We start from the raw sequence: 144,179 nt of genomic DNA on the forward strand, positions 1-144,179 counted from the left end.
ACAAAAGATTTCAGCCTCGAATTCCATCTAAATTTTCAGATAGTCACTGCAGATAGAGGGTACCTCTATTTTCTGTAGGTTTTAAGGGGTATCCACTGGTGTTTAATTTCATATTCTTTGTTTATTAAAAGTATATTTTTACATTTAACTTATGAAGTGAGCTTTTGCCAATGTAAATAAGTAACTGGATGTAAAGATCGTTATCCGAGGGTTTGTTATAAAAAAATCGGTATAATTGCCGGGGAGTGCGGTAGCTCAAGGTAACCAACTATCTGTAGGTGCGGTTCTTGAGGGTGCGTTTTTGAAAAAAGTTTTTTGGGCAAAATTTTGGAAATTCTTTTTGCGCTATGGTCAAAAGCTTTCAAGAAAAATGCATTTCAAGGGTCGATTTACTCAAATTTGGCTTTATTTTCTCTGCATTGTAAGGGTCCGATTATAAAGACCTGATTTTGGGCCGCACATACGGCCATTTTCAAATCGAGCTAACACCTGAAGGGGTATAATGGAGTAAGGAACTGTATTAGGTCAAACCTTTGGTTGTATTTTTCTTCGTAACATCATCACAATGAAGTGCCGTGTTAGATTTACCATCCATTATCCACCAGAAAACCAAAGTGTTTTCCTCGAAGTGCGTTCTTTATTTCTTTTTTATTATCTAATAATGACTTGAGATGAGTGAGCAAAAATGAAAAGTTGTTGATTTGACAGAGAATAAGGTCACCAAAAGTGTTGGAGTCTTTTTACTAAAATTTTTTCTTTAATTCCGACTATGGAAAATTGTGTTTTGTTTTTCCTCTTTACTATCGTTTTCTATTTCAAACTTTTCTTTTCATCCTGCCTCATATCTTTTAATCTTCTCTGAACACTAACGTAATTTTTTTTTCAAAAATAAAAAGGAAGAAAAATGGAAAATGAAAATAAAATAACCTAATTAGAGTTTCGTTTAAATCACAACATGGAACTGCTAGCCTCTCCTTGTTTTAAGCTTATCACTCCCAGGCGATTCGTTTAACTTATATCATATTCAGTAGGGTTTCTTTGCTATAATTTTTCGACCCTAAACGAAGAAGAAACAAAAACCTAGTACAGACTAAGTACAGACTTAGACTAGTTCTTAGAGAATTCCACAAAAATATTAAAAAAAAATGAAAATCTGTCTTGTCTGTCAAAATCTCCTGATGCTACTAACTGTATCTGAAAAAAATGAAGAGGAGAATGAAGAATTTGATAAACGATTTTCCATTCCGTGACTCCTCTTTCCATAAATCATATACGCCATATGGAGAAAATTCCAGATCTTTTTTTCAATTATTCGATTCCTTTTTTAAGTACCTTTTAAGAGTTTTTTTTGCCAAAATTTTGTCTTGATATATGTAACTCACACTAATTTTTCTTTGACCATCAAGCTGGTACATAACGTTGTTTTATCGTTAATTGAACGTTATGGATGTTATAAGGACGTCATGTGGACGTAGTTTTGTGCCAGCTGGGCTTTCTACGTAATACCTGTAATGTAACAATCAAACCCTGATAAAAATAAATCACTGCAGAGTACTAGTTTTAAAAGTTTATACAGCAGCAAGCAGTCAATATTAAAAAACTACAGCAGGTGAAGCTTAATGTCAATTTTAAGAATCACATCAAAAGGTTTTCATTTTTAATCACATCATTTGCAATTAAAACAAATCATTTGACGAGGAGCATTTTTAAACGGTTGGTAAATTAACGTTATTAAAGATGAAAAAGATAAGAGACACGTGGAAATGAATGAAAGAAAAACTATTGGTAACGTTTGTATTTGAACACGAAGATTTTTGCTAGAGATTATTGTAAAACTCGTCTTTAAAAAAATATTTTCACTTGAAAATTGATTAATTTAAAAAAGAATCAAAGAAGAGGAGTAAAATTATTCCCAATTTTGAATATTTTTCAAATCATCCGCTACAGACACTCTTCAATTATGTTCAAATGTTTATAAATGTTTAGTATAATGTCAAGACAAAATCCTTCACACAAGGTGGGTCTTGACACAACATGGCCACATTTTTTGTCAAAAAGATCGCGCTCTTTCATTTTTAGATCGTAAAATAAATTTCTTGATAGTTTTCTAAAAAAATATAAAAATATACATCGTGTGAATTTTAAAATTATTAATATAAAATGACTTTAGTTCCCTTTTAAGAGTAATAAAAATTACAATAATTATAAAATAGATTAAATTCTTAAAACATTCTTAAGGTCTACTTAGACTACACAATATATTGACGTACAATATTTGACAATATCGTTTTCGGACCGTAATGTACGAAGTAAATAGCATGTGCTCTATTATTATAAAAAGGAATTTTCTTTCTGTAAACAATCCCCCTGTATTGTTAGAAAAATTGCAAATCAAGCCGACAATATATTGTGGACACCTTTTCAATATATTGCCGGCACTCAGCAATATATCATTGTGTAGTGTATGTAGCCCTTTAAAACAAGAGTTAAGTTTTGGAATGTGTACTTCATTTAGGTTTTAATTGATTTGATGGAATCAAATTGAATCAAATGTTTCTTTCATCAGATTAGTCTTGAAACATTCCAAAGGCTGTCATTCCAAAGGCTGCGCGCATCCCCCAAATTGATTTTGATATACATGATATGCACCATTGCAATGTAGTCTAGCATTACACCACGGACCCAACAGCTGATTGGTTGTAAGTGACGTAAAACCTGTCCATACGTCATCACTTACAACCAATCAGCTGTTGGGTCCGTGGAAGACATTGCAATGGTGCATATCATGAATAGGGGATGCGCGTCGTGTAAAAAAATTCCCGTCGGAGAGCTATGTAGCCTGTACCGCCCCACCCACGTGTTTTTTTATTTTTTTTTTTTAACTTGCCGTGTGTTTATCTGGTACTCGATGTAGAAATTTTCTTCCGACACGCTAGAGCTCTGAAGGTCGGGAAAATTTTAACATCTGGAACCTTTGGGTTACCATTTTTCTTTTTTTCTGTAAGGTTTCTCAGGCAGCAGAGATTTTCATGCTAAATTCAGTCGGGTGCAACCGATAGTCAAGCAAAAAGTGTAAGGACAGCTAGACACGACTTTGATGCGGTACATCAAACGATGACTACTATAGGTCTCCGATGGTATATTGGCCCGCTCCTTCAGAGCTTTAGCGTGGGCGGCCGCCAATACGCCATCGGAATATCAGATAAGCCGTGTGTCGGTCTGTTACGGTCAGAGCGAGATTATCTCAATTTGTCCCAGTTTTCTGGGACGAAATCCGAGAAAATAAAATTATAGTAGTACTCTTTTTAAAAATAAAAGGTACCATTGCATTGATGCGTGAAATATAACGTCACTTTGGTTGAGCTAGATTAAATGCTAAAAATAGCTACGCTCCACCACAGAGACATTCAGAGATTTGCGTAAAGATGTCTGAGATACGTAATGTTGCCAAACCGTAACAAACCGAACTTTACGTTATCTTTTCAATCAGTGAAAAAGAGTTTGGTACAGGCATTAGCTACCCAAAACTTGATATGACTTCGTGTTCGAGAAAAGACACACAGAAAACGTAACATTTTTTACAGGATACGTTCCCCCGATATCATAACATATCAAAAGGAATTCATGCAGCCTAGCTATTCCATTGAACATTATCTGTGTGAAGCAGGAGCAATTCAGAGAATAACACAAACAGCCAAAATTGCTTCCTTGCTGAATCACTTTCGTGAAATTTTCCACTCGTTGTACAATGGGTGAATCGTGCAATGTTTAGTAAACTGCATAACACTAGCAAACCGATCACCATTTTGCAAAAAATAATTTTTACTTAACACCATAAGCTGTACTGGTGATTTCACCACGAGAATTCCATACTTTATATTCCACCGTCTTTAACATGGTTACTGAAAATAAAAGAAAAATCAGAATCAAGAGGTCAGGTTTATCTAAAGAATCCTGCATTACTAAAAATAGACAAAAAGAACGACAAATTTCATAAAAACGACATATTTTGCCGTCCACAAACCCGACCGAGAGTAACTGTACCACCCCTAGCGATTCATTCCTCTTCGTTTATCACGGGAATTAACGGCATGAGGCTTAAAAGAACGACAAATTACGCATGCGTGTTACAATGCAGGATTCTTTAGAGGAATATACTGCAACGTCAATCTTTCGACATTTTTTTCTCCGAAGTCTTGGAGTATAGAGATAGTCCTGATCGTCATTATACACTTATCAACTCTTAAAGGAGCGGTCAGCGCCTATTTTGAGCCCTCTACCGCGAGTACACTCGTAGTTAGCAACGCATCTGTTAATTAAATCGACTTTACTTTGTCACTTCAATGCAAGGGTATTTTTTGTTTTTCGATACAGTCGTCGAAAAGACTTTAACGAGATTATGTATTTGCACTTTTGAGGACGGCGGTGTGACTGAAGCGATTTGGAATAACCCGCAGTTCTGACCAGCCAAAATCGAGGACGGTAAAAGTGCTGATTTACCGTTGTCCTCAGCTGGTCAGGATCTAGTCAAATTAGAACCTCACCATCTCCGTCGCATAATAAACACACATACATACTTGGGTTTTCCTTGTATTTACGTTACCAGTTTTCTCAAAAGCTGACCGTTCCGCTGAGAGTTGATAGGTGCATTGGATTAGGAACGAGAAATGGTCTTTAATTACAGGAAATTGTCTTTACTGAAGAGCAAATTGTGTCAATAGTCGTAACATAACGAAATTTGCGAAAAAAGGAACTACCTATCAAAATTTTTTTTGTCTAATGAGTCCAACAACTCTAACTATGACCATAACATTAGGCACAAAACGAATTTCCCTGCAAAATTAAAAAAAACCGCAAGCAGTTTTTAAGTGCCCTAACTAAGGGAATGTTTGGAAGCCGTTTTACCCCTCCCAAATCAAAATATCCGAGTATATAAAGAAAAAAGCCTGAAAATGTCATTCTCGCCCGAACTTTAAATTCTGCAAAACGCTATAATTGTACATACCACTGTTCACTTTGATTTTACTGTTTGGGAAGAGTTCAACAGATTTGTTGTCGAATTTCAAGCCACTGTAGGTGAAGTCACTCACCCTCCAATACATCTGAAAAAGAAACCAATTAGCAATCATGTTTATTTTATAACCATGGTGTTTTGTTACTGAGCCCTTTTCTTATAACGCACTAGAAAATTTGGCGGAAATTTCGTCACCGGTGGGGAAAGTACTTGGGAATTTCAGTCCCACTGGGAGATTGACTTTGATTTCATCCCCATTCAAAATTCAATGTTTAAAAATTACACGCCAAAAACCATCCCCACTGGATTTTTTACCTTGGAACAATTCATTATATTCATGACGTAATGTTTTCTACGGAAATTCCCCGGTTTTAGCTAGTAGTGGCAAAGTTAAACTAGACAAAAGTTGTATAAAATTTGCCACTACTGTCAAAAACCGGGGTCTTTCCGTAGAAAACACTACGTCATGACTATCATGTAGAGAAGTTCTATCCCCATCAGGATTTCAAAAGGAATTTTTATTTCCCCCCTGAGGAAAAAAGTTCCATCGGAGACCCCTGTGTCTTATAACAATAAGTGAGGCACATACAGCTGTTCTTTTTTGGGGTACTTCGAGCTTCAAATTGTTTTATCATGTTCTTATTTTATGTCCGTTATACGAAAGATCGAGCAGCTTAGAAAAATGTACGCTAGTAGGATCCAATATTTTTGGAATATTGACCCTCATGGGGCTGAAATTATAAATTTCTCAGAACACAGCATTCAAGTCTTTCCAAATTATCAAAAAAGGCTGTTTATTTTATCTCCGAGCAGATTCTGATACTTCACGCATGGCACATATTCACTCTAAAGGCCGTGTGGTTCCGCAAGGGAATCTGCCCAGGTTGGCCAGGTTCGCCAAATTCCTTTAAATCAGATTGGTGTATGCGCAGAATGGATGGTCTGTTATGAGATTAGATTTATGCTATGTCATTCAAGAGTCAGGATTATCTCCAATGTGCGGTAGGCCGTCACCTGTAATGATTCAGAAAAATGATCATTCTCGGAAATGTCTAAATAATTCATGACAAATCAAATGGATATTAAAAATTCAATACATTAATTCACGAAAAACTAAGCAAAAATTATTTATTCAACGGATTTCAATTTGTTCATAGTAAGGATCACCATCCTATTATCAGGAAAATCAAAAAAAAAATTAGCACAGAGAAAGATGGAAATTTAGTATTCTTCAAACAGTTTATACAAATTATTAATTTTTCGCAAAATGCCGAAATATTAAATCTGAGGAGGGGATTCCATTACTTATGAGAACGGCTCGTAAAATATTACCAATAATGGCGTCTTCACATATGAAAAAAACGAATGAGAAGCTAAAATTGAGAGTTGCAGTGAAAATGAGGAGACGTGGGGCAAACAAAGTATTTGGCCGTGGGAAAAGAAAAAATTAGCAGAACAGTTAGAGCAACAACATCAAGGTTTTGACGACTCTGGTGAATTCTACACCAGTTTTTGTAGTAATCATCTTTTCCCAAACGAAATCGCAGTTTTTACTTTTAACAAGGAAACACAAAAATTACAAGGTGACATCATCCAGTTGAAAACTAAAGGAATCGTGAGTTATGATCCAGCAACCACACGCTGGTTTGACATGACATTCCAAGGCCCCTTAAAAAATGATGATGATGATGAAACAATGGTCGACGTTCTGAAAGTTCAAAGTCAAACTTCAAGGGAACGTTTTGGGACTTCGATAAAAATTGATCCTTCAGATGCCGATATAGGGGAAAGTATTTACATACCTATTGATTACAAATGGGAATATATTGGAAGCGCAATCCATAACACAGAAAAGAATGGCCAGTTTTTCAGCATCCTCATGCAGAGTAAAGATGGAAGACATTTCTTGTACCTGGTTGACTGTAATGATTTTAACGATGATAAGATAATATCTCATCGCCATACCATCCCAATTTCTGACCTTTTATTGTATGATCGAGACAAGTTCTTCACATTGAATCGAAAATGGTTTTTAGATTTTACCTCAAAGAAGGTATTTATTATTGATAGTGAGAAAAGAGTAAATACTACTAGAAAAGCTGGAGTTTCTGCCGAGGAAAATTATGTCAACTCTGGAAGGATGACTGGCTTTGATTTTAATGGGAACAAAATATTCGCTTTCCCTATTGTGAAGCAAGAAAAAGATTATCCTCATTACTGGCATATCGTTACACAATATTGTGCCTCCAAATTTCTTGTGGTCTGGTTACAGAATTTTGAAGTGGAGCTTTTTGATGCTACAGCTAATGGTATGATTCGGCTGAAAAAATTCCCGATAGCCTGTCCGATTGAATGCAGTCAATACGATAATGCATTTCGTATGATCAAAAGTTCGAGAAAACACTATCTGTCACGTAAATATTATGACGACGAAAAGAATTCTTATTTCATTGTGGTTTACGATCTGGACGCAGAAAAAACAATATTGAGCTACGAACATTCAGAATTAATTCAGTTTATTTACGCTTACGATATCAATGTGGAGACTAAAGAAGTGGCAACATGTAATTTTGGTGGTATTTCAAAAGCAACTTTGAAAGTATCGAAAATGTTGAAAAACGATTGATAATGAAAAATATCAGGAAAGAGATATAAAAAATGGAAGATTCAGATCGATTAAAAACATTCTGCTTTGATACGGACTTGTCGAAGTTTTCTCGAAATTACCTGTAAATTTATAATTTTATTAGTCAGCCCCGGTGACTCTTCAAATCGGTTCGACGATTTTTTTCCCGCTGGTCGTCGTCGTTAAGACTTTCATTTTAATTCCGATTTCGGATTATTTTCGGGAAACAGGATTTCGGGATTATTTAGCGCGCGAAAATAATTTTTTCTTAGCAAGATAAAATAAGAAAAGAAAAAAACACATAACATAAAAAGAAGCCTTATAATTGATAATAAGAAAAAAAGAGAAGAGAAAAAAAATTCTTTTTTGCGTCATATCCAATAGTTAATAAAAGATGCTTTTGCATTGTAAATAAAGAGAGCTAATTATAGAGTAAGCATAGATGGAGCATAGAGGTATAAAGAAAGACAGGAGATGAATTTGTCGGTAATTGGTCGTTAAAGTCTTTTGATTTCTTTTATGTAATAAACCAAAAGAAATTCTAGGCTCGCCCGATGAAATAGGACTTTTTAGTAGAACTCAAGTTTGCTGTGAACATTCTTACTATCAGCATCGAAGATTTCCAGCCTTCTAATATACGAGAATAAAATAAAATTTAGCTCCACGAAATAAGTTTGCGTTCAATTTTGTCATCCATTAAATTTTGTTTTGAAAAGATATTTTCTCAAGCCAGAAAATGAAAAGTTCTTTATAAGCACACACAATTTCAGACCCAATTTGTAGACAAAAAGTCGCTGGAGAATTTTGGAGGTAAGTATTAAGCAATAGAGTTCACCTTGAAGAAAATGTTGATCGAAAAATCTTGTCATTTGATGAAGGATTGCAAAGTTTACAGGCCCTTTTTTAATCCAAATATTTTCTTACACCAATGTCAGAAACAATGAATCTCGTCCCATTTTATTTCCAACACTTAAGTTAGCCAATAAGATTTTTCCTATCAACAAAAGAGCTCATTAAAAATGCACGATATATGAGATTATGAGCATGCATACCTCGTAATATTTCTAATCGTAGGGCGAGCATGGTTACAATAGCATACTTCTCCTGTTTCTTTATACCTCCATGGATGGAGAAAGTGAGTACTGTATATCAAAGAAAATTTTTTCATTCGAATAATGTTAAAAGTTATATACTACATGTAGCCTATTTCTTCTATCTGGGTCTTTTATTATTCTCATCTCATGACATGGAAAGAGTATAACAACAACGGAATAAATCTTTTTCACCGACTTCTGCTTTGGATACGGATTCCACTATGCACTGCTCTGTTTTCTTCTGAACGTTTCGAGCAAATAGATACGTTCTTTCAAGCTGCTCAGATTTTAACAAACCAGATTTCTTATCTGTACTTCCTATTAATCATTCTAAGCCTTCTAAGCATTTTGGGCTGACTTTCCAGCGCAGCTGGTTTATTTAATTTCAAATCAGTTTATCAATTATAACATTTTGTCTCATTATGAGGATACTGTGTAAGTATTGTCCAACAAATATTTATAAAATATTGAATGATTAAAGACACAGTGTCTCGCGAAAAAAGCGGATAAATTTTTATATTGTAAAGTAAAATCCTCAAAACTCATTATCTAAACTGGGCTTAGAATAATTGAAATAAGATTACAATTATCTGTTCAATCAAATAGATATTCAATTCCTAAGAAAATTGAAAAGGTTTTTGAGACTGAAATATTAAGTATACGAGCACGATAAAACTTGGCATAAATTATGAGGATTTTACAATATATAAAACTTTGTCCGCTTTTTTGGGACATACTGTCTACTTTGTTAAGTCTTTAATTGTCAATAGACGATATCGGCTTAACATGAAAACTCAGATTTGACCTCCGAAAATTGCCCACAATGCTTTGCGCGGAAAAAAGTTCACGGTGAATTTTTTTTTACGCGCAAAGCATTGTGGGGAATTCTCGGGGGTCAAATCTGAGTTTTCATGCGAAGCCGATACCGTCTATTATGGTTATTCAGTTATAATTATAAGGTCGGTTTGTATAAGACATGTACATAGCTTATTTGTTTGGTACATTCGCTGGAGTTAGGTATTCGGTATTCGGGATTCGGGATTCGCATTCGGGATTCGAAAAAGCTCAATAAAAACTTAACGAAAAAAGATATTAACTTGAAATAAAAAACGGATGCAAGCACACATACTAAGGAATAAATCCCAATAAAAAAATTCAGAATATGAGCTCAGTTGTCACGTGACTATGGGAAATTCCCCTATTCGGGATTCAAATCATGTCAGGGACCTTTCTTCAAAAGCTCGCCAGTCGTCAGTAAATGGTTGAATTGACTTCAAATAAAAAACGGATGCAAGTTCACATGTCAAGGAAGATATTCCAAAAAAATAAATTCAGAATATGAGCTTAGTTGTCATGTGACTACGGGAAATTCCCCTATTCGGGATTCAAATTATTTCAGGGACCTTTTTCAAAAGCTTACCAGTCGTCAGTAAATGGTTGAATTGACTTCAAATAAAAAACGGATGCAAGTTCACATGTCAAGGAAGATATTCCAAAAAAATAAATTCAGAATATGAGCTTAGTTGTCATGTGACTACGGGAAATTCCCCTATTCGGGATTCAAATTATTTCAGGGACCTTTTTCAAAAGCTTACCAGTCATCAGGAAATGGTTGGATTGACTTCAAATAAAAAACGGATGCAAGTTCACATGTCAAGGAAAATATTCCAAAGAAAACCATTCAGAATATGAGTTTAGTTGTCACGTGACTATGGGAAATTCCCCTATTTGGGAGTTATTTCAATTTAGAGACTATTTTTATAAAGCTTACCAGTCATCAGGAAATGGTTGGATTGACTTCAAATAACAAACGGATGCAAGTTCACATATCTGGGAAGATATTCCAAAAAAAAATTATTCAGAATATGAGCTTAGTTGTCACGTGACTATGGGAAATTCCCCTTTTTGGGAGTTATTTCAGTTTAGGGACCTTTTTTGAAAAGCTCATAAAAACTCAAGTAAGAAAGGTATCGACTTCAAATAACAAACGGATGCAAGTTCACATATCTGGGAAAATATTCCAAAGAAAACCATTCAGAATATGAGTTTAGTTGTCACGTGACTATGGGAAATTCCCCTTTTCAAGAGTTCAATTATTTTAGGGACCTTTCTTAAAAATGATTTGATTGACTTCAAATAACAAACGGATGCAAGTTCGCATGCTAATGAACAAGTTCCAAAAAAAATAATTCAGAATATGAGCTTAGCTGTCACGTGACTATGGGAAATTCCCCTTTTTGGGAGTTATTTCAGTTTATGGACCTTTTTTGAAAAGCTCATAAAAACTCAAGGAAGAAAGGTATCGACTTCAAATAACAAACGGATGCAAGTTCACATATCTGGGAAAATATTCCAAAAAAAATTATTCAGAATATGAGCTTAGTTGTCACGTGACTATGGGAAATTCCCCTTTTCTAGAGTTCAATTATTTTAGGGACCTTTCTTAAAAATGATTTGATTGACTTCAAATAACAAACGGATGCAAGTTCGCATGCTAAGGAACAAATTCCAAAAAAAATAATTCAGAATATGAGCTTAGCTGTCACGTGACTATGGGAAATTCCACTTTTTGGGAGTTATTTCAGTTTATGGACCTTTTTTGAAAAGCTCATAAAACTCAAGGAAGAAAGGTATCGACTTCAAATAACAAACGGATGCAAGTTCACATATCTGGGAAATATCCCAAAAAAATTATTCAGAATATGAGCTTAGTTGTCACGTGACTATGGAAATTCCCCTTTTCAAGAGTTCAATTATTTTAGGGACCTTTCTAAAAATGATTTGATTGACTTCAAATAACAAACGGATGCAAGTTCGCATGCTAAGGAACAAATTCCAAAAAAAATAATTCAGAATATGAGCTTAGCTGTCACGTGACTATGGGAAATTCCCCTTTTTGGGGATTTATTTCAGTTATGGACCTTTTTTGAAAAGCTCATAAAAACTCAAGGAAGAAAGGTATCGACTTCAAATAACAAACGGATGCAAGTTCACATATCTGGGAAAATATTCCAAAAAAAATTATTCAGAATATGAGCTTAGTTGTCACATGACTATGGGAAATTCCCCTTTTCAAGAGTTCAATTATTTTAGGGACCTTTCTTAAAAATGATTTGATTGACTTCAAATAACAAACGGATGCAAGTTCGCATGCTAAGGAACAAATTCCAAAAAAAATAATTCAGAATATGAGCTTAGCTGTCACGTGACTATGGGAAATTCCACTTTTTGGGAGTTATTTCAGTTTATGGACCTTTTTTGAAAAGCTCATAAAAACTCAAGGAAGAAAGGTATCGACTTCAAATAACAAACGGATGCAAGTTCACATATCTGGGAAAATATCCCAAAAAAAATTATTCAGAATATGAGCTTAGTTGTCACGTGACTATGGGAAATTCCCCTTTTCAAGAGTTCAATTATTTTAGGGACCTTTCTTAAAAATGATTTGATTGACTTCAAATAACAAACGGATGCAAGTTCGCATGCTAAGGAACAAATTCCAAAAAAATAATTCAGAATATGAGCTTAGCTGTCACGTGACTATGGGAAATTCCCCTTTTTGGGATTTATTTCAGTTTATGGACCTTTTTTGAAAAGCTCATAAAAACTCAAGGAAGAAAGGTATCGACTTCAAATAACAAACGGATGCAAGTTCACATATCTGGGAAAATATTCCAAAAAAATTATTCAGAATATGAGCTTAGTTGTCACGTGACTATGGGAAATTCCCCTTTTCAAGAGTTCAATTATTTTAGGGACCTTTCTTAAAAATGATTTGATTGACTTCAAATAACAAACGGATGGAAGTTCGCATGCTAAGGAACAATCCAAAAAAAATTATTCAGAATATGAGCTTAGCTGTCAGGTGACTATGGGAAATTCCCCTTTTGGGAGTTATTTCAGTTTATGGACCTTTTTTGAAAAGCTCATAAAAACTCAAGGAAGAAAGGTATCGACTTCAAATAACAAACGGATGCAAGTTCACATATCAAGAAAAATATTCCAAAAAAATTATTCAGAATATAAGCTTAGTTGTCACGTGACTATTGGAAATTCCCCTATTCAAGAGTTCAATTATTTAGGGACCTTTCTTAAAAATGATTTGATTGACTTCAAATAACAAACGGATGCAAGTTCGCATGCTAATGAACAAGTTCCAAAAAAAATAATTCAGAATATGAGCTTAGCTGTCACGTGACTATGGGAAATTCCCCTTTTTGGGAGTTATTTCAGTTTATGGACCTTTTTTGAAAAGCTCATAAAAACTCAAGGAAGAAAGTATCGACTTCAAATAACAAACGGATGCAAGTTCACATATCTGGGAAAATATTCCAAAAAAAATTATTCAGAATATGAGCTTAGTTGTCACGTGACTATGGGAAATTCCCCTTTTCAAGAGTTCAATTATTTTAGGGACCTTTCTTAAAAATGATTTGATTGACTTCAAATAACAAACGGATGCAAGTTCGCATGCTAAGGAACAAATTCCAAAAAAAATAATTCAGAATATGAGCTTAGCTGTCACGTGACTATGGGAAATTCCCCTTTTTGGGATTTATTTCAGTTTATGGACCTTTTTTGAAAAGCTCATAAAAACTCAAGGAAGAAAGGTATCGACTTCAAATAACAAACGGATGCAAGTTCACATATCTGGGAAAATATTCCAAAAAAATTATTCAGAATATGAGCTTAGTTGTCACGTGACTATGGGAAATTCCCCTTTTCAAGAGTTCAATTATTTTAGGGACCTTTCTTAAAAATGATTTGATTGACTTCAAATAACAAACGGATGGAAGTTCGCATGCTAAGGAACAAATCCAAAAAAAATTATTCAGAATATGAGCTTAGCTGTCAGGTGACTATGGGAAATTCCCCTTTTTGGGAGTTATTTCAGTTTATGGACCTTTTTTGAAAAGCTCATAAAAACTCAAGGAAGAAAGGTATCGACTTCAAATAACAAACGGATGCAAGTTCACATATCAAGAAAAATATTCCAAAAAAAATTATTCAGAATATAAGCTTAGTTGTCACGTGACTATTGGAAATTCCCCTATTCAAGAGTTCAATTATTTTAGGGACCTTTCTTAAAAATGATTTGATTGACTTCAAATAACAAACGGATGCAAGTTCGCATGCTAATGAACAAGTTCCAAAAAAAATAATTCAGAATATGAGCTTAGCTGTCACGTGACTATGGGAAATTCCCCTTTTTGGGAGTTATTTCAGTTTATGGACCTTTTTTGAAAAGCTCATAAAAACTCAAGGAAGAAAGGTATCGACTTCAAATAACAAACGGATGCAAGTTCACATATCTGGGAAAATATTCCAAAAAAAATTATTCAGAATATGAGCTTAGTTGTCACGTGACTATGGGAAATTCCCCTTTTCTAGAGTTCAATTATTTTAGGGACCTTTCTTAAAAATGATTTGATTGACTTCAAATAACAAACGGATGCAAGTTCGCATGCTAAGGAGCAAATTCCAAAAAAAATAATTCAGAATATGAGCTTAGCTGTCACGTGACTATGGGAAATTCCCCTTTTTGGGAGTTATTTCAGTTTATGGACCTTTTTTGAAAAGCTCATAAAAACTCAAGGAAGAAAGGTATCGACTTCAAATAACAAACGGATGCAAGTTCACATATCTGGGAAAATATTCCAAAAAAAATTATTCAGAATATGAGCTTAGTTGTCACGTGACTATGGGAAATTCCCCTTTTCAAGAGTTCAATTATTTTAGGGACCTTTCTTAAAATGATTTGATTGACTTCAAATAACAAACGGATGCAAGTTCGCATGCTAAGGAACAAATTCCAAAAAAAATAATTCAGAATATGAGCTTAGCTGTCACGTGACTATGGGAAATTCCCCTTTTTGGGATTTATTTCAGTTTATGGACCTTTTTTGAAAAGCTCATAAAAAACTCAAGGAAGAAAAGGTATCGACTTCAAATAACAAACGGATGCAAGTTCACATATCTGGGAAAATATTCCAAAAAAAAAAATATCAGAATATGAGCTTAGTTTCACGTGACTATGGGAAATTCCCCTTTTCAAGAGTTCAATTATTTTAGGGACCTTTCTTAAAAATGATTTGATTGACTTCAAATAACAAACGGATGGAAGTTCGCATGCTAAGGAACAAATCCAAAAAAAATTATTCAGAATATGAGCTTAGCTGTCAGGTGACTATGGGAAATTCCCCTTTTTGGGAGTTATTTCAGTTTATGGACCTTTTTTGAAAAGCTCATAAAAACTCAAGGAAGAAAGGTATCGACTTCAAATAACAAACGGATGCAAGTTCACATATCAAGAAAAATATTCCAAAAAAAATTATTCAGAATATAAGCTTAGTTGTCACGTGACTATGGGAAATTCCCCTATTCAAGAGTTCAATTATTTTAGGGACCTTTCTTAAAAATGATTTGATTGACTTCAAATAACAAACGGATGCAAGTTCGCATGCTAAGGAACAAATTCCAAAAAAAATAATTCAGAATATGAGCTTAGTTGTCACGTGACTATGGGAAATTCCCCTTTTTGGGAGTTACATATTTAAGTTTAAGGATTTTTTTTGAAAAGCTCATAAAAACTCAAGTAAGAAAGGTATTGACTTCAAATAACAAAGGGATGCAAGTTCATATATCTGGGTAAATATTCCAAAAATAATTATTCAGAATATGAGCTTAGTTGTCACGTGACTATGGGAAATTCCCCTATTTGGGAGTTATTTTAATTTTTAGACCTTTTTTAAAAAGCTTACCAGTCATCAGAAAATGGTTGGATTGACTTCAAATAAAAAACGGATGCAAGTTCACATGTCAAGGAAAGTATTCCAAAATTAATTATTCAAAGCATGAGCTTAGTTGTCACCCCTTTTTGGGAGTTATTTCAATTTAGAGACCTTTTTTAAAAGATTACCATGGATTGATCATGGATTGACTTCATTAGCGTTTTCTTATTTTTCTTTGAATGACATTCATGTTTCTTTTATTAGAACACCTAAATTTTGATTGAGGCTGAATGTTCTTATTTTTTCAACCATTTTCAGCCTTAGATGCTCTTGTTAATGTTTCTATATATGGGTCCAAATAACAAAAGAAATGCATTGTCTCGAGTGAACCGTAATAAACCCAACAGGTAATGAACGTTGTTATAACGTCCAAACAATGTTGTCTCAACATCAGAACGTCAAATCTTTCAAATTTTCCCATAGATCATTTTACCCCCTTTTGTGTGTCATACATCATCATCTATTTCATCCAGTATTATTCTGTCTCATTTTTCTCTACGCCCAAGCTACCTTTTTAACGCCCCTTCCTTCTCTTCATATACACGCATAGACCCTCCACTAAATTAAGCAACTAATCACTTACCATAAGTAAACTAGGTCACAGTGTGGATCTAAACCACACTGAAACGACCGCCTTCCATCACGCATCACGCTCGCGAAAGAGCGCACGCACATTATTAACGCCTACATGTCATCTCCAGTACATTTTAGATTATTCATTAAAAACAGATTACAAATTAGTCATTCTTCATGTCTCGATTATTCAATTCCGAATAAAAGACATTCAGGGAAAAAAAAGAGAAACACCTGGGTAATCTAGTTAAAAAAACCGAAAGTAAATGGCAGACAAAGTAATGAGCCAAGGCAAAACGAGATTAGCGTACCACTATGAAAGAAAAATAATACATAATAAATTCTTGGTGGTGACTTAAATTCTTAATAAGGATGATTTCACAACTTATTGGTAATAACAACTTATTGTTAATAATTGCTGAAAATTAAGCAACTGTGAACCGGAAAAACTCCCTCCGAACCTGAAAAAACTCCCTGTCAATCAAACATAACAACTGCCAATCAACAACTACAATCGGAGAGTTGAATAAATAGAAGATGGGCAACTGCCAATCAAATTACAGCGAACAAATAAGAATAGCGAAAGCAAAACATTACGTCTTCCTAAAAGTGGGGGGCGTACGGGCCTTCGTAATACCGATATACCGATCACTTTTTTTCTCAATTACCGATATACCGATAAATTTTTCGTTCAAATACCGATACCGGTCAATTTTTCCCAATTTTTCAGGTACTTATCTCCCGGAGGGGGGAATTAGGCAAATATGGGTGCTGGGTACGTGTGGACGATAAAGGTTGGGTTTGTCACCATCCAAAGTCTCTATGACGATTACCAAACAGTAGCGTGGTGGGTAGATCAAGGATGGGCAGGTAAAAGTAGAATTTTGGCTTAAGGCGCCTTGTATGCTTATTCTGGCGCCCATTTTTTGGTTGCATTCGTATACCAAAAATTGAAGTTAAAATTCAGGTCATTTTAGAAACATTTAGGAAATACGCGAGCGAAGCGAGCAAGAAAAAATTGCGACATTGCTCATCGAGATGGATTGAGACACCCCTGTGTCACAGACCCAGTGGACCCCCCACCCCGGTGGAAAAATAGGCCAAAAAATCGTCCCCGGTGGAAAAATATCCTACAATTTCAACCCCACTGCGAAATTGCTCTATGATTTTATCCCCATTGAAAACTGAATGTAAAAAATTGCACTCCAAAACCATCCCCACTGGAATTTTCGAGCTGGAAACAATAAATTTTCTATCCCCATTGGCATTTTGATAGAAATTTTCATCCCCACTGAGGGAAAAAGTTCTACCGGGGCACTGAGACAGGGGTGTATTGAGTGAAGCCAATTACAGTATAATGACATTGAACAAAAAAGAACAAAAAACACAACCATGGTCATGCTTTCTCTATTAGTCAGTGGAAAAAGTTAACTCTGTTTGACGCGATTTTTTTCCAAAACAGAGCTTAAATTTGACCAAAAGTTTAGCAAGATGCTAAAAATTGAATAAGAGAACGGAAAACCATCAAGGAACCTCGAACTTTCATCGAAAATGGGAGCTTATCGAGTGATAGAATGTCGAATAGTAGAAAGTAACGAATAAAGATACAAATTTAATACTCTTTAATAATCTCTAGATCAAAAAATTGAAGGAAGCTAGTGCGTGCGAATGAAACAAGAAAAAAATTGTGAGTTTTTGTTTTGAATATTGTTTTCACCAAATTGGTCGTGGGGCGCAGTTAGATCTCCCTTCAAAAATCGTCTTATAACTTTATTGCGAGCGAAGGGAGCAAAAAAAAATCATGATTTTTCAAGTTATTTCTGGTCTTTGGGCGCAATTTAAAGCGCATTTAGGGTAATTTTAAGAGTTGGGCGTTCAAAACTCCACTTGGGGAGGCGTGACCCCCTGCCAAAACGCCAAAATAGATCGTTTAGAGAGCGTCAACTGTATTCACGGCAGGAAATGTGTCAAGCAGACCCCTGGCTGAGACTCTTGCCTTATGAAAATTGCAGCCATGATTCTTAAAATTGGCGTCTCCGAGTGTTCCTTAATTTGTACTAATTTACGTGTGAGTGCTTAGAACATATCGTTCATATATTCACATGGAAAAGGAGGCTTTGGCCGTATGGACAATTTTTTAAAGTCATCCGCAACCATATAGCATAAACCCTAAAAAAGCGATGAGAATTTGATACTTATCAAGAAGAATTCGAAGAGGCTAGTGCGAGCGAAGCGAGCAAATAATTTGAGATATTTTGTTTTAAATATTGTGTATAGGAGCGCAATGGCTCATGATCTTCGATACCAAGGAGGTGGTCGATACCGATAGTTGACCAAAAATACCGAAATACCGAGATAAAAAAGGTCTCTTACCGATACCGAGATGGTCTTAAAATACCGATTACCGATCAATTTTTTCCTCTAATACCGATTTACCGATCTAAAAAAAGGCCAATACCGATGTACCGATATCCCGTACGCCCCATAAAACATTACGTCTTCCTAAAACATCAAACAATAGAATTACAAGGACCACAGAACGACCCTTGTAAACGTGCCTCAATTCTGGCATGAAAATATCATCATCCTTTTTGAAAATTGCTGTAGAAGAAGAAGGACATCACTTTGAAAAAATGTTAGATGGTACGAATATATCTTATTTTAGACTATCCCAATTAAGGACCTTTACATCAACAAATAGAGTAATCAAAATATTTTACGAAACCATTTAATTAGAGCTACTTTTAAAATAACTACTGAGCTTGAGGATGTAGTATCTTAGATAATATTGATACTACATGGCCCGCTGATCTACGAGAAGTTATTGAATTAAAGGGTCGAAAACTTTATCTGAGTAGATCTGAGTCAATACTGATGACCTCCTAAAAGCTCTTCAATCTAACAAAACGCAGCAGATGATCCTTAAAATCCATGATATACAACAACAAACATTATCTGATATAAAAACATTTTCTTAAAAAATCTCAATAATCCCAGAAGACAATGGGTTGTAAACCATAAAACTATATTATCTGTTGTACCAAATCATAGAAATAAAAAACTATTTCATTCACATCTCGATTTTTTGACTTCTTTGACCTTCAGAAATCTGACTTCGTTATTTACATTATCTCCCTGTTACAGCTTAAGGTCTCTATTTCTTTATAAATCTTATCGGCAGTACTCTGACCTAATATATTTTTTTTTGTTTTTGTTTTTGTTTTCTTTTTTTCATCGAAATAACTCCTAAAAAGGGGAATTTCCCATAGTCACGTGACAACTAAGCTCATATTCTGAATTATTTTTTTGGAATTTGTTCCTTAGCATGTGAACTTGCATCCCTTTGTTATTTGAAGTCAATACCTTTCTTACTTGAGTTTTTATGAGCTTTTCAAAAAAGGTCCCTAAACTGAAATAACTCCCAAAAAGGGGAATTTCCCATAGTCACGTGACAACTAAGCTCATATTCTGAATTTTCTATTTTGGAATGTTTTTCTTGACATGTGAACTTGCATCCGTTTGTTATTTGAAGTCAATCCAACCATTTCCTGATGACTGGTAAGCTTTTGAAAAAGGTCCCTGAAATAATTTGAAACCCGAATAGGGGAATTTCCCGTAGTCACTTGACAATTAAGCTCATATTCTGAATTATTTCTTTCGGAATATCTTTCTTGACATGGGAACTTGCATCCGTTTGTTATTTGAAATCAATCTAACAATTTCCTGATGACTGGTAAGCTTTTGAAAAAGGTCCCTGAAATAATTTGAATCCCGAATAGGGGAATTTCCCGTAGTCACGTGATAACTAAGCTCATATTCTGGACTAATTTTTTTGGAATATTTTTCCAGATATGTAAACTTGCATCGGTTTGTTATTTGAAGTCGATATCTTTCTTCCTTGAGTTTTTATGAGCTTTTCAAAAAGGTCCCTAAAATGAAATAACTCCCAAAAAGGGGAATTTCCCATAGTCACGTGACAACTTGGCTCATATTCTGAATAATTTTTTTTTGGAATATTTTCCCAGATATGTGAACTTGCATCCGTTTGTTATTTGAAGTCGATACCTTTCTTACTTGAGTTTTTATGAGCTTTTCAAAAAAGGTCCCTAAACTGAAATAACTCCCAAAAAGGGGAATTTCCCATAGTCACGTGACAACTAAGCTCATATTCTGAATAATTATTTTTGGAATATTTTCCCAGATATGTGAACTTGCATTCGTTTGTTATTTGAAGTCGATACCTTTCTTGCTTGAGTTTTTATGAGCTTTTCAAAAAAGGTCCCTAAACTGAAATAACTCCCAAAAAGGGGAATTTCCGATAGTCACGTGACAACTAAGCTCATATTCTGAATTTTCTATTTTGGAATGTTTTTCTTGACATGTGAACTTGCATCCGTTTGTTATTTGAAGTCAATCCAACCATTTCCTGATGACTGGTAAGCTTTTGAAAAAGGTCCCTGAAATAATTTGAAACCCGAATAGGGGAATTTCCCGTAGTCACTTGACAATTAATCTCATATTCTGAATTATTTCTTTCGGAATATCTTTCTTGACATGGGAACTTGCATCCGTTTGTTATTTGAAATCAATCTAACAATTTCCTGATGACTGGTAAGCTTTTGAAAAAGGTCCCTGAAATAATTTGAATCCCGAATAGGGGAATTTCCCGTAGTCACGTGATAACTAAGCTCATATTCTGGACTAATTTTTTTGGAATATTTTTCCAGATATGTAAACTTGCATCGGTTTGTTATTTGAAGTCGATACCTTTCTTCCTTGAGTTTTTATGAGCTTTTCAAAAAGGTCCCTAAAATGAAATAACTCCCAAAAAGGGGAATTTCCCATAGTCACGTGACAACTAAGCTCATATTCTGAATAATTTTTTTTTGGAATATTTTCCCAGATATGTGAACTTGCATCCGTTTGTTATTTGAAGTCGATACCTTTCTTCCTTGAGTTTTTATGAGCTTTTCAAAAAGGTCCATAAACTGAAGTAACTCCAAAAAGGGGAATTTCCCTAGTCACGTGACAGCTAAGCTCATATTCTGAATTATTTTTTTTGGAATTTGTTCCTTAGCATGCGAACTTGCATCCGTTTGTTATTTGAAGTCAATCAAATCATTTTTAAGAAAGGTCCCTAAAATAATTGAACTCTTGAAAAGGGGAATTTCCCATAGTCACGTGACAACTAAGCTCATATTCTGAATAATTTTTTTGGAATATTTTCCTAGATATGTGAACTTGCATCCGTTTGTTATTTGAAGTCGATACCTTTCTTCCTTGAGTTTTTATGAGCTTTTCAAAAAAGGTCCATAAACTGAAATAACTCCCAAAAAGGGGAATTTCCCATAGTCATGTGACAGCTAAGCTCATATTCTGAATTATTTTTTTTGGAACTTGTTCCTTAGCATGCCAACTTGCATCCGTTTGTTATTTTGAAGTCAATCAAATCATTTTTAAGAAAGGTCCCTAAAATAATTGAACTCTTTAAAAGGGGAATTTCCCATAGTCACGTGACAACTAAGCTCATATTCTGAATAATTTTTTTTGGAATCTTTTCCCAGATATGTGAACTTGCATCCGTTTGTTATTTGAAGTCGATACCTTTCTTACTTGAGTTTTTATGAGCTTTTCAAAAAAGGTCCATAAACTGAAATAACTCCCAAAAAGGGGAATTTCCCATAGTCACGTGACAGCTAAGCTCATATTCTGAATTATTTTTTTTGGAACTTGTTCCTTAGCATGCGAACTTGCATCCGTTTGTTATTTGAAGTCAATCAAATCATTTTAAGAAAGGTCCCTAAAATAATTGAACTCTTGAAAAGGGGAATTTCCCATAGTCACGCGACAACTAAGCTCATATTCTGAATAATTTTTTTTGGAATATTTTCCCAGATATGTGAACTTGCATGGCATACCGGATAAGTGGGATGGGGGAACCTGGGAACCTAAAGTGGGAACCTAAATGAACACCTGAAAAGTGGGATGGGGGAACCTAAGTGGGAACCTAAATGAACACCGGAAAAGTGGGATGGGGGAACCTAAGTGGGAACCTAAATGAACACCGGAAAAGTGGGATGGGGGAACCTAAGTGGGAACCTAAATGAACACCGGAAAAGTGGGATGGGGAACCTAAGTGGGAACCTAAATGAACACCGGAAAAGTGGGATGGGGAAACCTAAGTGGGAACCTAAATGAACACCGGAAAAGTGGGATGGGGGAACCTAAGTGGGAATCTAAGTTGTTTAATTATTAATAGAATTGAAATATTTTTCTTTAGAAACAAATACATAAGCGAAAAATAAGACTTGCTCGATAGCAAGTCTTATCGTAGTTTAAGAAGAATTCCTTTATGTTTAAATAAATAGGTCTATTGAAATGGCGATTTTGTGTTTACTTTTCAAATTTTGAAAATTTTGAAAAGATGTGCCCACATTTTTTTACCTGAAAGTGGGATGGGGGAACCGGGAACCTAAAGTGGGAACCTAATTTGTTATTATTATTATTTTTCTTTAAAACAAATACATAAAGATAAGAAAGATATTATATGCAAGGAAAGAAAAAACCTTTTATCATAATAAGAACACCAGTTATTTACTTTTTACATTACGGTTCGCAAACAATAATGTTGAAAATAAAACAAAGGGAATTTATTTATTCAATTAGCTCAAAAAAGCATGTTTATTTATCAGCAGTTTTATAGTGCATCTTTTTGAAAGGTTCTTTTTAGTAAATTGACTTAATTGACTTTAAACTTAAAACTTTAAACCGTCATATCATCAAATCTAGAAGGAATTAGAAGTTCGTTCATAGCTCGATGGATAACTTAGACCTTCTTCTTTCTTTTGCACGGATCTAATTTGCTTGAATACAGAATCTAGTAAAACATTATTTACGATCTAGTTTTTGTTCACTCTTGATGGGGGGGGCGTACGGGGTTTCTGATTTCTGAAATTCCGAGCATTTTTGACCTGATTTCCGATACAATTCCGCAAAAATATTTCACTAATTCCGATACCGAATTTTTTTCTGTAGATAATTTTCACTTAAAGAAAAACTTGAATAAAAAAAGGAAGAAACTGTGGGAAAAGAATATTTTTGCCACATACAGTACAACTATTACACCCGCGGACACCGCACGCTGCAAAGAGGTGGTACGACACAGAGACCAGAGGACACAAATTTCCTCTATATATAACCCCCTACCTCAAAAAAGGAAGTTTGTAAAAGATAATGCGAGCGAAGCGAGCGCGAAAATTGTCCTTGACTTTTGCTTTAAAATCCACCCTTTTTCCCTAAAAAAGTGTTGAGAAGAGTAGTTTTCCCTGACTTTTAGAATGGAAAGAGAATATTCTTTCCTGACCAAAAACGTCAAATTTTTCGTGTTGTAGTAAAATAATTATTTCAAAAATAACCCGGCCAGCTTTACAATAGTCAAAGTGTGTTGACTTTTAAAAAAATAAAAAATAGAGATTCAAAGATTGACTGAAAACCATCAAATTCAAGGCATTCTGGAAAAAAAGCTCCCTGACTTTTCCCTGACTTTTGAAAAATTTTGCGAAAACTCCCTGACTTTTCCAGGTTTTCCCTGACTTTTTCAAAAAACAACCCATTTTCAGGTTTTCCCTGACCGCTGGGAACCCTGTTATAGAACTGGATTTTCATCGTTCCGAATGATAGGTGTTGATTTGACTCTCAGTAAAATATTAACGCCTTATTATAAAAATGTTGACCTTTTCACAAAGCCCTCGAGGCATCGTGCCATTCATCGAACCAGCTTTGGTCCGTTTTGAAAAAGCTTCAATTTTTCACTGCTTACAAAAGGTCCGCGAATGAAATAAGATTGTGTTGTGGAGCAATCTATACCTATACCCATCATATGTGCGCCCGAACGCCGCTAGGATCTAGCGCGCGCTTGTGCTTGACGTCATTGATTCAGAAAGCGTCTTTTGTGGATAGAAATTAGTGAGGTTAAGTCCCAAATTGGTAAAATCACGACCATGAAAATTAAACAGGCTAGTGAGTTTCAACCAATCAAATTTCGTATTTTTTCGTCCGTCATCGTGATTATCCTGGTATGCTTAACCTCAGTATTATATCCGAAGCACACAATCTGATACCGAAAAACCGAAACTAAAGCTCTTCAGACCAAGTTTCCGCAGTAAAAAAAGTCATTTTTCCGAAACCGAAGTCTTTTTGGATTCCGAAATACCGAAGTGTTTTGACGTGACTACCGAAATTCCGCACAAAAACAAGCCCATTTCCGCAATACCGAAATCTCGTACGCCCCCCACTTGATGCAATACACATTGTTTTTTATTAGCAGCTCCAATTTCGGGTCAGGGCTGGGGTCGCTTAGCATTTAACGGATTCTAGCTCGTTTTTCTTTCTGTACCAACCAAACAGTACAGCGTGTGAATACACTTCATTAATTAAAAATGTTTGATAGTAAAATAGACATATTGCACGGCTTGCCACGTTTCCATACACATAAGCATAGATCCACGGGGGGGGGGGGGGTTGCACTCAAGGTAAACGACCTACCGTACGTGCAGCCCTTTTTTCCAAGCTACCCAAAGTACACTGTAAGGGTGGAAATTAGCAAAATGAGAATAAGTGCACTCTAAGGGTTTAAAATTTGGTCAAAGCCAGTCCGGCTTTTAGAATTTCATCCGAACAAGTGTCACGTTTTAACACTGGGTAAATTTTGGAACATCAAATATGTCCATCCCTATCAGGATCTGTTCTAGAACATGTTGACCAAAAAAAAGATCTAGGAGTGATAATCGATAGTGACCTGACCTTTGAAGCCCATATATTCAGTAAAATCAAGAAAGCTAACTCTATCGTTGGCTTGATTAGCAGGAGCTTCGAATTTCTCTCACCAGATATGTTTCGAACGCTTTTCATTGCATTTGTCAGACCCCATTTGGAAATATGCACATGTAGTATGGTCTCCAAGACTAATCAAACATATCAATGCAATCGAGGGCGTCCAACGAAGAGCTACAAGGCTAGTTAGTTGCTATAGAAACTACTCATACGAAGATCGGCTACGACTCATCAATCTACCTAGCCTAAAGACCAGGCGGCAAGTTGGTGATATGGTGGAAGTTTTCAAGAACCTCCACATTTATGACGAGTCTATAAGATCAGAGAAATTTTTACCTCGAACACGACCACGACGTCAGCATGATTACGAGCTTCAAAGGAACTTTGCTAATGACGGTATGAGAGGCTACCAAAGCAACTCTCTTTTTACAGAAGTGTGAAACCTTGGAAATGATCTAGAAGAAGATATTGTTGAAGCACCATCCTTACAAGTCTCCAAAGAGCTTTTGATAAAAGAAAGGGAGAAAAAACTTTATAAAATGTAAAATCAAAAGTTCTGTTTCATAGGAGTCAATAGACGTGCGAAATATATTGCTAGATAAAAAAAAAATAAAAAATAAAAAATAAAAAAAAAATAAAAAAAGGTTCCCACTTTAGGTTCCCCCACCCACTTTTCCGGTGTTCATTTAGGTTCCCACTTAGGTCCCCCATCCCACTTTTCCGTTGTTCATTTAGGTTCCCACTTAGGTTCCCCCATCCCACTTTCCGGTGTCATTTAGGTTCCCACTTAGGTCCCCCATCCCACTTTTCCGGTTGTTCATTAGGTTCCCCCGCCCCTTTCTCTTTGTTCATTTAGGTTCCCACTTAGGTCCCCCCATCCCACTTTTCGGTGTTCATTTAGGTTTCCACTTAGGTTCCCCCATCCCACTTTTCAGGGTTCATTTAGGTCCCACTTTAGGTTCCCAGGTCCCCGTCCCACTTATCCGGTATGCCAACTTGCATCCGTTTGTTTATGAAGTCGATACCTTTCTTACTTGAGTTTTTATGAGCTTTTCAAAAAAAGGTCCCTAAACTGAAATAACTCCCAAAAAGGGGAATTCCCATAGTCACGTGACAACTAAGCTCATATTCTGAATATTTTTTTTGGAATATCTTCCCAGATGTGAAACTTGCATCCGTTGTTATTTGAAGTCAATCCAACCATTTCCTGATGACTGGTAAGCTTTATAAAAATAGTCTCTAAATTGAAATAACTCCCAAATAGGGGAATTTCCCATAGTCACGTGACAACTAAACTCATATTATGAATTGTTTTCTTTGGAAATTTTCCTTGACATGTGAACTTGCATCCGTTTGTTATTTGAAGTCAATCCAACCATTTCCTGATGACTGGTAAGCTTTTTGAAAAAGGTCCCTGAAATATATTTGAAACCCGAATAGGGGAATTTCCCGTAGTCACTTGACAATTAATCTCATATTCTGAATTATTTCTTTCGGAATATCTTTCTTGACATGGGAACTTGCATCCGTTGTTATTTGAAATCAATCTAACAATTTCCTGATGACTGGTAAGCTTTTGAAAAAGGTCCCTGAAATAATTTGAATCCCGAATAGGGGAATTTCCCGTAGTCACGTGATAACTAAGCTCATATTCTGGACTAATTTTTTTGGAAATTTTTCCAGATATGTAAACTTGCATCGGTTTGTTATTTGAAGTCGATACCTTTCTTCTTGAGTTTTTATGAGCTTTTCAAAAAGGGCCCTAAAATGAAATAACTCCCCAAAAAGGGGAATTCCCCATAGTCACGTGACAACTAAGCTCATATTTGAATAATTTTTTTTTGGAATATTTTCCCAGATATGTGAACTTGCATCCGTTTGTTATTTGAAGTCGATACCTTTCTTCCTTGAGTTTTATGAGCTTTTCAAAAAAGGTCCATAAACTGAAGTAACTCCCAAAAAGGGGAATTTCCATAGTCACGTGACAGCTAAGCTCATATTCTGAATTATTTTTTTTGGAATTTGTTCCTTAGCATGCGAACTTGCATCCGTTTGTTATTTGAAGTCAATCAAATCATTTTAAGAAAGGTCCCTAAAATAATTGAACTCTTGAAAAGGGGAATTTCCCATAGTCACGTGACAACTAAGCTCATATTCTGAATAATTTTTTTTGGAATATTTTCCTAGATATGTGAACTTGCATCCGTTTGTTATTTGAAGTCGATACCTTTCTTCCTTGAGTTTTTATGAGCTTTTCAAAAAAGGTCCATAAACTGAAATAACTCCCAAAAAGGGGAATTTCCCATAGTCATGTGACAGCTAAGCTCATATTCTGAATTATTTTTTTTGGAACTTGTTCCTTAGCATGCCAACTTGCATCCGTTTGTTATTTTGAAGTCAATCAAATCATTTTTAAGAAAGGTCCCTAAAATAATTGAACTCTTTAAAAGGGGAATTTCCCATAGTCACGTGACAACTAAGCTCATATTCTGAATAATTTTTTTTGGAATCTTTTCCCAGATATGTGAACTTGCATCCGTTTGTTATTTGAAGTCGATACCTTTCTTACTTGAGTTTTTATGAGCTTTTCAAAAAAGGTCCATAAACTGAAATAACTCCCAAAAAGGGGAATTTCCCATAGTCACGTGACAGCTAAGCTCATATTCTGAATTATTTTTTTTGGAACTTGTTCCTTAGCATGCGAACTTGCATCCGTTTGTTATTTGAAGTCAATCAAATCATTTTTAAGAAAGGTCCCTAAAATAATTGAACTCTTGAAAAGGGGAATTTCCCATAGTCACGCGACAACTAAGCTCATATTCTGAATAATTTTTTTTGGAATATTTTCCCAGATATGTGAACTTGCATCCGTTTGTTTATGAAGTCGATACCTTTCTTACTTGAGTTTTTATGAGCTTTTCAAAAAAGGTCCCTAAACTGAAATAACTCCCAAAAAGGGGAATTTCCCATAGTCACGTGACAACTAAGCTCATATTCTGAATATTTTTTTTTGGAATATCTTCCCAGATATGTGAACTTGCATCCGTTTGTTATTTGAAGTCAATCCAACCATTTCCTGATGACTGGTAAGCTTTATAAAAAATAGTCTCTAAATTGAAATAACTCCCAATAGGGGAATTTCCCATAGTCACGTGACAACTAAACTCATATTATGAATTGTTTTTCTTTGGAATATTTTCCTTGACATGTGAACTTGCATCCGTTTTTTATTTGAAGTCAATCCAACCATTTCCTGATGACTGGTAAGCTTTTGAAAAAGGTCCCTGAAATAATTTGAATCCCGAATAGGGGAATTTCCCGTAGTCACATGACAACTAAGCTCATATTCTGAATTTATTTTTTTGGAATATCTTCCTTGACATTGAACTAGCATCCGTTTTTTATTTTAAGTCAATTCAACCATTTACTGACGACTGGCGAGCTTTTGAAGAAAGGTCCCTGACATGATTTGAATCCCGAATAGGGGAATTTCCCATAGTCACGTGACAACTGAGCTCATATTCTGAATTTTTTTTATTGGGATTTATTCCTTAGTATGTGTGCTTGCATCCGTTTTTCATTTCAAGTTAATATCTTTTTTCGTTAAGTTTTTATTGAGCTTTTTCGAATCCCGAATGCGAATCCCGAATCCCGAATACCGAATACCTAACTCCAGCGAATCTACCTATTTGTTTTTATATGTAAACGATAAAAAAACAATCGAAAACAAACGCCCATTCAGTCAATATACATTTCTTTTGGTATCAAGGTAACAAGAAGTACTGAAACGTCAAAAAGGAAGAAATTTTGTGTTTATTTTCATCTTTCTGGTGAGTCGTATGAGGCTGTTTGCTGCTCTTGAAAAAACAAAACAGAGTATCGATTTTTCATGCTTCATAAATGACGCAGACCCTTCTCTCAATTCGTATTCAACATTTTTTTACACAGTTTCTAAGTCAGTGGTCTGCACTATAAAACCATAATTTTTTTTCTTTTAAGAACAATTTAATAAAAACGACAACGAGGCTCAAAATCGCCAAAAATAAGAGCATTTTAAAAGCAATGCTGAGCCTGAAGCAATTTAGGGGTCAAAGTAGTAAAAATTGGGTAAAACGCCTAAAATACCTCAATTACACCCTATAAATAAGAACATGATAAGAATAATTTGAGGCACAAAGTGCCAAAAAAAATTAGGAACAGCCGAACTTCAGCAAAATATTTACTGGTTCTTATAAAAAGGAGTGTATTGTCAAAAAAGAGCCAAACTGAGAAAAACGAGCACTCTTCTGTATTGCTGACTCGTTTTAACAATAGCAATGCTTTTGTAAGCTCAAGCATTTTTTAGTCATCGAATCATAACTGGCTTAACTTTAAACTTACCGTGATATAAGAATTTGCACCAACCAACAATGGATCAGTACGTATGGGAGGGACAAACTCATTACTAAATGTTACGTTCGCTTCCATATTTTATCACCTCCTTTGCTTGAGAACTTGTGACCTGAAAAGGAAACCAATGTAATACCTAGATGACCATTATGCGTTTACCATGGCCATTTCACAGTCGAAATGGATCATGGTAATCGGACTGATTGCGCCTCCATAACGGCTTTCTGTGGCTAGATGCGAAAATCTTTAAAAAATTTCAAAACTTTTGACAAAAGTAAGTCGTTATTAGCGCGCAGTGGTCCTGATTACCCATTACGCTTTGTGACTGTGAAATGACCTATGCTCTGCTCTAAGGGATACGTAGAAAGTCTTACGGAGCCATGGCCTCTAAAGTGTATACGTGTTATCGCAGAGTAAGATTATGTTACACTTTGTCACCAGACATAAATCCATAGACCGGCGCCACTTTTTTACACCTTAATGGTAGTTTTCAGCCAAAAAGAGAAAATACCCAAAAACTTCGTGCTCGCTTCGCTTGCTTCATTTTTACAAAGATATTTTACTTTTAAAAGGGGGGCGCCAAAAATAAAATCGCCAAAACTTCCAAAATTGCCAAAGCCTCCCGGATTTGGTCGACCCACCACGGTACTGCTCTAGACTAATAAAAACCCTTTCATTTTTTCATTCACCGATAAGGTACTTAAATGATTTTGGATAGAGGAGCTTTAATAAATTGAAAGGAGTTAAGACGTACCAACATTCCAGAGAAGAGTGCATTTATCAGGTAATAAAACCAAATTGGACGAAGTCAAACTCTTGAATTCAACTATAGGGCCCCTGAAAAACAAGAAACAATTCATTTCTGGATGAAGGTCAATAATGCAAAAAAAGAAAAGAAAAAAGAAGAATCATTCGAAAAAGCTTAAATTTCTGAAAGAATGACTAAAATTATCACCAAGCTTTTCAGAAGCACGTGCTCTAATAAAAATTGGGCTCTTCCAGGAAAAATTTTGAATATGAGGGGGGTGGAGGATATAAAATGTTGGAGATTTTACCCCCGGACATTGTGAGTTTTCACCCCCGGACAACGGATCTCACCCTCCGGACAAGCATAAGTTGACCCCCGTACATTCGAAATCACCCTCTAATCAGAGAAAATTCGCCCCTAAAACAAGGCACATTTTGCAGATTTTCACTACCCCCGGACAAAAATATCCAATATATCCTCCACCCCCCTCATGTACAAAGATTTTCTGGAAGAGCCTATTTCAATGAACCAACCTATTGTTTAAAGGGATTTAATGAGACAAATTCCTAATCACCTTCTTCATTTCCTATAGGAAGTCAAAAATGTTATTCATCTTTCGATATCAAAACACAATAAACCTGTTGAAGAATGGTATCTGGACTTCAAAAGCTTCAAAAGAACTTTTCATCTGTTCTGCTATTTGTATTTGTATCATAATAGTTAGTCTGTTTTGATCGCCCTGTTGGAAAAAAGACCATTGCATATTTTAATACGATGTCTAGATTTAAACCTCTCACAGGAAACTCAAATCCAAAAATCTTTAGAAGGAAAGCAAGTTAACATTTTGCTGAAATGCAAGTCCCCTGTCAAAGACACGGTAGGACAAGAACTCAAAGTTAAACCCCACTGGGAAAGTATCCCGTGAATTTATCCAACATCATCCTTTTATCCCCATTGTGATCTAATAGAAATTTTTGTACTTAAGAGAAAAAAAAGCGTCCATTACCTGGGGAACTGGGAAAGAAATTAACTTGCTATCAGCTTAAAACTAATTTCTGTAGCATTCTAACATCATACCAAGGTGCTACCAAAAAAGAGCTAGAATCTAAGTTGGTTAGTACCTTCATTTGGTAGAAAGCTTTAACCGGAATATCATCCTCATGTAGTTTCACTTTATACTGACACAAATCAATTTCATTGTTGGGCGGACAAAAACGTAATTTTCTTGACCCATATTGACGCCCTGTGTTTGCACCCTTGTTGATGAGGGGCGTAACATCATCAGCAAGTTGAACGGAAGGGTGGAATAGCATTTGGTTATGGATGGTAGATTCCAGGGGAGCAATGATGTCAAGACTAATCTCTGGTGATTCTTCAACGTCTGCCTGCAGATAAACAAAAAACAAGAAAAAAATAATTCCCAGCTATAGTTTAGTTGGAAGCGTTGCAACGAGGTTTTTTGAATATAAAAGGAAATCTAGAGACTAATGGGCCATTCAGCCAAAACTCTTCTTGCTGGCAAGACGGAGAACATTATATTTGTATCTCAACGGATATCTGTCTACAGGACAGAAAAGTTGTAACACGAGATAATTCTCCCTATACCAATTTCAAACAGAGAATCTGGACTTTCGAATGTAGAACAAACTAGAAACAAGAAGATGTAACATTTCATTTCCTGATTTTTCCCAGAGCCATAACCCTATTAGGGACCTTTAGCATCTAGGACGGCAACTTTGAAAAAGTAAGGTAGGATTGAACAAAAAGAAAGCCCCTAGGGATTGACATCTGGATCGCAGCTAGATTCTATTCTTTTCATATCAATTTTCTCATGAGAATAGTGAATTTTAATAGGGTAATGAATAAACCTTTTCAAATCTCAAGACGACTTGAAAATCTTTTTTGACGTCGTCTTTGGGACGAAGATGCTATAAGAGGAGTACGTCAAAGGAGGAATTTTAAATGATATGAATCCCTCGACAATTATAACGTCGTTTTTTACAAAAACTTGACTACATTTCAAATTTGTCCATCTGATATTAAATCTAACCTGATAACAGCTGTTCATAATTTTCTTACGCGCACGGTAAACAGGCGCTTGAAAATTAAACATCTGAGGAAAATTCGTGGAAAATTCTACAACAAGAATCTTGTTGTGTGCCAGAAAGTAAAAAATTGCTATGGTACCCTATTCCTAAACACAAGCCCGCAACTTTGTTGTCATTCCTAGTCCTTTTAGACGGACGCGGTCCTTACGATTTCGAGATAGCATATTCGTCAGATTGTTATGTTTTCACACATCCCTTTAGAGCTTCAGCATGGTGTGCAATAAACAATCACAATCTGATCTCAGGTTAGATAAAGTCGGATGAAATTTGCCATTTGATTTTAAGATTTATTTCAGGCCCTCATTTAAGTCGCCGTCCTAGATGCTAAAGGTCCCTATTGTTTTGATTTGTAACCCATTAACATTGGCAGCGTCGACAAAACAGAGTAAAATTTAAATGTTGGGACTGAAATAACCAAAAAATCAAAAAATGACTGCAGTGATGGTATGTTACCGGGAGAAAGGCGTAATTAATCTAGGCAAATTACCTAAAACTTAAAGATTGATTTTACTGTGTGTTCAACAAATATTCGAGTCAACATTTCACGTAGAAGGTCCAAAATATTTTAGATAGTCTCACGGTTAACATCATAGAGCCAAGGGAATGATTTAGCTTGTTTCACAGTTATTATACAAAGAGTCAAAAAATGGATATACGGGTATAGGGTCAAAGGAATGAACTGAGGTCCCTTGATCTGGCTAATTGGTCCTTTCCCCAAACATACCTTGCATCGAACTGTTCCATATATCTCGCAAACGTCTGGGTATTCTTTGCTGTCGAACTAAATAAATATTAAAAATATTATTTGATGTATAAATTTACTGATATCTCCCCGCAAACACGTGTTTCGTCCTTCCCAGGACTCACAGTGCGGCTCGGGTAAGCGTTGTCACCAGAGTGCTCCACACAAACTGTTGAGCTTAACTTAATCACTTGTGGTGAGCGGAATCTAGAGTGCTCAAAGAAGTTTTGAGCGTAATAGATCAACTAATAAGACAGATGAACAAAGAATAAAGTGACGAATCAAGTTATTGTATCTTTTCACAGGAACAAATCCACCAAAAAGATTACTTTTGAAGGCCCATCAACTGTACAGGATTCAAAACTACCTGTATCGCTTTGATGAATTCGTTGATTTCAATATTGAGGGATTGTTTCCCTTTATATGTTGTTGCGCGCCAAGATGGTCCCTTTGAAATAAAAATCGATATGAAGATTGCAGCTTGAAAATGAGTAAATAGAGTTAACTTATATCTAATAAGCTGGGAATCAATAGACCTTTTCATAAATTACGTTACGAAAATCACTTCCTTGGTTTTGAAATTATTGCCGTGGTGATAACTCCCAGCAGATTTTATTTAAACTACTTTCCATTCCTAAAAAAATAATTTAATGTCTCAAGGGACATAATCACCATGGTAATTGTTTGAACATAAGTGATGTTCGTGAAGTAATTTTTGAAAAGGGCTTTAAGGGGAAGTTAGAAACTCGAGACTTGAGACAAGCACTATGTTATACAGTGAAAAGTACAAGTTTTTATCATGAAGGCGACCGTAAATTATAGCCTTTCTGGTTTTGAATTGAGAAGAACAAAACACTCACCTTTATTTTAGGAAGCGGAATATTTTCGGAATAAGAAGCGATCCCTAAAGCAGTATGTATGTCTAATTCAGTTGGGATACCCAGTGGAAAACCAATGGACGCATACTTGTGCAGCGTTTGTAGTTTGTTTTGAAGTGTCTGTAGAAAAAGAAACATAAACATCATCTGTTTAAGTTTTTTTTTGACAATTTGACAAAACCTACTAGTAAAAAGTAATGAGATTTACTTCCGCTTTTTGTTTGATTCGAAGATCAGATACAGTGGACTCTCGCTAATTCGAGATTCTAATATTCGAATCTTTCTATAATTCGAACTACCCGTTTATTTTTTGCTCTGAGCCTGGAGTTCCTTATTTTTACAGAGAATTTCAGTCTCAAAGTTCCTTATCGAGTTCCTTACAATATAGGAAATTTTGCCCCTTGAAAGATCAAAATTTGGTCAAATTAGTCCCAATAAGGTACATTATTTTCAAATCCACTTATTCTCAGCCTGAGCAGTTCCTTAACAATTCCTTATTTTTTGAACCATTTTCAGCCTCGAGTTCTTTATAAACGTGTTCCTTATAAAAAAACGTGTAATTCTCAGTTCCCCGCTACGAGGAAACTGTTGTAAAATGTTTTCTATGATTCGAGCAAATTGGACTTCCCGTTCGATTTTGAATCAGCGAGAGTTAACTGTTGAATCTCCACAAGAAAAAAAATACCCGAAACAACTTTTACGAAATTAATGATTGCACGATTGATACAAACCTCGTAGTTGTTACCAAACCCAATAAATTTCGACATGTTTTGAATGAGTGCAAAAGCTAACGCGACACCAGGACTGTAAAAGTTAAATATAAACAATGAAATGAGGCAAATAGTTTTCGCTGGAAAAAGATTCCAAAATACTTTTAAAAAAAGATTGGTCCGTAGAAAATACCTTCGTCCGTCCCTTCGTGCACTTTAACTCTCCTATTACTGTATTATGAAATGGTTTGTGAATCAAAAAACTTGATTGTCTCTGATTCACTTTGATTTGCAAGGGACCAACAATGAAGGGACCAAGGATATTTTGGTCCCTTGCAGATTTTAATTATTTATTTAATTGTTAAATTGTTTATTAATTACCTATCAAAAGAAAGGTAATAACTTGACGGTTTTCCAATCATTTCGAAATGAACTGGGGATTAGAACTCGTAAAAATTTCTAATTGAAATAATTATGACGTGTTCGACGCGGAATGTTATTCTTAGTCTTCTGATGCAATCCTTAGCGTGCTAAAAATGAAAACTTTCTCACCTGTAAAGAAAATCACAGCGATCCTCATTTTTTTCGCCTTCCAACAATGTTTTGTTTACTTTCTCCTCAGTATGAGGGATACAACAGAATATCAGTCCATTCTGCAATTATAAAAAAAACTATGATTAATTTTTGTAGTTATCTTTCAAACCATTAGTGGTGTGTATTTAGGGAGCGATTGCCGAGTGGTCGAAGGCACAAACCAGGGATTCGCGGTTATAATCATCTTTATTTAACGAAAATCCTGCCTGTGGACAGTTTTCTACGAATTTCTAAAAAAGTTTAATCGCGTGTCTAAAGGAGCGATGGCCAACTTATGAGCGACATCCGAACAGAGATACCCTCAAAGGCGTCAGTGCTACAAACTAGGGATTCGCAGTTAGAATCCTCGCTCCTTCCAAAGCTCTATTCAGTTAAATGATAGCCAAGCCAGCTAGCCGTGAAAACACTCGAAAGACTACGTGTAAATTAACTCCTAGATTAAATATCGACTCCATCCATTTACGGGTTAGAAACAAGAATAAAACCGCAACTAAAATCATAAGTTCTGATCTACCCCGAATGACACAAAAAAGAAAAACACGTGGGCACCTAATCTCATAACAGTTTATCTATTCTGCGCATACCATGCTCTGCTCTAAAAGGATATGGTGATTGTGAAGATTTGACCTGGCTGTTTAACCAAAAGATTCAAAACCGCGTTGCTTTTTTCTTGAAAACGAAAACGAAAGCGAAAGCAACTGTGTTCAAATGATTATGTTTATGATTGGCTTTTGATTTTGGTGCGATTGTTTTGCTTTAGCAAATTAGTATATCCAAATATGGATGAAAAAAGCTCAAAGCGGTGTTCTCTTACAGAGTCATGGCCTTTAGTATCAAAATCTACTCGGGGATAAGTTATACGTTTTTATAATGCATGCAAAAACTTTAACAGAGGCGGCACAAACATTTTTTCGTGAATGTAACAGCAGCTCGCATAACCTTACGCTTAATCAACGTCAAATTTAGTAGGTGCCAACCCTAACGAAGAAAAGAAAACAATTTAAGCTTTCTTTTTAATCTGATGTGAAATCTTCAATTACTGTAGTGCATACCTTTAGAAAAGCGACAACGGGGAATAATTTTCCATCCAATAATTTGTATACAGGAGTAATCTGCTTTCTTGAGCACGAATCCAGGTCTGCCACAAACTGAAATGAAAAGAAGAAAAAGAAATTTAGAAAATCTAACTCATTGTTTTTATTTCGAATTGTCCACATCAAAGATGTATATAATTTTAGGGGCTATATCATCGTTTATAGCTATATTACAGTAATATTTTAAGATAATTTTGCGCGATGCCATTTTTTGTACATAGGCAAAGGATCTCGAAGGTCTGAAGAGGTATCGTCAATCGGAAGTATCTTAAACTTAGAAATCCTGGTTTTCGACAGTCGGAGGTACTTTTCTTTGGCAGTCGGAAAAGTATCAATCAAAACGAGTCTTCGCGGAATCAGCAGAATGCCATGACAAGCACGAGAAAAGACTTTGAAATCAAGACATTTCTGTTTAGTACATTAGTGTCTTGATTATATTCTTCTATTTCAATGTGGTCGGATTGCAGAAGGTACTTTAGTCAACAATCTTCTCGAGCATCACTTAGTTACGTTAATAAAATTTTTTCCTGTGAACACCTTCGAAAACCATATTTTATAAGCCTCGTTCTGATAAGTCACGTGATTTTTTGCTCATGACGTCAATTTATTTTTAATAATTATTTGACGTCACTAATTTTGAATTCAGATATAGTCCGAATCATCAAAGAAGCAGTAACGTTCTGGATTTTTTTGACTGGAATATTGTGGAGAATATTGTTATTAATCATTTATTTATTAAAATTTCATGATGTGGTGGCGCGCCAACGTTTTGTTCAAAGAGGATTTGGCGAAAAGCAGCAACACACGCCTCCCAAAGAAATTTGACGCCACTAGCAAGACGGGCACCGATCAAAGCGCATCGTCTAATACTGACGTACCGCAACGAAGTATTTACCGAACACACATGGATGAGTTCTTTTCCGTCCCTGATTCACACCTCGGCTCATCTACGGGGATACTCCACGTTGGAAAGATAACACAAGGTGAAATCAACAAGGCATTGGAATGCCAGTTAAGAGTACTTCAGTATCATCAAGAAGCACATAAAAAACTAATCGAAAAAATGTTAACTCAAAAAAACATTGCGGAAACAATCGATGAAATAGATTCTGAAGAATCTAGCAGCCAGGTAATTCTATTGTTTAGAATCTTGAAATTGATTTATTATCTAAACACAAGGTCGTGGGTTTATCTTAAACTAGGTCTTGCAAAGAAGAGAATTATAATATTTTCACTGTAATATGCTATGAAAGCAATGCTTTACGGTGTAGGAATTCCGATTTCGATTACTACTGCGGTACTACGGTTCAACTACTCCCAGAGTCAAGCTATCTTATTAGGTAAATTTTGTAGGATATCTCTAGTAATGTTAGTAATCGTATGACTCTAGGGATATCTGTCTCGTGTTACTTACTTTACTACCTTCATGCGAAAGTAAAAGTTAAATGAGGTCAATTTAGGAAGAATAGCCGGAAGTTTGTTTTGATATTTAAAAAAAAATTGAAATAGAGACAGGGTGGCCACTCAAAAAAACAAGTAAAATTCCAGGACTTTTCAAGGACTTTTCCAGGATGTTTTTAAACTTTTCTAGGACTTTTTATCCTAAAAGAAAAGCATTTTCTCTCGGAACTGAGCTATGTATGTGAAAAATATTAACGTAAAAATGAGGTGCAAAGCTTTTTCTAACTTGCTCCAAAGCAAAAGTGCTCTCTCTTTACTTTCCTTCCGAACTACTGTAAGCCAATTCTTCATTTCCCCTTAAAAATACAAACAACCTCCGAGGTAAATTTCCTACAAAAATACAAAAAACTTCCCAGGTAATTTTCCTTCAAAAATACAAAGAACACCCCGGGTAATTTTCTTTCAAAAATAAAAAGAACATCCCGGGTAGTTTTTCCTTCAAAAATACAAAGAACTCCCCAGGTAATTTTCCTTCACAAGTACAAAGAGTTCCCCCATGTAATTTACTTTCAAAAATACAACGATGAACAACACTTCTTTTTTGATTATACAAAGAAGGTTTTAATGCTTTTTAGAAACTGCCCCTCGTTTTCCTTTGAGAATACAAAAAAACATAATTTTACGCTCTACTTTATTTTCCTTAGAGAATACACATATTACTATCTAGTTACTTTATTTGTAATCAATAATAGATTGACATTAGAATAATTGTAAAATATCTATACAGGGTGTCCCTAATTAAAGTATCGAGTCGAAACACAACTATGAGTAGAAAGTTTTATGTGCGTGTTCACAAAATTGTATTTTAAGCTCTCCCTCTTTTTTCTTTGTCATTACGATTAATTTATACGCTGTAACTACCTTTTGTAATAAGCCTGTGTGATGGAGAACGTTCTTATATTTTAGCGATAACACACACAAACTTTTCTACTCAATCGCATGTTCAAACTCGATACTTTAATTAGGGACACCTTGTACATACCTTCCGACTTATGAGATTTAGATTTTCCTTTGGAGCCGTGTGACTTTTTGGATCCAGTTTTATGCCTTGCTCTTACGTGTTTACTCTTCTTAAAATTGGTCGGTTCAAATTTTTCAACATTTCCAATTTTATGAATTTCTTTAATGTCTTTTAAATTTACATTACTATTGTCTTTGACTAATTTTTTATTCAATATTGCACTCAAACCATGCGGTGATTTATTTTCAGTTCTCTTCTCAGAGACTATATGAGTTGTATGAATGTCATGGGTTGTATGTACAGTGTTTTGGTTATATCGTTGCGTTGAAATACTAGCTAGTCCAGAACCTAAGAAAACAAATGAAAGATATGAACAGTCAACAACCTTTGTATAATTCGTCAACAGAGATATGACCACTGACCTTTATATACCCTGGACCAAGTTTCTCAATCCCGGTCAAGCAAAATCTTTGATTGGAGCTTGGTCCAGGAATATATGAAGGTCAGTGGATATGACACCCTTGGGAATATATTAGCGAGTTTATGTATCTGTGTTTTTCTGTGACGGAAACAGTTAGCTTCTGAGGTTACCGCACTCGATTTTGAAGGCCAAAATTGCAGGTTATTTCAAATCTTTTCAGTTACTCTTCCGTCCTCAAAAGTGCAAATACATAAACTCAGTATTGAGTAAAATAGAATCAGCAAGCAAAGAAGGTGAATGATGCATCCCAAAAATAGATTTTGTTACGCAAATCTAGACTTTTAGTGAAAAGTGATGCGCTTTGGGCTCTTGTACACCTTTTTTTAATAAGAACAAACTACATAAGAACATAAGGCTTTGATGGCCAAAATGCTAAGAACAAGTTAAAGAACATCTTGGGGCTTTGCAGACTCTAAAACACCCGGTTTCTTAGGAAAATGGAAAAAAATGCTCAAAAAATGGTGAGAATAAGAACATTTTTAGGCTTAAATTTCAAAAAGTTAAGAACACCGGAAGGCTTCAAAAATTTTGGATGTTCTTATAAAAAAAACGTGTACATTTTTCTACGAATAAAATTTATGCAAGATAAGTTGGTGTAAAAGAAGTTCGTGGTAGTACAAACCTTTGTGCTCTTTGGATGACGTCAGTTTGTGTGACGATAGTAATATGAGTAGGAGAAGAAGTTTATGCATCGTGTCTAAAAAGATAGTGAATGGCATTATGTCTTTCGGAAGATTTGGGAATTTTGCTGAATTTTGCCTTATGCCTTGAAAATATTGAAAACTATCCAAAAGTGCTTCAACCGATTCATGATATTCACGATGTAGTGTTTTCTACGCCGATTTTTGCCAGTAGTCAATTGGTAGATTATGAGAAGAATATTTCTACAATAGAATCCCGGTTATTCGAAGTAAATTGTTATCCCCCTTGGAGCTTCGAATAACCGGGAGTTTACACTGTACTTTAAATTTGCCGCACTGGGCCAAAACGAGGTGTTTCCGGGTAGTATATTACGTCACGAAGATCATGAATTGAAAAAGAGCAATACTGTATATCCCATTGTATTTTTCTGTATTTCTCTTATCAGAAAATCCTTTGTTTAATGGTTTTGTTTTTAGATAAGAGTGATATCGTTTGCTTACTCATCAATTTTAATCCAAAAGCTTTTTAATATTGAATTGACACAGATGTGGAGCAAGATTGGTCAGAAAGATGAAAAGAAAAACATGTTTTGCTTATATCAGCATAATACAGTATAACAATAGGCAGACATTGTCCTGATATGAAATATGTGTCTGATATGTAACGGGAACAGTTATGTAAACATAAAACCTTTAAGCTCGAGCTATAATATAACAAAGTATGTTTGAAAACGTAAAAAAGAAATAAGACGTACAATTTTATGGTGGTATTCACCAAGGCATATTCCTCGCTAAACTTCGTTCATGAGTTTGTCAATCCCTTCTCCGTGCTCCAAATATTTTTATTCTTTGTTAAAGTCCTAAAAATAATCAAGATTGAGCTATGTTCCCTTTTTGGCTAGCAGAAATGTTTTGTACCTGTGTACATAGTAGTTATGTACAGGCCCGGCGGAACCACTGTAAAAAGTGGGGAGGCTGAAGACTCAAAATGAGATAAAACTCGCTGGGAATTTGAGAAAAAATTTCATCAAAGTTGGGAGGCTGAAGTCTCCCCGCTTCCGCCGGGCCTGATGTAGGCTATGTAGTGAAGTAGGAAACGGCTCCTTAAAAGAGTCCTAGCTGGAAAGAAATGGTGTTTCGTCTATTTAACTATAATCAGCTGGTGACGCTAGCAGACGCTAGATGGACGTTGTTTTGAAAACTTCTCCTGATTGTTATCACTGGGTCAACGCTGGAGACAAAAGGAACGGTCAGCATGATAAAAGTGTGCATAATCTAACTCCGAAAAAAAACTACTAGTATATGTGAATTAAAATATCAACAATAAAATAATTACAATCTCTGACAAAGACAATGAAATAAGATTTATAATATTTTTAATATATTCTGCCATAAATTTATATAACAACCATCAAAAAGAAATCTTACAATTTTCTCGCTGCAGGGCACACCTTCTGCATCGTTCAAAATAAACTTCTAAAATGAAACAATTAGAAAATCATTAACTGTGAAGAATAAAGACCGTCTCCTTTTTTGTGCTCACTTTCTGTATAAGAAAATAAAATTATGTGTTTTGATTTTTGAGCCGCACTGCATAGGCCATTCTGCTAGGCTCTACAAATGGATCAAAATTCACTAGCCTGAAAGACTATTGAGAAAGCACGATCCAAGCACTTTCAATTATAAATAAAATTTCTCCCTGACCAGTTTCGACTGACATTTCTAAGAACTTTGTAGGTATTAACTGGAATTTGTCGAGAATGTAAACATTTTCGTTGAACAAACGTAAAAAACACGTTTGGCGCTGTTGGAGGCGTGTTTCAAAAAAAAAACAGACCACTCATTACTGTAAAGTAGAAATTATCTTCTTTGACTTGAAACCTTCAAATTTTATTAATGAGGTCACTACCATACTACGCTCGACTACGCTACCACTTTATGATACACGCTTTTTTTTTTATAAGAATGGTGTAAATCCATTGCATCATGGATATTCTTAACTTTTTTGGGAAAATCATCCTAAAATATTCTTACAGCATTCTTATTACTCGGGGGTATAATTGGCAATTTATAATTTAAAATGCTCTGAAAATGACATTCTTTGCTTGAATAGCAAAATTCCATGATGGTGATATTCTTAGCATATTCTTGATTTTTAGGCCATTTTCATCATGGAAATTCTTATAAAGTGTATTCTTATAAAAAAAAAAGCGTGTAATAAGGCAATACATCAGGCTCGGCGGAAGTGGGAGACTAGGGAGACTTCAGCATCTCCACTTAAGAGCAAATGAGATTTTTTCTCAAATTCCTAGCGAATTTCATCTCATTTTAAGCCTTCAGCCTCCCTACTTTTACGGTTGTTCCGCCAGGCCTGTACATAATCTACAACCATCTACCGGGTGCGCCAAGAAAAATATATTTGCTTGTCAAGATATTGTGAGCTTACGGTCAATATCTTTTGTTGATCCTTTTTTTATTCTATAGAGGATCAAGCTTTGGTACATAAATCTTTAAAGTCGGTTCAGTCAAACAAAAGAAGGCGTTTATTGGAACTACCTGGACCAGCACGCCTTCTTTATAACGGGACATTTATTTACGATTGTAACAACGTCAAAAAGTTAAGAACATCTGAAGACTTTAGAACATTTCAGATGTTCTTATAAAGAAACCCCGAAAGAAACGTGTACAGGAAGAAAGCAATAAGAAAAGTATTTTGGGCCAGATGAAAAAAAAATTCCCAAAAGTTTCTCAATGGGAAATTTGAAGGTCCTAGGTCCCAGTTCAAAAACAGTTTGGTGTGACGTAACATGAATTAGATAATAGTCCTCCTTGGGACAGAGAGCTGCTAAATTTGACAACGGCAAAATTTCACAGCAATAAAGCATGGATTTTAAAAAGGCTTTTTTTCAATGCTTAAATTTAAAAAACTTCCATAATTTGCGTTATCTAATAGAACTAAATGCTTTTACAAAAATTTGTCATGAGAATTTAGTCACTTCCAGCTCGTTTCACTCTTGGATAGGTAAAAAAAGAAAGCTTATAAAGAACCCAATACCCACTCTATCGATGATGGAATCCATTTCATGGGGTAGGGTTCTTTACGGTGACATTATGCTTATTATTAGTGATTCTTATAGATAAAGATGCGTTTTTTGAGCTGAAAAATTCTTTTTTACAAAAAACTGCTTGAGCCATCTTTTACTAACCTGATAACAGATTGTGTATTTTCTGGCCCAGTACGCTGAAGCTCTAAAGACGTGGGCGAAAATATACAATCTGAAGAATATGGTCACGCGCCTGTTCGCGGACCGCGTAGAATTTTATTTAAGAGGAACAGGTCCGAGTGCAATGTCGACAGGGAAGGGTGTCATGGTCGACAGGGGAGGGTGTCATGGCCGACAACTTTTGGGTCGGGAGATATGTCAAGTTCTCTCAAAGCAAATTCAGAACTTTTTTGGAAAAGAAGCATGCAAAACATTATTGTACTTCACAAACAAGGTTCTTTTATGGATGAATATGCTCAAAAAAGAATCTCTTTTGCTTTAAACTGAACACACAAAGAAAACAAAGTAAATAAATAACATACACAAATATCACTTAAAAAGGGAGAAAATCATAAACAAACATCTTTATATTATCAGTAGAAGAAAACTGAAGCTATAGAAAATGAATACAAACCATTACTGAATACTTTTATGAGGTTTATAAAGTATAAAAACCAAAAAAAACTTGAGTTTTAAAACAATAACAAACATCCATTTTCACCTTCCGCCTCCAATTTGAAACCTTTCCACTTGCAAAGCATTGTGGGACAGAATTTTAATTCCTATCTATAAAACGCACTTTTTATGGAGCGCCATTTTAATTTTTAAGTTTTCGGCACGAGACAAAAAGTTGACTCAAAATTTCTGTAGAGATAGGGCCATTTTCCTCAGATGTTAGTTTTCAGCGATCTTTAGAGCTTCAGCGTATCGCGTTAAGAAAACTCCACAGCTGCTATCAGGTTATCTTTTACCTACTTTCATGCAAAAAATCAAAAAAAAAAAGATCCAATATTTCACAAAGTCCAAAAAACTCTTTCTTTGGCTGTTTTTTAGCTGAAATTTACCCTAAAAATGTTTTCCCAAAAATCGAGCTCCGTCGCACATTCGATGCTAATCAAAAATAGTGTGACATTGCAAAAAATGCTCAAAATCAACTTTTTGGAATAACTCTTCATATTTTTTGAGTCAGCCATAGAGATTTCACAGGGTAATAGACCTCAACGTGGAGATATGATTAAAAAAAATTTTTGTTATTCGAGTCAAAATTGTGGCTGCAGTTCAAAAATTCTAGTTTTTTTTAAGTCTAAGCCACACGATATTGAAAAGTGATCTCTGAACGGGACCTTCTAGACTTGAAAGAAGAAAGGCTGAATTTTCCAAAAAGTGTTAACAGGGTGGCCACTCAAAAAAACAAGTAAAATTCCAGGACTTTTCAAGGACTTTTCCAGGATGTTTTTAAACTTTTCCAGGACTTTTTATCCTAAAAGAAAAGCATTTTCTCTCGGAACTGAGCTATGTATGTGAAAAATATTAACGTAAAAATGAGGTGCAAAGCTTTTTCTAACTTGCTCCAAAGCAACGAAATAGTAACCTGAGATCAGATTGTGAATGTTTTCTGCACACCACGCTGAAGCTCTAAAGGGATGTGTGAAAACAAACAATCTGACGAATATGCAATCTCGAAATCGTAAGGACCGCGTTCGTCTAAAAGGACTGGGAATGACAATAAAGTTGCGCGATTGTGTTTATGAATAGGGCGCCGTATTAGTTTTTATTTTTCCGGCGCACAACAAGATTCTTGTTGTAGAATTTTCCGTGGGAGGACTATTTTCCTCAGATGTATAATTTTCAATAGCCTATACTAGACGTCACGGCTTTTTTTCTACACTGTAACGTCTATTCCACTTTGCGACTTTTTCGAATGTTTTGAGCCCAGGTTTTCGGGCTCTAAACATTCGATTTTTTGACGTCACTTTAAACGTTTGAAGCTCCTGCAGTATCAAAAAAATAGAATTTGCGTCAAAACACTTGAAAGGCTTCTATTTTTCGAAAATCGTCAAAGTGGAACTCACTAAGAAACGGGATAAAAAATCCCGGTTTTTGGTGAGGTACTCGCTAAATTTTCAAGTGCCTTTAGAGGTTTACCGTGCGCGTAAGAAAATTTTGAACATCTGTTATCAGGTTACGAAATAGAGAATGGGCCAATTTGATTTTAACCAAGAAGACAAGAAGCCCAGAGGGCATGAAGGCCCAGCGAATAAAAATATGAACTGAACAAGACTTAAGTAACAGAGAGGATTTGAACCTAAAGTTGCTAGTACAAGCCAAAGACGCCTTAAACCACTCGCCTATCTCTTATTAGCAACAATGAGAAATACAAAATATTTAATCTTATATACAGAAGTGTTTTGTTCCTAGCACGTGAACAACTGAACTGTTCACATGATAGAGAAACTTGTAAAAACAACTTTTTAAAAAGAACATATTCCTAAAGAGAAGAAGGTTTGTTACTCTGTGTAAATCACATTGTTTCTGCCAATCATGTTTTATAGAGACGTGTTTCAGCCAATCAAATTTTTCACAATATGTACTAGCCTGTGCTTGAAATAAAACGCGTATCGCCTAGTAAATTGTTACACACTGACACCGGGCAGAATGCTAATGAAAGGCCCACTACGCTAAAGCTAGCTGGGCCAATAAAGAAGATTTGCATAGACAATCACATAGCTTTAAAAAGAATCTTACAAATTGTCATATGCTGAAAAATATTTGTTGAAATATTTTTTGAATAATAATAAATTGTCTTACTTGTTGAGGATATTTTTAGGCGACAAAGATTTTGTAAAGTGAGAGTTAACCGTACATTACTCTTGTATTTTTGTTTTTAAAGTAACCAATACGGATTTCGAATTACTTTTCGAGCAAAAAAATTGGGTTATATGTTTTAAATTGCATTCAGCTAATTGGTCATGAGGCGCACAGTTAGATTACCATTCGAAACTGCTAGATTGTCAAAAAAAAATTGCAAAACTAGATTTCAAAAAAATTACCAAAATCTTATTGCGAGCAAAGCGAGCATGAAAAATTTGAAAAATTATTTCACCAAAATTGATTTCAGGGCGCAGTTTAAGACGCACAAAGTCTAACTTTTAATAAGATTTAACAAAAAAGTTTTGGCGCCCCTTTCCCTTTCTCCTCCAAAAAGCCAATTTAAACAATTTTAGTGGTGCATTATCGTTTTCATCAACAATTGGAAAATATCCTTTTTAGAAACAGAAACGTAGGATTATCTCTTTGAAACGCAACAAGATAATATTTTCGAAGATTGGAGTGATATTCTGCAAAACTTCAATGGGTGTATTCATAAAGCTGGTGTTTTATAAGTGTCTCATAGGAACCAGTTTTTAGACGATAATGCTTTTGGCTTTTAGCCAAACTACTCTTGGGTACCTAATAAGTGTACCCCTCGCTAATTAATTTTTTGAAAAATTCTCCACCCATGACATTCGTATTCCACCCCACCCACCCCCTGCTAAAGTTTTGGGAAAATGTTTTTGATAGTTCCCTCTTTTGCCCTAATCCTTCTGTATTAGCCTGCTTTTCCAAAGTTTCCCACCCAGGGCATTTTAATTCCAACCTCCCTGAATAGATTTTGAGATTTTTTCCAACTGCTTAATTCCAAACCCCGTCCATTGGTACCCGAGAGTATGCCATTATGTTTGACGATTTTGACAATATTCATGACTTCTGCAAACACAGATATTAGAATACAGAAAATAAAAGCAATAAATATCTGGTCAGAATACAAATTCCTTCACGCTTGATCGCTTATAGAGAAAGGTTAAATTCCAGAGGACTAACAAGGAAAAATATTCCAGGACTTTTCCAGGACTTTAATCAATTTTCTGAATTTCCAGGACGCTTTTCCAGGACTAAAACAAAATCCAGGACTTTCAAGGACTTTCCAGGACTTTCCAGGACTAGTGGCTCTGTAGAGAGTTGTGACCTGAAGTAGCACTCTTCATAACGTGTCATGATTACTGTTAAGTATAAAAAACTATTGAGGGTAAACAGAGTTTAGTGAAAATAAGCAAGCAAGCTTACACTTCCTGTTAGAGTGGCAAACCTTCATAGTTCGGACCCTCCCCTTTCTTAAGGGGGGGGGGTGACACCTTCCGAAAAAATGGGGATCAGAAATTTTCATGAAAAAAGGGGGGATAGCTAGGAAGGGGAGGGGCTTACATATATATTGTAGATTATCTTCAAGGCTGTTGTAGGCATTTTGAAGGCACTGTGGTATAGTGGTCATTGACTTTGGTTGCTGCACAGGCGACTGGGGTTCGATTCCCACCCACAGCGGTTCACTTGGCAAGTGAATGAACCTTCGTCCGCGAAAATGGACCTCAAAGCCTCCTGCGACTCAACCAAATAGAAATAGAAACAAGCCCTTCCATGAAAGGAAGTTTTCTGTTAGAGTAGTCTGAGTCAATTAGAAGAAAGAAGTTTATCATTTCCCTTTCTCTCTCTAAAGATATTTCACATATATCTATTAGCTCTTTTTGCATGACAAAATCGTCCATTGATGCCTTTAAGCGATATATCTTGGCTTTTGAAAGATATACATATACAGTACATCTCCAAAACTAATTTCGCGAATGAAAATAAACCAAAAATTCAAATTATCCGTAAAAATTATAGTCTCAACTCCTTCAGTGTTACTTTCCTTCAATGAGATAGCTCGATTCTTTTCGGACCTAGGATCACAGTGACCCATAATGCCGTCCCTTCTTTTAACCCTGGCCGAATAAAAAATCAAGTCAAGAATGGTATTATTTTTTCTTAGTCTGGATGTGGACGCGTGTTTGAAACTAAAAAAATATTTATGAAATTTAAGTTTAACGGAGTAATTGCGTTTTAGTGACCTAGAAACAAAATTTGCTTCAGGGGGTACATGTTCAATAGAGAAGAATGGTTGGATCCGACGTGCCAGAAAATTTTTGGGATTTCATACTCTCTAGTTTGGCTGAAACAGCCTATCTAAAAGTCAATTTTAAACAATAGGAAATCTTAGATGATGTGGAATATCAGGTATATCTTCAAGTTAGGGTTTCTAAATAGTCAGCTAAAAGAACTAGCAAAACGTTCTGCAGATAGAAGAGTCCAAAAGTATTTTTCTGGTGTCGTAACACTATATAATCTAGAAAAATTTGCGGGGGGGGGGGCTACGGTACTGAAAGGGTTAAAGAGTACCACCGAGAAGATTAACTCAATGAAATTATCCGTATTTTAGGTGAAGGGAAGAAACTCACACAACGAAGACGATCGAGCAGCCAACCAAGAGGGCCAAGAGTGTGCTGATACCGATAATGGAAGGTTAAGGATCGCGCTGCAGTATACAATAGAGGAGTGTGAACAGCTTCACTCACAAAACAAGGCTTTCAAAAGTGAAGTACGTTCACTGAAACACGAGCAAGATAAATCCTTGCTTAAACAAGAAACTGAATCATACGCAAAGGACATCATGATCAACAAATTGACTGATGAATGTTGTTTGGCAAGACGGCAACTCAAAGATTTTACATCGGACGTTGAACACGATGTCAAGTTACTGGCACAGAACATGACTCACCAGTTCCAATCAAGCTTGGAAAATGCTGTACAAAGCCACGAGGATACTCAAAAAGCGTTCGTCGAATTCCAATCAAAGTTGGAAGCTGAGCAACATCAGAGTTTATTGAATCAGGAACTGATTAAAGAGCTTCAATCAAGTTTGGAGATGGAGAAACATGCTCACAATGCTTCCGACCAAAGTGTCGTATTTTTGAAATCTAAACTAGTGGAAGAGCAGAAGAGAAGTCAGGCTTCAATAAACGAAGTTGCGAAACTTACTGAGCAATGTGTTCTTGCTAAGGAGGGCCTTCAGAATCTGACGAGTGAAGTTACTGAGAAAGTTGAAGCTGTCACCAGAGGATTTAAATCGATTCTGGAAAGAGAAAAACTGTCTCGGGATGCTTCAGAACAGAAGGTTGTGTTTTTGGAGTCTCAATTCGCAGAGGAAAAGAACAGACACGAGGAGTCAAAAGGCGAAGTTTCGAGACTTACTGAACAATGCCAACTTGCTAAAAAGTATGTTCAGGCATTGGAGTCTGAGGTTGGTGAGAAAATCCGGGAAATCACCAGCAATTTTCAATCTTTGCTTAAGCAAGAAAGACATGAGCATGAGCTGTCTATGAAAAATTTCGATTCTCAATTGAAAGCATACCAACAAGAGTCATTATCACGCAATAAACTCATCGCTGATTTACAAGCAGAGTTGACCGAAGAGAAGAAAGGTCACGATTTGACAAAAAAAATAACGGATTTGGAGGTGAAAGCCAAGGAGTTAGCTAAAACAGAAGTTGCCAAGCTCACTAAACAGTTCCATCTTGCTAAGGAGAATGTCCAAAGTTTGGAGACGGAAGTAGGTGACAGAATTAAGGAGGTAACCAGCGAGTTCGAAAATATTCTTCAAAAAGAAAAGCACGCCAACGAAACTGTTATGAAAAATATTACATCTAAATTTGATACTGAATTGGCGATGGTGAAACAAGATGCTCTCAAAAGTGAAAAACTTGCCAGTGACTTGAAAAAAGAGCTGGCTGGAGAAAAGAAAGGACACGATTTGGCCAAAGAAAGAATAATCGAATTCCAAACAAAACTATTAAGTGAGCAAACAGAAAATGAGAAGCTCACAAATGAATTCATTGTAGCTAAGGCGCATATTCAGAAGATGGATATGGAAGTGGTTGAAAAAATCAAGGAGTTGAGTACTAGTCTAGAATTAGCTATCAGTAAAGAAAAACAAGCACATCAACTTACTAAGTTTAGGCTGGAAGAAATGGCAGATCTACGTCAAAAAGAAAAAGTCAACCTTGAAAAAGAGTTGCTTGAAGCAAAGCAAGAGAACAAATTAGTAAACGAACAAATGGATGGATTGAAGAGACAATTGGACAGTGAACGGAAAGATAAAGAGATTGCTCAAAGTGAAGCGATGAAACTTAATGAGCAATGTGACCAAGCTAAGATGCAGGTCCACGAGATGGAGGTAGAAGTAGGAGAACAGATTAAAGAGATCAGCGCTAGTCTGGAATTATCTGTCATTAAAGAACAGAGCGAGCATCAAGTGACAAAGCAGAAACTGAAAGAAGTGGAAAGTTTGCATAACAATGGAAAAGAAAGGTTCGAAGAGGAGATGGCATCCAAACAAAATGAACTGAGGAGCCAGGAGCAAACGATTGTTGATCTCACTGAAAAACTTGCCCACGTTGAAAATCTATTTTTTGATGAGAAGAAGTATTCAACGAACGAAATCGAATCTCTAAACCAACAACTAGATTCAAAGACCAAATTTGCCAAGAACCTAAATGTTCAGCTCGAAGACTTGGCAGAAGAGCTTAACCTGACTGATGATAATTACCACCAAATACAAGAAGAGCTGAAAGCAATGTCCACAAAAGCGTACACTCTTCAACAGAGATTACAACAACGAGAGCTAGAAATACGAAAGCAAGTGGATGAGATTTTTACGTTAGAAATCAATGAGAAAAAGGGAAACTCAAACCGCCAACGCTTGAAATTCGACTTAGGTTCAAGCAATAAACAGCTTAAACACCAAAAAGCTCTGAACCGAGACCTAATCAACCAGGTAAGATATATTACTTCTATATATGAGAGAATTATATCCAGCTTATTCAGCCCAGTTAAGTGGTTTAAACATCTCGATTTTCTCCAGAACTTTTGAGGAATTTTCAAGCGAATACTGACTGACGTTAGTTGATCCTCAGATCCACTTTTCGTCAAACTTTTGTTTGGTAGCTTTAAGTGTAAATACTTTATCTCTGGTTTAGACGCCTCACTTCTTTTGACGTCGATGCAATGACTTCTTTCGATCTTTTCAAAACAAAGATTTTAACTGCCAACTTTCTATCAATTTATTGCTTACTCTAACAATTAGAATAGACTGGGCAAAAAGTTGGCCGTCTAAACTAGAGCTTAGTTTAAAAAACTTCAATTTTGTATTTTAGCTACGACAAAAAGATGATTTATTGACGAAGACCGAAAACAAACTATCGGCAACCAAACGATTCGTAGAAGTTTTAAAAAACAATGATGCTTCTAAAGATGGTGGCGATAATTCGAACAAATCCAAAAAGAAACCAAATAGAAAACGTAAATCGAAATCAAGTCATGTCATTCAAGTCCTTCCTAGACCAACAATAACAAACTTGAAAGAGGAAGAAGTTAACCAAACAGATGATGCCCGATTGAGGGAGGAGTTCACAAATGAAAATATTACGCCCCAAACGCCAAATAACACGATCGTTGGGGATAAAGGTGAAAACTACACCAATATAGATAATATTACCATGAAACCAAAAGTTGTTCCAATCACTGCTAATACCAACTGTCAAGAAAAGTACAAGAACAACACACAAATAGCAGAAAATACTGTAAAAGAATTTCCATACGGTAAGGATAATGGAAATAACACAGAAATTTCGAATGTGAAAAACACATCTGACGCAAATGCGAGTAACTCGGTGGATGTGACGGTCGAGAACGGAACACGAGCAGCAAATATCAAAGGTGAAAAACGAAGAAAAGTCGGAAAAAAGGCAGAACCAGCTAAAAGGTAATTTATGAATGCAGCCAGGAATAAAAAATTAAAAAAATGAAAAACTTTGACAAATAAACTATTTTGATACTGTTAGCTTAAGGGTGGTCGCCAAATTTTGAAGGTCAACACCAAAATCTTTAGTAAAATCCAATTAGAAAAAATCGGAAAAATCTATAAACAGTTATCTAAAGAAATTGTCAAAAAAAGGTTTTTCGTCTGAGATGGGAAAATGATTTTTGAGAAATACTTTAAATTAATGCCAAAAAATCTGGAGCAAGTTTGCTGGTCCCCTCAGCTAACAATGCCTTTTTAACCAATCCCCGTAACTGAAAGAGCCCTTAACTCAAACAAATTTGCATTGCCCGTCCGTAGAATTATGAATACACATCACTGTTACAGTTTTAAAAAAATCTTGAAATCTTTTCTTCTTTACAGATTAGACACCACCAAGCAAACAAGCCTCCGTTCAACCGAAAATGAGGAAGACCACAACAACGGTGTTGGTGATTCTTGGAAATCCCTATGGATCATGTTCATGTTCCTCTATACTACCTTCACGTTGGTTACCCTATTTTATCCTGATCAAGTTCAGGAACTATTTGAAATATCATCTGTCGAAGACCCATTCAGTTTGTTAACTGGTGGATTCCTTAAACATTAAACAAATTAAAATTATAAAATTATTCCTGTAGTCTTGCAAGTCAACTCAGCAACGTTTCTGGCAGTACTCGGCAGTCTTGCCCGTCAACCCGGCGGCTTTTCTGGCAGTACTCGGCAGTCTTGCTCGTCAACCCGTCGGCTTTTCTGGCAGTACTCGGCAGTCTTGCTCGTCAACCCGTCGGCTTTTTTGGCAGTACTCGGCAGTCTTGCTCGTCAACCCGTCGGCTTTTTTGGCAGTACTCGGCAGTCTTGCCCGTCAACCCGACGGCTTTTCTGGCAGTACTCGGCAGTCTTGCTCGTCAACCCGGCGGCTTTTCTGGCAGTACTCGGCAGTCTTGCTCGTCAACCCGGCGGCTTTTCTGGCAGTACTCGGCAGTCTTGCCCGTCAACCCGGCGGCTTTTCTGGCAGTACTCGGCAGTCTTGCTCGTCAACCCGTCGGCTTTTTTGGCAGTACTCGGCAGTCTTGCCCGTCAACCCGACGGCTTTTCTGGCAGTACTCGGCAGTCTTGCCTGTCAACTCGGCGGCTTTCCTGGCAGTATTCGGCAGTTTTACACGTCAACCCGGCGGCTTTTCTGGCAGTGCTCGGCAGTTTTGCACGCCAACTCGGGGACTTTCCTGGTAGTACTCGGCAGTTTTGTTCGTCAACCCGGCGGCTTTCCTGGCAGTACTCGTACTCGGCAGTTTCGTCCATCAACTCGGCGACTTTCCTGGCAGTACTCGGCAGTTTCGTTCATCAACTCGACGACTTTCCTGGCAGTACTCGGCAGTTTTGTTCGTCAACCCGGTGGCTTTTCTGGCAGTACTCGGCAGTTTCGTTCATCAACTCGGCGACTTCCCTGGCAGTACTCGGCAGTTTTGCACGTCAGCTCGGCGGCTTTTCTGGCAGTAATCGGCAGTTTCGTTCGTCAACTCTTCCTCCCTAGACCCCACCGGTAAGTATTATCACACCCTTTTTGATATGATCAAATTATCTCAACTCAATTGTAACACTACACTCTTTTTTATATAAATGAAATAAAGTATAAACAAAATTTAAACCTTGAAAATGTGTCACATGTGTCTTACATACATAAGTAACTTACACGTAAGTTTGCTATTATCATTATTATTTTCAATGATATAAACCAGCATGAAATACGTAACTTTCATAATCATGAGATATTACTTTTGTAAAATGGGCTCTTCAAGAAAAAAATTGAACATGGGGATGGAGGATAAAACATTTTTTGGAAATTTACCCCTGGACATTATGACTTTTGACCTCCGGACAGCATATTTAACCCCCTGGACAAGCATCAGTTGACCCCCAGACATTAATAATTACCCCTAAACAGGGCAGTTTTGCCTCCCAAACAAGGCAAATTTTGTAGACTTTTCACTACCCCCGGACAATATATATTCTCCACCCCCCATGTACAAAAATTTTCTAGGAGAGCCCAATGCAGGAGGGGTATTGACAAAGTTGAATTCTTTAAAAAGGATGCTTGTAATTTTTGCTAAGAAAAAAAGACAATTCAAAATATAAAATGAGATCCTCACGATTTACCATAAAAAACCAGAGGATTGCAAACCTTGTCAGTTCTGTTCAATTGTAAAGCTTCTATGATCAACAATGGACAGTTTGGTGGAATGGGTACGTAGTCATCACCGAGTGATTTCTTGCATTTCCGCTCAATTACCGGGAAGGACCTAAAAGATTGATAAGACAACTGTTACTAATCTACAGAGATTTGCTATTAAGATCTTATTGAACATAAATATGCAGTGTGCTGACGAGTCCTAATAAGGAAGAAATGTATATGCTGCTCTGCCACCCAAATCTTATAAGTGAATATGGTTGGACAGAAGTTATTATTTTCTTTTTAGTTACTTATTTCTTCACATACCATCGTCGTCGTGATAGAGTTTGGCTTTCAGTTCTCTACATTTAATTTCTAGGAGTTACTTTTTACTTGAGTCAACGCAATGACTGCTGTAAAATGAAACTTTATCTTTTAATTTAAGTCTATTTTTACAAGTACTGGGGCTCCGTTCACCGAATTGTCTCGAAACTAAGCCGTACAAAGTACTTCGATGACCAATGAAGATTCACAAGGCTGAACACCAAAAGTTATTACTTATTTAAGTTTGCCTCTAAGCCTAGCTTCCACAGGAAAAGCTTTATGAATCTAAAGGCAGAAGCCAAGAATTTAATTTATGTTTCGAACAGTTTTGAGACGGGTTTGAGACAATTTGGCGACCGTTACCCACCGGTGTAACACTAAAAGCTAAAAGCTTTGACTTTTAATGCTTGCTTCAATTTATTTGGAGTGAGGTTAACTTTGAAACTCGAAAAGTAAATAATTGAAAGTGGTCTTACCTATGGAACAATATGTTCTCCGGAAATCGTGTTGTTGGTTTAATGATATAAATTGCCCGAAAAGACATTCTTCTTGTTCTTCTCAAAAGTTTTTTGTGATTGATACACTAAAACTAGATTTCCCAACGTTTTTACTCCATTTCCAGCATGACGTTATTTTCTAATGAGTTGTTGATGTGTATTTTATTCTTTGATATTTTTTTCACTGAAATGACAAAAAAAATTGAAAGTTATCATACCCAAATCAGCACAAATAAATTTAATCTCCTTGGCTTTTCTGGTGATTGTAGTGACGGCTGCAAGAGATTGGCTGTTGGCATACACGTTTTTTTTATAAGAACAAACTATATAAGAACATAAGGCTTCGAGGCCCAAAAATTTAAGAACATTCTAAGAACATACTAAGGCTTTGGAGACTTAAAAACATGCAATTTCTTAAGAAATTACATCAAAATGCTCAAAAAATGCTGAAAATAAGAACATTTTAAGAACATTTTTAGGCTTCAAATCCAAAAAACTAAGAACATCCGAAGGCTTCGAAAATTTTTGACGTTCTTATAAAAAAAAAAAAAACGTGTAAAGGTACAGCACACAGCTACGGAAAGCAAGGTAAGGTCCTTATTTAAATCCCTGACCAGGTCATAACAAAGATAAAAAATGACAATTGACGCCTCTTTGCTTAATGATCAGCAATTAATAAGAACAATCAAGGGTTAAGGTCGAGTAATTTAATGGAGAAAGTCGCAACCTTCAGAGGCGGATCTGGGATTTTTCTGAGGGGGTTCAAAAATCTCTTTTCAAAAAAAAATTTTCGGAACAAACGTTTTGGGCGTAAATTTTGCACCCGCCCTGTTTGGGCGGTGTCACCTTTTTTCCATTCAACATAGGGGACGTGAATGAGCGCCTGCACGTCTGCAGTTCCCATTACCTATGAACTCCAAACATAGGCCTCAGCGGGTTAACATGCGCTGAAAGGAGGGCGGCAGGCCAGTTTTTTTTTTGACCCGGCTTGAACAGCCAGACGCTGAACGTGTAATAATCGTTTGTGGTGATATTCATATATACATTGGGAAATTCCCTAACTGCAATTGCGCACATAAAACGTACATAAAACGCACATAAAACGTTCATAAAACGGAAATATAGTTTGAGCAAAGAAAAAGAGTATTATATTTCTTATATTTCTTTTATTTTGATAAAACAGACACCCAGATCATGCTCAAAACTGCTTGTTTGGTGTATATTCTTTTATATATTCATGGTTCTTGCAGAAAATGTTTTTGAGAAAGCCATGGATAAAAGAGCAAATAAATGGTTTTGAAGAAAAGTTTGAAGAAAAAATAAGACAATTTATAATATTAAATACTTTACACACTTCAGTTTCATTTCGTGAATGTTTAAAACATAGTAAAAAAGTTCGATAATTTATTCTTATAACCATTTTTTATGGAATTTCTTTGTAGCGAATTAATTGGCTGACAATCAAGCAAAAACTTTTCATGTTGAGTATGTTTACATTATAAAACCAGAAATGGATAATATTTTGAAAACAGTGATCAAGTTAAAAAATAAAGGAGATTATTTATATAATACATATAATACAAGGGAATACAATAAGATGGAAAAATAAAAGATTGCCAAAAAGTGGAGTTCACCATGAGTACTAATATAATGTGTTTTATTTGCAAATAGACTCAAGAAATTCTAGCTCTCATTCAGAAATTAGATGAATAATCTCATAAAAAAGTTTGATGTTTTTAAGAATTATTAAAGGTACTAACAGTAATCATCAACAATCTGTAGGAAAGCACTTTTTCAACTTTTTCAATTGTATGGAGTGTTGTTTATAATTCTATTGTAGAGATTGTTGTTATATATCATTTCATAAATTCTGCATTCAATTGTACTCTTTTATGCTTACTTGTAGGGGGGGTGGAAGATGCAGGGGCAGTACAGTACTCTCAGAGAAAATTCATAAAATGGGGGGTCATTATTAACTGATTTTGGGGGGATTTTCCCAAAAAAAAACAAGGAAAATGAAGGTTTTGGCACTTTATCAGGAAAATTTCATAAATTGGAGGTCATTACAAAATGCTAATTGGGTGATTTTTACCAAAAAATTGCAAAATTACCACCTACAATTAAGCACAAGAGGGTAATCTTTTCAGAGGTCACCAATGTCTCTTTTTGTATAAAAGTACCATATTATGACATGACGAAACCCAAAATATTTCCTCGCATCATATTATCTTGAAGAAATTTCATTCTTCAACCAAATTCAATCAAATTGCTAAAATGTTGTCCCCTAACCAAACCTTTCTTCCAGTCTCTGTTATAAAACAAATTTTGTTTTGTTTTTCTATAATAGTTTTCAAAAATAAAGCTAGCTAGCTTTTTTTCCATGTGAAATTTATCAATGTCCAATGATGGGAGAAGAATCTCTCGAAACGTAGCCATGTGAAATTCATCAATGTCCAATGATGGGAGAAGACTCTCTTGAAACGTAGCCAATCGCAAATCACGTGATCCATACATAGCTAGGTAGATTTTTTCCCCGTGATATTCCCGATGTCCGATGAGGGGAGAAGAGCCAAACGTAAATCTCGTGATTATATTCAAGACACGATGAACTTCCACCAAATATTCACAATTCTGCACAATTAAGTCCTTTCCCATAAAAAATTCCAAACTTCATTTATCAAGCAAAATTTATTTAAGTTTTGTTTTTGTTGGTATGAATGCTTCTCCTCTAAAGATAAACCAAAACAAAAATGTTTCCTCAGAATGAAAGTCGTCTTTTCTTTTTCTTTTGTCACTCTTCACCACATCAAACAAAAGCAGATGAAAATTCCATCACACAGAGCCTTTGTCAAAATCATCATACATTGATTGATATTGTTGTGTGATTCTCTCAAATTTACTGATTAAATTGAACCAAAAATGTCCTCAAAAAGATAAGTAATTGCCTGATTATTAACACTTTTCAGGACTTCAATTCCTTTCTTTAAAACACTGCATTGAACGCTTGCAAAGAAGTGAGGTCGTTTGCCGTACGAATGGCTACCCTTCAAATCATTTCAATATTTTGCCGGCGACGACATGCGACTGAATGTTATTTTTGTAGGAAAATCTTTTACGCTCAAAACGGTCGGTTAGGTTCGGTCTCGTATTTTCGAGAAATTTCCTTGAACCACCTCAAATTTGCCATTTCACTGGATGCATTTTCTGAACCAGGTTCAAAATTAAAGATTTCCTAGCATAGAAGCAGCTAGATATGTAATCCCGCAAAAAAAAAATCATAACAAAGAGTTTTTACAGCGCGGGAAAGCTAGCTACGCCGATAACCTAAAGATTTTTTAGCGCGGAAAAAGCTAATTTTGTCGCGCGCACCACGGAATCGCACGCCACATGCATACAACCCCTGGTAAAATAATATCGAGATATGACCAAGAAGAAAAATCAGCTCCGATCAGAAAACTAGATTTCACTTGAAGAAAGGGTCTTTGTATTTTTTATTTACTATTACTAAAAGGGTTGGGGTGGTTCAGCTGAACCATTTGAACCCCCTCAGATCCGCCGCTGACCTTCCTACTTTCGGTTACCGAAAGTCATCGAACGAAGAGCCTTTGGGTCGCCTCAGAGTGTGGTTGCAAGACTTTCTTACTTAAGAACTTCTCATTTTAATAGCATAAGGAAGAAAATTATAAACAAAATGTATTGATTTTACTCGTGATAAAAGTAATAAAAATACAAAACTATTTTGTGATGACTTTCCAAAATAATACAATCTATTTATGGTACAAAATCTAAAATGTATGAAAACTGTGTGATTCTATAGGCATAATTTCCTTACCCTCAGAATATCATAAATATTTTCTATATTTAGTAAATTCATAAAGAACCCAATTAAATAGTAGTATCAATTTAATTTAAAAATATAATTTTTTATCAACAATAAAAATTCCAAGCACTCTAGGCACTGGCCGTTTATTGACTTGGGAATCGAGTTTTGGCCTTCAGAGTAACTGTCGTTGTTGGTGGTAAAATACCCGCCGCAGGTGCCAACATTTTCAACCCCACATGGACACCTTATGAAGTTGTTTTTTCAAGGATTAGAAAAAAGAACTATTTTGAATTCAATTTTTTCAATCATAATGGGAATATAACTTTAAGATAAAAGTGATATTTAATAAACGTGCATACTTATGGATTTTAATGGGTTATGAAACATTTTCATAATCAATTATCGCAATTAAGAATGTACTTGGTACAATTTCTCACCCATGTCAACTAAAATATCTGAATCTTCACATTTTTCAATCCATAGTTTGGGAATATCTTGTGCACCATAAAAAGCTCCAGCGATTGCACACGCCATACTGGCAATAGTATCAGTATCACCTCCAAGTGATATTGCGTAATATAAAACCTCTTCAAAACCATTGTCAATATTTTTCAAAAACGATATTATTGCAGCAGGTACAGCTGTCATGGCTGAAATATCATGTCCAATTTGTTCTATAACAGTTTTTAAATCAGTGTTTTCATTTGAGATAAGTTTTTCAATAACTTCAAGTTGACTGCAGTATGAAAAGTTTTCTGACTTGGCATATTCTTCTATATTTTCATTTCTATGAAGTTAATAAAAAGTTCATACTATTGGTTTCATGATTGAAATGAACCATGTCACAGACTGGATGGGACTGGGACACCCCCAACCCACTGCCAGATTTGGCCAAAATTTTGTCCCCGCTGGGAGAAAAACCCCAAAATTTCAGCCCTATTGTTTTTATCCCCATTTGAAATTGCACTCCAAATCCATCCCAACCAGGATTTTTTGACCCTGAAACAATAGAATTTCCCCATTGGGATTTCCCTAACAATTTTCATCCCCACCGTGGGAAAAAGATCCACCAGGGCTATGAGGTAGGGGTGTATGGACAATGAGGAATTTTTAGACCAGCAGGAAGCCGTTTATGAGGGCGTGGTGGTCCTGATTACCCATGATCCCTTTTGACTGTCAAATGACCCATTTTTGATAGCCCATCTTTTATTAAACCATCATAATGTTTTTGACAGCCTATATAGAAAACAAAAATTGTTAATATCCTCAGCTCAGGCAGAAGGCTCCTGATTTTTCTACTCCAGAGTAGAAAATGAAGATTAACAGGAATATCACCAATAAAATTATTCAAAAAATTTGACTTACTCATTTTTGTGATGTCCTATTTTTACTTTTGAAGCTTTTTCAATAGTCTTCATTTGCTTTTTCAGGTATGTAAGAAATTCATCAACTTTGAAGTTATCCTTTTTTGATTGGAGAGCGTGGAAAATGGCAAGTGCTTGAAGAATAGCTCCGTTGATACCATGTTTGTTATAATGTGTTAACTGTGCTGCCCGTTGTGCAATCTAAATAGACAGTGAAACAAAAAGAAGGATTGATACCAAATTATCAACAAATTCCTGTATCTGAAGAAAGAATACTCTTCTTTGGAAATGAGAGATGTTTATTGTTTCTTCTGATGTTTATGTACTGTGCATAGGCTTATGTACTCTGTACCAGAGTGTATCTCACGTTTATCACTTTGTAGTACACTCTGTGCACATTGTCTGTTTGATAAAAAAAATTCCCGTACTGAGACCTCTGCGATGGAAGTATGATTCATAAATAGCAACACTTCTCTTATCACCTCCCCTTTCTCACCAACACTCCATCACAGCAGTCGGTTTGAAAAATCTCAAATGAGAAAAGACAATGACAACAGACCCTCTACGGCAATGAATTTTAAAATTAGCTGTAGATACTGGGTCTGTGTACAGACAAAGGCCTATAGCTATGGCGTGGCTTTTAGATTTCTGACAATGAAAAAAAGTTTTAAATATTGAAAAAAAAAATTGGTATCTAAAGAAAATTGGTATTCGAAACCCTCTTGGCGTTCTAGGCCAATAACAATTCTATCAACCCTTATCAAAAGGTGCATGAAATGAGATTGGATAAGAAATTACTTGGGTTGTGTGAAGTGTGAAGTCACGCACCAACAGACATTTTTAACAAACCAAATTTGAACCTAATCTCTTCTCTCTGTTAGTACTGGCTGGTGTAATTAACTTTCATATTCGTTTAGTACCTCAATACATTGATCTGGTGATTTTGCAAATAAAGGTATTGGTGCAACCCTCATTGCTGCTCCATTTCCAAATGAGCCTGAGCCATCGAACTGATGCTTAGAAGGTAAATAAACATTGTCATCTGTTATTTCTTTTGTATTCCATTGTTGAAAAATACTAACCACACCTCCACCATATCCACGAAATGGCTCTTTGATGTAGTCGTCTCTAAATCTTCTTGCCATATCTGTACGACTGAACCCATTGTTTTTGAGGAGTGAATGAGCAACAGATTTTGTCATTGCACTATCATCTAGAAATCAAAACAACAATAAGAACTTATTAGTATATTCTGCTTAGTAGTGAATTACAAACATTTTAGTCAAGAGATTTTAAAAGATTTGGTAAATATACTAACAAGAAAAAAGCAATTTCATTGAAAATTGGTTATAAAAAAAATCCATACAACTTGGTATATATATACAAAAACCTAGAAAATAAGGAAAAACAACAACTTTTAAGATAACCTGTATATCCAAAAGTGCTTTCTTTCTTCTCAAGGGTCTTTGACAGCTTATTCAATATGATTTCTCTTTTTATTCCATTTCGACCAAAATAGCTCATTTCAAAAGGTGCCCCCATGCAATCACCTATCAAGGCTCCTAACAAACATCCTTGATATTTGGTTATTGACATATTATTTGAGAATTAGTACCTGTGTGAAAATTGATTCAAATTTGTGTGATAACTATTGGCGTACAGAAACTGTGAACTTAATAACAAAACTAAGGGGCTGTCAACAAAAAGACAACCTTTTTTATAAGACTCTCTCTCTGACCATCTCTCCCACCTTTCTAATTGCCAAAAATTCTTACACCTTTGTTTGATTCACTAAAGTTCTTCTTTTCTTTGCACACAAAAACATGTGAATTTGAGCTGTGACCTTAGGATTTAGCCAGAAATGAGTCAGGGAGGGATGGGAATAGGGCATATTCCTGCATGAATGATAGAAAAAGAATGACAAAAGGGGTGGATGTCTCCTTTTGAAGTATATTTTAAGACGCTGGGACACTTTAAGGGAGCTTCCATTGTAAGTGAGATTTCTCTCTTTTTTACAATTCTTGATGGCATAAACCATCATAGACCCATTCCCCCCTTTACAGCTTGATCAGGGGGTAGGGGTCCCTTTTTACCTTAAAAGAAGTTAGTAATAGTACGGTCTAGTTGTGCAAATATTGTGCACAAGGGCGTAAAAGCATGAAACTTTGCACAATGGTAGTTTAGGGGTCAAAAATGGATTTAAATCTCAGACCCAGAAAATTGACACCTGTTTGTGTATTTTACAGACCAGAATAGGTTTCCAGACTAAAATGAAAATTATTTTCTCCAAAATATGTCATGTTACATACCGTTGGGAAAGCATTTTTCATACCCGTTCAGAAAAACATTACAACCCATATCTGAAAATGAAGCCAATAAAAGTTATTGGGGAAGGTTGTTTGAAAAATAACCGAAAATGACATAATTGCTGACGTCAGCAAAAATTCCAGGACCACATAGACACGTTTATTTTTGTGAAATTCAATAGAGGATCTTTCAATGACCAAATGGATAGCTTTGCTTGAGAGTTAACCTCACTTGACATAGAATATGGCCTTTTCATGACCGGTCGAAAGCCTTAGGCTAAAGGGTTTGCACCGGGCATGCCCATGGTTGAGCATTACTAAGGCAAAATTTGTCAACCTATCAATACTCAAAAAAACTATTGTAAAATAAGCTTGCAGCTGATCTAACCAATAGTATTTAGTACCTGAGAGGTACTCTATTGAATTTCACAAAAATAAACACGGTTGGGTGGTCCTGGAATTTTTGCTGACATCAGCAATTACGTCATTTTCGGTCATTTTTTAAACAACCTTCCCCAAAAACTCTTATTGGCTTCATTTTCAGATATGGGTTGTAATGTTTTTCTGAACGGGCATGAAACATGCTTTCCAACGGTATGTAACATGACATACTTTGGAGAAAAAGATTTTCATTTTAGCTTGGAAACCTATTCTGGTCTGTAAAATACACAAACAGGTGCCAATTTTTTGGGTCTGAGATTTAAATCCATTTTTGACCCCTAAACTACCGTAGAGTCGTTTAATCTCGACATACGTCTTGCAATCTCGACATAGCTGTAGGCTGGTCTTCGAAATAAAAAATTAAATATAAACAAATACATACCAAAGTTATCAATCAATCACTAAAATGTACTCTCTCTCTATCACGTCACAGATTGTTAATATAATATGAGAAATGTGAAGTGTTATTACTTATACTTATATTTGAAAAGAAAACTTTAACGATGTAGTAATCGCTAAAAACTAATTAGCATGCTTTCAACGAAGATGTCTAAATCAAAACAACACAACACGCGAGGAATTTTTTAGTAGACATTTTTACCGTGAACCGAAAATAATAAAAAGAACCCGGTTTCCTTTTGAATTTAATGTGACCGCCATACTGGCCATCCCGGCGTGCGACCTGTTAGCGCCAAGAGCGTGTGTTTTTATATATAAGGAAGGGGAAACCAGGCTAAGCGCGCGAATTATTTTTATCACGTGACTTGAAGCGTAATAAAGTTGTAAAATTTTAATGATGGACACGAGAAAGTTACGAGGAAGTTTGCATGCGTTTCGTGTGTTGTGTAAAACTGCTTATAATTTGGCTTTCTTTTTAATTGAAAGGATTGCAATGTTTACTGAACTTCTAGTTTGATGGATGAACTTGTTCGATAAGAATGATACCAAGAATTTCATTCAAGGTTTGTTTTGATTATTTTACAGATCCGGTGTCGAGATTGCAAGACGTATGTCGAGATTAAACGACTCTACGGTACCATTGTGCAAAGTTTCATGCTTTTACGCCCTTGTGCACAATGTTTATGACTTTTGGCACATTTAGACTGCACTATAACTGTATTAGTTTAATCCAAATGGGGGATTTGAAAAACCTAAAACTGTCTATCCATCTGTTTATTGATAACAAAAGGTCTAAAACCCATTATCCACGCAATTAGTCTAATGTTGACATCCCTTTGCTAGACGGTGTTGACTTCTGGTGAAAGTAGATTTGTGAAATGTTAGATTTTAGATCAATCTCCCCATAGCCCGCGTAAGATCCCTCAAAATCGGAATCAGAATGATTAGGAAGGAGCAGAGCCATGAAATTTTAACGGATATCCGTTTTATTGTTGTTTCGGATAAAAGAAAAAATTGTATCACGAAAACACCAATCATATCATAAATTTTTGTTCACAAACCAAAATTGAATATTTTTTGAATCCGAAAAATTTGCTGTGTGTTAAAGTGTTTTAAGATTTTCAATTAATACATAACCTGACTTCATATGGATGGATCGTCTTCATTTCCTTTGTGAGCAGAGTGGGTGATTTTGACTTGACTTTCCTCCTACATCTACCTCCTACCTAAAGTGAAAGTGAAACCTTTATTGCAAAAGCTGCTGACGCTAGCAAATATTTAGAGACTGTTTACACGACAAAGATTCGAGTTTGAGCCCGGAGGGGGGGGCGTACTTAGGGCAAAATGTGTGACGGGCGCGCTGACGGGCGTGCTGACAGGCGTGCCGTGTATATCCGAGCCATCATCAGAAGGGTCTCTTTTTCATGCACACTCGAAAGTTTCTGAAAGGAGGTAAAGAAAACCATTAAAAAAGCGGTCCAAAACTCACGAAAATAGGATCATTTTTTGCCTTATTATAAAATGGATAAAAATTTTCCAGAAAATGCACCGTACACAGATCGATTTTTTTTTGCCAAAATAATTTGAATTTCACTCAAATTTGGATAAATTTTCTCTGCACGCCTTAAGGGTCCGATCTCATAGGCGTAATTTTTAAAATCGAAATTTTCAGGCCTCGTTCGTTTCTTTCTTGCGCAATTGAAATTGTGTAAATTTGAAATTTGGCAATATTTCAGACCCAACTAGAATTTTCCGTGACGAGCTGCTACTGTTCTGTTCCGCACAACTTGACGTCTGATCACTCTGTGATGTTCTTCTAGTCTAGTCCAAATATACTAGCGAGTTTATGTATGTGTGTTTTTCAGCGACGGAGACGGTAAGGTTCTAATTTGAGTAGATCCTGACCATCTGAGGAAGACAGTAAATAAGAACTTTTACCGTCCTCGATTTTGCGGGGCGGAATTGCGGGTTTTTCCATATCGCTTCAGTCATTCTACCGTCCTTAAAAGTGCAAATACATAAACTCGGGACTACTCGATCACCTAGCGTTATTTAGGCGACCGCTCACGAATGATGGGTGGATCGGTGGCTGCCCACGCTGCTAGGATTCCCAACTGAAAGAAAATCATTGCAACGGCGTATAACCTTCTACTTTAGCACTAGTGGGTGCTGAGAAATTGTTGAGAAACCACTGTGATCTTCACATACAGCAGAATTTACATCATTATAGCATAGGGCAAACCTAACCCCGTCCCCGTGTATCCCAGGCTTAATTTACGTTACTGATTGACGCCAGAGAATACTCCAATTTACAACTTTATCACTCAAAAATAGAGACACTTTTGCTGCATGTCTACGGGAAATCTTCGAATAGTTATAAACTTTTATTTTCCGGAAAGGAGCTGCAGTCAACCAACAGAGAATCTCTGAAGGTATTGGTATCGCAGAAAAAAGGAGACCTAAGCCTACCTGGAAATAACCGAGTGGTCATGATGCTGCTGGACCAATTTGGCCAAGGAACCTAGATATAATTTCTTGACCTCATTAAAGCCTTCAAGACCAAGTACTCGCGAGCTTTTTTGGAAAGTCGTTTACTAAAAAGCTCTATTCACACAAATGTTAAAGCATAGAGGTATAAAGAAAAACAGGAGTTGAATGTGTCGGTAATTGGTCGTTAAAGTCTTTTGATTTCTTTTATAAAATGTATCAAAAGAAATTCTAAGCTCGCCCGATGAAATAAGAAGTAGAACTCAAGTTTGCTATGAACATTCTAATAATCAGTATTGAAGATTCTCGCCTTTTAATATACGAAAATTAGATAAAAATTCGTCCACGAAGCAAGTTTATGTTCCATTTCGCTATCCGTTCAATTTTGTTTTGAAAAGATATTTTCTCAAGCCAGAAAATGAAAAGTTCTTTATAAGCACACACGATTTCAGACTCAATCTGTAGACATAAAGTCGCTGGAGAATTTTGGAGGAAAGTATCAAGCAATAGAGTTCACCTTAAGGAAAACATTGATCGAAAAATCTTATCATTTGATGAAGGATTGCCAAGTTTACAGGCCTTTTTTTAATCCAAATATTTTCTTACACTGATGTCAGAAACAATGAATCTCGTCTCATCTAATTTCTAAAGCTTAAATGAGCCAATAGGATTTCACCTATGGATAAAAGAGCTCATTAAAAATGCACGATATATGAGATTATGAGCATGCATACATCGTAACTTTTTTAATCGTAGGGCGAGCTTGGTTACAATAGCATACTTCTCCTGTTTCTTTATACCTCCATGGTTAAAGCTAAGTTCGCCGTGAATGATATCACAAAAAGGATACCCTGAGTATCAGAGGTTAAGGTCGTGTTCAGACCTGAAAGTTTAAGTTTAAGGTTTAAGTAGTACTTTGTTGATATGGGAATTCAATTATAATCACTTTTCTTTTGCCATCATCGATTGGCGATCTCGAGGAATCTCCTTTCCTAACTTGAAATCATGTCATCTTCTCTCTTGAGATACTTTGAAACAAAAAAGATTTCAGGGAATCCCTCTGCAAAACACTAATTCGTGTTCGTTGAAGCCATTACTGCTAGAGATGCTCCGAGCGTCTCTAAGTCATAAATTTCACGTTCTTTTTTCTTCATTTACAAAAGGAGCATGCTTTTCACTCGCAAATTCTGATTTCGTCTATTCAGAAAACTGTAACGAATTCGTAAAAACTTTTTTTTTAAACCAGAGGGTGATTCCTTTTTAAACTTTGGTTTAACTAATGAGAAGCGTGCCGTTAAATACAAAAGCAATATAAAAGAAACATGTAGACCTAATTGCTTTAAACCTTGGTCTGAACACGACCTAAGTTTTCAAAAAATATATCAGAGAAACCTCCAAGTTTAATTGAAATGAGTTTATTTCGAAAGAAATCTTTTATATGATCCCCAAATGTATAACAGTAATTACTAAACTTTTAATTATGATAATGTCACTTTAATTGAATCGAAATAATAGACAGACTTTATGGTCGTGTTCAGACCTGAAAGTTTAAGTTTAAGGTTTAAGTAGTACTTTGTTGATATGAGAATTCAATTATAATCACTTTTCTTTTGTCATCATCGATTGGCGATCACGAGGAATCTCCTTTCCTAACTTGAAATCATGTCATCTTCTCTCTTGAGATACTTTGAAACAAAAAAGATTTCAGGGAATCCCTCTGCAAAACACTAATTCGTGTTCGTTGAAGCCATTACTGCTAGAGATGCTCCGAGCGTCTCTAAGTCATAAATGTCACGTTCTTTTTTCTTCATTTACAAAAGGAGCATGCTTTTCACTCGCAAATTCTGATTTCGTCTATTCAGAAAACTGTAACGAAATCGTAAAAACTTTTTTTTTAAACCAGAGGGTGATTCCTTTTTAAACTTTGGTTTAACTAATGAGAAGCGTGCCGTTAAATACAAAAGGAATATAAAAGAAACATGTAGACCTAATTGCTTTAAACCTTGGTCTGAACACGACCTATGTTATGATTCTCTATCACTGACTCTTTTTACAAAGCATTGATGACTTTTTGTAAATTGTGTTTTCAACGACGGGAATAAAAATATCAACTTTGAACCTCATCCAAGATCTTGGATGGTCGTCATGGTTACTTTTGTCTTCGTTGATTGCGCGCTGAATAGAATCTCGATTCGTCGGCACAGCGTCAATATATGATTTTGACCTTACTATTCACGATACAAAAAGGATCGAACTTCCTTTTTATCTTTAACTTGCTTCTTTCGATAATACGAATCTCTCGAATGTTCGCATATGACAATTGTTAAGCATTTTTATTATCTAGAATCAATCTTACGGCGCGATTGTAAAGATACCCTAAACGTCGAGTTGAGAATTAAAGTGGTGCGCTTTTGGAGCTTTGAGATATCGTTTAAACTTGCTTCTACTAACCTTTCTTTTCGCTTGCAGCAAAGAAATCTGTGTATGAAGGTCTTGTTTTAGCAAGATTTTATTGTAAGGGTCAGAGTGAGAGGTCAGGGAGTTTTTCATGAACGCTGCAAAGAAATATGGCATGTTAATCTTCACCATGTGAGATCGCACTGAATTTCAACAGCTAAAGGTTCACCCCTTCCTGCCAGTGACAATTAACTTCTCTACTTGCACCAATTTTACTTGCTAATAGAGACAAGGTACAATCGATTCAATCTCGGTGTTCTGATTCATTTGACAAGTGAATGTACCTTCGTCATACCGTACCGATGCAATGTGAGAGGGATTGGGTAGGAAGAATCTCAAAAACACTTATCGATGCTAGGTATTGCACAATACACCGTGGGGCGGGGGAGGGAGAGAGCATAAGCCAGCATAAACAATAGCGTAGACTGTTCTAACCAAATGACTCCTGGACCGCTCAAAACAAGACTGGGTATTCTCCGAAAGAGAAAAGCCAGTCATCATCATCGCCCCATCACCGTCATTTACGAAGCAGAAAAGAACAACATTGCAAAAGTACCAAAAAGATTAAGAGTCAACAAAATATTGTGAAATCGCAAATATGATTAATATTTCTGGTACGTCGACAAATAGGCAAGTGCATGACTAATACAAATGTCGTCAAAGATTTGAAGAAGGATTACGATTACGTCATGTCACTCAAATTCAAGTGTGATCGAGGCATTTTTGGAGCTGAGATTATGCCATGCCACTCAAATTCTATGTATGACGCGGAAGGCATTCTTGGAGTACAATGAACTTTAACGTTTGAGAAAAACACTGGAAAATGCTGTAGAAACAGCAGAATGGCCCCTTCCCCCCAGTGGCAATGTTTAGTGCGAACGGCCTTCCCACCGAATTCTCCAATACCCTTCAACATTGCCACTGGGGTTTGAAGCTTATATTTTACTCTTGTCTCACAATTTTCGTCCATGATTGTAGGGAAGAAAAAAATGTGAATGCTTCCTTACTGACTTTTTTACGATATGTAGGGAGCGGGTCATAGGCAAGAGAGAATATATCCAAAACAGACCGTCGAAGGTACAAAAATATTGTAAATTTAGCAAAGAACTTAACCATGTACACATAGATGTAATTTGTAATGTGTGTATGTTTTCCTTCGTCTTTTATTTCCAAAAGAGAGAATAGTTTGCCTTATATTTTGACTACTGATCAAGCTGCAAAGCTGCAATAGGATATGATTGTGATAAAACTGACTTACCACTTCAAAAGTAAAACGGAAAGAAGCGGTCATCTTCTTATCATAATGTGAATCTAATGAAAAGCATTTATTTGCAAACATCATTGAAACGTTAATTCAGGGACTAACCAACACGATAAGCTCGTATGCATTTTCATGTTAAAAAAAAGGTCAATATGAAAATCTATCAACATCAAACGATATGGAGATGTTATTTTACAGAAGCAGCCAACGAGCCCATTTCCCCGAAATATCTGTTTCCCTTTTCCAGGAGACAGCTTTTTTTGAAAATCGGGAAACAGATCCGATTTTCTAGGAGAGACCTTTTCCTTAAAGCTATCTGTTTCCCCGCTCCAGCTGATGACGTCATCAGAGAGAAACAGATCAATATTTCTAAGAGATGAATAATAAATTGGGAAACAGATATCTGTTTCCAAAAAAGATGATATTGCATTGGAAACAGATTGAACTTTATGGGGAAACAGATATCAATAACAAAAAGAAAGGGAAACAGATGAAAATTTCCAGGAGAGGGGAACAGATATCCTATTCGGGAAAACCGATCAAAATTTTAATTCTGTAAATTGTGGAAACAGATCAAATTTTCTAGGAAAGATACTTTGAGATTAAAAATTTAGGGTTTGCGGAGAAACAGATCTTCATTTCTAGGAATAAGATTTTTGAAATATTCGGCCAACAGATCAAATTTTCCAGGAAGGCTATGTCTGGGAAACAGATATTTAAAAAAAGGTCCTCGTTGGATGCTTTCGATTTTATCTAATGTATCCAAACAAAAGTTCCCAAGAACTTGGAATTTTCGTGGTCAACAGGTATCTTATGCCCCAAGGGTCCCAAAAAAACAAAAAACGTCAATTTTTTCCAAGGGAAAAGTGAGTTTTTAAATTTGTGAAAGATTGACACTGCAGCGACTTCTTCTTAAAAAGTGCTAATTTTCACGAAATTTTCAAAGCTGAAACATTCCAGAGACTAAATATGGTGGAATAGTAGCCTATACTAGACTTCACCCGCGTTTTTTTTACGCAATTAACGTCTATTCCACTTTGCGACTTTTTCGAATGTTTTGAGCCCGGGTTTTCGGGCTCTAAACATTCGATTTTTTGACGTCACTTTTAACTTTCGAAGCTCCTGCAGTAGCAAAATAATCGAATTTGCGTCAAAGCACTTGAAAGGCTTCTATTTTTCGAAAATCGCCAAAGTGGAACTCACTAAGAAACGAGATAAAAAATCCCGGTTTTTAGTGAGGTGCTCGCTAGTGGAATAGCGGCTAGACGAAAAAAATCGTGAAAAAAAAATTCATTTTTAGGGCCCGCATTTTTGTAAATTTTGTAAATTTTTCTGACGTGCGTGCGTTTGTCAGATAAAAGAGAAATCGACTCAAAACGTTCCCTCAAAACGAGCCCATTGGAGTATATTGGGTTTGCATAGACAGCTAGAAGCTACGGATAAAAAACACTTCAGCTTCCCAGCTGGCACGCAACGTTGTTTTAACGTTAATCTAATGTTCACAACGTCCACAACGTCCATATAACGTTAGATGAACGTTGTAACAACGTTTTGTGCCAGATGGGCTACACTGTACACATAGACTTTTCTGACTCATCCGAAAAAAAAAAGATGATAACACGTTTCTAAGTCAACCAATCACAAATTCTAAACAATTTTGAGCTTGAGTTTGGCTTAAGGTAGACAAATCACCACTTCCGTCAAGAAATATAAACAAATTTGTCTAAGTTGTCTCTTCTCATTTCCGACGCCTTGTAAAGCTTGTAAAAATTACCTAACTTAGTGGTGACTCATATTACAGCAATCATGGAGGGATTGCAATGGAGGGATTTTTAGATGCATCACTTTCAGTTAGAAAAAACTCTTTGCTGTATGAGAATATACAAGTGTTTTCATAAGAAACATCCCAATTTTTGAAAGCCTTTGAAAAACGTTTTAGTTTTAAAAGCCTAAAATTATTCCTAAAATGGTTTTAAATTTTTTTGTGCAATTTCTTAAAAAATCGAGAATTTTAGAGTCCATTAGGCCTTAAAATTTTCATAGCTTGTTCTTAATATTTCTTTTACATAGTTTGTTCTCATGAAAAAGGTGTAGAACACCACTCTGTGTCACAGACCATGTTGGCTCCAAACCAACTGGGTAATGAGGTCAAAATTTCGTCGCTGGTGGGGAAAATATCCTACAATACTGGATATTGACTTTTATTTCATCCTCATATCGAACTTCAATATATGGGGTCCCCCCAGCGGTTTGCGTGAATGCGTGAATGGGCTTTTTTGGTTGCGTGAATGCGTGAAAATTGAAAAAGAATTGCGTGAATGCGTGAATTAAAAAACTTGCGTGAACGTGAAAATCAATTTTATATTGCGTGAATGCATGAATCTGCCCTGTTTTTTACGTGAACTCGGGGAATTTCCCTTTTCACCCAGTTTGCAGAATGTGGCACGTTTGTTCGAGATTTTGAGTGCAGCACTCGCCAAAAGTCGAGTGCAAGTACATATTTTTCTTTTATAAACATAACGTTTATAAGCATATGCAGGCTCAGTTTTTGGTCACTAAACAATGGCTCTATTGTTTCAGAACAATAGAATGCTAAGCATAATGCGAGCCTGATGTAGGGGCAGACACTTGCTTATAAAAAAAACATGTATAGTTTAGTCAGGCCTCACCACAAATTTTTGATTCAAAGAAATATTTAATACCCATGATGCAGACTTTTGAGAACCTCATTTCTTGGCAAAATCAGTCTGAAATGGAGTCGTATTTAAGCACATCAGAGTGTGAAGATAGAAATTTTCCCCTGTCGGCGCAAACCATGGTTGCGCCTCCCTTACTCACTATGTTTTCGGCCCCTCCACGTTAGGAAATCAAGACGCGAGCCCTGATTAAAACTATTCTTTTTAAAATTTTTGTTTGCTAGCTTCGCTCGCAACAAATGTTCATCCTTTTACCTCATTTTGCAAACTATCAAGCGATCGTACCTTGCCTTTTAACGAATTTAGACTACATTCTTTTTCAATGGTGTTAAAGATAGCATTTTTAGCCAACCGCGAGGTGACAGAAATGCAAAAAATTTCCTCTCTGCGCAAACCATGGTTGCGCCTCCTTACCCCTTAGCTAAGCATTATGGTGTCACCCTGGAGTTTGTTTGACCTATTTTTGATAATGATTAAGATATTTTTTGTACAAAAGTTCGCCTGCGGCGCATATCTTTTCACTTACTATCGCGTTACCTTAACTGGAGAAGTTTCACTTTTTCTAAACCGAGTTCTAAACGACAGTGACATGTTAGAAGAATAAATTATTTTGCGTGATGGCATGTGATTAAAGTTAAAAACTTACGTAGCGCTTTAAGCTAATGTGCTTATAGTCAGGTGTACAGGAAAAAATCACTACTGAGTTAAGTTTTTCTCAAGTGCATGACCAGATCCGGTCAAAAAATCTCGAGTGTAGCAGCCTTGCCATTTTGGTTCCGCTGGGGCGCCTCGTATACGAGGGCATTCTACCATTTATAGTAGATTGCAATGTCTAACGTCTGCCCCACTCTCGACTACTTAACAAAAACAAACGACTTCTCTGATAATTCAGACTCTGCAAACTGGCTTTTCACCCAAATGTGTAGAAATGTTTGACAATTTCCCCGATTTTTCGGAAATTTCCCCGATTTCCCAAAAAATTGGGTTTGCGTGAATTTCGAGAAAAACTTGCGTGAATGCGTGAATTGCGAAAATTTTTTGCGTGAATGCGTGAATTTAGGGTCCGCTGGGGGCGCGCTGGGGGGCCTCATATATAGAATTGCAATCCAAAACCATTCCCAGCATTCTTTGAGTTTGAAACAATATAATCATTATCCCAGTAGCGTAGTGGGTCGACAAAAATTCGGGAAAAGTGGGAGGGCAATTTCAGAAAATTTTGATTTTGACACCGGGGCTGTCAGACAGGGGTGTAGATCCAATGACTGGCGATTTTAAGGGCTGGGTAGTAAACGAGCAGATCAAATCTTACATAAAGAAGGGCTTAAGATCTTGACACCTCGTAAAATTGTTGACAACTCTTTTTGTCAAAAAAGTTGCACGAGTCAAATTGCACGAAAATCTTTCTCCATCTTGAGCAGGAAATCATTGTAACGGATTGGAAATTAATCAAACGAAAAGCCATGCTAAGCTTGAAGCGTGATCATTTGCAAATGAGGGTTAAAATCTCATGACGTCAAAGTGTAAAGATTTATCATCATACAAGAAAATTAACACTTTAATGCTATGTATTTTGAGGGCCTTAGATTTGAATGAAACTACACGTTTTCTTTTTATAAGAACATCCAAAATTTTTGAAGCCTTCGGATGTTCTTAACTTTTTTAGTTTTAAGCCTAAAAATGTTCTTAACATGTTCGTATTTTGACCATTTTGTGAATATTTTTGACCATTTTCCTAAGAAATAGGTTGTTTTTGAGTCCATAAGCCTTAAAATGTTCTTCACTTCTTCTTAACATTTTGGCCAGCGAAGCCTTATATTCTTATATAGTTTGTTCTTATAACAAAAACGTGTATAATACTAAAATCTTTGATTCTATGTATTTCGAATAAAACTGTAATACCAAAATTAATGAGAAGGGTAAATGAATAAACGAGACTACATAGGACCACTTAAACAGTAGACAATCTGAATACTTCCACTCAAATTTTCTTATACCACAATGTCGTATGTCATTGAATAATGACTAAGAAAGTCAAATCGTGGGAGTTACTATTAAGAGTAGAGTTGCAAGAGAGAAAACTGCACAATAAGAAGTCAAAGCCTTACCTCTATGAGGACCCTGTTACAGTCAGTGGTCAGTGGTGAAGATAAGATTAATAAGCTGCAGGTTGGAAAAGAATGAAAATATCTTATATTTATTGGGCGAGGATTTCAAATTCTATTGTGTACACCTCGCAAAAACCTAATAGGGATTTTCAAAACTTTGAGTGTCATTTTTGGTTGGGATCATATCATTTGGGGATGAGAGTTTATTGTATTTTTTTAATGGGGATTAAATTTATAGGTATTTTGTCTTTCCTGTGACTAACCTGACTGTGACTAACACATAAATAAATAACCTTTAATAACAAGAATTTTTTTGGCTATACGATTAACCAGCAGACCTTATGGCAAAGGTATTTCTTGCAATTTACACTTGGTAGCAGAGAACTCCATGAAATTTCGTCTTAGCAGATTTAGATACAGCAGCTCTCGCACTTTCGTTAACTAGGTCAAAAGAAAAACTTGCGTTTGGGTTGTACGTCAAACTTATACAAGTATAATGTCATAGGGATGTCACTTGATATACAACCTTTCATCAATTTCATGTTATCACTATTTGCATTTTCGCTCAATAAAATGTTTCAACAGTTTCTCAATTTTCATTGAACGCTCGCGTCAACACCTTCCAGTTCCAATGCACTCGTGTTTATCTGATACAATCGAAGATGGCTTTTTCCTATCGGAGTGTAATGGTAATTGGCTTGATATGAAAATATCCCCAGTGGGATTTAACAGCTCTATCTATAAACACTGAAAATTTTGAAGTTAGATTCGACAATCCTTCCGAATTTGGGTGCCAGATAATTTGATCGCACGCTTTCAAAGGAGCAAGAAGTTTTACTGTTATTCAGAACAATACGAAAAGCAGATCTGTACTATCGACACTTAATTTATCGCTCGTCTCGTACTACGGCAGTAAAAATTTCGAAATTTCAATACGCTGTGCGAAACCCCCGAAATGTTTTTTTTGTTATATTAAACATATTAGAAAGATTTGGCAGCAAAATATCCGCAGAATCACAGCTGGCACAGACAAGACACACAGACAAAACACACAGGCTCAAGATATGGAGAGAAAGCATGGTGTATTTTTCTGATTATTTCCAAAAACCATCACCTTATACAGTATATCTTTAAGTAGTTCATTATGGATTGAAACGTAAAGGATTTCCTGACTCTGATGAATAGTGTTTCAATCTGAATTGAACGACGAATGCCGAAAGTAATTTTCAGTAAATTGATAGTTAGGTAATGATGATTATAATGAAGCTAATTACAGAGAAACGAAATCTGCTTCATTTTTCGATTTTCGTTCACACGGTTTGATCATTATCGTTGGTCAATATCTAACAAGGAAAATACGTTTAGATGATTGATTAGTTTTGGATATTGTGCTTGAGATGACATTCTACTTATTCTGGGTCAAGATTCTCCGTTTAAATTAGAAGAAAAATAAGAAATTATGTTTCAGTTAGACACAAGATCGTAAGCTAAGTAGTAGAAACCTAGCCTAGTCGCTGAAGATAATTTATTCAGGAAAACAATGAAACAAGTTCTCCGAGGTAACGACAAATGATAGGTTTTTATATCAAAAGACCAGCAGGTACGATTAATAAGGTTCGAAGTGTGACCTGTCGTGTCTAGATGAGTTGGTCTGGGGTCGGTCTAACCAGTGATAAATATTAAAAGAGTTGAAAAACTTGACGAAAGGATGAAACTACACGTTTTTTTTTATAAGAACGTCAAAAAATTTCGAAGCCTTCGGATGTTCTTAGTTTTTTGGATTTGAAGCCTAAAAATGTTCTTAAAATGTTCTTATTTTCAGCATTTTTTGAGCATTTTGATGTAATTTCTTAAGAAAATGCATGTTTTTAAGTCTCCAAAGCCTTAGAATATTCTTAGAATGTTTTTAAACTTTTGGGCCTCGAAGCCTTATGTTCTTATATAGTTTGCTCTTATAAAAAAAATGTGTAGTCAAAAATGAAGTAAATAAAAAGTAAATGAGAGCGTTAACGGGAAAGCGTGTCATTTCACCGGGTATGATTCGCAATACCGTGTCCTTTCCGTAGACTTTTTGTGACGAGTTAGCGTAAATTTCACTGTTCATCTTAGAGGGAAGTAATTTACTTTATCCGGAAATAATTTGCAGAATATGTTAATTTGTTATCTCAAGGCGATCGAACGAGGATAAGAGGATTTCGTATGAAAGAAACAAGTTTGAATAATTTTCATATTTCTTTAAGAACAAAATGACTTAAAAGCGAGAAACCATAAATTGGGTAAGATCAATAACTAGAAGGTTTTCTTATCTCTCGGTGTACAAAACTTTGAGAACCCACAAAAACATCAACAAATTTAGGATTTGAGATTACAATCTCTCTGTATACTACCGTGTGAATGTTAATTGAATAAATATTATCTTATACCATATAAGGAGATGTACGGATATTATGAGATACTCGTTTCTAAATGTTGTACATTGAGACATAAATTGTAAACAGTCGCTTTTCATCTATTCAGCCGTAGCACGTATATTATTATAGCACGTCTACTAGCGCGCGGTACGAAGGTGATATGATTCCTTTTAGAGCCGAAATGTGATAATTTTCTCAATTCGAACAGGTTGTTGTACAACACGGTCAAATATTGATTTTTTATTTCGTTTTATTATTTTCTCTTCATGTGATTAAATATACGGGAATCTTTTTTTCATGAAATATAAAAAATATTGAGCTGTTTTCAGAGAATTGTAGTATATCGCGTTGTTGTTTTGATAATGACGGCAGTTAGCAACGCTGGTTGTTACTCTGATTCTAAAAGTCCTAAAACGTGAAATTTGTTTATGTAAGTGATGACAAGAGTCAACCCTCTTCAAAAAAAGAATGACAAGAGAGAGAGAGGGGGAGATCATTTGTTGAACATCATTGAAGAAAGATGACATTCTTTAAATGTGACATCATCAAGCAAACAAAACAAAAAGTAACAATCCGATGTAAATTATGATTGTTGTTAGTTAGATATAGACAAGAAGAAAAAAAAATGTTCCGCACTATGAATACTGTTTCATTTGTTAGCGATAAGACCTCTTGTAGTTCACCAGATTATCGCCTTGAGGGGGATGCGAAATTCTTTGGGTTTAAGATGGTTTTATGAAGAGTTGTGTGAAGTATTTGAATTCAGATTGTGGTTGGATGTTGAAAGGTCAACATTTCATGGCGATAGCACAGTTGATAGTTACGATAGGTAGATATGAATTATGTGAATTCTTTCAGCTTATTTTTGATTCTTTGACTGGTTCTGGAATGTGATGATGTTGAAATGTTTGATCTGAAGATTCGATCATAGTTCAATATGGTTCCCACCCAGCTGGCACACAACTTTGTTTCAACGTTTATCTAACGTTCACAACGTCCATTTAACGTTAGATTAACGTTGAAACAACGTTGTGTGCCAGCTGGGCAACTACTATCAGTTTCAAGATGGCAAGTAAGCTAATCAGACCGATTCAAAAAGTGTATATATAAACAAGACTAAATAAAAGTAAGTTACATATAGTAGTAAAATGACTTGAATCAATGTTGATGATGATTAGAAATCGGTAGAAAAGACTTTTAAAATCCAATGATTGATGTAATGTGAATGCGAGAGCATGGCCAGCGAAATGATGTCAAACTCAAAGGAATTTTTGTGCGATAATCTTATCATCTCTGCTGCCAGCAACTCACATTTGCATTATCAAAATCATAGGATTTCAAAAATCAAAGTAAAGGAGAAGAAAGCAAAAATAGCTTCTGATATCATTGGGATAATAAGTCTTTCAAAAGTCTGCTGTAATTGATTAGAAATCACTAATTTTGACGTCAACTTCAATTTGAAATTAATGGTCAAATGGGTTGATTTGTTGTAACCATTATTGCTTTTTAATTGAAGAAAATTCATTAATTTTACGATTGGTGTCAAAAAGTATAATTAATTTGCAAATTAAATCTTCATGTCAGCAGGCATAACCTAGTATTTTGTTGTTTTTTTTGGCTTACTTAACTACCGGGAAAGAAGAATGTGTACAGAAAGTAGATCAGTTAGCGATTTTTGATATAATCTTTTGGACATTCGGTTAATAAACGGGTCATACATTCAAACGTCGACATCTAAATTATTAACTCGTCATCTTTGTTTTTTAGAGATTTCTAAGAACAACAAACTAACAGAGCGAAAGAATTATTGATGATAAACAAATATCGAAAGAAACCAGGGAGAAATTTGATGAAATAACACAACAAAACGAGATCAACAACATGTTTCACTGGAGATGGACCTTTGTTTTCGTGGTTGCTTTGGTTATCGATGACGTCATCAGCTCACAAAATTGTTCTACGAAGTGCCGATGCACAAAAACATTCACATATTGTCTTTATCAAGATATCACATCAGAAGAACTCGTAAATATCTTACCAACTATTCCAAAAACAACAGAGAAATTATATCTTGGAGGAAATAAAATTACGCACGTTAATATGGAAGAGTTTTCTCATTTGACAAAATTGACATATCTATCGCTGAATTTCAACAAGTTAACAAAGCTACCGGACAGAATCGGACATTTTCTACCGCGACTGCGCATTCTACACCTCACAGCCAACCAAATCAAGACCATTTCTTCTGAAAATTTAAGAAATTACGATAACTTAAGAGTCCTGAATCTTGATCAAAACTCAATCAAAGTAATCGGTGAAAATACATTCGATAAAATGTCGAATTTGCAAGAACTTCTTCTGGGTCAAAACCAGATTAGTGATATCAATCAAAACACTTTCAACGGGCTGAGAAATTTGATCAAGTTACAATTAAGTGATAACAAAATCAAAACAATCCACGAGGACGTCTTCCAATCAACACTTCAACTACAAGAGTTATATCTTGAAGTCAATAAAATCACTCACATACCAAAAGGTCTATTTTACAGACTGACCAAACTACGTATCATCTATTTGAGCGACAATTTCATAGCACATATTGAAGAAGGCGCTTTTGATGGTCTGAGACTTGAGACTGTGTATCTTAACCTTAATTTACTCGAGAAATTGCCAAATAATTTATTCAAAAACACTGACATTATACGAAACGTCTTTTTATTGGATAATCCTTTCCAGTGTAGTTGCCAACTGGCCACAGCTGTAGCGGACGCGCGACAAAACTTGAAATCATCACGTCATAAAGTTCATTTCGGAGATTGTAAACTTCATTATGGAACTATAATGTCAGTTGAGGGTTTAACAGTAGAATCATTAAACTGTACGGCGTGCGATTTGAACCAGTGTCCTCTTATGACAAACTGTACTTTGGAAGCATCTGAAAAAGATGGCTACGTGTGTATGAAATACATTGGCGATTTAGTTGATCAATCAGAAACGAACTCAAGACACTCTTCATCGAATGCGCAGAAAATTTCCAGTCATATTTACTTAATCGTGGCAGTTATCTCAATCCTTATAGTCGTATGTTTAATAATCGCCGTTATCTTGTTTATAAAGAGTCGGCAGAAAAGAAAAGCCTTCAAAATTGACAATAAATATATTTATGAGCAAGTTGATAATAAAAGGACACCAAAATTGACCAATTTGAAAGCTAAAAACAGTTTCAATGTTGTGGTACAAACACCAGTTCGGATGAAACAATACTTCGTTTGATTGTGACATCAAGCCTCGTCAATTTAGATTTTTTTTTGTACATATGTTAAAATGTTGATTTTTATTTTTTACAAATTTTTATTTTGAAAAATTTAATATATTTATTTTGAGACAAAGAGCGCGTAAAATTTTGTATATTTTTAAAACGTATCTAATAGAATAAATAATCAAGGAAAACACTTTGAAATTAAATTATTCACAGTTTCATTATTGTTAAAACTAAAACCATCGGAAATTCTACGCCTTTTGCCTACTTTAATCGTAGAAATTTTAGCGAGACTAATTTGAGCGTTTTAGCGAGTTTTCACTATTTTCGCTAAAATAAATCTCGCTAAAACACGCCGAATCACCAGATCGCTAAAATTTATCCGCGCGAAATTTCTGGTTATATTGCCCTGATACATTTTTATCAATAGGAAGGGTTTCAGTGCAAAGAAATGCTAGAAAACGAAAGCAATCAGTAATGTAATACGAGTATTCGCTAAAATTTATCCACGCGAAATTTTTTGAAGTCGTGATTCGCTAAAATAAATCAAAAAAAAATCAAGATTTTCCTGACTCGCTAATATACGCTAAAATAAGTCTCGCTAAAATTTCTACGATTAAAGTAGTAACTACGTAAATTTTCCAAATAACTTTTCTTGTCTACCTTTGACTAGATTTGAGTAGTAGCGGCTAAGTAGATTAAGCCTTTAAAAGTTTTCAAAAATATTCGAAAAAAATACACGTTTTCTTTTATAAGAACATCCAAAATCTTTAAAGCCTTCGGATGTTCTTAACTTTTTGAGTTTTAAGCCTAAAAATGTTTCTAACATGTCCCTTATTTTCACCATTTGTGACTATCTTTGTCCATTTTCCTAAGAAAATAGGTGTTTTAGGGTCCACGAAGCCTTAGATTGTTCTTAACATGTTCTTAACATTATGGCCATCGAAGCCGTATGTTTTTATATAGTTTGTTCTTTAAAAAGAAAACGTGTAGCCCTTTCGCTTTTGATTGCCATTATTATTTTAGGCATTATCTGGTACTAGATGTGGAAATATGCTACGACACGCTTTGCTCTGAAGGTCGGGCATATTTTAACATCTGGAAGGTTTGCATTACGGGATTTGAATTGACCGCGTTTAAAAATTTTGCTCGGAGCTTGGAAACGATCAACAGCAAGCTAGCATCTAATTCCAAATCGGTTGCGGGTGCTAGCCAGAAAATATAACAAATCTGATTCGCATCGAATTTGTTATATTTTTAGCACAATATTCGCCTTTGGTTCGGAATCATGTGCTATTGCTCATGTAAACAAACATAAACAATCCCTAATTTAGCTATACAGAAGTCTGGTAAACAAGTCTGTAGATCTTTCTGATTACAAAATTGTCTGTTTTGTACACATGTTTGTACTGCTGCTAGAGACTTTGACTGACTTTGACTCCGGGGGGGGGGGTACTAGGGTTGCGAGCTGACGGGAGGGTGCCGCCCGACTTTCGAACTTTGGACCCTTACCGGGACTAAAAAGGAGAAAACAAAGGAAAATTTTGGGAATTTTACGACCCTTAGCGGGAATAATTTGACCAATTTTGACCAAATTTCGATCTTTCAGGGGGTAAAAAGTTGAAATTTTCCTTTTTTTCCGACCCTTACTGGGACTGAAATTTGATTTTCTGATTTTTCCGACCCTTAGCAGGACTTTGGAAGTCCAAAAAAGGTACCCTTAAGGGCGGCACATACCTTACCCTCCATTTGCCTAAGTACCCCCCTCCCCGGGCTTTGACTGTTGTCGGGCAGTCGGTTGTGTTCAGTTGTCTGGCGGTCAACAGTCGTTTTGATAGGACCGCACAAGATTATACCAACATAAAAGTTACTGAAAAGCATTAAGGAACATACCTGTTAGGGGCTCCCCCAGGGGCTGGCGTGACACGTGAATGACCCTTTTTTCTGTCGTGAATACGTGAATTGGACTTTTTCGGCGCGTGAATACGTGAATTGAGATATCAACGTGAACGTGAAAATAAGATTTTTCCAGCGTGAATTCGTGAATCGAGATTTTGATCGTGAACGTGAAAAGCGAATTATTGTCTAGAACAAAACTGAATAAACCTAAATCTAAAAAATTTTCTTGCTCGCTTCGCTCGCATATAATCTTCGATATCATACGGACGTAATGATATTGGAAAGTTATTCAAAATAATCAAAACTTTATAAAATTTAAAGATAAACAAATATTTTTCCTTATTTTTCTGAGGACGCATTTTGTAACATTTAATGACAACTTTTGCGATGCAAATACTGCATCCAACGATAGTGTTTTGAGCCAAAACGAAAGAGTCTTAGAGAAAATTTTATCGGTCGACGCTAATGATGGTCGTCTTTCTGTAGTCACTTATATTGTTACTAAATGCAGTACACAAAATGATACCGCAATAACTTGGAGACAGGGAACGGTATTTGCTCTTTTAATGATTTACATAAATAGGTAGTTCTAAATCTTGTATAAATGCATCATCGAACATTCAGAAGAAACTCTTGTGACGCTGCACCGTGTAGGGCAGGTACCTCGCTCACCGTACCAGGTTTTTGCCAGTAAATGGTCAGTGTTGAATATAATGAAAGATTTTGAATGAATTGTGTGACCAAGAAGGCATACTTGGGTTTAATAATAGCGTGTTAAGACCGTTTTCTCAGGAATAAAAGAAAAAATTGTCGAAAATCTTTCGCGCTCGCTTCGCTCGCGTACTTCTTTTCCAAAGATTTCCTTCTAGGAGACGAAGGTCAAACTAGGCGACCTTCAGTTGCACCACCTCTTTGAAGCCTGAGACTTTCCAGTCCATGATTTTAGGCCAAGCCTCGATTTAAAATTTATCCTTAATAGATTTTAATACGGATCTGCGACGAAGAAAATCGGAGGAAAATCCTTAAAGCTAAGCCTTAACATTGCATTTGCCACCCTTAACAAGTAAATTCAGACAGGGTCTATATCACTGTACGCCAGAGAGGTAGTGCTTTGTAACTTTGACGTAACAGACCTTAAAAATTTCCCTAAAGGGTCGACGCTTTCAAGAATAAAATCACAAAACTACAGAAAACTTCATTTTGATGAAAATTGTTGGTATAAGAATAGATCAAACAGCTTTAAAAGAGGCCATAAAAGGTCATATTTAGCCCAATAAGTTCACAATCGTTTAACAAAAGAATTAAAAGCAAAATTACCGCGTGAACGTGAAAATGGTTTTTTTCGCGCGTGAATACGTGAATTGGCAAAAATTTGCACGTGAATACGTGAATTGAGGGTCGACTGGGGGGGGGCTTCCTGTTACTGTTTTTTTATGATCTTTGAGTTTGGTTTTGAGAAAATTCAGTAAAAATCAGTCACCAAAACAAACAAAAAAGAATCAACATTTGTGTGTAAAAAACACTCTTTAAAAGGTTGGTGCATTTACAGAAATTACACTAAATACTAAAAGTAATACCAAGAAAGTATAAAGACATTTATATTGTAAAAAAATCCACCAAAAGCAACCAATAAACAACCAAAATCTAACAAAAGTTCTTCACTACTTGCCCTTCTTGTTTCCGAAATTTGGTTTGTCATTGAAGCGCCGAAACTATGAAATTAGTAGTTTTTGACGGTCGGCGCAGCAGACATTTCCATGCTCAATTTTTGTTCAGTCGGGACGAAAAAAATTCTTTGGGCAAGCGAAGATATAGCCATTGAACCCAACTGTTGTCGGCACATCAAAAAGACCACTACTAAATCTCTCCGATGGTATATTGGTCCGCTCCTTTAGAGCTTTAGCGTGGGCGGCCGCCAATACGCCATCGGAATATCAGATAATTCTAAGCACGCATTAAAAATCTTCTTGCTGGACAATATCGCTTCATATAGGACATTCCAAGTCACAAGCAAGGGTAGTATCAATTGTTTACTTTTTACAGTATGCAGAGTGGGCTCATGAAAACTTTTGTTCGTCAAACATTTTCTTAGTTTATTAACATGGTTTAAAAGTTTATTATAATGCTGAACATGAGAGAATCTTCATATTTTCAATTGAAAGTGAATAATTCTTCCAAAAGAGATAAAGATCACAGTAAAAGGTAAAGTTTTTGAACTTGCATAACATTTTTGTGAGATATTTTCATTATTTTATAACTTCAGGGTAATGTTTTTTTGAAAACTGATCCTAAAAATCTGATGAGACAAGAGAACTTTAAAAATTTCTCAAGTCATTTTTTTAGAGTTTAGAGCCTTAGAATTTCAAGTATAAGCTATTTCTCACCCTCTCCCTAGTAAGTAAAGGTGACTCTTAGGAGATGTTCGTGTCCGAGCCAAAATAAATTCGCCCCTTTTAGACACCTCCTTCTAACAGACCCACCCACTGGCTGAAAAAACCCCACCGGGTCTGTGAGAAGGAGGTGTTTTTAGGGGAAGATTTTGTCGCAGGATCCCTTTTATTCCAAAATGTTGTCCAAATGGTTGGTCTATCTTTGAAAGTTTTGAACCACTTTGAGTTGATTGATTAATAAGACCAGAAACTATTCTCTAATGATTTCTTCTTCTTCTTCTTTCTCTTTCAGTAAAACCATTCAAGAACACTGTTGGATGTTGGTTTGGGGAAAGAAAAATATTACTTAAAAATCTTTCGTATGCTGATCATAAGAAACCATTGAAGAAAAGCAAATCAATCGGAAAGTTACGTCATAATAGCGGTGGTAAAGGGGCAAAAATCACAGCATTGATCAATCTCAATTGGATTTAAATTGGACATAGCTTGCTTTATATTACAAACTACCAGAGATATTATACGCTAACACAACAACAGGGATCAGGAATCGAAATAAAGACAATCTGAAGCATTCCTTTAAAGAAATTTTGATGTATTTGCCAACTTTACATTAACGAAACAAGTCAATCAACGAGATGAAATATCCAACAAACAACGATTCGGAAAGCAGTGAAAACGGTTCTGAATGTACAACGCAACGTTGTTGCCAAGAATCACAATGTTTCTCTTCAAAACTAAAACGACTGCAAAAGAGAATGTCACAATATCGACTTATCGGTATTTTACTATCAGCTTTTTCTGGACTTGCTTTTACAATGAGTAATTTTATGGTACAAGTGGCTCACGTGGAGATCTCACAAACATCTAAAGACAATGTAACTATTTCAACATATGAATTGGTCTTTATTCGATGTTTTGTTCAACTTTGTTTTGTGATCCCCTTCATATACATTATGAAAATTGAACATTATACACATCTCAGTGACATACCTTATTGTTTGATTATGGGTGTGGCTGGTTTCACTAATATTATATTGATATACTGTTCGCTGGAGAAAATCCCAATCTCAGACACCCTCCTGGTGACGTTCACAAGCCCCTTCTTTTGTGACTTATTCTCAAGGCTATTCTTAAAAGAGTCTTTACACTGGATCAATTGTTTAGCTGGGATCTGTTCGTTCATTGGTGTAATAGTCGTAGCAAGACCTTCATTTATATTCGGCAAGTACAGAGATCACCGTATCACATTATCAGACCCTAAATTTACTATCAGAGATAATGAGACCGTCTATCTAACGGGGATCGCGTATGCAGCCTTTGGTGCTATATTTCTAGCGTTATACTTTGTTCTGGTCCGTAAATTAATCAAGGTCAACGGTCTATCAGCTATAATGACTATTTTCTATCCTAGCTTGTTGGGAGCAATAACGACTGTTCTACTAATACTCATTTTTGGTGAACCGGTTTTTATACCAAGGAATGCTAACGACTTTTTCATCTGTTCGTCTATTGGAGTCTACAGTATTGTTGCATTAGTTCTGTTAACTTTAGCATTGAGTTTGGAAAATGCAACAATAGTGAACTTGATTCGTAATCTGGATGTTGTGTATGCATTTTTATTGCAGTATGTGATTTTCAATATCAGTCCCAACCTTTGGAATCTAACTGGAGGTACAATTATTATTTTCGCCACATCCATTGTAGTGATAAAACAATACTTTACCAAAAGAATGGTATCTGATGAAAGTGGTATTGGTGGTGATGAGGCAGAATGAATGAATGAAATGAACGAATGAATGAATAGATGAATGAATTAACAAATGAATGAACGAATGGACGAGTGGAAGAATGAAATTACCCCTCTACAAATTATCCTTTTTGTAAAATTCAAACCTGTAAATATTTTTTATAATTTTCTTTGTTTTGAAGAATCAAAATGTTGTCTATCAGAGACCTGCCTATTTACACGACGGTTTAAATAAGTTTATGTTGATAAAACACCAGATACTATAGGAATGCTTGAATGATAGATTATAGGTCTTTTCAATACTTTAACAATATTTATAAAAACTATGTACAATTGCAAGTGCAGTGCATATTTCTTTGAAACTTCATTGAGATATTTATAACTAAATTGGATCTAATGGTCCGAATTTTAATAAAAATTACATATCAAAATTAAAAGGTTTTATTTTTACATAAGTGTTCCCGTTTCATATCCCATTTCTGCCTATAGTCATATTGTGCTGATATAAGCAAAAAAATTTTTTTTCATCCTTCTGACCAATCTTGCTCCACAACTGTGTCAATCCAATGTGAAAAAGCTCGTGACTTAAAATTGATGAGTAAGTAAACGATACCACTCTCATTTAAAAACAAAACCTTTAAATTAACATTTCCTCCTTTCGATTTAATTCTTTAAAAACTTCCAGAGAACTGGAGTATTTTCATGGTGAAGAGGGTAAATCATTTCTGGTACATCCGTTAATAATTTTCGTGTGTTTGTGCATGTTATGTACGTTATATAACTCACTAAATTAATCGGCCTTTTTTCCTCTCGGCGTGGCCCCCGTCTTCGGACCTTTGGTCAGTAAGTTGCCGGTAATCATTTATAATCACGTTGAGAAAAAGAAAGTTTGTTCCCATCCTCCTCCAGATGTCGCTTGGAATATTCCACTTGATGTTACTGAAAACAAAAAAAGAGATATGAATTCGATGATCTATATTTTTCATCCATTCGCCCTAAAGAAACTACCAAACACAGTTTTGATTATTATAGTCTGAAAAACACCCTTCGTTTTTTTTATGCTGGTTGTTTATAAAAAGAACACCCCTGACTCACAGCCCCGGTGGAACTTTTTTCCTCAGTGGGATAGAAATTCTATTGTTCCAAGGTTAAAAAATCCAGTGGGGATGGTTTTGGAATGCAATTTAAACTTTGAATTTCTAATGTAGATGAAATCAAAATCAATATCCCAATGGGGTATTTTCCCACTAGGGACGAAATTTCTGCCAAATTTCCCAGTGGGACTGGGGTCCAAGCGGGTCTGTGACACAGGGGTGTAAAAGAAATCCAAGACCCATGCCACATCTTTTCAAATACACGTTTTTTATAAGATTTCATCGAAAAGTTTTTTTTTAAGGTGTTTTAGAGTCAGTGAAGCCTTAAAAGGGTTAAAAATGTTTTTGAAATTTATCTTAATATTTTGGCCATGGAAGCTTTATGTTCTTATAAAGTTTGTTCTAAAAAAACGTGTACGTGGGGTCCGGACACTTTCCCAATAAAATCATAAAAAAGGAACTAACTAAAGGACTGGGTACGAATTTTAAGAAATTTATCGAGTCATTAAAATAAATCAAATACACACTTTTTTTTTATAAGAATGGTGTAAATCCATTTCATCATGGATATTCTTAACTTTTTTGGGAAAATCATCCTAAAAATATTCTTACAGCATTCTTAAGTTATGATTTTAATTCAGACTAGATTTAGTACATACGTCTCAAACATAAAATGGCATGACCCTTACTGATAATTGAAAATGTTCTAAAAATGGCACTTTTAACTTGAGTAGCAAAATTCCATGATGGTGATATTCTTAGCATTATTCTTAATTTTTTGGCCATTTTCATCATGGACATTCTTATAAAGTGTATTCTTATAAAATAAGCCTGTAAGTTCATCAACTTAAATCAACAAAATTTTGGATGTTCTTATAAAAAAACGTGTATTTTGGTCAAAGAAGGGTTTTTAGGAATTAATAAGAGAAAAGAAAAACCTACGGGCGACTGAAGCATCGTCTGTAACCTCAGGCGTTCCACCCAACGCCATATCATCCAATCCGGAAGCAGCAATACTGTTGACATCATTTTGTTTGCTCAGATATTCCGTTTCATCCAAATATTTCACACGTTCATTTTGATGGTTCCATGAGCAAAAATTTTCCGCTTTATGACAGTATCCGTAGAAAAAACCGTCCGATGGATAGAAAAACCGTAATTGTGTTACTACCGGTGAAATGGCTAAAAAAAGAAGAAATGAGATTAAAATTAGCAAGTTTAAAGACTTGGGGACACGAGAAGTTTTTTTCGCGTTGGTGCATGGGGTGGAGACACGAGAAAGCGCGTTTCAGGTTGGTGGGATGGAGCATGTTGCATTGCACCAATGCGAAAAAATATTCTCATGTCCCCAAGCCTTAACTAGTTTTTTTATTTTTTATATCTTATTAAAAATTTTCGATCAAATCTGTAACACGACCCTCACTTTGGGGTAGTTGATCCCGGCGGCTCATCAAAGGGCGTGGAACACTCTTCTTGTGGTAAGGATGTTGCAATTTAATGGAAATAAATATATTACCTTTGTATTCGACGCCATTATTGACTGTATAATGACAATTCCCTTTTTCAGATCTAGAAAGGAAATCCGTATAAATGTTCGAAGACTTGATGATAAAATTACGTGATTTGATTAATCTTAAACGATACTGGGCCATTCCAGCAAATTGTCAACCACGATTAGAGATCATATCTATGCCCGATTGAACCGCCTCTATGGGTGCATGGCTCGTAGCTTTCTAAGGTCCCGGGGGGGGGGGGGGTAAAAGGGTTGGCGAATGAGGGGTATATGCAGACGGGACCTCCGAAAACAGACCCTTAGAGAGACTGATTTTTGCTGAAAAAGGGGACCCTTAGAGAGACTTTATTTATTACATTTATTAGATTTTTTCGATTTTTGAAAAAAGTCATACCCTTAGATGTCTTAGATGAATTACATATGCTTTTGTAATAGAGATTTTTCAATTTGTGACGTTTAATAACAATACGTAACTTCTCCCAGCTGGCACACAACGTTGTTACAACGTTATATGGACGTTGTAAACATTAGATGAACGTTGAAACGGCCAGCTGGGCTGCTATTATAAACAAAAACATCTGATATGCATGAACATTTCAGCAATTGGAACGTTTTCTTTCCATAATGTCAGATTTTGGCTAAATACACTAATTTAACAAAATCTGAATGACCTTTCACTTCGTTTAAATCAGTGTATCTATATTGGTCACACTTACAGGTCTGCGACAAGTTGACAAACCACTTGAAGTTTGATTGAATCATGTGTGACCACGGAAATACTTTTTCCGTTTAGTTTGGTGTAAAAAGTTGAGAAATCTATGAAAGTGAAATGAAGAAATTCTTAATACTTTTAAGAAATATTGTACCTACCCTGAAAATATTATAGTTGACTTTGTTTATAACGATAATTCGATCTTCAAAGGAACAAATGTTTCTTCAAATTAGAGAAAGATTCAAATCATGAATTAATTAATCAAAATGTGTCTTGTCCGAGGGGTCAACTGATGCTTGTCCGGGGGTAAAACCCGTTGTCCAGGGGGCCGAAAGTCACTTTGTCCGGGGGGTAAATCACTGGAAATTGTTAAATCCTCCACCCCCCATATTCAAATTTTTTCTAGAAAATCCCATTACCTGGTAGCAAAGCCAAGTGACAGGTCGGATTTTCTGCACAATCAGGCGGGCTTGGTCCTCGCACGGTCGTTCCTTTATTGACTTTGTTCTCGACAGGGTTCTCTTCGTAACAAAATGTAGCGGTACTTGTCTGAGACCAATGAATACCAGAGCTGTTGAAAAAATGAAAAATGTCTTCGGAAGCGTCAACGAGTGTCATCGTGCGGTCCATATATTTTGAGCTCTCCACGTGCATTAAAGTAGAACTATCTGTGATCAAGAATGTATCACGACATCTTGAAGAAAGAACGATTTTGTTTTCAATTGCATCTTTAGCCCAACAAAGACCGCTTTCACGTTGCTTGATACGAAATTTACCTAGAAATTGATTTTGAAATATAATCTTAACAGTTTTAAGAAAAACATAAGTTCAAAAAAAGATGTAAACAAAAAAAATAAAAAAAATAAATTTCAATGAATGATCGTTTGTATAATGCGAAATGGAATGCAAGCACTTCTTACATCCGCGACAAGAAAAAAAATTCGATTCTCCGAGCTTATTATGTTTTTCATTATTGGGAGATACTGCTTGTTTTGATGCATTGAGTTCAAAGTATAAAGGACTTTCCAGGAGAGAATCTTCTACCTTTTCCGAGGGAGAAAAAATGAAGAATTAAGATTTACGTGACAACAGGAGATATCGCTTTCAACTATACACCTTAATTCTAGTACCGAGCTTAGGTCAAATCAGCAGTTTTCATCAAATTAGAAATTAGAGGGATGCTGGCAGGCTAATAAATACCAAACAGCTTGTACCAACTGCACCACATTTCCAATACTGTTCAAAGTGATCAAGTTGTAGAATTAGAATAAGTTTCATACCGACAGGAGTTCTTGCACCTCTTCTTGAATAATGCAGTTCTACCCCTCTTTTTGGGACCATAACACTTTGATCATTACTATTCTCACATCCAGCTTTCACACAGACTTGGTAATCATGCCACACACTGACAGCGTAAGGTTGGAGATACGTATTGTGGCGTAAGTCTTCCGTGTTTTTGGTGTTACGTTGTCGCCAATTCACACTGTACGCAAGACTCCCGACAGTTGGATCAACGTATGGCATCTAGGTTAAAAATGCAATGCAGTAAAAAGATTTTTCACAATAACCGATTATGCAAAGCATCAACCCTAACATTGAGGTTAGCAATTTATGCTCGCCTGCCCAAGCCGCATTGATGAGTCATAGGAAGAAGGTAGCACGTGTCTGCAGATATACAGTGTTTGTAGAAAATCGATTTGTCAATTTCGGATTTTAATAACTGAATATTTTAAAGCTTAAATCCACGAAAGTCTTACATTTGATAATATATTCCGTTTTCCGCACAAAAATTCTACGTCTCTGACAGAAGACCCGATTTCGTCGAATTTCCCCCACTCCGTTCGAAGGGTCGATTCCGCCCTTCCGCCCTTCCGCTAACCGTAAACCCCCATATTAGGATTAACCCTTTAAGTGCCAATGTCGTATATATCAAACATGGGCTATGTAGGAGGGCGAAGCCCTCCTGTAATGCCCAGTTTGAGTTAGAAATCGTCATTTTTGTCCTAAGCTCGTAGAAATTGGATTATGCTTCATGGTCGAGCAAAGAAAAAAAAGTGAGTCTTTTTAGCGAGATTTTAAACCATAAAGTCAAAAAAATGCAAAAAAATCCAGATTTTGACCGTTTTTTGACCATTTTTGATCAACGAGTGATCAAAGAACCTCCAAATTTGGCCCTGCTTTACTTGATTCTGTCTTCCAGCGAATTAATTTGGAGTTTTACTGGTGGGCACTTTTCTATTATTCAGGCAGGTCTGTGCAGATCGGGCAGCGCCGATCGAGGCGCTTAAAAAGAAAGAAGAGACTCTAAGCTATCCAACGAGCTATGAACAAGCTTCTAAATCCTTCTAGATATGGAGATATAAGCCTTTAAAGTTTGAACTAGCGATTTTATTTAAAAAAACTTAGAAAAAAATTCCCGTGGCACTTAAAAGGTTAAAGAAAAATAGCAAAAATAATTCTTTTCTAAAATACTCATTTTTTGGCCTAAAATCACTCAAAAAGGCAGGCTGAAAACACCAAGAAATCACATTTTCAAATTTTTTATTCACCTTCTTTAAATAAGATATCGACTAACAACTCTAACGTGCGTCACCCTCCAATGAAAATTATGCTCTTTATAGAGGTTTTTGTAAGATTCCGCGTTGTAATCATACTGTCGAATAGATTTGGTATAAGATCAAAAGGCTTTCATTTCATTTAAGCCATCGGCACGTTCTTCCCGAATGGTTCTACATTGTGAACAAAAAGAAGAAGAACAAACAATCTTACATAGAATTTGAAGTATCCTTCGTTTAACCTGCTTGCATCGTGCTTGATAAAACGGTAGAAGTCCGGGTTCGTGTTGAGTACAGCAAGATCAAAATTTCCATCGAAATAAACATTGGAGTTGGAGAGACGAGTGGTGGCTACGACGTTGAAAATTCTTCGATTACCAAAGATTGCTGTTACCCTTGGTTGGAAGTATGCATTTCTCCTAAGAAAATGAACCAATGAAAAGTAAGAGTTATTTGTTCGAGATATATGAAAAATTCGGATTAAAGAGACTATTTTAGAAGTCATTGTTAGCTGAGCGGATCAGCAAACTTGTTAAAGAGACATCCGAGTTATAAAGTTTCGAGTTGCAGAGAGAATGAAATCAAAATATGAATACCCTGGGTATTTCAAACCAAAGCGATTGAGGTAAACGGCATCCACACCACCATCGAATATGGCATCTTCAGACGAGGTATCAACATCCTCTTTTACTTGCATGATAACCATGGTATCCTCAGTGTCGGTGTAATCATCGTCTTTCAGTTTGTACCGATATCCAACACTTTGGTAAGTTTGAGTTTCCGGTTGTGGGTTAGCTACAAGCTGAATATGAAATAAATTTCGTCAAGTCTATTAATTTCATCTAAACTATTCTAAAACGGTTTAGGTTGTTTGATATAACACACAAACATTCTAGATGTATACAAAGGGCCATCGAACTTTTTGGGTGAAATTTATGGATTGCGAAACCCACATCGAGCTATCTGGATTTTCCAGAATCTAAATTTACTACTGACCTTTATATATCCCTGGACCAAGCTATATCTGCCATCTTTGATCAAAGGTTTTTTTGAATTGTAGTGTTAAAAATTAACGTCTAACGGCGCTACATCATGAAAAGTTTTCGAAGGAAAGTTGATCTAGCGCTCTCGATGCATTTACACCGCTATTGAGTAGTGCCGCCATTAGGATACAGCTTTTCAAAAAACTCCGATCAAAGATTTTGCCTGACCAGGATTGAGAAACTTGGTCCAGGGTATATTAAGGTCAGTGAAATTTACCAAAAGCACGACTTTCTCAACATTTGAACACCATGTGGAACCGTAAAATTGTAAAAGTTTAGGTGGAAATTTCCCTTTATTACAAAGTGCGTCAGTGTTTATTGCAAAGTGCATTAGGTATTACAAAGTGCGTTAGGTATTACAAAGTACGTTAGGTATTACAAAGTGTGTCAGGTATTACAAAGTGCGTTAGGTACTACGAAGTGTGTTAGGTATTACAAAGCACGTCAGGTATTACAAAGCGTGTCAGGTATAACAAAGCGTGTCAGGTATAACAAAGTGTGTCAGGTATTACAAAGTGTGTCAGGTATTACAAAGTGCGTTAGGTACTACGAAGTGCGTTAGGTACTACGAAGTGTGTTAGGTATTTCAAAGTGAGTCAGGCATAGACTTTTTCACAGTCACAAAACGTAATGGTTAATCAGGACCACTGCGCGCTAATGACGACTTACTTTTGGTCCAAAGTTTTGAAAAATTTAGAAGATTTTTGCGTCTAGCCAACCGGAAGTCATTACTAGAGCGCAACCATTACTGGTTACCCATGATTCATTTTGAGTGTGAAATGGCCTATTACAAAGTGCGTTAGTACAAGTAACTCATACATTAGAATGAATTTCATGTCTTATCATGTTACTCGTCTCTTGAGCAGCTTTGAATCTAGTTGCATAAGTGTTCGACTCCATGTAATCCACAATCCCATCTCCAAATGTTGATTCTTTTATAGTAAAAAGGATGTGATCTAATCCCTCGATATTCGCCCTCAGTGAAGCTTCATCATTAGCTCTTCCTTGGATGAACTGGTCGACAAGGTTTAATCCTGATGAATAAAAGAAAATTTGTTGTTCCATCGGCAACTTAGCAACTCAGTTTCAAATGAACAAAAAAATTGTGATTCATTGGTTGGGTTTCTCCATTGTATAAAAAAGTCGCGGCTTTCTTATACTATGGTTTCTCTTAATAAGCGTGAAAACGCATCCTTAGACCGAAGTTCTAAATTTAGATACCCCATGCAAATGGGCTTTTCCAGAAATAGTCCATGCCCCCTGTTGAGGATATCGGATATCCAGGGGGTTAAATATCTACAAGGCTACAAGGGAGCGGGTATCCAGGGGGTAAAGTGTCTTTTCAAGTAAAAAAATACGATATCTAGGGGTAAGCACCTTTATAAGAGATGATATCCAGGGGGTGGAGCATATTTTCAAGAGTGGATATCCAGGGGGTCTTTACTAATAAAGTAGGATATCCAGGAGTTCGATACTTTGAAAAATCAATATCCTCAACAGTGGGGGTAAAGTTTTTTCTGGAAAAGCCCTGGTAATGTAAATGTAAAGTAAGATTCCTTTGCTGGGTGAAGAACCCTTTTTTAAGAATACGGCTACAGAATTGGGCTGGTCAATAAAATTTCCATACAGGGGGGTCGACGAACCTTTTCAAGTGAAAACAAATTTCTTGGAAAAGTGTAGATATCCCCTGGAAAATGGCAAAATGTGTTAAAAGAAATTTCTTTTCACGTCTTAAAGTGAGGGTGGAAGAACTAAAATCAGTTGTTCACCCTCTGGAAATTTAAGAATAACTTTTTACCCCCTGGAAAATGAAAAAACACTGCTTTAAACCCCTGGAAATTCTTCTCGGATTACCCCCTGGAATAAAATTTTTTTATTCCATAAAATGGAATGGCCCATTATAGCTACAGTGAACGTTACAAAAATGATTGAAACTGAAGATTTCAATTTTCAAAGCAATCTCCGTCATTTTTATTTCGAAGTCACGTTGTAATTAGAGTAGTCGAGATAACTGGTTTTAACAAAGCACCATATTTGAAATGAACTGTACAATTTAATAGTCTAGCAAGCTAGACGGCTAATTCAGACATATTAGAAATAAAGCAAAAAAGTAAATTCTAGTCGTCTAGAAACCTTTGTGCACTAACTCCAAACAAAAAAAAAGTGTCAATATCGCAATTAAAATTTTTTCCCGCTCAAAAAAAATTCTTGAAAATAAAATGTGTGTGGATTTGTGTGTTAAAAATGTTTCATTTGAGTTGATTTTATTTTGGGAGTTTGTTGTTGCTTAATAAATTGTTTTCTCGCTACGCAAGTTTCTGCGTAGCTAGGCCCGGTATCTATAAGGCTGGAACACCGGATTCTTCCAGTCGTTTATACAAACTAAATCCCGTATCATTATTTGTGTTTATTATTAGTATTACATGCATTATAAACGACTCCAGTCTAACAATTTAAGTAAAATCGTTTCATAAAAGTTAATATACAATAGACCTGTGAAATACACTTCCATAAATAAAAAAAGATTAATTCTTATTAGAGTCAGGTTGTTTTTGTAGAATGACCAGTTTGGCACACATTGTTGTTTTAACATTTATCCAGCGTTATATGGATGTTGTCAACATTAGATAAACGTTGAAACAACGTTACGTGCCAGGCGGGCCATCGTCATGTTTCTTAAGGCCGGTTTCCAGTTTCACGCGACATGAGCGAAAACTTTTTTACGTTTTTGTAAGGTCATTGGTCGGTTAAAAAATAAAGCAATTCCATTGGTCGAAATTGACGTAACAGATGAAAAAAGTAGAACTTCCTTCTATATTTCTTTTGTTCGCGCGAAACTTTTTTATGACGTTATCTTTTCTTCAGGCAAAAAAGGTTAAGAAAAAACTGTCGCCCATTTCGCGCGAAAGTGGAGACCGGCCTTTACCTGGTATTCCATTACTGGCTTTTTTGGAGGAGACAAACATGGTGAAATTATAGAACCTTCCATTTTCATACAGATAATCAGGTGAATCGAGTTCGAATACTGAATCCAAGTTGACCGGCGATTCACATGGTGGTGTTGCACATTGTGATCCTCTACCGGTTGTTGCACCCGTGTATCTGTACGTGAACACTAAGCAACGGAAAAAGATAGAGTCTAAAGGTTAAGTAAATCTGATTCGTTCACCAATCGTGGATTGGCTTCTATAATGTTGAGAAGGCAATTTCTAAAAGTTGGACACCCCTAGATTTTCATCCAAATCAAAGATTCCTCCTGGATTTGTCTTGCATATTTCACTAGACTTTTACCTATTTTTTGAGATATTCTCAATAACTTTCGACTTATTGACCCCTTGGTTTTTCAAGTATTCGAGGGTTACCTCTGGTAACCTTCTTTTTCGTTTATCTGCAAAAGTTTTTATCCTTCGAATTGGTAGATCTGTAAATGTCAGAATCTACAAAGTATCAGGAAAATATCTAAGGCTTCAAGTTTTAATGTTTTTTTTTTATATTAACAGATCGGGTAAAATCATAGTCTTCTTATTTAAGAACTGAAAAGACTTGAAAATTGTATACTAGTTTTTTTAAAAAGGAAATAATATTTCGGTTATAAAAATCGCTCAACATCCTTTGAGCTAAAAATAGTTTTTCTTCGATATGTCAAAAAATTATTAAAGAATCTTACTATCTCCGGCACAGCTGTAAGAATCATCAAAAGTTTCTCCAACGTCACATGTTGTGGTGCATTGTCTGATTCTTCTTTTCTTCCTGAATCCCACAATGCCTTGGTTGACACAAGAAGTCCATCCGCCCCATAACGCCCAAGATGAATCCGCTAAAACGGGGTGAAAAGTGTGCAAAGATAAATACAGTTGACGCTTTCTAATTCGACGTTCTATTACTCGATTCGCTCCATTTCTCAATAATATTGAAAGTAACCGTCAACGAAAAACTCTCATAATAGACCCAAAATGCAATTCCCCTTGAAAATCAAATAGGAGAGCGTCAACTGTAGACTTAAAGAGCATCCTTTTAAAGTTTGTTTTGGTTAGAACCTTTAAATTATGACGTGTCATTTTGAAAGAGAACCGTAACGGTTAATACCCCGAAAAAAACTGTACCTTACGGGAAGAAATTTTCGCGGAACGGAAGTAAGCAACCAGTATTTGGTTGAGAATAAATATAATACCAATTTATTGAGCAGAACAAAACACTCTTCTCACAGACCCGGTAGGATCTTTTCAGCCAGTGGGGGTAAAAATAACGGACTGAAACTCGATGGGGATTCTTTAAAGCTGGAGATTTGAATTCCATTGTTTTCAAGTTAGAAAATCAGTGGGGATGGAAAAAATAGCACAATATTTTGCATTGAGGACTTGTTTATTTGATTATTTTCAACAGGGAAAAAATTTACACAATAGACAATAATTTTCCACGGCACATGATATTTTATCCTATCTTTCTAGTGGGAGGGGTTCCCCTCGGGTCTGCAACGAGGGGTGTAACAAGAAAATGACTTACGCACGCATTCACCAGAACCATTATCTACGTAACCTTCGCAGCAAAAGTAAATATCACGTGTGGCCACTCTGGATTGCTGTAGATAGTAATAATCATCCTTATGTCTGTTTATAAAGAAATTATAATGGATCATTAAGTCATTAAGGGACTACTTGAACAATATTTTTCAGCAAAATGAAACATAAACAGGTTAGAGTTTAATTGATAAACTTTGTTTCAAGTGGCCCACCACATTTAAGAGGCCCCCCAGCGGACCCTCAATTCACGCAATCACGCAATTTTTTTTCGAAATTCACGCATTCACGCAAATTTATCTCGAGTTTCACGCAATAACCCGATTTTTCAGAAAATCGGAAAATTATCGGGAAAAATCGGGGAAACTGCACATGATCGGTGGAAAAAAGGGAAAATTCACGTATTCACGCACAAAATAACCCAGATTCACGCATTCACACAATCAAAAAGCGAATTTTCACGTTCACGCAAGTTTTTTCAATTCACGCATTCACGCATTTTTTTTCCAATTTTCACGCATTCACGCAACCGAAAATGCCCATTCACGCATTCACGCAAACCGCTGGGGGGGGGGCCCATTTAATGAAAAACGATGAATATGAATTTGTTTTTCTTTCATTTCAAAAGTGTTTTCTTGATGAATTTTTCGAAACATTTTTTGTTTCAGAAATCAATTTTATTACGACTTCCTTTCATATTTTGAGCTAGGACCAATAGCAACTTTTTCATCGAAGGTGAAACTTCTTGCGTGTTTCAGTTTTCAAATGTTTTATTTGATTAAAATTGTTCCACGTGGCCCCAGACCTTTAAGCATTTGTTTTAAAAAAAGTTGATTTGGAGCAAGATTGGTCAGCATGAAATGGAACACATTATTTTAACCATCATTTTTTTTTTCATTTTCCTAAGAAATCGGGTGTTTTAGAGTCCGCAAAAAGCCTGAAAATGTTCTTAACTTGTTCTTAATATTTGGCCATCGAAGCCTTATGTTCTTATAATGTTAAATCTTATAAAAAATGTTTAGAGTACCTAGTATGGAGAGGAATTAAGATGGTTCACACAACGTATTTTCAACATTTATCTAATGTTCACATCGGTCATATAACGTTAGATGAATGTTGAAACAACGTCGTGTGCCAGCTGAGTTGTGTTTTACCTATAATGATCACACCAGTTGGCACAAGCGATTAAGAGATCAAAACAACACTCGGTATAATGCTCTTGGACATATCGGTGATGATATGTTAAGTAATACTCGGTAAACGTCTCTTGTCTCTTGCAGTACCTGTTCAAACAATAAAATTCAGAAGAGGGTTACTGTGCTCAAAATCATCTAAATTACACGTTTTTTAATAAGAACATCCAAAAGAATTTGGATGTTCCCCCCCCCCCCACTAAGGGCGGGAAAATCCAAATTGTTCCTTAGTTTTCCCTTTTTCCCGTTAAGGGTCCAAAGTCGGAAATCAGGGCGGCCCCCCACCCCCCGTCAAGCTTCGCAACCCTGTTTACCCCCCCCCCGGGGATGTTCTAACTTTTTGATTTTTAAGCCTAAAAATATTCTTAACATGTTCTTATTTTCGCCATTTTTTGAGTATTTTTGTCCATTCTCTTAAGAAATTGGATGTTTTAGAGTCCGGGAAGTCTTAAAATGTTCTTAGCTTGTTTTTTAACATTTGACCATCGAAGCCTTATGTTCTTATACAAAAACGTGCAATTCACTGTTTACAACTCAAGCAAAATTTCAAGTTTAGAAAAACAAGCAACATGCTGAATGGAAACAAATGGACTTTTGAGTCCCCCAAATTTAAAAAAAAAACCTTTTAAGAAGTTTGCCCAAAAAAAATTTCCTTAAAAATCTGGCTCCGTCACATTTTGCATTGTATCATTGTGCAAAAAATCAAAAAAAATTGTAACTTTATATTTTCGAAAAATCAAAATACAGTGCTAAAGGGTTCTTAAGTCCATTTGATTTAAGTTTTGTGCTAATCTTTTCACAATGAAATGCATTTTAATCGTTAAGACACCGATAAAAATGATTGGGGCAAAAAAAAATTAGTCCGCAAAAAAGTCATTACTTTTGCTCATTGGGAAAGAACTACCTAATAGCCAGGGGGATTGGAATAATTGGGGGGTTGGAAAAAATCTCAAAACTTAATAGACTTAATAAGCAGGGGGGTTGGAATGAAAATGTCCTGGATGGAAAATTCTTGAAAAGGAGTCTAATTCAGCAGAATTAGCACAAAAGATGGAACTTTCAAAAACATTTTCCAAAAAATTAATAATCGCTGGGGGGGGGGATTAAAATAAGAGTGTCCTGGGTGGAAAATTTATTCGCGGGGAGGGGGCGGCATATACCCGAGGTATATTGCTTCCAGTTTTACCTTCCTGTCAATGCGTTAGAAGCATCTGCGATATTTTTCAACAATGATAAATAAAATGTGATTAAAACTAATCTATTCATCATGTCAAATTTTACGCCGAGAAGAATGTGTCAAGAATACCATTCTGAAAAAAGGAGAAAAACATTATCGTTATCATTATTGTTATAAACAAAGAAAAAAGAAATAATTGATAGAAAATTAGAAAAAATATCATTTAAAAAAACAAAAAACTCAATTTCGAACAAATAAACAAACAGCGAACCAACTACAGTAACATTTGGAGTGATATTCTGTATACATCTATTTTAATATTCTCAAAAAAAAAAAAACAATACTCTTTTTTTTATTAAAACTATTTTATAAGAACAATAAGGCTCAAAAATACCAAACAAATAAAAACAACCGCCAGCCTGGAATGACTGAATTTTGGGCAAATTAAAACTGAATAATATCGAGAAATAATCCAAATTTGCCCTAAAAATTAGATAAGAATTAGAAAAATTAGAACAGGATAAGAACAATATGAGTGTCAAAAAAACAAGAATAATCAAGCCTCAACAAAATCTGCTGGTTCTTATAAAAAAAGAGTGTAAATATAAATAAATAAATCCTATTCAATATACATTTGGGAGTTGAGGATTCGAATCCTTGAATAGTAAAGGGAGCTGAATAAATATTTTGTCATAAATTATTTACTTTATATACTTATTTGTATCACATTTTGTGACTAAATCACGAAGCTTAGGTTGCATAAATATAAAATAAATATAAAAAGTCATGTCAGGCAGACTCTTCGCTACTTGTTATCAATCGTTAATTACACTCCAAATTTTAGCTCGAAAATCTTGATTTTTTTTGCTCAAAAAGAGTTTAAAATTTGAAAACATGCACTGTAAGGGTATGAATTTCACCGATTTTTTCGCTGCATTTACCATCAGTTGGTAAAACAACTGCCCCCCGGGCAAATCATACGATTACTAGTACAAAGAGATGGACAGTGGACTATCGCTAATTCGAGCTTCTATCATTCGAAACTTCTATAATTCGAACTAATTCTCAGTCCCCGTCAAGAACAAGAAGTAACCCGTATGAGATCGAATTAGGGAGAGTAAACTGTATTGACATCTTTTTGACTCTTGACCCTTTAAAGCGGGTTAGAAAAATAATGTTAGGGTAGGGCGTCAAATGTCAAAGTCTTGTTTTCTTGTTAATCTAGTCACATGGGGCCATTCACAGCTCTGTAAATACCAGCAATAGGCTTAATTATTGAAATATATTGAATTTTGTGACATGTCACTTTGAAAATTCACCGATATTTTGATTATATTTTTCTAAATATAATTTTTTAGTTCTTCATTATATATATCAATGATCAATCAAAATATTTACAACTAAATACATGTTTTCTTTTATAAGAACAAACTATGTAAGAATATAAGGCTTCGATGGCCAAAATGTTAAGAACAAGTTAAGAACATTTTAAGGCTTTGTAGACCCTACAAACATCCTTAGGAAAATGGGGAAAAATACTCAATACCAAATATACCAAAATGGTGAAAATAAGAGCATGTTAAGAACATTTTTAAGCTTAAAACTCAATAAGTTAAGAACATCCGAAGTCTTCAAAAATTTTGGATATATTCTAATAAAAAAACGTGTACATCAATGATGAATTAAAATAATATTTACAACTAAATATGATGAATTAATTGAATATCTTATTGTAATGTTTAAAAATTCAGCAGCTCATCCAGCGCGGTGATTACATAGAGTTGAATTGAAGGGAATATTAAAAATTCAAAGCAAATTACTGTGAAAGTAAATATAATAATTCTTTTTGTAAGCATCGCAGTTGTAAGAAAAAAGGAGATATAGTATGGGGGGGGGGGTTTCTTAAATATCGTCATACCGACAAAAATTTGGGTCAAATACCGTAATACCGTCGATAAAGGAAGCCTAATTACCTAATTACCGATACTGGTAGAAAATGAAATACCGTAATCCCGTCGTTTTTTTTCTGATAATACCGATTTACCGGGGGAAAAAAGGCCCAATACCTTCGTACCGTAAAAGTGAACCCCCTCCCCTTTTAAGTCAATTATGGTTTAATTTAGGAACAAAATTATCAACTTGGGCAGCGCTCTCAACAAATAGTTTAACGTTAAAAAAATTGAAGAATAACTCGAAAATCAATTGGCAAAATTATACAAACTAAAAGCTCTGGCGACAGGCTTTGAAAGAAAAGTGTTTGATGTTCTTATAATTAAATAACAAGATGTTTATTCCGTTCAGTTACATACATATTTTTGTTTTGATGTTTTTTTCCCGGGTGATATTTCTTTCACCATGACACCTTTTGCAAACCAATACAAATTTTCTGTAAGAAACGAAATAGGAAACCAAAACTCTCTTCTCGTATGTAAGGCAATAAGGATGAAACATCTCTCTTCTATCCTTGTCATGGATATAAACAATTAATGTACTCTCGGGTACCTAATAGCCGTCCCCCCGCTAATCAATTTTTCGAAAATTTTCCACCCAGGACATTCTTATTCCAACCCCCCCGCTTATTAATTTTTGGGAAAATGATTTTGAAAGTTCCAGTTTTTGTCCCACAATTATGGTGTATTAGCCTCCTTTTCAAAAATATTCCACCCAGGACATTTTTATTCCAACTCCCCTGCTTATTAAGTTTTGAGATTTTTTCCAACCCTCCCCCCCCCGCTTATTCCAACCCCCCCGGCTATTAGGTACCCGAGAGTAATTCCTCAAACAAAGCTTAGAGTATTATAGTAAATACATTGATTCGTTTGATTGTCTTGCATCCTTTCGATAAGGTTTGAAGACAAAAGATATATGTTTTCTTATATAAATTTGTTAGAAGTTTGTCATTCCGTGCTTATAAAAAAGTTGTGCATCATTGAAATTACATAGCATAATGAATAGTATCAAATGGTTAAATTATTTATGATACTTGTTGACCAAAAAATATAGTTACAATAAATCCCTTGAAATAAATATATTAAAAATTGGAATTCTTTTAGTGTCTTCCTTAAAGAAGTTGGAGGTCAGAGATATTTTTGATAAGCAACATGAAAATTTCTCTTGTCTTTACTTTATTGTGGATCTTTTTCCACGTAGAGATTGTAGTATCAAATGTCATGCTTGGACGGTAAGACCTTTTTTAGTTCAGATGCTCGTTTAGTTGGAGAATAACACCCCTGTGTCACCGACCCGCTGGGGCGCCTGCCCCACTGGAAAATTTAGCAAAGATTTTCGTCCCCGGTGGGAAAAATACCCTAGAATTCCAGCCCCACTGAGAAATTGACTTTGATTTCATCCCCATTCGAAATTCATTGTTAAGAAATTTCACTCCAAAATCATCTCTACAAGATTTTTTAACCTTGGAGAGTTTTTATCTCCATTGAGATTTAAATCGAAATTTTTATTCCCACTGTAGGAAAAAGTTTCACCGGGGCTGTGAGACAGGGGTGTAGATTATAATCGTTTTTTTAGGTCTTATGTTTTCAATCATAATATCTTTTATTGTTTTTAAACTGATGTGATTGGGCATCAAAGAGACACACGCTTTTTTCATAAGAATATCCATGATGAAATTAGCCAAAAAAATTAAGAATATGCTATAAGAACAACACCATCATGGAATTTAGAAAATATACCTAAGAATGCCAATTTTTAGAGAATTTTACCTGTAAATTGCCAATTATCCCCCAGCGATGCTAAAAGCTTCCACAAAATTGCCAAATCTTTGCTTGAGGTATATCCTACATGCTAGAATTAGGATTGGTTGGATCTTAACCTAAGAATACTTTAAGAATATTCCAGGATGATTTCCCCAAAAAGTTAAGAATATCCATCATGAAATGAAAAAACACCATTCCTATTAAGAAAAATCGTGTATACGGTTTACATATAGGATACCACAAGCATGATATACACGCTTTTTCTTTTATAAGAATACACTTTATAAGAATGCCCATGATGAAAATGGCCAAAAAATTAAGAATAATGCTAAGAATATCACCATCATGGAATTTTGCTACTCAAGCTAAGAATGCCATTGTTAGAGCATTTTCAATTATAAATTGTCAATTACCCCCAAGTAAGGCTCACTCCATTCACAAAATGCCATTTTATGCTTGAGACGTACGTACTAAATGTTAAATCTAGTCTGAATTAGGATCGTAACTTAAGAATGATGTAAGAATATTTTAGGATTTTCCCAAAAAAGTTAAGAATATCCATGATGAAATGGATTCACACCATTCTTATAAAAAAAAGTGTGTAGTTTGGCTTTGAAATCCAGCCTATGACGACGTTCTACATAATATCGCATCTCCATGTCATTATTCCTTAAATACTTAAAGATGGAGAGCATACATCTTCTTGAAGCTAATGCAGATTACGTCATCTATAGGTTTTTATTCATTTATGTGTTTTTGTTCTGTTCAGTTCATAGATGGCCGAGTCGGCTGGCCGTGGACCCCGTGAAAACAATCGAAAGACTGTCTAAAAGTCCTAGATTACTGGGCTATCCACGTAAAATATCGATTCTATCTATTTTTATACAGTTAACTTCTGGGACTAAAGAATATAAGTCAGTGTTTTTTACACTTTTGGCAAAAACGTGAAAATTTGGGCACTTTTTTAAAACCAAATTTTAGAGAGCAAGTTTTTGTTCATTATCAAATTTAGTGGTTCTATTGGAGAGAGAAAAGATTAAAGATTACATTCCTTTTTAAATGAACTATATAGCGTTATTGTACTAAAAGTAACGATCTTTCAAAGTTTGGAGCAGTTAATCATAAATTTATTCCATTGGGAAATGGAAGAAATATTCCATCGGCAATAGCTCATTGAGTTTTTACGCTTTTGGGCTAAAATTTGGCAGGCAGAAGCCTTTAAGCGTTCGCAATCCATAAAAGGAAGAATTATTCCATTTAGAGCAATTCTGGAGCAGTTATTCCACTTTTTCGTTGGATAAATCATTAACTTCATTCAAAATTTTATTGGGTAATATTTGAGAAATCATGTTCAAGCAAGCATTTGTTCAATCTCAAGCATCCCTAGAATTGAAAAGTTAACATTTTTTTGGAAATGGAGCATGCAGGGATTCCATATTTCACTTTTTACATAACCCCTTATCATGGTACTCTTTTTTTATTAGTTTGGTAGAAAAGGTCTCATTTCAGAAGTATCTTTTTGTAAAGAATAATTTTACACCTCCTGATAGTAAAAAGCCTGCTTTATCCGTAGGGTAAGATATAAATTCATTTGGAGCTCTCTAGAATGACATATTCCAAATTTACAAAAAATCATGCATGTCACGGATGGAATGATTCATCCTAAATGACTTGCTACATTCGAATGTTTTCATCAAATCCTTTCGAAGAGAAGGTTAGATAATCACTTGATAAAGCGTTACTTGTGATAGAGAGCCTAGTTTAAGATTGATATATTCCTAACTAGTTCTTGTGTTAAAAAAATACGAAATAAATTACCCAGAAGCATCTTTACGTTCATGTCAAGTTATAATCCATAATCTGAGCTTCTCGTTCAAAAGTGCTCCTTTTTACAGACTTGTTTCATATTATGACAAAGAAACTTTTCATCGAAAGTATTGTAGTTTAGAGCGTGCAAAGATTATTTATTCCATGAAACTTTTGAAAAATGCCAGAAAATATATATATTTTTGTTGGAATTCGAAATGTTACATTGCTTGGGTGACTGGTAGACTTCGACTTCTTTGCATTATTAGAACTAGGTAACCCTTTAAAAACGGAATATTTCATCCTTCTGAACTCTAGAAATATCTTACTTCTACAATTAATCGAGTTCTTGATACTTATTATGTTTCTAAGCTTTTCAAAATGGGAATAGTCCAAAGAAGCTCAAAGAGGTTACTATGGTTAGGTTTTTCTGATATTTCTTGTTGGAATATTAATCTTTCTCAGCTCCTTTAGATTATTTCGTTAGTATTCATTGTTAAAATTCGTTAACTTTATCTTGATATGTATTATGAGTTCATGCTAAAAATTCTTTCTTGCTTCGATAATCAATATGGTTAAATAATTTTGCTTCCATATAGTCCAAGTTAAATGGAATTTCAAATACTTATTGACTCTGTAAGGGTTGGAATATCATTGCTAAAAACTTTCTAGGGTAATCTTGTACGACTCAGCAGACTTTCCACCAAGTTTAGATGTTATAGGACTCAAAATCATTTGATAAAACCTTGAAAATTTATGTTTAGCTTTAACAACTTTTGTGACGGAATAAGCAATAAAAAAGTGCTCTTCGCTTGTGTTTTTCGAATTTCAGGGATGAAGGTGTAAGGAAATCGTATTTAGAACTTTGAAATTTGTATGTAACAATTTCAAATGAGAAAAACACAAAATCTAATTTTTTGGAATATCTCATCAAGTAATGCTCGAGGAAAAATTTTCAACAGATTTGAAATTATAATTCGCAACTTATTGGAAGTTTTCATCCCAAAATACTCAAGAATCGTGATTTTAGACTGAAAAAACCGTTTTTGACGAAAATTAGTTTTCACGTTTTTGCCAAAATTGTAAAAAACACTGACATAAGATAAATGAATTTTTATCAAAAGAAATTCCATTTGTATTAGGCTGCACGTATCCCCTCTGATATGTTTTGATATATCAAAATGAATTCTGGGGGATGCGCGCAGCCTAGGTTTTATTGGTTCGGCTTTTATCCGAGATAGTGGCTGATTGCCACGGTTACTCACATTCTTAGATAGAATGGAATGGAACCGGAATTTTTCATCAACAGGGCAATTTTCGGCTTTTGATACTCACGCTGAATATTTGAGGACCTTTGTATTCTTGATATGCGTAAGTCATTTTTCTAGCGGAAACACCCTAAAAAAGCCGGGATTTGACCTCTCTCTGTTACTAAAAATAGAAACACGGAGGTCAAAAACCGGCTTTTTTGGGTGCTTCCGTTAAAAAATATGATCATCTTGACTTACGCATATCAAGAATATAATCTTTCAACGCAAAGAGCCTTTAAAGGGACATAAAAGTAGTAAAATGTAAACATTGCGCGAACCACGTGTCATTAAAGGGAACAATTAAAATCACGTGTCCAAAACAAACTTGTAAAACAATCGAAACAATCAAAATCAGCGATATTTATTCTTATATCTTATTTTGACATGTGATATTTGTTTTGAATTTGTAATCCGCTGCATACGGTTTGTTTACAAATTTCGAAAGTACTTTTATGTCCCTTAAAAAAGAGCTCCTTTCTGTGATAATACTGACATTTTTCTAAACATTTTAGATATTGCACACGTTCGGAGACATACAACGGATACACGAGTGAAATACGTACTCGGGCAAGACACGAAAGTTATCACGATGGTTGTTGCACCAAATCTTGGGGTTCGTGTGTAGGTTGTGATAGATATAGGTAAGAGATGAAAAGTGGAAAAAACACTCCGGGGGATCGGGCAAAATGGGTACTCAGTACCTACGACGAACGAAATGGGAATCCTTATTCATCTTAGTTAGGCGACTATTTCAAACAAAAAACAAGAAAGCCTAAGCGGCGTAAAGGCCCAGCAGTGTCTATCAGCATATTTTTCCACTGCAGAATCGCCATACAACAGGAGCGAATTTTTTCATCGTATAAACTCGAGTCGGGCGAGCAATAGAAGAAGAAGAAGAAGAGCATAGGCCTTCCCTAAAGGGAATAGGCCTCCTGAAAATAGTCAAGAGAATCACAGCGCAAACAGATTTAATTACTTTAAACTTTTTTCTACTAATTAAGAAAGAAAGATTTGACCATATAAGTTGGAGGTATTAATTATATGTGGTTTTTTCTTACGCATGCGCACAATAAAAAGTCAGGTAGTTCGATTTTAGCCTGGAATCTTCGATTGATTATTGCGCGCATAGGCCCCGACAAAGTCAAACTTTTTCGACCATTTGTGTTTTAAAGGCACATTGCGCTGCGCGCTGGGCCAATAATTGAAAAAACAATAATTGTAGTTAATTTTATACAAACTGATATTATGGAATACAAAAGAAATTTTCTGTCATTTCGTCTGCCACAATCTATACTTTTTTGTTTTTAACACAGATATCTTATATAAAACACTAGATTGAGATATTTCGTCTCTAGCTGAAGCAAATTAATCCATCATCTTTGCTAAAGAATACCACAGAAGACCAATGTTTGGTAATTTGATCAGTCAAGACCATTCTCCCGCCTCCTCGCTTAGGGCCATCCAAGTCTTCATGTTGCCAGTAACGAACTATGGTCTACATTCAGCTAATATGGCGGGTTATTATACTTCAACTACCATTGCTTGGGAAATGTAGAGTAGCTCTATCTGATGTTTTTGTAAGATATCTGTGACTCTTAACATTATCACATTTTTCAATAATAGGTATGCGACAGAATACTACTACGTGTCTGTGGCGAAAGTCATGACCAGACAAGTTCGGTTTTGTTGCCCTGGTTACGTTCTCTCTGGCTCAATTTGTGTACCAGGTAAGGTGCTGTTTTTCTAAAACAAGCAACTCAAACTCGTCAGCAGCCAACTTAGTCCTTTTAAAGGCCGAAAAATTCATGATTAATAAAGGAAAATGGCTGGTTTTTCTAATGTTTTTCTAAGAAGCAGAACGCAAACCTCTGAAGACTCTAAAAAATTACTTTTTTGCCGCAATTTTATCCCCAAGAACGGTCAAAGCCCTATGATCTGAGCTCGACATACACGCTAGTTCCCATTCGATTTCTAGAGTGCATAAAAAGTTGAATGAACCGTTAGAACGGCGCACATACACGCCAGCCCCTTATACCCGAAGCTCATTTTAAAGATCTGGTGAAAATCTGAAGTCTCTTGAAGGTTTTTTGTTCTCTCATTCTCTTGAAAGTTGAAAGTTGAAAGTACCGTTAGGACTTACTTAGAAAATTGTATCTTCGGCGCCTTAAGAATATTGAAGAAGATTGGTTCAGAGGTCCAGTTTTTCTCCTAACTTGCGCTCACATTATTGCTCGAGTCACAATCACATATTTCTTTTCAAAATAATATGATATACGATATAACTTGGAAATCGAATTAGAGAGTACATTTACAGAGAGCATTGACAGTATAATGCTTACGGAAAGCGTGTAAAGAATTTACAATCTTATTCTTTGCAGAAACCACCAGTCCTTGGAGTGCATGGGGATCGTTCAACGCATGTGAAGAACAAAACATGTGGGGACCATGGTTCAGGAAACAAGAACGGACATGCTCATCCTCTTGTCCCAATGGAGCAAACAGACACAAAACTTTTGATTGCAGAAATACTTGTAAGTATCTGCAATGTTTTTGAGAGTTTTCCTTTCTTATAAACTACGGCCGTAGCATGAAGGTAGAGTACCCAGCTACGGTGCGCAAGATTGTGAGTTCGATCCCCAGCCCGGTCACACCAAAGATTCCCAAAATGGTACTTGATAACTCTCTGCTTGATGCTCAGCAATTAAAGAGACGGATCAAGGGTAAGTGGAGAAATCCAGGGAAACGAGTGGCGCCCTCCCCTACCTTCAGGTAAAAAGCTAGAGAAAAGGGAGCCTTCGGGTCGCCCTCAACTGCGGTCGCAAACTTACTTATACTACGGTGATTTTTACAACCCTTTCAATCACTCTTGTAAACCATTATCTTTAAGGATGGATGTAATGGGATAGCCATTGAGTTTAAAGCCCGAAGGGCTAGAGTAGAATCTCTAACCTTTCTCAGGCAAGAAAAAGTGAAGCCTTAAAAAATGCGCCGTATTTTTGACGACAGATTGAATCTAGCAATTCCTTTGTTTACGATTGATATTTTTTTCGAAATTTAGCGGTAAATTTTAGTTTAAATCTGTCATTTGTGTGATAACCTCTGCCAGCTGGCTAACCAGTTGGTGTGGGAAGAAAAGACAAATCCATACTTTTAACATCATCCAATGTTACTTCAATGCCAATGCTATTATTTAGAATATACATATTTCTTTCGTATTCTTCTTCTCTCAGATATTGGTAGTGGGGCGATAGATGACCCTGACGTTCGACCTCAATGCTATACAAGCTGTAAACCATTATTCAACATCGATGGGCACTTCAGTGTTAATTTTTGGAAAATCGAATGGACCAAAAAGTTTGACATAACAGTTTTCACGAAGAAAGCAGCAAATGGCCAGAGTGGTAAAAGAAAAAACTATTTTCACATTTTGGACAAGACTTCAACTTTAACGAACAGAAAAAACATAAAATCTACGACTAGTTTAAAAATGAACTTCAGAAACAAATCAAAAACCACAAAGTTTCTTCAAATAGTAATTTATTTTTAGAGTCATATCGCAGTGTATCGTATCGACTTTTTAAAGATTTGAACCACGTGCTCAATAATGAAAATGAATCTTTCTTATTTTTCAGATATTATAGTCTATCCAAAATCTTTGAAAGATTCACCAAGCAAATACGAAGCGCTTACTACTGATACTTCAGGAATGTCAGACTACACTTTTACATTCAACTCATCGTATGGAGATTTGATTGTCGATCATGCAAAGACCAAAACCCGCCAACTTACGCTATCTTCGACTGATACCGGGAAAAAGAATTTCAAAGTCGACATCGAAGGAAAGGTTAGATATCCCTTCCTAGTCTTCACTTCCATACAGGAAAGTTATCTCTTTGATCCACTTGACCGGAAATCAAATGATGTAGAAAAAATGAAAATCAATGTTTTCGGAGAAGCACAAAATTACTTTTTGTAAAAAACTTAATCACTAAATTTTGTTAAACCTCACCAAAACTACAGTAGAATCTCCATAGTTCGAACGGCAAGTGTGAAACGAAATCGTTCAAGCTCGGAATATATTCGAGTTGTTGAGATTACGAGGTTTACGTGATTTTCAACTACAATATCTGTATTTACAGCGAAACCGTTCGAATTAATGACATGTTATGGCAGCTTTAATGTAATTCTTTTTATTTTTCTAGTTCACAGCCAACCCATCACCAGACAGCGAAACTTATGTAACTGTTATCTTCAAAGTCAAGGGAGCTCCAAAAGAAATTTTTGCTATCACACAAAAGAAAGCCACCTTATCAACGGACAGAACTGCTTTAGCGATCGATCTCCGATCAAATGTTCCATCCGAACCATATTTTCTATATCCTGGGTAAGTGGATTTCAAGTTTTGTGCCGCTCTATTCAGAATATTTTTCTAGGTGCAATCAAAGGTCTTACAGGTCTTCGTATGATTTGAATAATTTTAATTTGAATAATTACGCAGGGAAGAAATCTTAGTAATTTGTTTTGTTTTTTAATTTTATATGTTTTTAATGAACAATTTATATTAATGGCTCAGAATTGGGGAAAGAATCCTAGAAAAAACCCGTCTCGTCCAATTAGATGTTGCAAATTTACGTTTCCTTTCAAAATATATTTTTAACCCAGCACATAGTAGTATTAAGTCTTTGATTGTCTGCCCGTTATACGTTCGATTGTTCTCATCCATATGCTTTTTGCTTTATGCAATGAGGTATTTCATTCCATTAGCTGTGTAAGGCAGGTAAAGTTGTTTTTTCTTGTTAAGATTTGAAATGTAATTGAATATTTTCTTCATTTAGATCTCCTTACCTGAAACTCCATCCAAGTTTCAACGCAAACAACCGAAGAATATTCAAAGTATTCTTCAAAATTATGATTCCCAAAGCTGTAATGGAGATCAATCTGCAAAAGAGAGAAACACTCTTTAGATTCAATCAAGGGATAACAATAGATCTTTGGGAAAGCGCTCATTATTCTTACGCAGCAAATAAAATGTCTTCTCTACAAGTTTATGTAAGTATTCCCAGCAGACAGACAACGTTGTTTTTTTTACGTTTGCCTAACGTTCACAACGTCCATATAACGTTAGATGAACGTTGAAACAACGTTGTGTGTCAGCTGGATTGAAGGATCGGTGAGTGATGATATGCCCTAAGTAAGTAGTAAGTAAGTCTGTGACCGCAGTCGGAGGCGACCCAAAAGCTCCTCTTTCGATAGCTATCTACCCAAAGGCAGGGGACGGCGCCACTCTTTCTCCCTGGATTGCTCCACTTACCCTTGAACCTTCTCTTAATTGCTGAACATCAAGCAGAGAGGTACCGCGTACCATTTTGGGAATCTTTGGTATGACCCGGCTGGAGGTTGAGCCCATAACCTTGCGCACCGTAGCACTACGGTCGCTGATACGCCCTGATTCGGGCTTAATTTATAATAAGAGTCAGTGAGAGTCATAATCTAAAGAAAATACTGGAAAAACGTTTCAGATTAATGAATTTTAAAGATTTTCTTTGTTAATGCATTACTTGTTCATCTTGACTCGTCGAATCGGATATTTTATTTACGGATAGGACTTTTCTCCAAAAATGAAATGGCCCGAAGTTTTTTGACATTAATGAACATTAATTTATGTATAACAGGCACCTTCCTTTGATCCTGCAAGCACTGGTATATCGATAGAAACATACAATTTTATCAAACCTTCAAGTTATGAGATCATCTCACAAACATACTTGGCTGCACCAACACATAATGGACATATAGATGTTTCATACTGTAAAGATGCTTCTTGTTCAACTGTAGAAATCGCTACATTAAGAATCGTTTCAACAAAAATGGCTACCATGTATGATATGTGGGCAATAACTGGTAATGATTTCCAAAATAGTTAAAAAAAAATCTATAATTAACCCAGCTGGCACACAACATTGTTTCAACGTTAATCTGACTTTCACAACGGGCATTTAACGTTAGATTAACGTTGAAACAACGTTGTGTGCCAGCTGGGAACCTTCTTCTAATTTGTACACTTTGTGACCTTTTTTGTGTGAGGAAATGGCGGGCTCACTTTATTTGAAAATAAAATGTTTTGAATTCTCATATTTTACAATATCCTACTCGCAGAGCCTTTCCGAGTGAAACACATTGCATCTGGACTATGTTGGGAAAATAAAGATAGTGACACTATAAGCGCAGCTTCGAAATGCAAAGATGTCTTTCAATTCAAAGAGGATTCGAAAATCATACATCTGGCGACCGGTATCGAGCTTCGACACAGTGCAGATTATAAATTATCCTTACTCGATGACGGTGGAATGTATTTCGTAATGAGAGATCATACTATCATGAAAGTCTTGAAAACTGATGCCAAATATTGTGTTTTGGAAGAGAATGGAGAGGTTAAAATTACCAACACTGAATTCTCCTTCACGCAAAAGTCTTGTGAGAACGACACAAAAAGTCATATTAAAATCCTACCAGGTGAGTGTTGGTTGAGCTGCTAGAGATTATCAAAATATTTTTCAATCTTTATCCCAACCTAATTTTTCGGAGATTAAATCTCCAAGAACTTTGAGAAATCTCCAGAGAAGTTTGTTTAACATCATATACCCTCTTAAGTTTTTATCCAAATCGGCAAATTTGCTGATAAGTAATTTTTTCGTGTTTTTTTTACATACAGATTTTTCAAAACATTATTCGAAGTTGAGCATGAAGAGTTGGTTACATGTGACAACCTCATCACAAGGACAAGTTCTTCTCGTTTGTGAACCTGCTGAAGATTTGTAAGTGTTTAATTAAGATAGTTTATCAGTTTTTCAACGTAAATACAACATGTGAAAATTGGTTATCTTGTATAGAAAACTAAAAATCTTCATCATACTTTTCGGCCTCTTCTAGACATAGTAAAATCTTTTTTTTCATCTTTTTGTTTATTTAATTTTGTAGAGCAATGAAATCCAATTGTCGATATTCCTTCGATACTGGCACGACTTGGAAAGGTAATGATACTTTTTTATAATTGCCTTCTCATAATGTGTAAACCGTTTCTATCCGAATACTATGGCAAATTGGTGTACCCCTTTTTCAGCACTGAAAAAAGTTACTGCTAGTGGTAGTGGTGCAGCTAAAATTTTCCGAAACGATAGATAATAGTCCCATTGAGTAACTGCATGTCCCCTCTGCCAATTCAGCAAATTGGATGGAGAAACTCCAACACCACTCTCCCCTCTCTTTGAGGCTCAAGATCTTTTCGAAAGCTAAAGAAATTCTTATATACATATATAGACGATTATCAAATCATGAAGAACGGTGAAGAAAATAGTGCTCAATAACAAGTAGAGCTAAATAATTTCATATACTTCCTCTTTTTAATTTCTGAAGAGAAATATATGAAATGATATAGACGATTATGTCAGATTGAAGCAATACTGTCTATTTGTGAATTCCAATACCCTTTCTTCTTCCTGTTACAGAGATCACACCATTTGTTTCCCAATTGAAGTTCTTCATACCTTCAGAGGATTTCTTTTATGGTTATTGCAACAAAGTGAAATATTTTTGTACATGGAACATTCAAACCTTACGATTGGATTATATCGAAGAGTCGCTCTTCAACGAGAAACTACTTGACTTGAATACACAAGCAGTAACAGGGTTAGATGATATGACTTTAGTCCCACAACCTTCAGCGGACGGTGATGTCCCAACGCTAGGGTGTAAGTAATTTCTAATGTTATTTTTCCAACCTTTAATGCATGTTCAACTGAAAATAAATAACCGAAGGTCGTTTTAGCCTGGGGATTTTAGTGAGAAGTTTGGAAAGCAATCTTTGATAGACTTTTAAGGTAGGATCAAACCTTTAAAAAATACAGTTCAAAAAAACAATGTTGAATAATATTTTAAAACGCATCAGATTGACTGATAGGTGCTGTTAAATCCTACGCTTTCTTCGGTTATCTTGAAGTGAATTGTTTAAAATTGAGAATAATTGTTTTTTCCTGACCAGAATGTTCTTGAAAGAAAAACCAAAGATGATCTCTGCATCTCATTAATTCATCACTTCTCTCATTTTTTTTTATAGTGAGCTCATTGGGCATACACAAACAAAACGGTGGAGGGAGCTGGGATCTAACCTACATCTGGTTAAATTGATGCGATTGCCATAAGCCTCGATGACTATCCCAGGTATCCATACCACAACACAATGGTGAGGTGAGATTTAATGGACATTAATGGTTCACACCAAATTAACACTTGGCAAAAAACTTCGAGACGAATCCTTGATTTTTAGGACCGATCATTCTTTCTAACATCATCAACCAGAAGTAATTCAAAATACACAGAACTGGAAGAATGACGATCCTCAGTTTTCGAATGGATGGTACAATAAGAGCTTGATATACTTCGTCGAATAGGGTCAAAATATAAAACTGGCTTCAAACCTCAAACTAAAGCTGATCTTAATTTTACCCAAGGACCGCTAGGGATTTTCGCTGGAAAACCCCATGATTTCGTTAAGGTCCTACTTAGACTACGACACAATATATTGACGTACAATATTTGACAATATCGTTTTCGGACCGTAATGTAAGAAGTAAATAACATGTGCTCTATTATTATAAAAAGGAATTTACTTTCTGTAAACAATCCCCCATCTATTGTTAGAAAATTGCAAATCAAGCTGACAATATATTGTGAACCCCTTTTCAATATATTACCGGCACTCGTATCAATATAAAATATGTAAGAATGATGGAATGTCGCACCTTGCATTGAATTTTAGATTTCACATATACCTACACTAAGAAATAAATAGTAAAAAGATTTTTTTTTTAAGTCCGTTTCTCGCACTTTTAAAGACTTTTTTCCACTCGAGTAAACCTCATCAGACGTGGTAATATCATCTGGATTTAAATGGATGCCTGTTTTTTGGATCTTCCATATCAGATAAGGGCTCGTAAACCCCACGTCCTTACAAGGGTTGTAAAGAGTAGCGAAAACTAAAGCTAAGAAAGTTATGTTCCTGGTAAATGGTCATAGCTGGCACAAAAAGTTGTTTCAACGTTCATATAACGTTATATGGACGTTAAGAACATTAGAAAAACGTTGAAACAACGTTGTTTGCCAGTTGGGTAAGAAATTTGCCGTTTAACTTAGTGAACGGTGGAATAAATCGCGTCTGTTGACCTGTGCAGTACGTGGATGGTTTCCAAGTAATTTAACATCTTGTTAAAAGTGTGGGGATATCAATCCTCTTAATGTTTATTTTTATGTCGTCACCAACGCAATGTCACCACACAAAACGAAAAGAAATATTTTCTTCTATACGAACACCTGTTACATATTCATTCCTACAGAACCGCAAAAAATACTAAATGTGTCATGTCAAATTTGATATGAAGGGTTACCAGAATTTTACAAAAATTAACGATGTCATTAATTGAGAGTGAAAATGAGGAGGACATTGAAGATAGCAAGTAGAGTTTTTCTATCACAATTCTTCATTTTCTTCAATATTTTCTAATAAGCAGCTCTATACCTCGGGAAATATGGGGATGTAAAAAAGTTAAAAAGTGGCTGAGAGTAAACAAAATACTTCTTCAGATTGAATGAATTAGATCAAAGAACGGTCAAAACCGCAATTCTAAATTGCGGGAGTAATACGTAATACAAAATGAATAATAAATGTAGCCATTCACATTGAAAGTCACAAATATTGATGACTGATTTAGAAAATCCTCCCAAATGTAATCACAGTACACGCTTTTTTATAAGAATACACTTTATAAGAATGTTCATGATGAAAATGGTCAAAATATTAAGAATAATGCTAAGAATATCACCATCATGGAATTTTTCTATTCAAGCTAAGAATGCCATTTTTAGAGCATTTTCAATTATAAATTGTCAATTACCCCCAAGTAAGGCTCACTCCTTTCACAAAAAGCCATTTTATGCTTGAGACGTATGTACTAAATAAATATGAAATCTAGTCTGAATTAGGAATCTAACTTAAGAATGCTGTAAGAATATTTTTGGATGATTTTCCTAAAAAAGTTAAGAATATCCATGATGAATTGAATTTACACCATTCTTATAAAAAAAGCGTGTACTGACCCAGGGGGGGGGGGCACTTAGACAAAATTAAGTACTTGCTACGAACATGCCGCTAATCACGCAGATTCTGATACTCTGCGTGCATAGTACGTCTTGACTCTAAAGGCTCATGGAATTTACGTAGGTTGGCTCATTACTTTAATCTTTTTCATCTAGATTTGGGATGAATAATAAATGAGCTTTGAGCGCGCTGATTTGCTAAAGCAAAACAATAAATAAATATTAGAAACCAGTCACTTTCGTTTTCGTTTTCAAGCAAAAGGAAACGTGGTTTTTTGTGTTTTGACCGAACAACAAGATCGTCACGTTCGCCAAATTCCTTTAGAGCAGAGCGTGGTAGGCAGTGGCGTTGTGGCAGGGGGGCCATGCCCCCCCAGCGGAGCTTTTTTGAAGGGGCGCCGAAGAGCAAGGGGCGCCAAAAGAGATTTTTTTAAACGCTCCAATCTTAAAGATCATACTTGATGCGCCTTAGATTGCGCCCAGGACCAACTTTACTGAGATAATTTTAAAATACTTACAGTTTAATTGGTAACTTCTTTGCAATCTAGTTAATCTACAAGTTTTTTTGTGTACAATAGAGCATTATTAAATGAAAATCTAACTGCGCCCCAAGACCAATTTGCTGGCAACATTATTGAAATCATAGAACATCAATTTTTTCGCTCGCTTCGCTCGCATTTCACATTGTTTCTTTAAGTTTCTTTTCAATCTAGCAAGTGTCAAATTTGTCTGTTTTCATTTAATGATTTAGGGTATATTGGCAGTCCATTTTTAAAATTTTTCTAGTCGGCCCCAACCATGGTGGGGCCTGCTTTTCCATTCATCAAAGATATATCTACTCTTCTCCACTAAATATTTCCTTCCTCATTATGCCTAGGCAAATGAATTACTTTAACCGGATTAAATTTCGCGAGATTAAATTTCGCGAGTTAAAAAAATCGCGAAATTTTCTGGATTTAATTTCGCGAGTCAGAGTTTTGAAATATTTCGCGTGGATTTAATTTCGCGAATAAGCCAGAAAACAGCTGAAAATAGCCATTTTTTGCCATAAATGGAGACTTGGAACTAGTTTCTCCGCCAAAAATACAATTTTAAAAGTTTTGTGGTGGATTTAATTTCGCGAATCAGGAATCTCGCGCGTGTTCGCGAGTTTTAATTTCGCGAAAATGGCAAAAATTCGCGAAATCGCGAAATTTAATCTCGCGAAAATTAATCCGATTAAAGTAGTAAAAGTTTAGAAGCTGGTGGGTGGGGGCACCACTTTGGAAAATTGAAGGGGGCACCATTTAAAAAGAATTGGTTTTGGCCCCTCCAGAAAGATTTTCCCACAACGCCACTGGCTGGTAGGGGCAGAACAGATGATCTGTTATGAGATTAGGGTATGGATGGATGTCTGTGAAAAAAACGTTTTTATTAGATTTAGCCAGATTTTATTATCATCCCTTCCGTATCCCTTATCCCGCATTTATCTTTTTTCTTCGTGAACTCGTTGGGTACACAAAACACAGGAGGGAGCCTAATTAGATCTGGTTTAATTTAAGTGATAACCATACAAGCATACATATTCTACACGAAAGAAACACCAGTAATTTCATTGATGGTTGTTCTCAAAGAGAAAAGAGCAGATGGAAAACTACATATGAATGCAGTTAAACTACACTTTTTTATAAGAAAAATTCTATAACATAGGAACAATTCAAGACCAATGCTGAGCCTGAAATTAAACAATTTCAACCAATTTAGGGGTCAACGTAGTAAAAATCGGGTATAACAAAATACCTCAATTACATCCAATAAATAAGAACAGGATAAGAACATTTTGAGGCTCAAAGTGACAAAAAATAAGAACAGCCGAAAAAAGTCTCAGCAAAATTATACTGGTTCTTATAAAAAATGTATACAAGACTTTGAGAAATGACGAAACTTACAAGTTAACTGTGTCCTTCTGATTATTTACTTTCATCCTTGTTTCGATTGGCATCCATTTCCATTTCTCGGTAGCCGGTCAGATTCGCACCTGAAAGTATTGATTGAAGTTAAGTGATTTATTTGAAAAATTAATACTGAAATGAATCAACGGATCCTGCACTGTACTTCCCAGTTTTCTCAAAGGTAACAAATCGAGTGGGAATTGAACCCACGACCTCTTGCTTGCCGGGCGATTGCTCTCCCAACTGTGCTATCGGTTCATTAATACTGAAATGACATTATCAATTAAAGTCTATTCACGATAAGTGTGCACTCTTTTTTCATTTACCTATAAATTTTGAAGGAATTCTTCAATCTTTATAAATTTGGTATCATTGGAAAGATATTTGAGAGTGGAACAATTTGGAATAAAAAAATGGATAAAAAAATTCTAAAAATAAAGATGAAAATGAAGAAGAAAAAAATGAAGATCTTGTAGAAAAGTGCTATAACTATCATTTTCATTGAAGCGAATCCTTGATTATCGAACGTCATCACTGTGAAAAAATTTCTCAAAAATAATCATTCAGTCAAAAGATATCAAACAAAGTTATAAGCTGATTGACGTCTAAAAACGCTGTTTTCTCCTGTTTTCTGCTGTTTTTTGGGGTCAATCACTTATAAACTTTGTATCATAACTTTATCTTGAATAAATATTTTAGTGAAATTTTTTCACATTGATGACTTCCTAAGATCAAAAAATCTCTCCAATGAAAATGAAAGTTATAGCACTTCTCTACAAGATCTTCATTTTTTTCTTCTTCATTTTTATCTTCATTTTTAGAATTTTTTTATCGATTTTTTTATTCCAAATTGTTCCACTCACTAATATCTTTCCAATGATACCAAATTTATAAAGATTGAAGAATTCCTTCAAAAGTTATAGGTAAATGAAAAAAGAGTGCACACTTATCGTGAATAGACTTTAATTGAGACATTATTTTCGATCAATGCAAAACATGTGCGAAATCCTTAAATAAACAATACGTCCATTGTAAAGTCTGTTCCAAAAAAATAGCAATCCGAACATTTTGAGGCATTGCTGTTGAAATAGAGAAGATATAATCAAGTAATACCTCGCTGATTAGATAATCTAAAACAAATGATTTAAATACCTCAAAATTTTTCAAAAATTTCGAAAGTGAAGATTATAAAAAGAAGATTTTGTCTACTTGACCAAAAATTTTGAATTTATATTTTTCTGAAAAATTCTCTTTCTTCAAATTATGTTTTCAGTGTTTTTAATAGTTTTAAAAGTTAAAGCCCCCCAAAGTGTGTCCATTTTGCCCATTTTTGGCCATTTTTAACCTACTTTGATTTAACATCCCAAAATATTTTTACGTTATTCTTAGGTTGTTCGGTTCCTAGTTAGAAATTAGTAGTGTGCAGTGTGAGAACCATACGAATAACACCATAATAAGCTCTAAGTTCTGTAAAGTATCAACTGATACTTGATGTTCAGATGTTCGACCGACTGAAATTTTGCAAATCATCCTCGTATCGTCCTCATTTCTCTGGTGAAATTTTAAGGTAACAGCACAATTCTCATTCCTTAGAAATGAGGGTTTTTTTTGGAGGGGGGGGGGGACTTTTAGGCCTCTTAAAATGTTCCGCGAATAAAATGTTGCTAAAAATTTAGCGTGTTATTCATACTGAACTTATGTAAGTGTAAACATTTCTACATTTTAAGTATCTAGATAAGGTAAATATTGCATGAATGAATGTAGAATTGCGAAAAATGTAAACCAAATTCTTTATCAGTGTTTTGCATGACAATTCGGACATCAATCTCAGTGACCCCATGAAGAAGAAAATGTCCAAAAAATGTAAACACGGTACAACATCAATAAAAACTATACTTGAGCGAAATTTTGAAATAGGAAATATGACACCCCTTCTCACAGACCCGGTAGGATTTTTTCAGCCAGTAGGGATAAAAATAACGGAGTGGAACTCGATGGGGATTGATATTCTCACATTTTTTCATAACTGGGGATTTCAATTCTTTTGTTTGTAAAGTCAAAAAATTCAGTTTCGAATTCAGATTCGAATCAATTTTGCTCCAAAAATAAGCGTGCCTTTTGGGTATTACCCTCACTTTTTGTCCCATGAAACAATAAGAGAAACCATAGGGCACGCACTTTCGTTTCCAGCCTCCCGCCTCCCGCCTCCCGCCTCCCACTTTCGATTTCTTCATTTTTCATCTTTATTTTTCCATTTTTCAAATGTTTTTCTTTTTTGACAATATTCCACTCCGGATTATCTTTTTAACGAGCACAAAACCGCTATCTAATTCGAATTCTATCAAAAGTTACAGCCTTTTTTGTCTCCGCTGCATATTATATTGAGACAGATTTTAGTTACGTAAATAAGAGGGGGCTGAATTAGAATAATAAAATAGAATAAGATCATTCTTCTACTAAAAATCGACGATCAGCAAGACTCTCGAGATCAAGTTCAGGATAAAGTTTTTCTTGAGACGTTCCACGAAAGCAGACTGTTATAGCACGGCAGGCATTATATTGGATAGATTCAAGCTTCACACAAAAGTCGAATTTCCACGATGGTTGTATATGATATCCCCATAGTCTAAATGCAGTCTAATGTAAGATTTAATAATTTTAAGAAATTTGGTCAAAACTGGTCAAATTTGTCCCGCTAAGGGTCGTAAAATTCCCAAAATTTTCCTTAGTTTTCTCCTTTTTAGTCCCGGTAAGGGTCCAAAGCTCGAAAGTCGGGCGGCACCCCCCGTCAGCTCGCAACCCTAGTACCCCCCGGGTGACGATCCCACTCAGTTATTCTTGCAAGATCTCTATTTAGTTCATTATAGCTCAAACGTTGGTCAATCATTAACGAAAATAAAGATGTGTCATCAGCAAAGATCTTAGGCTTGGCAATGGAAAGACAATACTTCGCTCTAAACCGTTTCATTCGATGTTCATCCAGAGTCTCTATAATAAATCCATATTTAGTCGCGCGGCTGAGGTCGAAAAAAGTGGCTAGAAAATGATTTTCGTGATACACCTTTTAGATTCCACTTTTTTCGATGGAAACTCTCGAATTAGTATATGTAGATTCCTAAATCAAAAAGTTTCCACGATATTATCGTGCAAGTAACGAGTAAATGGCGATTTTTTGTGTTTCCAGGCAAAATTGCAAGGCCTGGAAATTCATGATTTTTGGGGGGTCTTCAAATTAAAAAAAGACCTATATCACATGATAGAGCTCTTCAAACTGAGCAAAAAAGTGTATTACACCTAAGTCCCAACTTCTCTAGATCAAAATTTATTGGCCTATTTGTGGTAAAAAACTGATGGAAAACAGGGAATTTCCCCACAATCTGCATTAATTTATGCAAAGTTAAACACCTTTTTGACCACAAATAGGCCCATAACTTTTGATCTAGAGAAGTTGGGACTTTGGTGTAATACACTTTTTTGCTCAGTTTGAAGAGCTCTATCATGTGATATAGGTCTTTTTTTAATTTGAAGACACCCCAAAAATCATGAATTTCCAGGCCTTGCAATTTTGCCTGGAAACGCAAAAAATCGCCAATTACTCGTTACTTGCACGATAATATCGTGGAAACTTTTTGATTTTGTAATCTACACATACTAATTCGCGAGTTTCCGTTGTTTTTTTTGGAATCTAAAAGATGTATCACGAAATGAAACGTTTCTCGACCTCAGCCGCGCGACTAATTGTAGTTTAAAGGTTTTGTTTTGATTGAAAGGTCTGATGATGCTGATATAGTAAAAACAAGTGCGACAAGATTAGAAAAAGATTTTGAAAAAATGAAAATAAATTGAATATAAAAACATATTCCTCAAACAAAGGGACTCTTACTGATACTATTTGGAATTTTTTGGCCTAATTTAACTTGAGTCCGTGGTAAAGAAGTCGAAATCGGATGAAAAAAAAAATTGATCGATGGTTTGATTTATACTATATACTTTTACTTGAGTCCCGATTTTGCGTACGAAATGTTCGGATTCGGGACTCAATTAAAATTCTCGATTTGGCCTACGAAATGGTTGAATTCGGGACTCAAGTAAAAGTATTTATTATCCGACACGAGTAAATAGCGACATTTGATTGGCTTCTTTGTTGTCCAATATTTTTGAATATATAGCTTCCATAGGGGCTATTTATTTCAAAAATTGACGTCACACAACGAGTTCAATGACAATTGAGCATCTTCTTTTTGACGTTGCGTCACAAAATGAAAATAAGACTTTTGAATAAAAAACTACCAAGAAACCAGATTTACGAGCTTATAAATTGGAATTATGTTTGAAAACGAGAAATATTTTAGCGATGAACGGATAATAAACCATTTATTTGGACGCAGTCTCATCCAATATGAAAAATATTGGGCTACGAGAAAAGATATTGGACTCGGCGAAGCCTCGTCCAATACCTTTTCTCGCACGCCCAATATTTTTGCATATTGGATTCGACTTTGTCCAATAACTGCTTAATATTGTAACGAGAAACTTTTAGTCCCGATTTACCTTACGAACATATTGGATTCGGGACTCAAGTAAAAGTATATATAATACATATTTAATATCTGATTCACTGAAAAGATGGATATGGCGGCTTGAATTTGAAAATCAGGGAAGTGTGGGGCAGATCTTTATTTATACGGGCTAATTATAGCTTGTCTTGAAAATGTCCGTTTCGGGACGGTCCCGAATCCGTCTATATAAAGGGTTTGATTCGGGATGGTCCCGAATTGGTCTACGAAAAGGTTGAATTCGGGACTCAAGTAAAAGTATATATAGCAACGAGAAACTTTTAGTCCCGATTTACTTTACGAACATATTGGATTCGGGACTCAAGTAAAAGTATATATAATACATATTTAATATCTGAGTCACTGAAAAGATGGATACGGCCGCTTGAATTTGAAAATCAGGGAAGTGTGGGGCAGATCTTTATTTATACGGGCTAATTATAGCTTGTCTTGAAAATGTAAATTTCGGGATGGTCCCGAATTGGTCTACGGAAAGGTTGAATTCGGGACTCAAGTAAAAGTATATATAGCAACGAGAAACTTTTAGTCCCGATTTACTTTACGAACATATTGGATTCGGGACTCAAGTAAAAGTATATATAATACATATTTAATATCTGAGTCACTGAAAAGATGGATACGGCCGCTTGAATTTGAAAATCAGGGAAGTGTGGGGCAGATCTTTATTTATACGGGCTAATTATAGCTTGTCTTGAAAATGTAAATTTCGGGATGGTCCCGAATTGGTCTACGGAAAGGTTGAATTCGGGACTCAAGTAAAACTATATATAGCAACGAGAAATTTTGAGTCCCGATTTCCTTATTTCAAAATTTCTAAAGAAGGCGAAATACTATATTGGAACAAAAAATCCAAACAGTGTATTCCGCCTTCATTAAAAAAATACACTTTCGAATGTTTCTAAAGAAGGCAGAATACAATACTTTGGACTTACTGCCCTAACATAGTATTCCGCTTTCTTAAAAAAATATACACTTTCGAATGTTTCTAAAGAAGGCAGAATAAAATACTTTGGACTTACTGCCCTAACATAGTATTCCGCCTTCTTTAAAAAAATACCCCTTCGAATGTTTCTAAAGAATGCGGAATACACTACTATACTTTGGACTTACTGCCCTAACATAGTATTCCGCCTTCTTTAAAAAATACCCCTTCGAATGTTTCTAAAGAATGCGGAATACACTACTTTGGAATCACTGCCCTAACATAGTATTTCGCCTTCTTTAAAAAAATACCCTTTCAAATGTTTCTAAAGAAGGCAGAATACACTACTATGGACTTACTGCCCTAACAAAGTATTCCGCCTTCTTTAAAAAAAATATCCCTTCGAAGGTTTCTAAAAAAGGCAGAATACACTACTATGGACTTACTGCCCTTACATAGTATTCCGCCTTCTTTAAAAAATACCCCTTCGAATGTTTCTAAAGAAGGCAGAATACACTACTTTGGAATCACTGCCCTAACATAGTATTCCGCCTTCTTTAAAAAATACCCCTTCGAATGTTTCTAAAGAAGGCAGAATACACTACTTTGGAATCACTGCCCTAACATAGTATTCCGCCTTCTTTAAAAAATACCCCTTCGAATGTTTCTAAAGAAGGCAGAATACAATACTTTGGACTTACTGCCCTAACATAGGATTCCGCCTTCTTTAAAAAAATACCCCTTCGAATGTTTCTAAAGAATGCGGAATACACTACTATACTATGAACTTACTGCCCTAACATAGGATTCCGCCTTCTTTAAAAAAATAGGCTTTCGAATGTTTCTAAAGAAGGCAGAATACAATACTTTGGACTTACTGCCCTAACATAGTATTCCGCTTTCTTTAAAAAAATACCCCTTCGAATGTTTCTAAAGAATGCGGAATACACTACTATACTATGAACTTACTGCCCTAACATAGGATTCCGCCTTCTTTAAAAAAATAGGCTTTCGAATGTTTCTAAAGAAGGCGGAATACACTACTTTGGAATCACTGCCCTAACATAGTATTCCGCCTTCTTTAAAAAAATACCCCTTCGAATGTTTCTAAAGAATGCGGAATACACTACTATACTATGAACTTACTGCCCTAACATAGTATTCCGCCTTCTTTAAAAAAATACCCCTTCGAATGTTTCTAAAGAAGGCAGAATACACTACTATACTATGAACTTACTGCCCTTACATAGTATTCCGCCTTCTTTAAAAAAAATATCCCTTCGAAGGTTTCTAAAGAATGCGGAATACACTACTATACTATGAACTTACTGCCCTAACATAGGATTCCGCCTTCTTTAAAAAAATAGGCTTTCGAATGTTTCTAAAGAAGGCAGAATACAATACTTTGGACTTACTGCCCTAACATAGTATTCCGCTTTCTTTAAAAAAATACCCCTTCGAATGTTTCTAAAGAATGCGGAATACACTACTATACTATGAACTTACTGCCCTAACATAGGATTCCGCCTTCTTTAAAAAAATAGGCTTTCGAATGTTTCTAAAGAAGGCGGAATACACTACTTTGGAATCACTGCCCTAACATAGTATTCCGCCTTCTTTAAAAAAATACCCCTTCGAATGTTTCTAAAGAATGCGGAATACACTACTATACTATGAACTTACTGCCCTAACATAGTATTCCGCCTTCTTTAAAAAAATACCCCTTCGAATGTTTCTAAAGAAGGCAGAATACACTACTATACTATGAACTTACTGCCCTTACATAGTATTCCGCCTTCTTTAAAAAAAATATCCCTTCGAAGGTTTCTAAAGAATGCGGAATACACTACTATACTATGAACTTACTGCCCTTACATAGTATTCCGCCTTCTTTAAAAAAAATATCCCTTCGAAGGTTTCTAAAGAAGGCGGAATACACTACTTTGGAATCACTGCCCTAACATAGTATTCCGCCTTCTTTAAAAAAATACCCCTTCGAATGTTTCTAAAGAATGCGGAATACACTACTATACTATGAACTTACTGCCCTAACATAGTATTCCGCCTTCTTTAAAAAAATACCCCTTCGAATGTTTCTAAAGAAGGCAGAATACACTACTATACTATGAACTTACTGCCCTAACATAGTATTCCGCCTTCTTTAAAAAAATAGGCTTTCGAATGTTTCTAAAGAAGGCAGAATACACTACTATGGACTTACTGCCCTAACATAGTATTCCGCCTTCTTTAAAAAAAATATCCCTTCGAAGGTTTCTAAAAAAGGCAGAATACACTACTATGGACTTACTGCCCTTACATAGTATTCCGCCTTCTTTAAAAAATACCCCTTCGAATGTTTCTAAAGAAGGCAGAATACACTACTTTGGAATCACTGCCCTAACATAGTATTCCACTTTCTTAAAAAAATATACACTTTCGAATGTTTCTAAAGAAAGCAGAATAAAATACTTTGGACTTACTGCCCTAACATAGTATTCCGCTTTCTTAAAAAAATATACACTTTCGAATGTTTCTAAAGAAGGCGGAATACACTACTTTGAACTTACTGCCCTAACATAGTATTCCGCCTTCTTTAAAAAAATACCCTTTCGAATGTTTCTAAAGAAGGCGGGATACACTACTATGGACTTCTGCCCTAACATAGTATTCCGCCTTCTTTAAAAAAATACCCTTTCGAATGTTTCTAAAGAAGGCGGGATACACTACTATGGACTTCTGCCCTAACATAGTATTCCGCCTTCTTTAAAAAAATACCTTTTTGAATATTTCTGAAGAAGGTGGAATACACTATGTATTTACTCTCCCATATAGTACTCTGCCTTCCTTGAAAAATACGTTAATCAGCGGGGGGGCGGCTATTAGTTACCCGAGAGTATTACAAACACGGACAATCATTTCGAAAAATTTAAATCGGTATAGTACTTTTCCGGGCGTGTTACAATGACGTTGAAATCGGGTTCCGGCAAATTAGAATGGACTTATTTTAAACGCATAATAACGGAGAGAAGAGGAAGAGAATCGATTCCAAAGAAAACCCAAAAAGGTATAGACATGAATGATTTATGATTAAGTACAAAATCGACGAAAATCCTTTGTCTGAATGTCGAATACCACTCGGGACTCAAGTCCAATTAGGCCCAATTTTCTTATGATTATGATAAATAGAACGTTTTCTATCTGACAAAACATTTGATTGTAAATTTGCTCGAAATCATCTTTGCTATTTTTTTGTTTACAAAAGCAATAGAATGCGAGGTCACATCTCGAAACAACTTTCGATCTTTCACTTTTTTTCCAGGATATCGTTGCGTAAAAAGGTAGCTTTAAGTTACCTGACTCAGCATGAAGACACTGCCTAAAATAAGCTCCTTTTATTACCCGTAGAAAACCTTTAAAGCAAAAATGGAAAAGATCGTGAAAAAAAGAACGGACGAGCGAACACAGATCGTAAAGTTACATGAATACATAACATCGTAACACATATCAGAAAAAAACTAATGATGGAATATTGAGAAAATTGTAAAAACTGGTTTTTCCGGCATATTTCTAGCATTTTTGGCGGCCGGGAAGATAATTTTTCGACAGTCGGGCTCCCGCTCACATTTTAAGAATTGCCATTTTGCACCAGTGTCCAAAATTTCATGACAAATAGACAAGTACAACGGAAGAAATTCAAGAAAAATTGTTCTTCCAGCGATTCTCGGCTTTTCCGGCGATTTTTAGAAAGTTCCGGCTTCAAATAGTTTCATTGAAAATTGAACCATGCTTAATCGTGGGCATTGTCGCATAAATATGTTTTTGCTTGAAAAAAAAAACAAAGAAAAAGTCCAATGAAAATCTGCAAAAACTGCGATTTCCCGCATATTTTCGTCCGGAAATTTTTTTTCTCAAAACTCCGACTCGGATATTTTTTTTGGGAATTGCTATATACGCATCTTAATGCAAAAAATCGGAAAAACTAATGATGAAATCTCGAGAAAATGCCAAAAATCCGGTTTTCCAGGCTTATTTTTTTTCGAAAATCGGGCTCTGTACGAACGAACGAACATGGGTTAATTTATAGGAACTCCGAGGTAGGTCCAAAAAATCGTCGTTGAATGATAATAATTATTTTGATTTTAATTTTTCATATCCCCGATCTAGGTCACGTCAAACCTTGCTGAACTTTTCAAAGCTTGTGATTGGTCTATATGCCCAGTTTGTAAATCGATTACGTCATTTTACTAATTTATATCTCAAATCTTTGAGATATGTATTTTGATAAAAAACGATCATAGAATTATTCAAAGTTGTATAACCTTCAATTCTGAAGGGAAGGTACGTATAAAGCTACATCACCTTGGCCACCAATACCTTATCAATGCTACTGAATCAATGAATCAAAAATATTCAGGAGGAGCTCTTGATTATCCCTTTTAAAGAGGTCATCATTTGAAATGTCATTAATATTAGATGATTAGAAGATTGAATCTGATTGCCCACAAATAATTTAATAATTTAACCACAGGTTTGATTCAACAAGCTTCAGTACGAGAAATAAACAAGCAATAAAGATACATTAATTTCATAAGAACAAATTATTTCTGTTTAGCCTTTAGGAATTGGTCGGCCATGATTTTTTCTCTCAATTTCAGAATGAAAGTTTTTTTTGCACACCATAATTTCGAAAACTTGAGAGGAATAGAAATATGCTTAAAGAACACCTAGAAATTTCTAATTGACAAAATATCAAGATTGAGAAGATTTTAGGTATGTCACCCGAGGCGGGTCGCTCAAGGCCGCGCAACTTTGGTAGGATTTGTTGGCTTCAAATCCTACCAAAGAGATTGACCTTTAGCCCTTCGGGCTTGAAACTCAATGAAGAAACCTTCCTAAAATTATTCCAAATTATATTTCCCGTTTAAGTTTGAATGAATTAGAGAGAATAAACTGTATCGACACCTTTATGAATCTTGATCCTTTAAAGCAGGATAGAAAAATAATGTTAGAGTGGGGCGTCAAAGTCTTGTTTTCTTGTTGATCCAGTCACGTGGGGGCATATTCGCACCTCTGTTTAATACCAGCAATAGGCTTAATTATTGAAATATGTTGAATGTACAATTTGTGACCTGTCACTGAAAATTCACCGACATTTTGATTATATTTTTCTAAATATAATTTTTTAGTTCTTCATTATATATATCAATGATAAATCAAAATATTTACAACTAAATACATGTTTTCTTTTATAAGAACAAACTATGTAAGAATATAAGGCTTCGATGGCCAAAATGTTAAGAACAAGTTAAGAACATTTTGAGTCCTTGGAAACCCTAAAACATCCTTAGGAAAATGGGCAAACATACTCAATACCAAATATACTAAAATGGTGAAAATAAGAGCATGTTAAAAAAACCATTTTTAAGCTTAAAACTCAATAAGTTAAGAACATTCGAAGGCTTCAAAATTTTTGGATATTCTTATAAAAAAACGCGTATATATCAATGATCAATCAAAATATTTGCAAGTAAATAGGATGAATTAATTGAATATCTTATTGTAATGTTTAAAAATTCAGCAGCTCATCTAGCGGCGATTACATAGAGTTGAATTGAATGGAATATTAAAAATTCAAGGCAAATTACTGTGAAAGTAATAATAATAATAATTCTTTTTGTAAGCATCGCAATTGTAAGAAAAAAGGGGATATAGTATTTTAAGTCTATTATGGTTTAATTTAGGAACGAAATTGTCATCTCCAGCAGCTCTCAACAAATAGTTAAACGTAAAAAATTTGAAGAATAACTTGAAAATCAATTGGAAAAATTATACAAACTAAAAGCTCTGGCGACACGCTCTGAAAGAAAAGTGTTTGATGTTCTTATAATTAAATAACAAGATGTTTATTCCGTTCAGTTACATACGTATTTTTGTTTTGATGTTTTTTCCCGGGTGATATTTCTTTCACCATGACACCTTTTGCAAACCAATACCAATTTTCCAGTTAGTGTAAAACGCAGGTCACAGGTCACAGGTCACAGGTCACGGGTCACAGGTCACGGGTCACAGGTCACAGGTCAGTGTTGACAGGTCAGCTTCAAGTACTGTAAAACACAAAGAAAATGTTTGAAAAACAGTTGTTAACGTCAAAAATATAATTCCAAAGGTATTTTATTGATCTAGAACTATTTTAAAGCCAAAAATCTATCCACATGCTTACCACGTGCTTTCGCGTTTCATGCCGTGTATAACACAGACCTGTAATACTTGTATTATATATTACACCTATATCACACATGTAATAAAAATTATCTTTTTAATGTTATATGCATGTTACGTATGTTATATACAAAGAATACGTATTAAAAAACATTGATCTCACCTTTGGCTTTAAACGGTCCCCTAACAGGAAAATAGCTATTTCACAATCACTATGTCATATCTCATTTTATCTCCTGCATCACCTTGGGTATGATAACAAGAATTGATGAAAATAGCACCAATGGGATTATATTTTATAAATGTTTCAATATTTTTATCCCCTGCTTTGTATTTTTGATAAAATGACGTCACTATTTTCATATCTCTAAAACAGCTCTGTTGGAGTATTTATTGTATTCAAAACCTGTCAATATATATCCACTTGTACGTGCAGCGTCAGCATCCTATTATGCATGAAAAATATTTTGATGTCAATTGGTGGACAAAACCTCATAATTTGAGATAACGTCATTATCTACATAATTTAAGTGTCATTTGTTGTCAATATTTGGGGTTGATGATTTGTCGTTTAAGTCTTCTAAATAACATATTTTGATATTATATTTCCATTACATATAATATTTTCAGGAACTTATGTTATGAGTTGTATGTTACGAGTGCGTTACAGTTTTCCGGTCTGTAATTTGTATGACCTGTGACCTGTGACCCGTGACCTGTGACCTGTGACCTGTGTTTTACACTAACCGCCAATTTTCTGTAAGAAACGAAAAAGTGCTAAGTTTTAATGAGTAATTAACCTTTTTGTTTCGAAGTTTTTTTCAAACTGTCTGAAAAGAATTGAACTGTTTTAAATTTTTCGGAAAAAATTTCTTCATCAAATCTTTTCATTGCGATTCTTAAATTTTCAGACTCACGGATAATTGGCCTAACAGAATATGTAGGTATAACATGCCACAATTTTGTGTACTACATCAAGTAGAAATTTACATTTTGTAAGTGGCAAATATTAAAAATTCACTATGGTCAGAGACCTTAAGGCAATCTAAGGAATAAACATCTCTCTTCTATCCTTGTCTCGTGGATATAAACAAATGTAATTCCTCAAAAAAGTCTTAGAGTATTAGGAGGGTATTATAGTAAATGCATCGATTCGTTTGATTGTCTTGCATCCTTTCGATAAGGGTTGAAGACAAAAGACATTAGAGTTTTCTTATATAATAAAGCTGTTAGAAGTTTGTCATTCCATGCTTATAAAAAAGTTGTGCATCATTGAAATTACATAGCACAATGAATAGTATCAAATGGTTAAATTATTTACGACACTTGTAGACCAAAAAATATACTTAAAATAAATCTGTTGAAGTTTATTTATTAAAAATTGGAATTCTTTTAGTGTCTTCCTAAAAGAAGTTGGAGGTCAGAGATATTTTTGATAAGCAACATGAAAATTTCTTTTTTCTTTACTTTATTGTGGATCTTTTTCCACGTAGAGATCGTAGTAACAAATGTCATGCTGGGACGGTAAGTTGGAGAATAACACCAGTGTCACAGAGCCACTGGGGCCCCTGCCCCACTGAGAAATTTGGCAAAAATTTCGTCCCCGGTGGGAAAAATACCCCAGAATTTCAGCCCCACTGGGAAATTGGCTTTGATTTCATCCCCATTTGAAATTCATTGTTAAGAAATTTCACTCCAAAATCATCCCTACAAGATTTATTTTTTAACCTTGGAGAGTTTCCATTGAGATTTAAATCGAAATTTTTATTCCCACTGTAGGTAGGAAAAAGTTTCACCGGGGCTGTGAGACAGGGGTGTAGAATATGAATCGTTATTTGAGGTCTTATGTTTTTCAATCATAATATCTTCTATTGTTTTTAAACTGATGTGATTGGGCATCAAAGAGACACACGCTTTTTTCATAAGAATATCCATGATGAAATTGGCCAAAAAATTAAGAATATGCTACAAGAACAACTCTATCATAGAATTTAGAAGCTATACCTAAGAATGCTAATTTTTAGAGAATTTTACCTGTAAATTGCCTATTATCTCCCCAGCGATGCTAAAAGCTTCCACAAAATTGCCAAATCTTTGACATTTTCATCTTTAAAAAAACTAATAAAATAAATTATGTTATGACTACGAAGAACATTGATCTATGCTCATAAATAGCGATTCTTATAGATAAAGATTCGTTTTTTGAGCCGAAATATCTTTTTTTTTGAAAATCTGCCTCAACCATTTTTTACCAATGATGTTACCCTACTTTCATGCAAAAAATCAGAAAAAATTAAAGTTCTAATTTTTCACAAAGCCTTAAAAACCCTTTTTTTAGCCGTTTTTTGACTGAAATTTGCCCCAAATTTTTTTTTCTCGAAAATTGGGCTCTGTTACATTTTGGCCACCACCATTTGCACCTTTGTACCAAAAATCAAAAGATTCTTATGATACAATCCTGAGAAAAGTTGGTAACAGACGAACGAACGGACGGACGAACAAACGAACACAGGTTGATTTATATAGGACCTCCACCCCACCGGGGTAGGTCCAAAAAGAGCTCCTTTCTGTGATAATACTGAAATTTTTCTAAACATTTTAGATATTGCACACGTACGGAGACATACAATAGTTACATAAGTGAAATACGTACTCGGGCAAAATACGAAAGTTATCATGATGGTTGTTGCACCAGTCCTTGGGGTATTTGTCAAGGTTGTACTAGATACAGGTAAGAGACGAAAAGTGGAAAAACACTCCGGGTGATCGGGCAAAATGGGTACTAGGTACCTACGACGAACAAAATGGGAATCTTTATTCATCTTAGTTAGACGACTATTTCAAACAAAAAACAAGAAAGCCTAAGCGGCGTAAAGACCAGCAATGTTGGCATTATCAGCATATTTTTCCGCTGCAGAATCGCTATACAATAGGAGCGAATTTTTTCAACGTATAAACTCGAGTCGGGCGAGCAATAAAGATTTAATTAATTTAAACTTTTTTCTACTATGTAATTAAGAAAGAAAGATTTGACCATATAAGTTGGAAGTATTAATGATATGTGGTTTTTTCTTACGCATGCGCACAATAGAAAGTTAGGTAGTTCGATTTTAGCGTGGAATCCTCGATTGATAATTGCGCGCATAGGCCCCGACAAAGTCAAATTTTCAAAGTCAAGTTGTGCTTTAAAGGCCCATTGCGCTGCGCGCTTCATTTTATACAAACCGATATTATAGAAGACAAAAGAAATTTGCCACAATCTATACTTTTTTGTTTACTCTTAACACAGATATCTTATATAAAACACTAGATTGAGATGTCTCGTCTCTAGCTGAAGCAAATTAATCCACCATCTTTGCTAAAGAATACCATAGAAGACCAATGTTTGGTAATTTGATCAGTCAAGACCATTCTCCCGCCTCCTCGCTTAGGGCCATCCAAGTCTTCATGTTGCCAGTAACGAACTATGGTCTACTTTTAGCAAATATGGCGGGTTATTATACTTCAACTACCATTGCTTGGGAAATGTAGAGTAGCTCTATCTGATGTTTTTGTAAGATATCTGTGACTCTTAACATTATCACATTTTTCAATAATAGGTATGCGACAGAATACTACTACGTATCTGTGGCGAAAGTCATGACCAGACAAGTTCGGTTTTGTTGCCCTGGTTACGTTCTCTCTGGCACAATTTGTGTACCAGGTAAGGTGCTGTTTTTCTAAAACAAGCAACTCAAACTCATCAGCAGCCAACTTAGTCCTTTTAAAGGCCGAAAAATTCATGATTAATAAAGGAAAATGGACGGTTTTTCTAATGTTTTTCTAAGAAGCAGAACACAAACCTCTGAAGACTCTAAAAAATTACTTTTTTGCCGCAATTTTATCCCCAAGAACGGTCAAAGCCCTATGATCTGAGCTCGACATACACGCCAGTTCCCATTCGATTTTTAGAGTGCATAAAAAGTTGAATGAACCGTTAGAACGGCGCACATACACGCCAGCCCCTTATACCTGAGGCTCATTTTAAAGATCTGGTGAAAATCTGAAGTCCCTTGAAGGTTTTTTGTTCTCTCATTCTCTCAATCGATTTAAAAGTTGAAAGTTGAAAGTACGTTAGGACTGAGTTAGAAAATTGTATCTTCGGCACCTTAAGAATATTGAAGAAGATTGGTTCAGAGGTCCAGTTTTTCTCCTAACTTGCGCTCACATTATTGCTCGAGTCACAATCACATATTTCTTTTCAAAATAATATGATATACGATATAACTTGGAAATCGAATTAGAGAGTACATTTACAGAGAGCATTGACAGTATAATGCTTACAGGAAAGCGTGTAAAGAATTTACAATCTTATTCTTTGCAGAAACCACCAGTCCTTGGAGTGCATGGGGATCGTTCAACGCATGTGAAGAAGAAAACATGTGGGGACCATGGTTCAGGAAACAAGAACGGACATGCTCATCCTCTTGTCCCAATGGAGCAAACAGACACAAAACTTTTGATTGCAGAAATACTTGTAAGTATCTGCAATGTTTTTGAGAGTTTTCCTTTCTTATAAACTACGGCCGTAGCATGAAGGTAGAGCATCCAGCTACGGTGCGCAAGATTGTGAGTTCGATCCCCAGCCCGGTCATACCAAAGATTCCCAAAATGGTACTTGATAACTCTCTGCTTGATGTTCAGCAATTAAAGAGACGGATCAAGGGTAAGTGGAGAAATCCAGGGAAAGGAGTGGCGCCCTCCCCTACCTTCGGGTAAACAGCTAGAGAAAAGGGAGCCTTCGGGTCGCCCTCGACTGCGGTCGCAAACTTACTTATACTACGGTGATTTTTACAACCCTTTCAATCACTCTTATAAACCATTATCTTTAAGGATGGATGTAATGGGATAACCATTGAGTTTAAAGCCCGAAGGGCTAGAGTAGAATCTCTAACCTTTCTCAGGCAAGAAAAAGTGAAGCCTTAAAAAATGCGCCGTATTTTTGACGACAGATTGAATCTAGCAATTCCTTTGTTTACGATTGATATTTTTTTCGAAATTTAGCGGTAAATTTTAGTTTCAATCTGTCATTTGTGTGATAACTGTGCCCTCTGCCAGCTGGCTAACCAGTTGGTGTGGGAAGAAAAGACAAATCCATACTTTTAACATCATCCAATGTTACTTCAATGCCAATGCTATTATTTAGAATATACATATTTCTTTCGTATTCTTCTTCTCTCAGATATTGGTAGTGGGGCGATAGATGACCCTGACGTTCGACCTCAATGCTATACAAGCTGTAAACCATTATTCAACATCGATGGGCACTTCAGTGTTAATTTTTGGAAAATCGAATGGACCAAAAAGTTTGACATAACAGTTTTCACGAAGAAAGCGGCAAATGACCAGAGTGGTAAAAGAAAAAAATATTTTCACATTTTGGACAAGACTTCAACTTTAACGAACAGAAAAACATAAAATCTCCGACTAGTTTAAAAATGAACTTCAGAAACAAATCAAAAACAACAAAGTTTCTTCAAATAGTAATTTATTTTTAGAGTCATATCGCAGTGTATCGTATCGACTTTTTAAAGATTTGAACCACGTGCTCAATAATGAAAATGAATCTTTCTTATTTTTCAGATATTATAGTCTATCCAAAATCTTTGAAAGATTCATCAAGCAAATACGAAGCGCTTACTAGTGATACTTCAGGAATGTCAGACTACACTTTTACATTCAACTCATCGTATGGAGATTTGATTGTCGATCATGCAAAGACCAAAACCCGCCAACTTACGCTATCTTCGACTGATACCGGGAAAAAGAATTTCAAAGTCGACATCGAAGGAAAGGTTAGATATCCCTATCCTTATCTTCACTTCCATACAGGAAAGTTATCTCTGTGATCCACTTGACCGGAAATCAAATGATGTAGAAAAAATGAAAATCAATCTTTTCGGAGAAGCACAAAATTACTTTTTGTAAAAAACTTAATCGCTAAATTTTGTTAAACCTCACCAAAACTACAGTAGAATCTCCATAGCTCGAACGGCAAGTGTGAAACGAAATCGTTCAAGCTCGAAATATATTCGAGTTGTTGAGATTACGAGGTTTACGAGATTTTGCAACTACAATATCTGTATTTACAGCGAAACCGTTCGAATTAATGGCATGTTATAGCAGCTTTACTGTAATTCTTTTATTTTTCTAGTTCACAGCCAACCCATCACCAGACAGCGAAACTTATGTAACTGTTATCTTCAAAGTCAAGGGAACTCCAAAAGAAATTTTTGCTATCACACAAAAGAAAGCCACCTTATCAACGGACAGAATTACTTTAGCGATCGATCTCCGATCAAATGTTCCATCCGAACCATATTTTCTATATCCTGGGTAAGTGGATTTCAAGTTTTGTGCCGCTCTATTCAGAATATTTTTCTTGGTGCAATCAAAGGTCTTACAGGTCTTCGTATGATTTGAATAATTTTTATTTAAATAATTACGCAGGGACCGAATAAATCTTAGTAATTTGTTATGTTTTCTAATTTTACATGTTTTTAATTAACAATTTATATCAATGGCTCAGAATTGGAGAAAGAATCCTAGAAAAAACCCGTCTCGTCCAATTAGATGTTGCAAATTTACGTTTCCTTTCAAAATATATTTTTAACCCAGCACATAGCAGTATTAAGTCTTTGATTGTCTGCCCGTTATACGTTCGATTGTTCTCGTCCATATGCTTTTTGCTTTATGCAATGAGGTATTTCATTCCATTTGCTTTGTAAGGCAGGTAAAGTTGTTTTTTTTTTGTTAAAATTTGAAATGTAATTGGATATTTTCTTCATTTAGATCTCCTTACCTGAAACTTCATCCAACTTTCAACGCAAACAACCGAAGAATATTCAAAGTATTCTTCAAAATTATGATTCCCAAAGCTGTAACGGAGATCAATCTGCAAAAGAGAGAACCACTCTTTAAATTCAATCAAGGGATAACAATAGATCTTTGGGAAAGCGCTCATTATTCTTACGAAGCAAATAAAATGTCTTCTTTACAAGTTTATGTAAGTATTCCCAGCAGACAGACAACGTTGTTTTGACGTTATATAACTTTAGATGAACGTTGAAACAACGTTGTGTGCCAGCTGGGTTGAAGGATTGGTGAGTGATGATATGCCCTAAGTAAGTAGTAAGTAAGTAAGTAAGTAAGTCTGTGACCGCAGTCGGAGGCGACCCGGAAGCTCCTCTTTCGATAGCTATCTACCCGAAGGGAGGGGACGGCGCAACTCTTTCTCCCTGGATTGCTCCACTTACCCTTGATCCTGCTCTTAATTGCTGAGCATCAAGCAGAGAGGTACCGCGTACCATTTTGGGAATCTTTGGTATGACCGACAACCTTGCGCACCGTAGCAGGATGCTCTACCACTGCACTACGGTCGCTGATATGCCCTGATTCGGGCTTAATTTATAATAAGAGTCAGTGAGAGTCATAATCTAAAGAAAAGTACTGGAAAACGTTTCATATTAATGAATTTTAAAGATTTTCTTCCTAAAACTCTGTTAAGGCATTACTTGTTCATCTTGACTCGTCGAATCGGATATTTTATTTTCGGATAGGACTTTCTCCAAAAAAAAAATTGCCCGAAGTTTTTTGACATTAATGAACATTATTTTATGTATAACAGGCACCTTCCTTTGATCCTGCAAGCACTGGTATATCGATAGAAACATACAATTTTATCAAACCTTCAAGTTATGAGATCATCTCACAAACATACTTGGCTGCACCAACACATAATGGACATATAGATGTTTCATACTGTAAAGATGCTTCTTGCTCAACTGTAGAAATCGCTACATTAAGAATCGTTTCAACAAAAATGGCTACCATGTATGATATGTGGGCAATAACTGGTAATGATTTCCAAAATAGTTTTCAAAAAAAATCTAAAATTAACCCAGCTGGCACACAACATTGTTTCAACGTTAATCTGACTTTCACAACGGCCATTTAACGTTAGATTAACGTTGAAACAACGTTGTATGCCAGCTGAGAACCTTCTTCTAATTTTTACACTTTGTGACCTTTTTTGTGTGAGGAAATGGCGGGCTCACTTTATTTGAAAATGAAATGTTTTGAATTCTCATATTTTACAATATCCTACTCGCAGAGCCTTTCCGAGTGAAACACATTGCATCTGGACTATGTTGGGAAAGTAAAGATAGTGACACTATAAGCGCAGCTTCGAAATGCAAAGATGTCTTTCAATTCAAAGAGGATTCGAAAATCATATATCTGGCGACCGGTATCGAGCTTCGACACAGTGCAGATTATAAATTATCCTTACTCGATGACGGTGGAATGTATTTCGTAATGAGAGATCATACTATCATGAAAGTCTTGAAAACTGATGCCAAACATTGTGTTTTCGAAGAGAATGGAGAGGTTAAAATTACCAACACTGAATTCTCCTTCACACAAAAGTCTTGTGAGAACGACACAAAAAGCCATGTTAAAATCCTACCAGGTGAGTATTGATTGAGCTGCTAGAGATTATCAAAATATTTTTCAATATTTATCCCAACCTAATTTTTCGGAGATTAAATCTCCAAGAACTTTGAGAAATCTCCAGAGAAATTTTTTTAACATCATACTCTCTTAAGTTTTTAACCAAATCGGCAAATTTGCTGATAAGTAATTTTTTCGTATTTTTCTACATGCAGATTTTTCAAAACATTATACGAAGTTGAGCATGAAGAGTTGGTTACATGTGACAACCTCATCACAAGGACAAGTTATTCTCGTTTGTGAACCTGCTGAAGATTTGTAAGTGTTTAGTTGAGATAGTTTATCAGAAGATCTCCTGAGGGTTTTTCAACGTAAATACAACATGTGAAAATTGGTTATCCTGTATAGAAAACTAAAAATCTTCATCATACTTTTCGGCCTCTTCTAGACATAGCAAAATCTTTTTTTTCATCTTTTTGTTTATTTAATTTTGTAGAGCAATGAAATCGAATTGTCGATATTCCTTCGATACTGGCACGACTTGGAAAGGTAATGATACTTTTTTATAATTGCCTTCTCCTAATGTGTAAACCATTTCTATCCGAATACTATGTCATATTAATTGGTGTGCCCCTTTTTCAGCACTGAAAAAAGTTACTACTAGTGGTAGTGGTGCAGCAAAAATTTTCCAAAACGATAGATAATAGTCCCATTGAGTAACTACACGGCCCTCTGCCAACTCAGCAAATTGGACTTCAACACCACTCTCCCCTCTCTTTGAGGCTCAAGATCTTTTCGATAGCTAAAGAAATTCTTATATACATATATAGACGATTATCAAATCATGAAGAACGGTGAAGAAAATAGTGCTCAATAACAAGTAGAGCTAAATCATTTCATATATTTCCTCTTTTTAATTTCTGAAGAGAAATATATGAAATGATATAGACGATTATGTTAGATTGAAGCAATACTGTCTATTTGTGAATTCCAATACCCTTTCTTCTTCCTGTTACAGAGATCACACCATTTGTTTCCCAATTGAAGTTCTTCGTACCTTCAGAGGATTTCTTTTATGGTTATTGCAACAAAGTGAAATATTTTTGTACATGGAACATTCAAACCTTACGATTGGATTATATCGAAGAGTCGCTCTTCAACGAGAAACTACTTGACTTGAATACACAAGCAGTAACAGGGTTAGATGATATGACTTTAGTCCCACAACCTTCAGCGGACGGTGATGTCCCAACGCTAGGGTGTAAGTAATTTCTAATGTTATTTTTCCAACCTTTAATGCATGTTCAACTGAAAATAAATAACCGAATGTCGTTTGATAGGGTTTTAGCCTGGGGATTTTAGTGAGAAGTTTGGAAAGCAATCTTTGATAGACTTTTAAGGTAGGATCAAACCTTTAAAAAGTACACTTCAAAAAAACAATATTGAATAATATTTTAAAACGCATCAGATTGACTGATAGGTGCTGTTAAATCCTATGCTTTCTTTGGTTATCTTGAAGTGAATTGTTTAAAATTGAGAATAATTGTTTTTTCCTGACCAGAAAGTTCTTGAAAGAAAAACCAAAGATGATCTCTGCATCTCATTAATTCATCACTTCTCTCATTTTTTTTATAGTGAGCTCATTGGGCATACACAAACAAAACGGTGGAGGGAGCTGGGATCTAACCTACATCTGGTTAAATTGATGCGATTGTCATAAACCTCAATGACTATCCCAGGTATCCATACCACAACACAATGGTGAGGTGAGATTTAATGGACATTAATGGTTCACACCAAATTAACACTTGGCAAAAAACTTCGAGACGAATCCCAGATTTTTAGGACTAATCATCCTCTCTAACGTCATCAACCAGAAGTAATTCAAAATACACAGAACTGGAAGGATGACGATTCTCAGTTTTCGAATGGATAGTACAATAAGAGCTTGATATACTTCGTCGAATAGGGTGAAAATATAAAACTGGTATCAAACTTCAAACTAAAGCTGATCTTAATTTCACCCAAGGACCGCTAGGGATTTTCGCTGGAAACCCCCATGATTTCGTTAAGGTCCTACTTAGACGACACAATATATTGATGTACAATATTTGACAATATCGTTTTCGGACCGTAATATAAGAAGTAAATAACATGTGCTCTATTATTATAAAAAGGAATTTACTTTCTGTAAACAATCCCCCATGTATTATTAGAAAATTGCAAATCAAGCTGACAATATATTGTGGACACCTTTTCAATATATTGCCGGCACTCAGCAATTGCCTGACATTATATTGTGAGGTGTATGTAGCCCGTGAAATTGATCGAAATGTATCAATATAAAATATGTAAGAATGATGGAAAGTCGCACCTTGCATTGAATTTTAGATTTCATATGTACCTACACTAAGAAATAAATAGTAAAATGATTTTTTTTAAAGTCCGTTTCTCGCACTTTTAAAGACTTTTTTCCACTCGAGTAAACCTCGTCAGACGTGGTAATATCATCTGGATTCAAATGGATGCCTGTTTTTTGGATCTTCCATATCAGATAAGGGCTCGTAAACCCCACACGTCCTTGCAAGGGTTGTAAAGAGTAGCGAAAACTAAAGGTAAGAAAGTTATGTTCCTGGTAAATGGTCATGGCTGGCACAAAAAGTTGTTTCAAAGTTCAGATGACGTTATATGGACGTTAAGAACATTAGAAAAACGTTGAAACAACGTTGTTTGCCAGTTGGGTAAGAAATTTGCCGTTCAACTTAGTGAACGGTGGAATAAATCGCGTCTGTTGACCTGTGCAGTACGTGGATGGTTTCCACGTAATTTAACATCTTGTTAAAAGTGTGGGGATATCAATCATCTTTGTGTTTATTTTTATGTCGTCACCAACGCAATGTCACCGCACAAAACGAAAAGAAATATTTTCTTCTATACGAACACCTGTTACATATTCATTCCTACAGAACCGCAAAAAATACTAAATGTGTCATGTCAAATTTGATATGAAGGGTTACCAGAATTTTACAAAAATTAACGATGTCAATAATTGAGAGTGAAAATGAGGAGGACATTGAATTTAGCAAGTAGAGTTTTTCTATCACAATTCTTCATTTTCATCAATATTTTCTAATAAGCAGCTCTATATCTCGGGAAATATGGGGATGTGAGATGATTTAAAAAGGGGCTGAAAGTAAACATAATACTTCTTCAATTTTCCGCATGAGAAAACAAAAAGTTACATTCCGATCGAATGAATTAGATCAAAGAACGGTCGAAACCGCAATTCTAAAATGGGGGAGTAATAAATAATGAATAATAAATGTACCGGCCCATTCACATTGAAACAGTCACAAATATTGATGACTGATTTAGAAAATCCTCCCAAATGTAATTAAAGTCGTACTGACCAAAGGCAAGAAAATAGTGGCCGGGAGCATCTGTCTCCTCCCCAGCGGCCGACACCTCCACCATAAAGTAAAGCAATATAAAATTTGGTCGACAATGATGTCACTAATTTTAGGCCAAGGGAACCTTTTCTTACTCTAAAAAATTGTAAATATTAGAGCCCAGAAACGCTTAAAATGTTTTTAACTTTTCCTTAATAAAAAATGTACTGTCAGGGTATGGGTATGGATAGTTTCCAAGCAGATTCTGATACTCCGCGCATGGTACGTATTCATTCTAAAGGCCGTGGTTCCGTATAAGAATCTGCGTCTAGGTTAGCTCATTACTTTAATCTTTTTCATCATCTAGATTTGGGATAAATATTAAATGAGCTTTTGTGCACGCTGATTTGCTAAAACAAGCAAAACATTCGCACCAAAATAAACTCTTCATCATACACATAAACAATACATGAACATTGGAACCAAATCGCTTTCGCTTTCTATTTCGCTTTCGCTTTCGCTTTCACTCTCAAGCAAAAGGCAATGCAGTTTTGAAAATTCGGTTAAACAACAGAATAGCTTGTATTTTAGGGTCTCGAGTAACCAATCTTCAAAATTTCCTCTTGAGTAATTGAGATGCCTCTGTAATGTCTGATGAAAAATGGTATTCGACATCTCAGTTTCAAAATAGACTCAGGGAGATTGTGTACATTATCGGAAATTTTTCAGGGAATCAGTGGCGACCTGGCAGGGGGTGCAGGGAGTGCAATGCACCCCCCAGAAAGATCTGAGAGGGGTGCCAAAAGAGCTTTTCAAAGGGGGCGCCAAAATTTTGATTGATGTTTAATCGGGCAATTTGGCACCGTTCCACACGTTTATAGCGCCTTTTATAAAGTGTTATGTTAATTTTTTTTCGCGTGCGGCGCTTTTTCTTTGTACTCTTGCATCTTTTCTCTTGAGTTTTTCCGAAACTACCATCAACATTGAATCTCGAAAAGCCGAAGCAAGGTGTTGTGTATCAACCAGTAGTTCAAGAGGATGCTCACTCCCAGAGAGATTACCAAAAAGATCGAAACTTGTTGATGCTCGCTGTGGTTTTTGTGGTCTTATGCCTGCTTATGCTGACCAAATTTCTCCTATTTAGTAACTCTTTTAAGTTGTTTGACCTTTCTTACCAAAAATTTTCGTGCCCCTTATCCCTAGCCTCTTTTAGCCATTGATCTTTAATGGAGAGTAGGTAATTTTTCTGAGAAAAATTACCTAATAATCTTATTAGATTATTAGGTACAAAACTTCAATTTCAAGTAGCAAAATTGATTCGAATCAATTTTGCTCCATTGTCCCAGGGACAAAATAAGCGTGCCTTTTTGGTATTACCCTCACTTTTTGTCCCATGAAACAACAAGAGAAACCATAGGACACGCACTTTCGTTTTCAGCCTCCCGCCTCCCGCCTCCCACTTTCGATTTCTTCATTTTTCATCTTTATTTTTCCATTTTTCAAATGTTTTTCTTTTTTGATAATATTCCGCTTCGGATTATCTTTTTAACGAGCACAAAACCGCTATCTAATTCGAATTCTATCAAAAGTTACAGCCTTTTTTGTCTCCGCTGCATATTATATTGAGACAGACTTTAGTTACGTAAATAAGAGGGGGCTAAATTGTTTAAAATTTTGTAGAATAAGATCATTCTTCTACTAAAAATCGACGATCAACAAGACTCTCGAGACCAAGTTCAGGATAAAGTTTTTCTTGATACATTCCACGAAAGCAGACTGTTATAGCACGGCAGGCATTATATTGGATAGATTCAAGCTTCACACAAAAGTCGAATTTCCAGGTTGTATATGATATCCCCATAGTCTAAATGCAGTCTAATGTAAGATTTATATAAAGTAAGCAGAGATTTTCTTGGTAGGCCCAACTTGATATATATTTGCGAAGTCTGTTAATGAGGCCAATACCCTTATTGGCCTTTTTTATTTTTTTGTCTAAATGGACTAAAATGAGAGTTTGGAATCCAAAGAAAGACCTAGATGCTTCTAACATTCACTAGTTCTTATGCCAGTATTATTGAAAGATAAAACCGGAACATTAGCAGGTAAGAGCCTTTTGGAAAAGTAGACTTTCGGACTTCCACAGCTTGTTTCGTGGGATCAAGATTATAAGACATCTTCCATTGACGAGCCCCGGGGGGGGGGGTACTTAGACAAATGGAGGGTACAGTATGTGCCACCCTTAAGGGTACTTTTTTTGGACTTCCAAAGTCTCGCTAAGGGTCGGAAAACTCAGAACATCAAATCTCAGTCCCACTAAGGGTCGGAAAAATAGGAAAATTTCAACT

The 144,179-nt window shown here is 35.6% G+C and overlaps 8 protein-coding genes and 1 long non-coding RNA gene across 9 annotated transcripts in view; 5 read left to right on the forward strand and 4 right to left on the reverse strand.

The window, feature by feature from the left end:
* Positions 1-2,360: 2,360 nt before the first annotated feature.
* LOC136805319 (AP-5 complex subunit mu-1-like) lies at positions 2,361-54,659 on the reverse strand. Its single transcript, XM_067061906.1, has 14 exons — positions 54,459-54,659; positions 53,671-53,788; positions 36,152-36,247; positions 35,058-35,158; positions 34,527-34,599; positions 33,778-33,915; positions 33,285-33,365; positions 32,900-32,956; positions 31,189-31,452; positions 30,706-30,806; positions 30,074-30,156; positions 29,311-29,431; positions 5,006-5,102; positions 2,361-3,902 (listed from the first exon to the last, which is right to left on the reverse strand). The coding sequence occupies exons 1-12, from the start codon at positions 54,524-54,526 to the stop codon at positions 29,382-29,384; spliced, it is 1,230 nt and encodes a 409-aa protein (XP_066918007.1). The 5' UTR covers positions 54,527-54,659; the 3' UTR covers positions 2,361-3,902; positions 5,006-5,102; positions 29,311-29,381.
* On the forward strand, positions 36,861-52,424 carry LOC136805313 (putative leucine-rich repeat-containing protein DDB_G0290503). Its single transcript, XM_067061899.1, has 4 exons — positions 36,861-37,322; positions 48,072-50,465; positions 50,845-51,452; positions 51,873-52,424. Exons 1-4 carry the CDS (start codon positions 36,939-36,941, stop codon positions 52,096-52,098), a joined length of 3,612 nt encoding a protein of 1,203 aa, XP_066918000.1. The 5' UTR covers positions 36,861-36,938; the 3' UTR covers positions 52,099-52,424.
* On the reverse strand, positions 38,889-41,218 carry LOC136805321 (uncharacterized). The gene is made up of 4 exons (XR_010846372.1): positions 41,166-41,218; positions 40,493-40,597; positions 39,719-39,793; positions 38,889-38,963 (listed from the first exon to the last, which is right to left on the reverse strand). It is a non-coding gene; the product is annotated as an uncharacterized lncRNA (long non-coding RNA).
* A 3,503-nt stretch (positions 54,660-58,162) lies between the features above and the next one.
* Positions 58,163-61,548, reverse strand: LOC136805310 (ADP-ribosylhydrolase ARH3-like). Its single transcript, XM_067061896.1, has 4 exons — positions 61,094-61,548; positions 60,587-60,879; positions 59,668-59,867; positions 58,163-59,089 (listed from the first exon to the last, which is right to left on the reverse strand). Exons 1-4 carry the CDS (start codon positions 61,260-61,262, stop codon positions 58,711-58,713), a joined length of 1,041 nt encoding a protein of 346 aa, XP_066917997.1. The 5' UTR covers positions 61,263-61,548; the 3' UTR covers positions 58,163-58,710.
* Positions 61,549-77,990: 16,442 nt separating this feature from the next.
* LOC136805311 (prolargin-like) lies at positions 77,991-79,674 on the forward strand. Its single transcript, XM_067061897.1, has one exon. It carries the CDS (start codon positions 78,111-78,113, stop codon positions 79,500-79,502), a length of 1,392 nt encoding a protein of 463 aa, XP_066917998.1. The 5' UTR covers positions 77,991-78,110; the 3' UTR covers positions 79,503-79,674.
* Positions 79,675-83,559: 3,885 nt separating this feature from the next.
* On the forward strand, positions 83,560-85,724 carry LOC136805320 (solute carrier family 35 member G1-like). The gene is made up of 2 exons (XM_067061907.1): positions 83,560-83,589; positions 84,070-85,724. Exon 2 carries the CDS (start codon positions 84,413-84,415, stop codon positions 85,550-85,552), a length of 1,140 nt encoding a protein of 379 aa, XP_066918008.1. The 5' UTR covers positions 83,560-83,589; positions 84,070-84,412; the 3' UTR covers positions 85,553-85,724.
* A 79-nt stretch (positions 85,725-85,803) lies between these two features.
* The window catches only part of LOC136805314 (uncharacterized), a 98,085-nt gene continuing 39,709 nt past the window's right edge, over positions 85,804-144,179 (reverse strand). The window contains exons 3-17 of the mRNA XM_067061900.1: positions 118,235-118,323; positions 99,338-99,461; positions 98,113-98,241; positions 96,945-97,048; positions 96,109-96,258; positions 95,368-95,556; positions 93,261-93,475; positions 91,995-92,200; positions 91,613-91,817; positions 90,124-90,367; positions 89,263-89,619; positions 88,848-88,947; positions 88,135-88,187; positions 87,561-87,800; positions 85,804-86,463 (exon numbers count right to left, since the gene is read on the reverse strand). Of these exons, the coding sequence (XP_066918001.1) occupies positions 86,393-86,463; positions 87,561-87,800; positions 88,135-88,187; positions 88,848-88,947; positions 89,263-89,619; positions 90,124-90,367; positions 91,613-91,817; positions 91,995-92,200; positions 93,261-93,475; positions 95,368-95,556; positions 96,109-96,258; positions 96,945-97,048; positions 98,113-98,241; positions 99,338-99,420 (2,346 nt within the window). The 5' untranslated portion in view covers positions 99,421-99,461; positions 118,235-118,323 and the 3' untranslated portion in view covers positions 85,804-86,392. The remainder of the gene's footprint in view (positions 86,464-87,560; positions 87,801-88,134; positions 88,188-88,847; positions 88,948-89,262; positions 89,620-90,123; positions 90,368-91,612; positions 91,818-91,994; positions 92,201-93,260; positions 93,476-95,367; positions 95,557-96,108; positions 96,259-96,944; positions 97,049-98,112; positions 98,242-99,337; positions 99,462-118,234; positions 118,324-144,179) is intronic.
* On the forward strand, positions 102,381-114,903 carry LOC136805315 (uncharacterized). The gene is made up of 14 exons (XM_067061901.1): positions 102,381-102,509; positions 106,670-106,798; positions 107,781-107,884; positions 108,536-108,688; positions 109,388-109,558; positions 109,790-110,001; positions 110,360-110,541; positions 110,993-111,206; positions 111,830-112,058; positions 112,314-112,670; positions 112,870-112,972; positions 113,136-113,188; positions 113,663-113,905; positions 114,271-114,903. Exons 1-14 carry the CDS (start codon positions 102,430-102,432, stop codon positions 114,339-114,341), a joined length of 2,301 nt encoding a protein of 766 aa, XP_066918002.1. The 5' UTR covers positions 102,381-102,429; the 3' UTR covers positions 114,342-114,903.
* LOC136805316 (uncharacterized) lies at positions 131,381-140,811 on the forward strand. The gene is made up of 14 exons (XM_067061902.1): positions 131,381-131,479; positions 132,558-132,686; positions 133,555-133,658; positions 134,319-134,471; positions 135,177-135,347; positions 135,578-135,789; positions 136,149-136,330; positions 136,787-137,000; positions 137,622-137,850; positions 138,108-138,464; positions 138,661-138,763; positions 138,942-138,994; positions 139,464-139,706; positions 140,081-140,811. The coding sequence occupies exons 1-14, from the start codon at positions 131,400-131,402 to the stop codon at positions 140,149-140,151; spliced, it is 2,301 nt and encodes a 766-aa protein (XP_066918003.1). The 5' UTR covers positions 131,381-131,399; the 3' UTR covers positions 140,152-140,811.

This window comes from Clytia hemisphaerica, unplaced genomic scaffold, assembly GCF_902728285.1.
Source record: "Clytia hemisphaerica strain Z4C2 unplaced genomic scaffold, Clytia hemisphaerica genome assembly, whole genome shotgun sequence".
NCBI classification, from domain to species: domain Eukaryota; kingdom Metazoa; phylum Cnidaria; class Hydrozoa; order Leptothecata; family Clytiidae; genus Clytia; species Clytia hemisphaerica.

Excerpts from the sequence above, each read along its gene's own strand:
- LOC136805313 (XM_067061899.1), top strand. The coding sequence starts at position 36,939 with ATGATGTGGTGGCGCGCCAACGTTTTGTTCAAAGAGGATTTGGCGAAA. Across the intron at positions 37,323-48,071 it reads CTGAAGAATCTAGCAGCCAG|GTGAAGGGAAGAAACTCACA; the intron begins GTAATTCTATTG and ends TCCGTATTTTAG. Across the intron at positions 51,453-51,872 it reads AAGGCAGAACCAGCTAAAAG|ATTAGACACCACCAAGCAAA; the intron begins GTAATTTATGAA and ends TCTTCTTTACAG.
- LOC136805319 (XM_067061906.1), bottom strand. The coding sequence starts at position 54,526 with ATGTCTTTTCGGGCAATTTATATCATTAAACCAACAACACGATTTCCG. Across the intron at positions 32,957-33,284 it reads AATTCATCAAAGCGATACAG|TTCGACAGCAAAGAATACCC; the intron begins GTAGTTTTGAAT and ends ATATTTATTTAG. Across the intron at positions 30,157-30,705 it reads CAGATACCATTCTTCAACAG|GGGCCCTATAGTTGAATTCA; the intron begins GTTTATTGTGTT and ends CTTGTTTTTCAG.
- LOC136805310 (XM_067061896.1), bottom strand. The coding sequence starts at position 61,262 with ATGTCAATAACCAAATATCAAGGATGTTTGTTAGGAGCCTTGATAGGT. Across the intron at positions 59,868-60,586 it reads CACCAGATCAATGTATTGAG|ATTGCACAACGGGCAGCACA; the intron begins GTACTAAACGAA and ends CTGTCTATTTAG. Across the intron at positions 59,090-59,667 it reads ATAGGACATCACAAAAATGA|AAATGAAAATATAGAAGAAT; the intron begins GTAAGTCAAATT and ends TTAACTTCATAG.
- LOC136805311 (XM_067061897.1), top strand. The coding sequence starts at position 78,111 with ATGTTTCACTGGAGATGGACCTTTGTTTTCGTGGTTGCTTTGGTTATC.
- LOC136805320 (XM_067061907.1), top strand. The coding sequence starts at position 84,413 with ATGAAATATCCAACAAACAACGATTCGGAAAGCAGTGAAAACGGTTCT.
- LOC136805315 (XM_067061901.1), top strand. The coding sequence starts at position 102,430 with ATGAAAATTTCTCTTGTCTTTACTTTATTGTGGATCTTTTTCCACGTA. Across the intron at positions 110,542-110,992 it reads CCATATTTTCTATATCCTGG|ATCTCCTTACCTGAAACTCC; the intron begins GTAAGTGGATTT and ends TTCTTCATTTAG. Across the intron at positions 112,973-113,135 it reads TGTGAACCTGCTGAAGATTT|AGCAATGAAATCCAATTGTC; the intron begins GTAAGTGTTTAA and ends TTAATTTTGTAG.
- LOC136805316 (XM_067061902.1), top strand. The coding sequence starts at position 131,400 with ATGAAAATTTCTTTTTTCTTTACTTTATTGTGGATCTTTTTCCACGTA. Across the intron at positions 135,348-135,577 it reads AGCGGCAAATGACCAGAGTG|ATATTATAGTCTATCCAAAA; the intron begins GTAAAAGAAAAA and ends CTTATTTTTCAG. Across the intron at positions 137,851-138,107 it reads TGATATGTGGGCAATAACTG|AGCCTTTCCGAGTGAAACAC; the intron begins GTAATGATTTCC and ends TCCTACTCGCAG.